The sequence below is a fragment of the Populus nigra genome, chromosome 4, assembly GCF_951802175.1.
Source record: "Populus nigra chromosome 4, ddPopNigr1.1, whole genome shotgun sequence".
Classification (NCBI taxonomy): Eukaryota; Viridiplantae; Streptophyta; class Magnoliopsida; order Malpighiales; family Salicaceae; genus Populus; species Populus nigra.
The window spans coordinates 10,653,502-10,770,193 of NC_084855.1; the positions used below are offsets into that span (position 1 = coordinate 10,653,502).

The 116,692-nt window shown below is 33.2% G+C and overlaps 9 protein-coding genes, 1 long non-coding RNA gene and 1 pseudogene across 13 annotated transcripts; 6 read left to right on the top strand and 5 right to left on the bottom strand.

The window, feature by feature from the left end:
- Positions 1-579: 579 nt before the first annotated feature.
- Positions 580-1,202, top strand: LOC133690731 (metalloendoproteinase 4-MMP-like; annotated as a pseudogene).
- Positions 1,203-9,335: 8,133 nt separating this feature from the next.
- LOC133692970 (uncharacterized) lies at positions 9,336-10,687 on the bottom strand. Its single transcript, XM_062114156.1, has 2 exons — positions 10,346-10,687; positions 9,336-9,905 (listed from the first exon to the last, which is right to left on the bottom strand). Exons 1-2 carry the CDS (start codon positions 10,441-10,443, stop codon positions 9,608-9,610), a joined length of 396 nt encoding a protein of 131 aa, XP_061970140.1. The 5' UTR covers positions 10,444-10,687; the 3' UTR covers positions 9,336-9,607.
- A 13,517-nt stretch (positions 10,688-24,204) lies between these two features.
- On the top strand, positions 24,205-29,954 carry LOC133690617 (T-complex protein 1 subunit alpha-like). Its single transcript, XM_062110843.1, has 17 exons — positions 24,205-24,475; positions 24,568-24,632; positions 24,856-24,945; positions 25,059-25,145; positions 25,261-25,320; positions 25,461-25,511; positions 25,708-25,803; positions 26,449-26,514; positions 26,626-26,843; positions 27,052-27,148; positions 27,441-27,527; positions 27,987-28,121; positions 28,289-28,393; positions 28,498-28,626; positions 28,720-28,823; positions 29,236-29,326; positions 29,423-29,954. The coding sequence occupies exons 1-17, from the start codon at positions 24,403-24,405 to the stop codon at positions 29,507-29,509; spliced, it is 1,641 nt and encodes a 546-aa protein (XP_061966827.1). The 5' UTR covers positions 24,205-24,402; the 3' UTR covers positions 29,510-29,954.
- A 10,573-nt stretch (positions 29,955-40,527) lies between these two features.
- LOC133691092 (GATA transcription factor 4-like) lies at positions 40,528-41,874 on the top strand. The gene is made up of 2 exons (XM_062111426.1): positions 40,528-41,060; positions 41,212-41,874. The coding sequence occupies exons 1-2, from the start codon at positions 40,827-40,829 to the stop codon at positions 41,719-41,721; spliced, it is 744 nt and encodes a 247-aa protein (XP_061967410.1). The 5' UTR covers positions 40,528-40,826; the 3' UTR covers positions 41,722-41,874.
- Positions 41,875-46,861: 4,987 nt separating this feature from the next.
- On the bottom strand, positions 46,862-51,035 carry LOC133690503 (RGS1-HXK1-interacting protein 1-like). 2 transcript variants are annotated; one of them, XM_062110727.1, is made up of 9 exons: positions 50,627-51,035; positions 50,455-50,521; positions 50,286-50,363; positions 49,903-49,955; positions 49,138-49,245; positions 48,176-48,228; positions 48,000-48,064; positions 47,848-47,906; positions 46,862-47,211 (listed from the first exon to the last, which is right to left on the bottom strand). In XM_062110727.1, exons 1-9 carry the CDS (start codon positions 50,888-50,890, stop codon positions 47,122-47,124), a joined length of 837 nt encoding a protein of 278 aa, XP_061966711.1. In that variant the 5' UTR covers positions 50,891-51,035; the 3' UTR covers positions 46,862-47,121. The 2 variants fall into 2 exon arrangements, with proteins under 2 accessions (XP_061966711.1, XP_061966712.1); XM_062110728.1 differs by having other exon boundaries at positions 49,138-49,221; positions 50,627-51,031.
- Positions 51,036-63,093: 12,058 nt separating this feature from the next.
- On the top strand, positions 63,094-83,897 carry LOC133692363 (uncharacterized). Its single transcript, XM_062113246.1, has 51 exons — positions 63,094-63,401; positions 63,685-63,973; positions 64,066-64,294; positions 64,388-64,727; positions 64,829-64,942; positions 66,021-66,149; positions 66,236-66,427; positions 66,512-66,706; positions 66,928-67,065; positions 67,235-67,357; positions 67,440-67,693; positions 68,399-68,502; positions 69,191-69,285; positions 69,395-69,634; positions 70,536-70,763; positions 70,853-70,925; positions 71,030-71,097; positions 72,069-72,214; positions 72,332-72,440; positions 72,576-72,722; positions 72,852-72,899; positions 72,974-73,102; positions 73,221-73,460; positions 73,542-73,682; positions 73,765-73,850; positions 73,943-74,048; positions 74,322-74,417; positions 74,543-74,695; positions 76,001-76,180; positions 76,295-76,458; positions 76,550-76,682; positions 76,771-76,896; positions 77,243-77,287; positions 77,498-77,575; positions 77,752-77,868; positions 78,098-78,224; positions 78,306-78,406; positions 78,486-78,620; positions 78,709-78,786; positions 79,205-79,351; positions 79,432-79,563; positions 79,667-79,705; positions 79,844-79,990; positions 80,073-80,134; positions 81,175-81,328; positions 81,410-81,601; positions 81,713-81,817; positions 82,077-82,211; positions 82,662-82,898; positions 83,329-83,430; positions 83,515-83,897. The coding sequence occupies exons 1-51, from the start codon at positions 63,303-63,305 to the stop codon at positions 83,662-83,664; spliced, it is 7,197 nt and encodes a 2,398-aa protein (XP_061969230.1). The 5' UTR covers positions 63,094-63,302; the 3' UTR covers positions 83,665-83,897.
- Positions 83,898-84,420: 523 nt separating this feature from the next.
- On the bottom strand, positions 84,421-85,489 carry LOC133692364 (protein transport protein Sec61 subunit beta-like). Of its 2 annotated transcripts, XM_062113247.1 has the most exons (3): positions 85,331-85,489; positions 85,174-85,218; positions 84,421-84,909 (listed from the first exon to the last, which is right to left on the bottom strand). In XM_062113247.1, the coding sequence occupies exon 3, from the start codon at positions 84,905-84,907 to the stop codon at positions 84,653-84,655; it is 255 nt and encodes an 84-aa protein (XP_061969231.1). In that variant the 5' UTR covers positions 84,908-84,909; positions 85,174-85,218; positions 85,331-85,489; the 3' UTR covers positions 84,421-84,652. The 2 variants fall into 2 exon arrangements, with proteins under 2 accessions (XP_061969231.1, XP_061969232.1); XM_062113248.1 differs by lacking the exon at positions 85,174-85,218 and having other exon boundaries at positions 85,331-85,487.
- Positions 85,490-89,670: 4,181 nt separating this feature from the next.
- Positions 89,671-92,353, bottom strand: LOC133692925 (F-box protein At5g51370-like). 2 transcript variants are annotated; one of them, XM_062114101.1, is made up of 2 exons: positions 90,936-92,345; positions 89,671-90,465 (listed from the first exon to the last, which is right to left on the bottom strand). In XM_062114101.1, the coding sequence occupies exons 1-2, from the start codon at positions 92,180-92,182 to the stop codon at positions 90,192-90,194; spliced, it is 1,521 nt and encodes a 506-aa protein (XP_061970085.1). In that variant the 5' UTR covers positions 92,183-92,345; the 3' UTR covers positions 89,671-90,191. The 2 variants fall into 2 exon arrangements, with proteins under 2 accessions (XP_061970085.1, XP_061970086.1); XM_062114102.1 differs by having other exon boundaries at positions 90,385-90,514; positions 90,936-92,353.
- A 7,482-nt stretch (positions 92,354-99,835) lies between these two features.
- Positions 99,836-103,963, top strand: LOC133692593 (transcription factor UNE10-like). The gene is made up of 6 exons (XM_062113661.1): positions 99,836-100,208; positions 100,299-100,995; positions 101,088-101,189; positions 101,495-101,560; positions 102,933-103,319; positions 103,515-103,963. Exons 1-6 carry the CDS (start codon positions 100,102-100,104, stop codon positions 103,599-103,601), a joined length of 1,446 nt encoding a protein of 481 aa, XP_061969645.1. The 5' UTR covers positions 99,836-100,101; the 3' UTR covers positions 103,602-103,963.
- Positions 103,964-107,672: 3,709 nt separating this feature from the next.
- LOC133691859 (uncharacterized) lies at positions 107,673-110,667 on the bottom strand. Its single transcript, XR_009841746.1, has 2 exons — positions 109,939-110,667; positions 107,673-108,511 (listed from the first exon to the last, which is right to left on the bottom strand). It is a non-coding gene; the product is annotated as an uncharacterized LOC133691859 (long non-coding RNA).
- A 2,688-nt stretch (positions 110,668-113,355) lies between these two features.
- Positions 113,356-114,428, top strand: LOC133691487 (cyclin-U2-2-like). Its single transcript, XM_062112012.1, has 2 exons — positions 113,356-113,939; positions 114,063-114,428. Exons 1-2 carry the CDS (start codon positions 113,533-113,535, stop codon positions 114,325-114,327), a joined length of 672 nt encoding a protein of 223 aa, XP_061967996.1. The 5' UTR covers positions 113,356-113,532; the 3' UTR covers positions 114,328-114,428.
- The last annotated feature ends 2,264 nt before the right edge of the window (positions 114,429-116,692 follow it).

Genomic DNA, 116,692 nt, shown 5'->3' on the forward strand with positions numbered 1-116,692 from the left:
GAAAAAATAAAATTTAATTTTGTTGATTTAAAAGGGTTGAAATTTATTGAAAATAAAAAATTGAAAAACCAATAATTAAAATAGGAGAAGTGGCAAAGTGGAAGGACTTTTTTAAATAAATAAAACTCCCCTTTAATGATACAGTGAGTTTTGATAAAAAAAAATTAAATGCACCAAAATGATGTTGTTTGGGTACATGACTAAGAAAGAGCTCTTCTTCTTCCTTGGTCATTTGTGCATGCTTGTTTCCTTTTCATTTCCTTCATTATTTGAGACACATTTTGGCTTTTGTTTCTCTCACCCATGCCACCCACAAATGCTAAAAAAAACATTAATCTCCTCATATGCATGTCTAAACTTAATGAAGAGAGGGTGAATGACACGTCGTTCGTCAGCTTACACCTATGTTTTTGACAGTTTCGATTAATCAAGTTAGAAAATTTAAAGGTGTAAATGTGGAGATACAGACCTCCAAATTGAGCAAGGCTAAATCCAAATGAAAAGTGTGCACCCACTCTACCAACTTTAGATGATCTTAGGTAATGATGACATTAAAATTGCTTCGATAAGGTCTCGAAAATGAGCAACTCAGTCAGCCTCGACAGTGTAACTATCATGCAAAATTTCATAAATTTCACGCATCTAGACATTAGGTGTATTTTCCTGGAAAACCTCGGTGGACGCGTAGCATATATACCGATGGCTTTGACATACTTATTCTCTAAAGAGAATTTGATCAAGTCATTGCGTTTTCGGATGTCAAAGAAGTGTTTAAATGTGCTTTAGCAAAATGGGGATCGGTAATACCAGTGAGTTTTGTGCAGACAGATGATTATGTTTTCGCTGATATTAAAACAGGGTTCTATAGTGAAGATCATGGTGACGGAGAACCATTTGATGGGGTTTCAGGAGTTTCGGCTCATTCATTTTCACCTGAAAGCGGGAAATTTCATCTTGATGTAGACGAAACATGGGCCATTGATTTTGGTGAGGAGAAGTCAAAGGTAGCTGTTGATTTGGAATCAGTGGTTGTCCATGAAATTGGTCATTTGTTAGGATTGGCCCACGCTTCTGTTGAAGAGGCTGTCATGCACCCTAGTTTGAAACCTGGAAAAAAGAAGTTGGATTTGACTATTGATGATATACAAGGAGTGCAAGCTCTTTCCGGATCAAACCCTAATTTCACACTTGGGTATTTATGAGTATGATATTTCTACAAACCATGCTGTTGATTTAATTAGAATCAAATTATCTAAGTGGTGGGTCACATTGATTATGGCATGATGCCGAGTTTCGGCGATTTTTATTTATTTTAATTTTTTGTAATGGTCAATATTATAGTGGCAGGAGCTTAATTATAAATAGACCATTCACACTTAAATTAGCTTTCCACTATTCTTAGGGACCATAGACAGGGCCTTGATTACACCACAAAAATCTGATCCAATATCATGTCAGATGATGTCACATGATTTTATCTACTAAACTAACTTGCCACAGCGCCCCTCGTCGTCGTCTTCTTCTTCTTCTTCTTCTTCTTCTTCTTCTTCTTTTTTTTTAATTTGGTGTTAACCTTGTTGTACGAGGGACATATGCACATTCATGGATAATTGCAATTTGTAATTTTATCCGATGATCAAATTAACAATATATATATGGTGGATTTGTTTGAATTAATCCCATAAAAAATGCACTTGAACGCCTAAAAAACCAACTTTAGGTCAATTTTCCTTTTTCAAATCCTTTCGGTTTATGAAGAAATAAAACATCTTATCTTGTAAGATTTCAGTTGGTTTATTCTTAACCAGATTAGACATCATATTTGTCTCTGGTCTTGGGATCCCCCAACAAAGTCGTTGTTTCTATCCGAAATTCTAGCTCCAATGTGACTAATTAACTAGGGTGATCGAATATAGATGTCATATATGCATGCCTAGCCAATTTCTTAAACTACAAAAATTGGGTTGATCAAATGCAAAAGGGGTGGATGCTAGCAAATTCACTTGGTTGATGAAGTTATTAAATCTATCCAAGTTGTTGGCTTTAAATTGAAGACCATGATCTTGTCTACACAATATAATTAATGAATGATTTTCTATTTTTTTTTTCCATTAACATGAATGTCCGGGTCAGCTTACACGTACATCGACTAACCCCATGATTTCTGAAATTAACGATCATATAAACGTCCAGTGGCCTTGAGGTTTGTGAGACTCAAACTAGTGACATCTAAAGAGCAAATCTAAAATTTGACTAGTTAAACTACATATTATTTTCTACTTTTTATGCATAGGATGGTTATGAATCTCATCCACCTAAAAAAAAAAACTCAATGGGTAAATTTACAAAACATAACTAGCTAGTTCGTTCTTAAGAAAGAAAAAAAAAAGAACATGAAATAAAATCCTCATTTTTCAGTTTTGAAATCGGACAATTTTTTTTTTTACCTTCTAATATTAAAATAAGGAAAAGCAACATAACTATCAAATCTCAGCAACATTTTCAAATTAGATTTTAACAGACCTATCTTCTATATTTTTAATCCCTCAAAATTTTAAATCAATGTTTTTTATTTTTTATTTTTTCACAGCTTTTAAAAAGTATTTTTTATCTAAAATGAAAAAAATATTTTTCTAGAAATTAAATAATTTTTTTAAACTGTAAAATATTTTCTATTAACTAACTGTTTAAATGATAAATAAATACAAAAAAATTTAGAAAATAATATTGATTAAACAACTTTCTTAAAAACAAACTGACGTGGGTGGGTTCAAACTTTCTGTTTTGGCAAACGGTCTCCTATCTTACATCATGTGAAACACATGGATGAAGCTACTCATGATGAAAAACTCCTTGCGTAGAGGACTTGAACTCTTTATAATCTCCAATACATGTTTTACATGTTCATTCAATCTGGAAATTAAGAAAATTTCCATCCTCTCTACATGTTTTACATGTGTTTCTTCTTTTTCTCGTAGAAATCGTTTTCCAGAAAAAATCAAATTTAAAGATTTTTTTCCTAGAAAGGAAGTTCTTTTTAAGTACACTATATTTTCTTTACTGAATTTTTTCTCTAGTTATTTACATATTAGTAATCTAATTTAACTCTTCGCTATAAATATCATAAATATTTTATTTGAATACCCATTCATTAACATGTAAACACAATTAAACTCAAATGCACCTTACTCCATTATATATTATTATTAATACTAAATACATGATCTACTACACAGCACGATGCTACGAGATACTTGAAAATTTATTTAATATAAAATATAATTAGCTTTATACAACATAATTATTTGCTATTATCTTTATTTATATTTTTTAAAAAAATAAGACCCAACTTCTCGAGAACACTTCTCAAGAATAAAATGTTTTAAAGATTCGACCATTCTCGAGTTAATTTTTTAAATAATAAAAATCACACAAAAGGAAATCAAAAACCAAAATAGTCATAACTTTAGAGCACAAATCTCATCAATGAACACATCCATAATGAAAAATGATAACATATTAGAAATTATTCTAATTAAATAAATCGATATGTTAGGGTTCAAAATTGACTTTTAGAGGATGTTAGAGTTAATTAGAGCTGCTAGAAACTAGAATGGCTCGTGGTGATGTATGACTAAAACACATGGATGAATTGCAAGAATATGGCATGTGGTTACATATGCTAACAAAGACAGTAGGTGAATCGCAAGGGTGTTGTTTCTGCTTCTTCCTTTCTACATTAATGGTGAAGCTTACCGCCACCTGAAAAAAGAGATCTACATAAGAGAAGTTTTGATTTTTTCTTTTGTCCTATTTTTAGTTGATAGGTTTGAAAACTTTTAGAGATTTTAGGTGGCTATTTACTTGAAAAATAAGGAGGGGTTAGGTTTTTCAAGTTAGGGAAAATGAAAGATTTGGTTGTGGGTTTGGTCCATTTAAAAAGTTATAAGTGGTGGTTTAGATGGACTGCAAAGAGGATGAAGAGAGACGCGAGCTTTATTGTGGTGGTGTGGTGAAGAGATATTGACAGCATAAAGAAAAAAAGGTGGTATGTGCTTATCAGAGAGGAGAACGACGATGTGGTTGAGGAATAAAAAAAATGGCCTGGGCTTTCATTTATGAGGGGAGGAAAAAGAAGATGAATAGATAGATTGCTAGGGTTTTCTCTTTGGATTTTTTTTCTTTTTTTTTTCTCTTGTTGCTTTCTCTCCTTTTTTTTTTTTTTTGGTATATCTCAATTTATATATGGAGTTTCGCTCTAATCACTTCCCTCGTGTTCTTCCTCTTTTTTTTCTCTTTTTTTCTTTTTGAGATTTTTCTTTGACTGTCTTGTTTATTTATAAGCCCTTCTTTTTTTATCTTTTTATCTATTCTAATCCCTCTTTTCCCCCTCTTTTCTCTCTTATCTATTTGTTTATTTTCTTTTCAATTTCTAATTTATTTTGAAAATGGACTTAAACTCCTGTATTTATCCTAATCCTTTTTTTCCTTAATAACCATTTCACTCTCTATTTTTATTTTATTTTTTCAATTTTCTTAGAAAATATGTTTCAAAACGGGTTACGACACCAACCAAAAACTAGTTTTCTCGCCACCATCATTAAAACACAACACTGTTATAGCCTTGACCCACTCCACCAAATATGCCTAAAAAATAAACAGAAATAGCAACTCTTTTTATTAGCTTATCTCTTCAATTAAAAGAGAATTCACCGCAGAAAAAAAGGGTAAATGCCTTGATTTATTGTGGATTGAAACAGTAAATCTATTATTTTTCCCTTAAAAAAACTAATTTATCTATTATGGGTAATTGAGACTTTTCATATGGTTTATTGGTCATTTTAGATTTGCTTGGAGCATGTGGATATTTTCAAAAAAAATTACACAATATGATAACTTATTTACTCTTAAAAGCCACAAACAAAAAATTATTGATCTTGGGTCTAGAGTTTTTTTTATATTTTTTAAGAACAATGTAATGACTTAAATACCCTTAAAAGAGGAATTTTATTTGGCTTATATTGAGAGGTATTTTTGTATTTTTCACACAAGTTTTTTGTGTTATTATCATGTTGTATGGGTGATTTTTTAATTTAATAAAAATAAATATTATTAAGGAAAAAAGTTTTCAATACCCAAGTCAGTATGTGGGCGGCCCCGAGCCCTTTAGAGGGCGCGTTCAGGGCTATTTGGTGACCAGACGCCACCTTTCATGGTGGCTTTTTAATCGTCTCATTATCCCATCCGTGATGAGATGACGTGTATGGCCAAATTCTGTCTGGTTTGGCATCAATGACCTCTTCTTTTTTTGTTTCTTTTATCTTTTCTCTTTAATTTTTATGTTTGTCCTTTTAAAATTTCAAAACAACCCTTCAAATTTAGTCCAAATTTTTTTATTTGAAATAATTTGAAAATTTAGAATTCTTTTTCAATTTCATTCTCTTTCAATTTTTTTATCTTTCAAGTTTGGTCCCTATTCTTTTGAATGTTATTTATTTTATTTGAGATAATTTTTTAAATTGATTTATTTTACAATTTCATCCTCAAGTTTTTTTCTATCAAATTTGATCCATATTAGTTGATTGCTTTTAATTTGGCAATTTTTTAAAACTGATTTTTTTTCAATTTCATTGTTCAACATTAAATTGTTTGTTTTCCTTGTTTAAGCTCATGTTTCTTTCGGTTTTCGACTTCAGCATTTTTTCAATTAAGATTAGCCTCCGTTATTTTTATTTATTTTCTTTCTATAGATTTTTTCATTAATTTAAAAAATAACTTGGGTTATCTGGGTTCTTTTAGTACTGTTCTATATTGAATTTACCTTGGTAAATTTTTAAAATTAATATTTTTTTTATTTGATGCTTCAACATTAGATTGGTTGAGAATTAATTTTCCTTTTCAATTCCTTTCTTCAAGTTGGAGTTTTTTTTTATATTAGACTTCATGATTTTCTTCAAATTGTTTTTGTTTATCTTTATTTCATCATTTATATCGCAAGTTTGGTGTATTAGCCTCGGTTAACTTTTTTTTTTAATATAATATTTGTTGCATTTCGATCTTCGGCATTAACTGTTGTTATTTGTTCTTTTATTAGTTGGTTCGATTTGTAACTATTTTTTTCTCAGTCGAATCTCTATCTCAAGTCGTGTTTTTTATTTTTAAAAAATAGCTCGCATCACCTAGACATCTTCTTTTTAACCTATAAAAAAAATATTCTGGCCTGCAGCATACCATGGCCGCTAACTAGATCAGGTTGGGAGATGTGATCAGCTGCCATAGGGGTATATTGGTGTTTCAACATTCCATTATAACCTTGTTTGTTGAGAATATAAAGTTTCATACATAAAAAAGTAAGTGCGTGCGTAAAGTATTCTCATTTTGTTAAATCACATAGTGTTTTTAGTCATTTTCTCATTTTTATTATGATTGAGTAAAAAAGTGTTTGTATTTTAGCATTAAAACCATTTCCTCAGCGTTGAGATTTGTTAATTCCTGTCGTATCTTCCTCAAATTACGTTTGTACTGTTCTATTGGGTTTCCAAGCTCATTTTCGATATTAAAAACTCCCACAATACGTATATTACTATAACATGCTACAAGTGAGACGTGTTGCTGAAAATAAGTCATGGCATTTGGCATGCAACAAAAGAGATTCTCACTGTGTATGTAAGAATAAGAGAGACTACGAAATGTGATGCCTAAGATATTCAAATTTCTAAGAAAGGAATCATATTCCTTCATAAGTAGCTTTTATATATGTGGTATTGGAGAACATTGGATTCTTGAAATTAAATTTGATAGTTTTTTTTTATTTTTTTTTTACCATTTCTTAATTTGTGTATGCATGTCGTCCCCGTGATACTGTTCTGATTTTTTCGAATGTAGTGAAAGGAACAACCAAGTTTTATGAGTTTTTTTTTTATTTGCAAACTAAACAATGGAATTTTAATATAATTAATTCTCTCTCAAAAAAAAGAAAATAGCCGATTTAAAATTAAATTGATCCTAATTATACCAAACACCAGGAGTTTAAATTGGTGAATTTAACTCACTTTTTTCTTAGCCATGGGTACACGATTAATTATAGACTTCCATTACAAGAAAAGAATAGAGGCAGTTAGCCAGTTCTTATCTGCTAACTATATATTTAAAAACAAAAATTTCACATTTAAATCTGATATCTACCATGTCATAATAAAAGTTTGGCTAAGTTTAGCACGCAATGCACAAGTTCAATATTCTTCTACTTATAAAAGTTCTCTAACTAGAGATGATTAAAAATTCTGAAAACGGGAATATATATAGGCGAAGGAGGACTAAAACAAAAGAAGAAAACTTTAAGCTGGTTATTCAAAGATCAATAATTAAAGCATGAATAATGAAAACCACCTAGCTAGGGCTGAAATTATTGATCTTTCAATATTTTATATTTTGATTATACTTCCTAAGGCCACACACTTACTTTATTGGGAGTTTGGAGGTATAGATAATGAAAGCAAGGTTTCAAGGAAAACGCAACCAACCTTGTCCTAGGAAAATGTATTAATCTTGCTTTGAGATATCCATTTTCCCATACCAAGATAGAACAAGTGTTATACTTTATGTATATCTACTATAGATAAACATTTAGGACAGTGAGAATAGGAAATAAGCTCAGATATTAATTAGGATGCTTGAGGTAACAAAATAAACAAAACTACGTACGTGTTCCCATTGAAAAGATCTGTGCTAGCTTGAGAACATGTATCTCATGTTCTTAGTTGCTAGTTTTGTCAAAAGCAAAAACGATGAAGGTATGGAAGTCAAAACCAAGCAACCATGTGACGCTTGATGATATATGGTTTGGAGTCGAAGAAAAGTGTGGACAGCTACACTGGGTCATCATGAGTTATTTATAGCTGGTACTTTCCTTCAGCTTCCAACGAGGTCACATGAAGATCAGACAAGCCATGAGGAATAGAAAGAAGAGGAGGTCATGAAAGAAGAAGGAATTGGGGGAAGGAGGGCTGAGTGGTGAGTGTAGCTGACGCAGATAACAGTCTGCATGAATTTCCTTGCACAATCAACCTATAAGGGATCGGGTCTAACAAAAAGAAAATAATAGTAAGGGGGGGGGGGGAGAAAGGGAAAGGGAAAGAGATTTGGTAGATAAAGGTCATCGATTCATTGTCAATTCAGGATCCCCAGTTAGAAGGGGGCTTTTTTGGTTTGTCAGAAATAGCCAAAACAGATACTGTAGAGAAAACCTATCAGTTTGTGTACTTTTTGGAGATATCACACAACAACGGGTCAACACAGTACAGTCTTGCAAAGAAATATCTACAGCTTCATTAGGACTTGAATGAATGAAAGGCCTAGAACCTGGCCACAACTAGTAGCTAGCTACTTGAGCTCTTCTTTCCCTTTCTCCTGTGCTCAGGGCATCGGAGAGCCAAAAAAAAAAAGTAATTTAGCTTTTTATTTATTTATTTTGCAGCGTCAATAGTATAGCTATATGAAAAGTTAAATTGTTTTTTTCAAAAATCATTCCTCCATGTGTATCAAAATATTAAATCAAATTGTTTGAGTAATTCTTATATGTTTATTATTAAAATCTTAAATTATTTAAAGATTTCTTGTTTCATCTCAACAACTTTTTTTAATGGTTTTTCTTTAAAAAGCTAAATATATTAAAATACAAATAGATACGTTAAAATGATTTTTTTCAATTAGAGTGTTCCATGAACTATTCAAAAAACTATACCAACAATTTGACTCATCTGAATGAGTTTTGCTATTAGAGATGATCTAATTATAAATCATTTTTTCCTTAGAAAGCATTAAACATTCATTTATTTCTAAAAAACCATACACTGCAATTTTTTTTCCACTCGGAGAGTTATGTTTCTTTTTCGGCTTAAAGTTTATTTCGGCCAAAAATAATAGAGGGCCTAGCTATTAAAGGCCTTCAATGAATCTGTAAAAGCTTGCAGGGTGTAGGTACTATGAATTCTTTGGCCTCAAGGAATACATCCAAGTGCATTCAATCCCTGCTTAAGCGACTCGACAAAGCAAATGAGGAGGTGCAACACCTCCCAAGAACACTGCAGCTACTATAACAGAGACAAACTCCACACGAAAAGACTATCAATATCGCCAAACACTTCCAACTAGCCACCTAGGTCACTTATAGAACACACCCATGTGTAAAAAAATATATATATATTCACTTGACAGTCACACACAACTGATGTATTGTACCTTCATACTTATCCAACAGTTTTTCTTACTTATTTAATTATGTGTTTAATATATATATATATTAAGAAACCTAGTTGATTACATGGAGCAATCTCTTTCTAGGCAAGGATCCGTGTCGCAAATTAAACAAATACAGATCACGAGCACCAAAGGAATTGTACAGATTAAAGAAGAAGAAGAAGAGCTTAAGAATTTGTGCCACCGATCATTCCAGAAAGTTTTACATTATTTTATCAACAACTTACTGAAAACATGGCACAAATTTAAAAAGAACACTTAAAAGATAACCAACTTACAATTGATTAGCTTTCTTCCAATCTATCAACACAAAACTAAAGTGAAACTGTACTTTCGACACTCTTTTCTTCTAACACATGACATCCTTGAGAAGCTTATACCTGCGTGTAGAAGGCCTTGGAGAAGGAATCCCACTTGGGTTCTTTCCCTTTTGATCACTACTGGTTGTGCTATTCTCTTCACGATCATGTTGTTTGATTTTGTGATCACCTGTATACTCTGATCGTTTTGTGACTACTATTCCACCATCATGTCCAGCTCCTGATTTCTTTGAAGAGTTTCCATGTTTTGCATTTCTCTCTTCACTTTGACACCAATCACACAGTTCAATTGGCTCCGAAAATTCGCTGTAGTAGTTGCTACAATACCTATATTTAAAGCAACAAAAAAACACTCAAAATCAAGATTTTAGCGTATGATAACATGACGGGATGGTATATACATGATTGTAACGATGAGGTGGCATTGGTGGTTGGTGGGTATGGCCATGGCATGGAAATCCATTTTTCCTTTCCGGCCCAATACACAAGAAGACTGTAACCCAAATCGAATATATAGGATTGAGAGGGTGAACTTAATGTCAGTATACAGAAAAGGAATACCACCCCAGTCATAAAACCACAACTTGCCTGAGAAAATCAATCCTTGGATGAGAAAGAGATGGATTGATCAGTTATGGGAACCTATGCAAGTCGACGATGCAAAGAATGTGATATGTTTGGACATGTATGATCGTGTGTGTGATGCCATGATGGTGATGAATTAGGAGGCGTAGCTAAAAAAGGCAAGAAAAGAAAGAAAGCATTACGAGTGTTGAAAGCGGTTGCAGCATTTGTTGCAACGGAAGAGTTTGTCAGGAAAACCAACATCGCCGCACATGCAACAAACAGTTTGAAGATCCACCATTTGATCAAGCTTTGATATGACTGGAAATATAAAAGAGAACCCAAGAAAGGAAAACAAAGAGAGAGACAACTACAATAAACACAAAGAGAGGCAGGAGCTGTGGTTTTTGAGTCGGTGTGTGAATCCCACAGAAAGAAACTAAATGATAAATTACAGAAGAAGAAGGCGAGAAAGGAAATATCTATACAGGTAGACCACAGGTTGCTTGCAGTCGTTTTCAGTTAGGAGTGAGAGGGAGAGAGGGGAGAGAGAGAGAGTTGTGAACCTTAAAATTTAAGATGGGAAAATGACAATTGTGTCCCGTTCTGAGTTTGCCAGCTTTTAATTTCACCCATTCTTTTTTTCTTTCCCTTTCTTTTGTCTTCTTCTGTTGAGGCTTCACCTTTTAATAATTGCCGGTTATAATTTCTACCACGCGCTTTCTCGCGTGGTGTTCCATTAACCAACAAACTAGTGTAGAATCTTTTCTAGTCCTGGTTTTAGCTAATAAAAACCACAAATTAGGCTAGTAATTATGGATTTGCTCTGGTGTAAAATCTTTTCCGGTTCTACATTTTAATGAGTCCTTCCTGGGTACACTGCGGGCCAAGAAAAAAAAAACAACGTAAAAAAACGATGTGTTTGCTGCTGCTAATGTATTTTAGAGAAGGAAATAAAAAATACATGATTTTAGTTATAAATCCGACTAACTTTAATAAAATAATTTTATTTAATTATATAATTTAACCAAAAAAATTGAATTTAAAAAACTAATCGCAGTGACCTGCATAAAAAATTGTGAAAAAAAAAACAATCACCGAAACTTAATTCAATCTATTTGCATTTTTTTCTACTCAATTTAAATGATAAAAAAAATCATCTTAAAATAAAAATATATATAAAGATATCTTATACACCCGGAGTGTGTTTATTTGAAATTCTTAATGGTAATTGACTTTAAAAAAAGTATTACAAATTTATTAAATAATTTGACTTTTTTTTTTTAAAAAAAAAGAAAAACTCAAATGAAAAAAACTAAGAGTGCAAATGAAATATAATATAACCTCTCTATTAAATTAACTTTTAAACAACTCATAGACTTTGAAACGGATTTATCTGATATCAAAGACTTTTTTATTTATTTTATGTTCAATAAACAATTATGCAATATACATCTTAAATGAAAGCTTATAATATGATATGATATGTTATGTTATCAAAACAAAAATAATTACCAAAACATATTATACAAAATTTTCATTCAAAGTTTTTTTTTAAAAAAAAAAACTTATTTTTAACTTCTCACTATTGTCACATTTCCCGTTTAGTTAGCACCATGAGACAAAAAATTTCTATTTAGAAAACCTATAAGAATAAAGACAACTGGTCTAAATTAATTGTCATAATTTCCTCCATTTTTACACAAACCAAACAAATTTCCATATATAATTTTAAAACATAAAAAATATTTATATTCACAAAAATTAATAATTTTATATACAAATTCATTGTACAACAAAGCTGAATTGTTTGTATAATTTATGTTCTGATTTTTTTAATAAAATCTATGATCTCTTATACGCACAAAAATTAATAATTTTAAAATCTTTGTCAAAATACACACCAATACCAAGCTTCATTAAATCCTATTTTTTTTTGTTTTTTATTTCTTTCATAGTTAGTTATGTTCTACATAAATTTATTTCTATGACACCTCTTATTATTATATTCTTTTAAATTGAATACATGATAAAAATATTTTGTTTTTTAATTTTTAATTTTACTTAACTTGGTCAAATATGACCTACATAAGAATGTGAAATAAATATTTATTAGCTTTTAAAGTTAAAAACACTCAAATGATAGTTTTTTTAAATAAAAAAATGCATAGACTCAAATAAAAAAACTAAAATTATAGAGATTTATTACAAATTAAGTGAAATATGTGTCTAGATCGTTATTTTATTTTACTTGTTGTCTTGTCCATTATTATGTTGTTAAACCAAGACTTATTTGTTGTGTTCATGTTATTGTCATTCGTTTAACATTATGTGTGATATTCTCTTTTGAGAATTGTTAATCACTTACCATGTTTTTTATAGGTGTTTTTGCTGAAAAAAACAATAAGAACTATATCTTTAGTACTTATTTTTACAGAGTCTTTGTCAAGGTGATTTTATTGTTGTTTTTTTTTAGGTGAGCAAAAGTTTGCAAGGTAACACTAACAAGTTAGCGTGCAAAGAATAAATACTCTTCCATGGATGAAAATTATCCACAGGGAAAAAAACTAAAGACAAACTACTAATGACAAGCTAGACAAATGACTTAGAAACAATTAAAATTACAAAGAAATGTAGATCTGAAACGAGACCCTGACTTTTTTTACCGCATTAATCCTGACTCTCCTCCATATAAAATCTCATATGTTTAGCTTTTGAAGAAACCACTAGCCACACCAAAAACTCCATCATTGGTGTTGTTGTTCCCATCCATACAGAAGTTTAAATAGAAGAATCACTAGCCACCACAAATGAATCAATTATACCAGTGCAAGACTTGATTGAAAATACCCCTTTACTTTTTTAAAAAAATACCAAGTTATCTTCTAGTCCATATGGTTTATAATCAATAGTTACAACAAATAAATGATCTAATTGATCATATTCCCAATCTTAAAGCCATATTTTCAATAATGGTAGTTTCAAGGTCAACAAATTCCATAACCAATAAAAAGCCTCGACCACTTTTAAACTCGAACCATAAAATCAACAAAAAAAGTTGAGTTGTCATCATGCCAATAGTTATTTTGGCATTGGATTAGCCAACAATGAATACTAAATACCAATTAAGAACTGAAACTCTCAAATCCAATGAATATAGCTTTTGAAACTCATCCACAACGAAAGCAACATATATAAAAATAAGAATCTCCCTGTAGATTTATTTATTGGTCTTAGTGTAGATTTGTGTGTGACTTGTATGGTTCTAAAGTTTTTATTCTATCTCAAAATTATTTGTTAGAACTCATCTTCTCTTTTCTATCAAGAACATATTTTTTTGAAAGTGTCACTTAGCAGTGGTGGTTTTATACTAAACTAAATTCATAGATGCAATTTTTCATGGGGTAAAAACAACAAAATGAATAAATTGTATAACAAACAACAACTTTTTCAATGGATTTGGGTGAGGTTGATTTGCAATTATCCATCTTGCCCACCTCAGAATAGGTGGAAGCTAATCTAGATGATTGATAAGTTGGCGACAAGGTTGTGATGCTAATAAAAGCAAAATTAGATTATGTTGGATGAGTCGTTGTTTTCTTTTAGAGGCTTGGAAAATTATTTATATAACAACATGGGGACATTGATTATCAAAATGCAATTTTTTTACTTTTTTAACACATCAATGAATTTTATTTTTTTAAAATTGTTGGGATTGGTTGTTTTCCATAAATTTTTCTCCATTGATGTTTTTTTATGGACATATTGTATTTTATCTTTTTTCTTCTAGTTACAATTTGGGTGTTATTTTGTTTCTTATTATTGTATTTGGCATGGGGCCTAAAGTAATCTTTGCTCGACCATTTTTAAAGGTTATGTTGGTTAATCTTTTTTCATCTTGGTTCACATTACCCTAAGCTTTTTTATGTTTGAACTCTAAGGTGGTCTTTTTTTCTTTTCCATGTCTTTCAAGAACATATTTTGTCTTTCTTTGCATACTCTTTCAATATTTTCACTTTAATGCATGTTTTCTCATTCAAATTCCTATAATTTCCTTTGTTTACATGCTTTTAACTTTGTTTAACATAATAGGTTATCACTGTGAACCTACTCTTAAAAATTTCTCTTTCGATAGAATCATCCTTTCGATCTCTCTTGATGTTATCTACTCCTGGCTTTCCTCCAAAAGCTTTTTAGGTTTTTTTTTGCATATATTTTTCAGCCCCTTTTCCCATTGATTTTGGCTGCGTGTTTTAGCAATTTATCTTTAATTGTTTTTCTTTTCTTTGTTGTTTTGACTTTTGACTTTTCTTTAAAGATATTGTCATATTTATAGGAACTTCATTGTTTAGGTATTTTATATCCAAGAAATTTTTCTCTCAATACTCTTGCATTCGACAATCTATGTACCTTTTATGCTTTTATTCCATTTCTCTTATCTTTGCACTTGTCTTTTGCACTTCATTGGTTAGTGTTACATTCATGTTTCTCATGTCTTTGCCTTTTGCTAGCTTGCTACATTATTATTATTTTTATTTTTATTTGTTGATTGTATCTTTTTAGCACTAATAATTTTATTTTTTTATTTGTTGATTAATAGACGCACTTCACTCCCTTTAAGCTAACAGCTAAGAAGAGTTCACATTCAATTTCTATTTTTATTATTTTTTATTAATTTTAATAAATAAATTTAGTAGATATAAACCTTCATCATTTAATTTTTTATTTTTTTAGTAATTATTAATGCTGATTAGATACTTGTATAAATATTTTAATTTATTATTTTTATTTTAAGAAAATCTGTGCTGGTTACCTTTACTGGGAGAGAGTAGGAGTACTATTTTATTATAATAATAATAATATAATGACACCAAGGTTGGAAGGGGAGGAGGAAGGAGGGTAACGAGAAAGAAGAAAGGGTGATTACACGTGCATTTTGGGAGAGTGGATTTGTTTTTCTCGGGAATCAGTACGTGGTGAAAATGGAACTGAAAGAACAGTTTTTTTTTTTTTTTGAAAAATAAAAAAGGTAATTGGTCAACTTCGTTCCTGGTCTTGCCTGTAACAGAGCATGGGATAAAGTTGTCATTATACCCTTAAAATGAGATGTCTACAACACCTTATATCGTAAAATAATAGGAAAAAAAAAATAAAAAAGCAGCCTCAAGTACGTTTGTTACCATGCTTCGCACTATATTGTGTACGCTGAAATTTGTTTAACTTCTTTTATGCTGAGGCATCATCTTGTCTTCATTTTCCTTTTTCCTTGTTGCGATTAAAACTCTATTTATTCAAACTGATTTATTTCCCATGCTAAGCTGGCGGATAAAGTTTTTTTTTTCATTTCAAAAAGAAATAATACTGGCATTGTTAATTCTTTTATCATCAAGATTTCTTTTTACTGTAATCTAAAAGTTTTATATGTATTTAATAAAATAAATTAAAAATTATATGTATTAATAAATACAATAAACTTGTTGATTATAACTAAAGATTGAGTTAATAAGATAAAATAAAAAAAAAAGCAAAAGATTTTAGTTTTCAAAACTCGTTCTGAAGCTGGGACGTTGAGAATCGAGGAGAGAGTATCTCCTCGAGTATGAAGTGAAGCTAGAGATGAGAGATCTCAACCGCTGTAGAAGACAAGAAAAGGTTCCAAACTCTCGACGAGAGTTCTACTTGTTACACGGTCAGGATTAATTAGGACACATGACTATCGTATGATTGAGTACACAGTAGTTAGCGAAAGCAGATAAGCATCAGGTACGTGGGGCCATGGCTCTTACCAACTGCTTTTCGTTTAAATTCACAATTAATCACAAAAGAGAGAGACAATCTGTTGCTCTCAAGTTACTGTAACTTAATTAATTGGATTTCATAACCACTGTGCAGAGAAATTAGTGTAAGAAATTGCCAGGTATTTGGTCATTTCCTGTCTTGTAAGGAATCGTGGGCATGACTTGAATTCTAGAGTTTTCTATTTCAAAATCACTGTCAATCTATCATAAATCATAGCATTGGTGGTAGCCATAAATTAAAAGATTTTGTGTCCATTTTTATATTGTTCGTGCTCAATTAGTATAAGTGGGTAGATTTAATTAGTAGATAATTACAGAAAAGACGATACGCAGTCAACTCTATACGTTAGTTAATTATATCTTTATTTATTTATTTATTCATTGAATTTCCTTTCTAGAAAACTTGAACAATTTTTAAATTATACTAAGAAGATCCCCTAGTTCATGCATGAGATTTTTCAAAAAGACTATTATCTATATAAAATAAACAGTACCCACCTTAAAAATATGATAGGGCAAACCCCTCTTCGTGTCCCTCATGGTGAACCTTAAATGACAAAAATACTCATATTAAATTTCAGCTCTATGATCACATTATTTTAACATTCTGTGTGATTTCTCTACGCTTTATTATTATTTTTTTTTTTTTTGGGGGGGGGGGGGGGGTCCAAAGCTTATAGCATACGCCACACCACCTTTTCCTCCTTTTTGATACCACTTAAAAACATGGAGCATATGCCGCCTTATCTGGATTTTTTATTTTGTGAAAGTGAACTTGTGGAGTAAACTATATATGGCCACCAGCTGACGAAGGATGAAGTTGAAAGATATCCAACTTCATGGGTAAGGCATGCTTTTTTTTTAAAGGCTTGATTGTGTTTGTAGCTGTGCTTGCTCTCTTTTATTGAAAAATTATAGTTTGTCTTCATTTCTCTTTATGGTCAGTCTTTGTCAAGGAAATCGTCAAATATTGTGACTTGGCAGTCTTCTTCATCGAAACGGCTAGCTCCTCTTTACTAGTGACTGTTCTCGTTGATCAAATGCGTTTGCTAATTGATGGAGTAGTGTATTTCATATAAATGATTCTTTTCTTCTTAAGGTCTATGTCTATAAGGGCCGAGAAAAAAAAAATTCTAACATTAGAGCTCAACAAAAGCCAAAACCTATAGAAACAAAGTTTAGAGTTTTTTTTGGGTCGGACACGGGATAGGTCTAAGTACTTGTTAATCTTATACTAAATCTAATTTTTTTTAGACTTGGTAACACGCCAGTCTTAAACACCTGTGAATTTAATAAGATATCATACATAACTCTTTAGAGCTTAACCATATCACAAGCCTATAAGTCTGAAAAATATCAAACACAATTCTCTTAGGCCTAGTTTCAAACCCATCCCTAATATTTGTTAGTCTAAAAGGATGTGGGACCTAACATTCTCGAGCATAAGATTATTTCAAATCTAAATATTCAAAATGAAAATCTAAAGTTATTATTACCTCCATTCTAGTTATGTAAAAAATCCTCTAATAATTATTCTTAGATTGATTAACATTAAAGTTGATCGTAAGGATTGATCCACTAGTATTATTATTTATAGATACTCAATATATTAATTTAACTTTAATTTATTTTTTAATTTTTATATTATGTTTGTGATAATTATATGAGATTGATTTTTTATACCCATGCATACTAAGTTATTACTGTGAATTGGTTAAATAAACTTTTTAGGTTAATTAATTTTTTTTTAGTTTAATATGAGTGTCCGGGTCAGCTTGCGCGTACTTCGACTAATCCCACGGACCCTGAAGTTAACGACCATGTAAATCTCTAGTGACCATCATATTAGCAACCACATAGCTCAAACCTGAGATTATAAAAAAAACAAACCTCTAAGGTCTTCCCACTTAATTGATTTGTAAGGAAGGGGTCCTTTATTGATCCTATTGAAAGAAAAAAATACTGGCGAGGCCGCTGCTTAGCTGGTCTTGGGTCTTAAAATTATATTTGTACTTTGGCAGCCCACAATTATCTCTTTCTTCTAGGAAAAATGAAAAGAAAAGCCTCAGAAATTTTCTAAAACCTGCAATATTGGTCAGGGTTGTGAAAGAAAAACTTCCCCGAGCACTTAATTTTAACATTTCATTGCGAGTTACTATTATAGTATGGAGTCCTCAATCCATCATAAGATTCAGTTTTTTGGTATGAAACTCAATATGCATGATACGTACTGAAGATTATTTAAGAGGTCCAAACTCAATAAAGATGAAAATAATTATAAAAATACACAGAAATATATAAAATACTTATGAGCCACCCATCAGGAAATCTTTTGCATGAAACTCGGACTCCAGAGAAATAAGATCACACATCTACCAAGATGTTGAAAATAAATAAATCAGAGTGACAAATTAGGTAAATCGACTTGGATCACATCTGTCATTTGATTATTTGTTGACTAGGAAAGGCATTGCATCAAGTTCTGTAGATGTGAGGACGACATCCATGAAAATGGATGGATGCGAGGGGGGCTAATCGACATTGATGGTGGCGATTGATGGAGGCAGAAAAAGGCCTAGCTATGTGGATTTGGCGAGGCTGTCTTCTTTTTTGGAGGGGTTAGGCGGGGTATTGTTGATCGATGACTAAAATTTAAATTATTGTTGATATTAATTTACATTCCAGGCTAACAAGTTTATCAATGTTGACTAACACAACAATAATTATTTTCATCCCTCCAAGACCTTCCTCGCATTTTGTAACTTTGCCATCATTAAGGCAATCTCATTTATCGATGCATAACTAGCGGGAGGCCTACCCGTTGATTGGATGGTCCACCATAATTTTTTTCTAAGAATATTTAATAAGACACTCCTCTAGTATTAATCACTCAATCAATTCTATCTTCACTGAATTCGGAGTTCTTGCAAGGAGCAACACTTGATTACCAAGAGCATTCTGAGATTTGAGAAAATTAATTATTAGCCAAAATGAGTTTTTGTAATTATGGTAATCTCAAGAGATATGATGAAGTTATAGAGATCATTTCAGTCGTTGAACTTATGAAAGAGAAACCGGGCACAGCCTCCAACTTCCTAGTTCCTTCAATGCTACATAATGAGGACGTCATCGTGCATGGGGCTCCATAGTAGACATTATCAAATTCCACTGCACTGGCGCACAGGCGTGATCAATTATAAAATGAATTCCTAGATGACATAAGCATTACGCGCATATATATATATATATATATATATATATATGAGCTACCATAAATATATTCCTTTTAGACCTCCCACATTAAAAAAGTAATTAAGATTATTTTTTTTCCATATACCACGGATTTTGAGTAAATTATGTAACCAGGGTGGTCGTCCCGGCCCCTTCATTTAAATTCCTTTTTTCTTTCTAGAATTTGAAAATAAAACCTCGAACCCTATGGAATCAAATAAATTATACGCCTGACACGACCGCTTGTCTTTTAATATGCTGTTTAATACCGTGTTATTAATAACAAATCATTTATGTAATGGTCATGTGTTATTCCCCCTTTTTTTTTTGAAAAAAAAATCAAATCTAAACGAGTGGAGTATCCTCAGTCATAATAATTCAACAAGGAAGAACTATACTCGTTGTATAACCCAAGGTTTTTTTAGCCTTCCAATGAAAAAAAAAAGGACGAAGCCAAAATTTAATATCCTTGACCATAATGGCCTCTGCATAGCTGAGTCGTCCAAACAAAAAGCTGATGAAACAAGACTCGCGTTAGCAAAAGAACTAATTAGAATGTCATATGCATTAATTGGTGTTTATTTTTATTTTTTTAAAGGAACAACATGTGACAAGAAAATGTGTGCCCTGAAACAGCAGAAGATCAAGGTTGTACAACGATTGGCTAGAAAGAGCAGCATGCTAATCGAGATAAAACTATGTTTTGATACACGTAAAGGAACTATATCACCAAGTCTATATTCTTACAACGAATTTCTTAGTTAAAACTATTAAAATTATTATAAAGCATCTCCTAAACTACGGAGACAGACTAGAAAATTTAAGATTAGTTAAAATATACACAAGTTAATCTGAACATTCATATTAATAATAAAAAAATAATAATGAGTAACTAGAGTAAAGTATAAATAGGGTTGACCAAATAAAAACAAAAATCAATGATGAATTAGAGATCAAAAACTATATACAAAGACTATATAGGGATTAAAGATTTGAACCATTGCTATTTGTCTGACCAGCTGCACGAGATGGTTGGGCAATATATACATGAATGGCAGAGCACAGTGCGATGTTAAGCCTCATTGCTAAGACCTTAGCGGATAATTTACATACACTTCGACTAATCTCCCGATATCCTGAAATTAATAATCATATAACCTCAAGTGGGTTTAAGATTTATAACATTTAAACTAGTGATTTTTAAAAATCAAATTCAGTATTTAACCAGTTAAACTACACTCCTTCAAGTTAACACATGTACAGTATTAGTATTAATGGAACGAGCTCATGAAATTCCCTTTTCTTATACTAACTTGAAATCCATTGCTTGCTAACCTTGCCTAAACTGAACATTGAGGTTTTAGTAACTAATTACAGCTTAATATCGTAAAACAATTATTTCATTATTATACATCCATTATTTTTGTTTTCTTAATGATGAAATTACATAATGATTTCATGTTTTCACACATCTCTGTCTCTATATAGTACTGTTGAGTATTAAAAAAGAAAGAAAGAAAAAGGAATTGGTTTGTGCTGCTTCACAGCCAAGACCGAGCAGGCTCTCTATCAACCAAGTTTAGAATATGTTGTCTCTCTGGGAACCAAGTTTAGAATATGTTTAGAATGTGGTTTGCACTATATTTTTAAAAATTTAATTTTTTTTTGTTAAAATTTAATATATTTTATATGTTTTAGATCGTTTTGATATGCTGATATTAAAAATAATTTTTTTAAAATAAAAATATTATTGACATTCATTTCGACACGAAACGTTATTTGTAAAGCAATCATAACCACATTGTCAAATATTTTTTTAGTCTAGCTGACATTTTTCTATCTCCTCAATTTTTTTACACGCAATCCTATAATCTTTATAAAAGTACTCACACAATTCAATAAAAATATTTTCAAACCTACACTCTTTATTGAATGATAATACAAGCTCGCTCTCTTGTTTCACAAGTCAAGACAAAAACATCTAGCCACCTTACCGGCCACACTTGTAGATGGGATAATAGCGTATCGATGCAAAGATGCAATTCAATATGTCTTCTTCAAAACAAGCACTGCTGGCAAATTAACATGAAGGGAAGCGCATCATGAGTCAGTCGGAAGAAGGACACCATGCGTACCAAACAAGAGGACAGGGCGTCTTAATTTTGTGCACGTCAACACACGCAAGTGTGTCCGTAAAGGAAAACATAAACCCCACCGCTCCTTTAATTCTCTCCTCTCTCACTCCCTATAACCATGGATCACCGGGACCACCGAAGATCTGCGCCAGAAATCCATAAATGGGGTCTCTCTGCTGTCCTATTCGTGTTGTACCGAACATTTAGAACGTGGCAGAAGGTGTAAAAGGAAAGCTCGCTGATGGTTTACTTGAAAGAACGGAGGCGAAAGTGTTTAACGAGCAACCTTCGAGAGTACATTAGATAAACTTAAACCAAGAGACAAAAGTTAGCCAACCCAATAAAATTATCAGTTGAAGTGAAATCTGTAGATCCAACTGGCGACAGTACAGAAGGATAAAAGAAGAGGATTAATTCTTAAATAAATTGAAAAAAAAATTGAACCATGGTTTTACAAATTCTTATGCCACCTCTCAGCCTGATCTGTACATAAAAGTTTGATCATTGCGGTACCGTCGTGCACATATCCCAATTTTTGAAGAAAAAAATCGCAGAGTATTTTTCCTTTTTCTTTTATTCTTCTAAAAAGACTTTCGTGGTCTTTGAAATTGATAGTGGAAGGAAGGAAATTATCTCAATTATTCATTGAAAGTTATCACACTCATGGGCCAGACAACGTCATGATCATGACATGACTCGATTGACTTCCATGAAGATCCCTTAAGTTCGCATCGAAAAGGACAGATCAATGGAAGTTCCGAAATCCAAAATGCGATTTTACAGCTGCATGACGATAGCTTGATAGCAACAATTCTTGAAGATCAAAACATTGATCAAGAGAATACAGTGGTCTTGCATCAATTCTTTGAAAGGCATCCTTATATATGGTTTATTATTTCAGGAAATTAAGAGGGATATTGGTTTTTAACAATCCCAGCTCAGATTCATTATTCATTGAATAATCTTGAGGGTCACCCGTGTATGTGTGTATGTGTGCACACGCGCGTGGAATATATAAGTTAAAATTAAATATTATTTCAAAATATGTATATAAATGCCCGTGAAAATTGAACATTATTTCAAGATTCATTTGAATCTTATTGAACTAAAACAAGCTAAGGGATGCATAATAGTTGAATTAAAACCTGTGTGACACTGCGTAATTTCACATAAAGAACTAAATTATTATAGGAAGATGTACATCACTGTCAAAAAAACACAACATGCCACCATCAATTAAGTCTTTTGGGCCCAATGAATGGAGACAAGTCAGCCCCACACAAAATCCCCTGAAGTCTAAAACACACATTTTCTGAGGTCCACATCCACCCACCACTCTGCTAGCCTCATCCCTCCAAAAATTCTTTTCACAACTTTTCTTTCCTTCCCCGCTACTTACCATGATGTGCCCACAAGCCCAACAGCCAGACACTTTGTTTTGTGCATTTCTGGGTTTTATTCCGTACTCAAACACCCCCCTGAGTATACCCTGCACCATCATTGTGGGACCAAAGAAATGAGAAAATGTTTCAGGCAATCCGGGACCGCCACCCTGAGAATCATACATCGGCGGTGGGACTCGCTGGATTTGGGCAAGCGGGAGAGCGGGTCCTGTCCACATTCTCCGCGCAGGATGCAATAGGGTGGATCTAATCTTAGAAAATTAGTTCCATATTCAAGAAAGTATAATCAGGCTTAGATCTCGTGAAATAAGAGTCTCGTAAATATCCTTATCGTAATATAAATATTTATAGCTTTTACGCTAAATTGTGAGCAGTATTCTAAATTAATTTTTATATGATATGTTTTTCGGAATTTTTTAATTAAAAAATAAAAAAATTATATCTGAACAATAAGAATAAATTAAAAGAATATAAACCAATAAATCATAATAATAATTATTAATGTTAATTAAATACTAAAGCAGAAAGTTGATATTCATTATATATATATATATATATATATATATATATATATATAAACTAGATATATATACAAATATTTTTTAATTTTTTTAAGCAAATCACTCATTTGACATTAGTACGTCTAAGAATAAGATAAAAACTACTTAATTTATAAATATATCAAGGACAAATTAAATGGATCCTAAGTCTCATCAATGAATATTTTTAGTTAATAACACATTTTTCACACCGACTGATGCAATCATAGAAATAATTTTATTGAATGTTGACCTCCATACATGAACTTGAAAAGTCCAAGGATGATATATTAACCCAACTATAATTTCTTTCCCAATTCTTATAAGAAATTAGAAAACATATATACTCACAATTTCAATAAAAAATTAAAATCATTTAAAATCTTTATTATTTATATTATGATAATTAAAATTAATATATACATTTTTATAACTGAAATGTAGAATTTGAAAAAAATTAGGGACCAAAGTGTAGAAATTCATGCTTCTTGAATAGAAAAATAAACAAAGTGATCCTTCTTTTTGATGATTTTAATTTTGATCCCAATTCTTAATTATTTTTTTTAAAAAGTAAGCCCTGTTCTTTTATTCCGTAATCTTTATGCAACGTAGAAAAAAAGATTTCATCGCACACACGCCGTGATAATATAAGTCAAAATAAATTCTAATGCATAAAAGTGTTTCATTATAACATGTGAGGAAAAAAAGAAAGAAAAAAGTTGAATAATGAAAAAAAATGGAGGGAAAAAGAAAGAAAGAAGAAGCAACTCACAGGGAGAACAGGATGAGGCTGAGGAGCATTACAATATTTTCCCCTTCTCGTACAAATGTACAACGTATAATGGGTTTGGGCCCTGGAGGGAGGCCGTGAATTTCGAAAAAATATATAGGGAACTGGGAACACAACTCCACACCTCATCGTAAAACGACAGCGTGCAGACTCTTAAACTAAAAACAGCACCACCCCTTCTTTGAATGAACGAGAGATCCTTCGAGGGCCCTTGTTTCCTTTCCTTGCCTTTCCTTTTTATAGAAGAATAGCAGAACAGAGAACTTCGTGGTTCTTCACTTGCTAGAAGTCACTCGTCACTCCCTCTCCTTTTCCCTCAAGTCACTAACAGATCCGATCTAGGGTTTCATTTCTTCCACTAAAAATGGCAATCGCCGCACAGACACCTGATATTCTCGGCGACAGACAGTCCGGCCAGGACGTTCGCACTCAAAATGGTACCCTCTCTTTCTCTCTGATCATATTGCGTTTAGAAACTTCACTAATGGTGATGATGATGATCATGTTTGATATTTTTGGTGCTTTACAGTGGTGGCCTGTCAAGCAGTCGCCAATATCGTTAAATCCTCACTCGGTCCTGTTGGTCTCGACAAGGTATAGTAATCGAGTTCCACCACTCTCTCTTCTCGCTTTTCATTTTGCATTGTCGTCGCTGCTACTGCTATTTCTGTAAGAAACTCCTTATGGCTCTGATCCGTATTATTAATTGAAATTGAATTCGGTAGCGATATGTGAAATGTGTTGATTTTGTTTTTACAGTTTTAGGAGAGGAGGTGCTTATTCGAGATTTTATTATTATTATTTTTGGTTATTGTAGATGCTTGTAGATGATATCGGAGACGTAACAATTACCAATGATGGTGCTACTATTCTTAAGATGTTAGAAGTCGAGCACCCTGCTGCTAAGGTGGATGGATACAGTCAACATTTGGCTCCTTTTTTATTAATTATTCAAGTTGCTGCTCTGTTTAACGACTCTTCTTACGTTTGTTTCATATTTTCTATTTTGAGGGTCTACAGGTTCTAGTGGAGTTGGCTGAGCTGCAAGACCGAGAAGTTGGAGACGGGACAACTTCGGTTGTTATTGTAGCTTCAGAGTTGCTCAAGGTAATTGCAGCTAGCGGACTCTGTTTTTCCCTTTCCCAATCAAGTTATTTTTCAATGTTATAATATTAAAGGATGATGCTGTGGAAGTATATAATTGGACGATATTCTTTTGCAGAGAGCAAATGATCTAGTGAGGAATGGGATTCACCCAACTTCAATAATCAGTGGATATAGAGTGAGAATTTGTTTTCCAGCATGTTTATAGCACCCCCCTTTATTTGGATTTATTTGTGTGCAACACCAAGACCTTGGATATCATATCTCTGAATGTTTCCATTACTGACATTCACCCATATTTTGTACTTATCTGAACAGCTTGCTATGAGGGAAGCATGCAAATATGTTGAAGAAAAATTGGCTGTGAAGGTAATAGCCTCTCCATTTAATATTATTATTTTCTTGAAAAGGCATCAATAATTACACACGGTATGGAATGGATGGGAAACTATTCAGTCTTAACATGCAAGAATTAGATAGAATCAGTCCAACTGGTACAGCATGCACTGGGCACTCTGTCCACTATGTAATGTTCTTAATTACAGTGTTTTTGTGATTTTATCAGGTTGAAAAGCTCGGAAAAGTCTCTCTAGTAAACTGTGCCAAGACAAGTATGTCTTCAAAGTTGATAGGAAGTGACAGTGACTTTTTTGCAAATATGGTATGCTTATTTTTTCAAGTGTATTGTGTTGGTAAAAAATGAAACATTTAAATGAGTTTATGCTCTATTTTATAGAGCTGTATATTTTCGTCTGTCCAAAATCAGTTGCATGCGTTGGGCTTTTGTATGTTGCAAATCATTTGTGCCTTAGCATGGATTATTCCTCTGGGTTAAAAGTTAAATAGGAAACTTCTTTTTCAACTAATGTGTTTTTGCTGACACCTAATTTGGCCTTAGTACTTTGGTTCCCTTTGTCAGACTCACTTCTCTAGCTTCCAGAATTTTATAGATCCATTAGACATTGATTTTACAGCAGCTAGTGTCTTTTCAGTTTGCTGGTTCTTTCTTACTTTAGCAATTTTTTTTCTTCCTTTTTTCTTGTTTTTGGATGAAGCATGTAAAAACAACTCCAAGTTGTTATTATGTTAAATTTCTTTGCAACTTGGTCTGTCTAGCTGTGCACGATTGATTTTGAGAGGCCTGCTCATAGATGTCTTAGTTTTGGCTTTGCTTTGTACAGTACTTTCTAGAAACAATAACTGAGAGAACCTTTTTCTTTTCAATGTTATGCTGGCTCAGACAAGATGAAAGGCCTGGCACTTTAATTTCTCTACATTAATATATTTGTATTCAACTTTGTTTTAGGTTGTCGACGCTGTACAAGCAGTGAAGATGACCAATGTAAGAGGGGAAGTCAGATACCCCATCAAGGTCAGTTGTTCTTATTGTGCAATAACTCGCTTCATAAAGTATTCTTGATACAGGCCAATCTGCATTGCTCAGTGATGGTTGTAATGTCCTGTTGCTTTGTCTGAATTTCAGGTGATCAATATTTTGAAAGCTCATGGAAAGAGCGCAAAAGATAGCTACCTTTTGAATGGCTATGCACTAAATACTGGCCGTGCTGCTCAAGGAATGCCTATGAAAGTTGCAGCTGCAAGGATTGCATGCCTTGACTTCAATCTTCAGAAGACAAAGATGCAGTTGGGTGTACAAGTCTTAGTCACTGATCCCAGGGAGCTTGAGAAAATTCGTCAAAGGTGATTAGATTATACTTTGGCTGCGTTGTTCAAGAATGTACTACAATAACCATTTTTCTTTGGTAATTGGTCTTTGGAGTTGTGTAACTGATTTTTATTTCAACCGAGCCATGTGCTGATGGCAATCAAAATGATAATGATCTTCTGATGTATTTATTTGTTTATTTTCTTATTAACATGGCCATGATGTTGCCTTGTGCCATCACAGAGAAGCTGATATGACAAAGGAGCGCATTGGGAAACTCTTGAAAGCTGGAGCCAATGTTGTTTTAACAACAAAAGGAATTGATGACATGGCTCTTAAGGTAAGTGTTTGCGACTTGTGCTTCTAGATTCTGATAGCATTGCTGGAGTTGTTATCCAGTCGCTGTGTTGTACATTACTTTATCCTGGTATTGACAAGTTTTTGGTAGCTGTATGTTGTCTGATAAATTACTTTGTCCATAAGTGGCTCAAACATTCACGACTAAGATTTTTTTGCATGTGAATCTGTGTTAATATGTAGTTATATTTTATGGACATCTGATAAGATAGTGATTTGTTTAACTCTTTAACCTTTTTGTTGGTTAATGTAATTTGCACTACCATTTATTTCAGTACTTTGTCGAGGCGGGGGCTATTGCTGTGAGACGTGTTCGGAAGGAGGATATGCGTCATGTTGCCAAGGCGACTGGTGCAACCTTGGTATGTCCTATCCTTTAAGCAATCATTCTAGTTGTCAATACCTTACATATATCATTTTTGCTGTTCCTGGTTCAAAGAAAGTTCACCCGGCCACCTGTTTAGTTCTGGGGTTGTCAAACAAAGTTGGACGTGAGAATCTTCTGTAATTGCATTCCATCCAAGCAATAAGAATGTGCATTTTCCCTATCAATTGATCAACTTAGAATTGAGTCTGAAATTTCTAAACAAAGACGATGCATATTATCATTTCATTTAACTTTTCTGCAAGTGCTCTTTATTTAGTATTTCCTTTTTTTCCTGAAACGGCATAGGGGAATCTTTTATTTCTGCCTTGTGTTTCAATTCAAATGTGTCCTCTTATTTTTGCCATGCATTCTATATAGTTGTCCGGTGCTTCCCTTTTCTTTGTAGCACCTATGATATCTTTTTGACCCCGTTCTCTTACTGGTTGGTTCATAGGTTTCAACATTTGCTGATATGGAAGGGGAGGAAACATTTGAGTCATCGCTTCTGGGGTATGCTGATGAAGTTGCAGAGGAGCGAATTGCTGATGATGATGTAATTATGATTAAGGGTACAAAAACTACAAGCGCGGTATGTGATTCCACTTATTTAGGTCTCCTGAACTTCAGCAGTTAATTTTTCTTGGCCTGTGCTAAATCCTTAGAGCTCCTATTGACATAGAATGGTTGTGCGCTGCAAATGGTAAACATTTTTCTCCTTGACAGCTGCTGATTAATTTGTTTGTTGTGTTTGCTTAGGTTTCCTTGATTCTCCGGGGTGCAAATGATTATATGCTTGATGAGATGGAGAGGGCGTTGCATGATGCCTTATCTATTGTTAAGAGGACCCTTGAATCTAATATGGTAAATTGGATGCTTTCTAGTTACATCTTTGAATTGTGCTTAGAGTCCGAAAACCCAGTATGCACTTGAAAATTGATAGCCATGCCCTGACATTGCCATTGCAGGTAGTAGCAGGAGGAGGGGCAGTCGAGTCTGCACTATCTGTGTATTTGGAGTGCCTTGCTACAACTCTGGGATCACGGGAACAGTTGGCAATTGCAGAGTTTGCTGAATCTTTATTAATTATACCAAAGGTGTGTTATTGATTATTGATTATGTGAAATTTATTTTCTGATGCCTCCGGTGTGGAACTTTTTATGTGCAAGTGCTGACTTGTAGTAGTACAGGTGCTTGCTGTCAATGCTGCCAAGGACGCCACCGAGTTAGTTGCAAAACTACGGGCTTACCACCACACAGCACAGACAAAGGCCGATAAGAAGCAGTTTTCCAGGTATATTGGTTTCCTTAGTACATTCTACCTGATGTTTGCTATCTTCTAAAGTTTGGCAAAGTTCCAGTGTGAGAATGTTGAGAGCACCATTTTGTGGATTGACTAGGCATATTTGTTCCTATCATCTTTGGTCCACTTGTTTCTTCCTCTTGATATACAAAGATGGGGCGGGTAGTGGGTTTCAATAAAGATCTCCAATCACACTACTGCCATTATTCTTTCTATATCATGGGCTGTGGTTTCCATTCACATGCATAAGTAATTGCATATATGATGTCCTCTTCCATTAATGGAGAAAAGAAACATAGATAAGCAGCCAATGTTGTTTCCCCACTTTTATTTCCCTTTTTTTAATTTAATAATAACCAGTTTTACTGTGTTTTCTTGGTGAATATTTATGGCATTGTTGCAGGATGGGACTAGATCTTTCAAAGGGGACTGTACGCAACAACTTAGATGCTGGAGTCATCGAGCCAGCCATGAGCAAAGTGAAGATAATTCAGGTAACAGCTGTGGAATATGCAAATGCGGTCATAAATTGATAGTTAAGTTCTCCACTAAGCTGCCTCTAATTCAAATGAATTTCTTTTGTATACTAGTTTGCCACTGAAGCAGCCATAACTATCCTTCGAATTGATGACATGATCAAGCTTGTCAAAGATGAGAGTCAGAATGATGAGCAATAGGGTCAGTCTAGTTGGAAATGCCCGTGCCAACTTTCTTGGTTTCCTTTTTTAGTTTTCTCTGTCTATGGGGAGAGGAGAAGGGGATTGGGGGATGAGTTTTTGGTTGTTTATAATTGGCTTGGCATTGAAAGGGGTCTGTTGGCGTTTGGTACCTTTTTATTGTGCCGTTTTTGTGGCAGCGTAGTCTTTACTCTGAAGGGTAGTAGTGTAGGTTTTAGATAGAGCCAAGGCTGGAAGTGAGTCAGTATTTGAAGGATGTTGACTAATGATCGGGGCTTATGATAGCTAAAGCTCTTTCATCTTTGTCAATCCCAACCATCGTGATGTTCATTAGCTAGTAATTCATTGTGTGGAAAAAAGGACCTTGAACAGGTGCTACAACATCAATTAGAATGTTCGAATTGGATCTTACGAGTCTATATTTCTATGAAATCGTTTCTGGGCCTCCTTGTATTCTCCAGTACTGGCACGTATTTTTCAAAGGCAACCAATCGCCATTACCTCTTCTCCAGCACAGGTTAGTCTCATTTCTCTCGTCAGTCTTTTGAGTCAAATGTTTTGAACTGCCTTGATAAATCTAGTTTAGCATACCTTTTCTCTTGAACAAGTCCACATGCTCTACCGTCCGTGTAAATGATCATGACCTGAGACTTGACTATTTGTAGAAGGAAGGAGCTTTTTAGCCAATCGCAACTGGCGGAAAAGGGGGGTGTAAGTTCATTGGCAAGCACGAGTGTTTCTTATGAGATATACCCGTCTCCCTCCTCCACGATGAGTGCTCTAGATATCTCCCTCCTCCCCTAATCATTCTGGCCCCACAACCCATATTTACAAAACCTATTAAATATGTTTCACGTGAGTTAGTTCACTATTTCATTATATTGAGACCGTTTCTTATTACCTTAAACCTTATTATTAAACACACAATCAAATATTGTTAGATATGGAGTCACACTAGCTTGCAGCAATTTCCTTCTTGGATCTGTCCGCTAATTTTGTAGCATAAAAAATGATGGCATCTTATAAATTGCAATGTGATCCATGCATTTATTGAAACTTCTCCCTTTTGTTATTGTAACTATATTTTATAGATGACGTGTAATCAATTCGGTTTCTTTTCTTTTTATTTGGGAATGGTTGCTACCGACATTGGAAAATCAATCAGATCATGAAGTGAAAATTAAGTAGCATTGTTTTTACACTGCAAAAAAGCCAAGTAACAAAAACATTCGAGTGATTCCTCATAATAGACATCATCATAAAATTACAGACAACTCGTTAGAGCATGATATTGAGTTACTTGGTGACAATTGTCACCAATATTATAAATATTGTGTTTAGGAAGGAGGTGTAAATTGTATTTTTTAAAAAATTTAATTTTTTTGATTTTTTGTTTTTTGTTAAAATTTTATATGATTTATATATTTTGGATTGTTTGGATGTGCTGATATCAAAATTAATTTTTTAAAAATAAAAAAAAATATTATTGACATGTGTTTGATCCTTTTAATAATAGATATGTTTATGAAGTGATCGTATACTCACATCATTAATGAGCTTGTAGCTCAAACGGTATTCTGACAACACAAGAAGGATGGTATTTCAAGTTCAAGTTTTAAATGCTACAACCAACCAATCACTAATCTATACAACAAAAGGAAAAAGAAAATTATAGCGTGTAGATTAAATTAAAGGGAGAAAAAAAGTGATTTTTCATTTTACTTGTCCTGATTAATTATAACACTCGGCATTGTCAGATGATAAGTCACGGATTACTGTATAAATCATGATAATTTATACTATAAACATGGGCACATGATCACCCACGTGCATTTGCCTTTGCTGTGGGATCACCACACCTTATCATGTGACGTGATTCAAGGTCATCTCCCACCACTGCCAAAACCATATTTCTTATCCTGACTTTTCCTGTACTATAAACATGAATCTCCAACTAGTATGGCAGTGCTAATTGACAATTTATGCGAGAAGAGTTGTGATTCTGGGCTAGATTGTCCCTTGATTATATTAAGGCGGGCTTGCATTTTCCTCAAGAACAAGATCTTAAGGAATTACTTTGCGGAGAACTTACCATTACCCTCAAATCTGGCCCCATGAAGAGACGGCCAGGAATTCATTGTCAAGAAACGGAGTTTGTGTAAGGGATAAGAAATTCAGAATTTCCTGCAAGAGCTCAAATCCATATCAATGCCAGGTTTTATGCCAAAGAGAAAGAGAAAGCAGAATTATAACTACAATTGTATTATTTGTTTCAAATTAGATCTGGAAGAATGATGTATGTCACTGTTGTTTCTCGATCCATCATGAACGAACTTCAAGAATTTTGCTGTCTCATCACTTCTGGTAGGAAGGGAAGCAGAGAGAGCCGTGTTTGAGCTCGAAAACACATTCAAAGTTAGCTGCGATCACAGTAAAATCATCACCAGGGTTAATTATTATATTTTTTTTTATTAATATGAATATTTGAGCCAGCTTATAAATATTTTAACTAATTCTATAAACTCAAAAGTTAAATATAATGTAAATGTTATTTTTGTAGGAGAGGTGTGCGAATTGGACTGCTAAAAAGTATTTCTAATTTCTTCAATCAGACTCTCTCTTATTTATTCTATGCTACATCACCAAAGCATTCGCATTCATTTTAACTGCTACTAAGAAAAAAGTTCCCAGCATTAATTAGTCGCAGTTATCTTGATGACTCAGTCTCAATCCTTTCAACACCTTTCGATACTACGTACGTGCTAGCTATAGCACATGCATAATTGTATTAAAAAAAAATTGCACAAATTTGTTGGGCATGGACGTACCAATAATTGAGACCGAACCGTTGCCTATATCATTTTTCTATTTTGAGTATATAATTTATTAAATGTTGGTTCATATAAGTTATTTTGTTTTTATTTGATATTACAGTTCATTTATATTTTGTTTTAAGTTTTAGTTTTTTCTCGGCTTCAAATTATTTTTATATGTTTTTGAATTGTTTTGACATGTTAATATTAAAATAAATTTTAAAAAATATTATTTTAATATATTTTTAAATAAATAAACATTTTAAAAAATAAACTCTGAAAAAATACATTATGTTTTAATCTCATGCAATGTATCTAAAAAGTCTCTTTCACACCTTCATGTGCTCGCACCACGTGTTTATATAAAAACCGAAGCTGCAGCGACTCAATGTGACAAGAGAATTAATCTCAAGTTTAGCACATCTTGCTCAAGGCAACAGTACTGGATTAACACAGACGTGCTGCACATATGTAATATCTTTAGTTTAATTTTATTTATATTAACAATGGATTGAGAAAGAAGGGACATTAATAATTGAGTGTGTGTTTAATATTATTCTGTTCACACTTCTCAGAAATGTTTTTTTTTAAAATATATATTAAAATCATTTTTTTACTTTTAATATAAGCTAGAATTATGTAAATTAATTAGTCCAAACATCGACAGCGGGGATACATGGAACGGGGACTGGAATTCCATGCCCAAACAAAATTTAAAGAAACAACATTTATGGGTCGGTCCAGCTTCCTGATCATGCAAAATGATGAAGTAGGAAAGGCCGTTCATATACCTCTCAAACAATCAATCAATCAAATCTAGAGAAAAGGTCATCGGTATTGTACTTATAGAGGGCATGCACCGTACGTTCAGCAGTACTTTTGCAATCTTTCTTCCTGCTCTTCTTTCTTTTTATATATATATATATATATATATATAGAGAGAGAGAGAGAGAGAGAGAGAGAGAGAGAGAGAGAGAGACAGCTTCAGGACTCACCGTCCCATGCTCCTTTACACGTGCATCCAAATTATTAATTACAAATAGGATAGGATTCTCTGAACATCATCACACTTCAAATTCTAGTAAGAGACAGTGCCAGCTGGTTCCAGTTGTAAGGATAGCAGTCGTTCTGTTTTGTGCAATAGTCATGTTTGAAAGCTATCTGGATAACACCCATATTTATTAACTTATTCTTCTTTTTTTCCTTCCAATTCCACCCAGTTGGATACAATTGTAAACAGCATAATCTATCCTTATTAATATAAATTATCACAATTTGTTTACAATTTTGTTTAAGTGAATTGAATTGACATTATGTTAAATAAAGTAAATTTGAGGAAGTTTTTAGTTTTTTTTTTCATACGAGTTAATTTGCTAAATGAACATAATGCAATTATTAAATTAAGAGTTTTCCAAACTCTTTTACCAATATAAAACATCCATTCACTTTAATTAATATATTCAATGGGCATGGGCTGTATTCCATGACTGAATTGTTGTGAAGTGATTTGTTTTCATTATAGGTTTTGGTATATCATTTTAAAGAAATCTAAAATTAAAGGGATGATATAGTTTTTTATTATTAGAACTGTAAAATTATATATATATATATATATATATATATATATATATATATATAGACACACACTATAAACAATGTATAATTAAGAAAAGTATTTGTATGTTAAAGATTAAAACCATAGTTTTCTAGGCTGTATATCACTATAGAGAATATCTTAACCTCTTCTATCGATCATTTATTTATATGTTAAAGCTCAATATGTTATCAGAGTAGTTTTTAAAACCTTAGCTTTCTTACCCAAGAAGATTTTGACAACCTCTTCTACTGATCATTTACTTGATAGCCTTCTTTATGAATCATCCATGTACCTTTCAAACATGTATTTGCCAACTTGAAATCTTTATAAGATCTAATGAGGGATATTAATGAATCCATTGTTCCAAGATTACAACCTCGGGTGATTTCTCGGCAAGTTTAACAGGACAATGCTTCATTTTCCTATTAGAATAACATTAGATGAGACCAATTATCCCTCATGGTCTCAACTTATAGAGACACAAATTGGCACCCATAACAAACTTGGATATTTCACCAAAACCATAATGAAACTAGCCTAATAAAATGCAAGTAATGACACATTGATTGTTGAGCGTAATAAGGTTAATCAAGAGTTGGCATCGACTCCATGAATCTCTTTTAGACGCAATGTTTCATATGTCTTCCCATTGCCAAATTCATATGGGAGGTAATGTTGAAATGACTTTAATGAAACCTACTTTTTCAAACTAAATTGATGATCTTTTTCTACTAAACAAGATGGTTGGCCTTTACCCATCTACTATAATGAGTTTATTGCTATTTTTCTAGGAGATTAATGATAGAACGATGTAAAAAATAGTGATAGTTAGAGGTATTTAGTTGCACTCCATAATGGCAAGACTTTAAATACATATATTCCTTAGTCGACTGCATCCCAAGTTTAATCAAATTCATAGTCAAATTTTGCATAAGGATTTGCCTATGACTTGGAAAGAAACTATACATGCATCCGTAAACATCAAAACCAATATCAAATAATGAAAGAATCTTGGTTGCCTGTAAAAGTGCAATAATGTTTACTAGTGGTGTTCATAGATATAGTTGTGTCGAGTTTAGGCTTATAATTTTATCGAAATTAACTTCTAATATTTTTTGGATTTTAAACCCAACCATTCAAAAAATTTTACTCGAGCAAGTTAGATATATTGGGTTAGGCTAAAATTTTTATGGATGTTACAAATATTCACGGGTTGGACTTTTTACGTAATAAAATACAAGAGGCAAGGTTCTTAACTTGCCCCAAACATATGCAGCAGAGAATTTAATGATATATCTTATCTTATCTTTTCATTTATTTATAACACAATTATTTAGTAACTTAGCTGATGCCAACAAGTTTGGACTGATGTTTAATATAAATATAATGAAGTTATTTTTTGGTTTAAAATACCTGAAATATAATGAGAAAATGTATTATCAAGTTGAATGGTGTAAAAAGATTCATATGCCAACAAGTTTGGATTGATGTTTAGTAAGTCATACAAACCTCTGCAACCTTTCCCTGGTAAAGATTTTTAGGGAGGATACCCGAGCGAGAATAAAAACTAAGGTATTGATTGATCTATATAGAAAACTAAATTTAGTGATATCCAAAAAAAAGAAAAGAAGTTACTACCATATATTTCTAGAATAAATGATGCAACTGAAAGGGAGATGCTAAATTTACAATAAAAAAGGTTACGATAAAGTTATTGGTCCTCCCATGAGAAGACTTTTTGTTCATGCATGATTAATTTTTTTTGTAATTATGTTTCAGTAAAACAATTCATCTAGGTAAAAAGAAGATGAAATGGGTTTACTTCAATACAATCACTTGAAATCCCCTCAACCACCCAACCTCCCATCACTAAAAGAAAAGGCTAGCAAGTTATTCTCTGTGATCCTAAAAATACAACCACTATAAAACACATCATTTTTGACAAAAAATTAAAAAAAAATTGAAACAAAATCAAAGATGTTATATTATAAAAAAAAAATACCACCTTGTGGAACAAGAACTAAATAAAGTAGAAAAGGTAAGGTTATATGTAACACCCCACCTCACTAGCAAGATATTGTCCGCTTTGGGCCTCCTAGTCCACCCATATCCAGGGCTTCCACCCAGGTCCCCCTTACGGGTTCGTTCTTGGCAGCTACGCATGGCCCCAAAACGCATCTTACTAGTCAAGATGAGCATGCACTTATAAGGCCCTGGCTTTGGACTCTCGCTTCCAATGTGGGATATCATAATCCCCCACCTTAAGATGAGTCGTCCTCGGCTCTGATACCAAATGTAACACCCCACCTCACTAGCAAGATATTGTCTGCTTTTAGTCTCCCAGTCCACCCATATCCAAGACTTCCACCCAAGTCCCCCTCACGGGTTTGTTCTTGGCAACCACGCATGGTCCCAAAACGCATCTTACTAGTCAAGGTGAACATGCACTTATAAGGCCCTGGCTTTGAACTCTCGTTTCTGATGTGGGATATCACATTATAAATGTAGCTGAACGAGATAGAAAAGATGAGAACAAGAGGAGAATAAGAGTTATGGATGTGGTGTGGCTATGTGGTGGGTCACGGGAAATATAAAAAAAAAATTAAAAAGTAGGAAAAATATTATTTATACCAAAGACTTTCTAGGGTTACATTACACTTACTAAGTGGGCATGTTAGGTAGAGTTGAGTGGGTTTCAAACATCCTGACCCACCACCTGACTCATGATATTTATTTATTAAGTTTTTTTACCCACCAACATTTATAATGCAAATATTACAGATACCTCAATTTTTTTTAACACCCCTAATGTTTACTACTGGAACTTGTTAAGGATCATCAAATTTCAGCCCATTGTAAAGAGATAACAAACCTTAAGGTAAGGGTAGTTAGATCACCTTCATTCATTATAGAGAAATTGAATATTCAAAACAACATTATTATGAGATTATTGGTTATCCTGACATGTAGAATTTTACCAATAAGCCTTAGAAGCAAATAAATAAGGATTTCATAACAACAATTAAAGGTTATTGCCTTTCATCCACTATTATTGCTAATGTTATTTCACTTAGTAAAATGATTGTAAAACTTGTGGATTACTAATATAGATGTATCCAATCATATGATAAATGACTTACCAATTACAATTGATCCAATCATTATCTCAATCAAGTATATCCACCGCTAATGATGGTACCTTTATAGTCTTTGGTAAGACATGGTCTTATTATCTTACTCGCTTACCTTAGATGTTGTTCTTGTTGTTCCATCTCTTTCATATAATTTCTTGTTTCTTAGTAAAAGTATCAAATACATAGCATCACCATGACATTTTTGCCTAATTTGTATATTTTTCATGATATTCTAACTTGATGGATTCTGGGTTATGGTATTAGATGGCGGAAACTATACTGCTTAGATCGAATAGTTAAAGGGACTTAGAAGTTAGGACATGCATATCTTGTTAGTAGAGTTTATGTTGATAAAGTAATTGTATAACTATAACATCGTTGATTATGATATTTATCTTTCAATTATCTTCAGAAATTACAACTATATTTGTTCTCATGTATTGGTGATTTTTAATTTAATTGTAGTATAGTATATGTGAATTGACTAAGAGCCATCATATTTATTATTTATCGAGTTTTAATAAGATTTTAAATCATTTTATGGTTACGTACTTATGTTTGAATATATATATGTTAACCTTACTAAAAATCATCTTTAGATAGAGGAAAAAAGAAAAAATAATGATTTTTAGGACATATATGTTTTATTACCTCAACCATTATACAAACACATACACAAGTGGTTTTGGGCCTTTAGGGTAAAGTGAAAAGATGGACTACTAAATAACATTAAGATGTCACGTGACCAGAAAAGAACTAATCAACTTCCAAATATAATGTATAAAATGCCAGCATTTATCTTCATTTCCTGCTAAAAAAACTAAAGAAAGTAAAAGTGAATTAACATAGTTTACCCTGTATAAAAATAAACATGGTAAGGAGAATCAATAACCCTAGCAAGGGAATAAAGGGTGAATTAACTAAAAGATAAGAATCTTTATGTAACTATTGCAACTAAGATGGTTGAATGAAGTTGACAAAGCTTCTTAAGTAGTAAAGTGCATAGCAGAACCATAAACCCACAATCCATTACACTAATTTCATTACTTCTACACTCTATATTGACACGGGTACTATATTAAAAGCAACAAACATGAAAGAAGGAAACATCTTTCTTGACTAAAGACATAAATCATTAAAATAAACCAAAAACACAAAAATCTTTTAAACCTACAAAGCTATTGCATCGACTCTAATCTTCAAAATCAAAATAAAAGATGTTTAATACTATTATGTTTAACGGTGAATTTCAATTAGGTTTTACATTAATTGGATATTAAAAATATTTTTTTTCTAAATAAAAACTTGGAAAATAAAGTCTTTATGAGCACACCACCTGGATTTGAAAAGGGAATTGATAAGCATAAATCATGCAGACTAAAACAATCTTTATATAACCTCAAATAGTCTTCTGAAGCATGATTTGAAAATTTTAGAAATACTGTAAGATGTTATTGTTACATTGAAGAGAAGGTAAAATTACTATATTGATTGCTTATGTAGATGACATAATCCTGACAGGTGATGATAATATCGAGATAGAAAGACTTAAGAAGAAACTTGCTAAGGATTTTAGTGCTTCAAGATAATTTATTATAATGGATTTTTCCAAGTCTAAAGGTATATTTATCACTCAATAAAAATATATACTTGATTTACTTGATGAAACAGGGTTGATAGGATGTAAAGCAGCTGAAACACTAATTAAAGTCAACTTAAACCTCCAACCTACTAAAACTAAAGAAATGGTGAATTAAAAGTAATACGAAATACTCGTGGGCAAATAGGATGTAAAGCAGCTGAAACACCAATTAAAGTCAACTTAAACCTCCAACCTACTAAAACTAAAGAAATGGTGAATTAAAAGTAATACGAAATACTCGTGGGCAAATTAATTTATTTGGCCCATATACACCTAGATATAGCCTTTGTAGCAAGTATGGTCAACCAATCAATGTATTCACTTGGCACGAGGTATTTTGATGTCGTTAATAGAGTTTTGAGGTACTTGAAATGGACTCCTAAAAGATATTTATTGTTTAAAAACCATGGACATTTACAAGTTAAAATGTACACCGAAACAATTGGGCCAAAAGTATAACTAATAGAAGATTAACTTTTAGTTATTGTACCTGTGTTAGAGAGAATTTAATTATTTAGTGAAGCAAAAAAAAAAGGTGTTGTGGCAAAGAGAAGTGCACAAGATAAGTTTAGAACAATTGCAAATGAAATTTATAAAGTTGTGTGGATTAAAAGGCTTTAGAAAACTTGAAGATTCTTAACTCCTCGCTCATGAAGGTATATAATGGAAATAAAATTGCTATCTCAATTGCTCATAATCCAGTTCTTCATGATAGAACAAAGCACGTGGAAGTTAATAAATACTTTATCAAAGAAAAGATTAATAGTGGAATGATTTGCATGTCATATATTCTAACCACTGAGAAAGTTATCGATGTACTTGTAAAGGGACTTCACAAAAATAATTTGACTACTTGATCGACAAGGTGTTTAATAGAAGATATCTTAAAGCCAGTTTGAGGAAGAGTGTTGTAAAATAAAATATCACTGCTAGAAAATTAGCAAATTCCAACGAAAATATCGATATAATATTTTATTATTTCTAAAAGGTGATTTTAACATCAAAGAATATACAGGCATTGATTGGGTAGATACTAAGCAAATAGGAGATCTACTTCTAGATATTTCATGTTTATAGAAGGAAATATGGTAACTTAAAAGATCAAGAAATAGAAAACAGTAGCTAGATAAAATGCAGAGGTAGAATCTTTAGGCATGACCCATAGGATGTTCGAGTTATTAAGATTGTTCTAAACGTGATTAATTATTAATATTAGGAGTAAGTATGAAGTAAAACTACAAATTATGTGTTGCTGCACAAGCACTCTTTCAAGTAAACTTTAGTTAGCATTGCCGACACAAGAAAAGTTCGTGAATAGCGGTGATGTGTGATTAATAAGAACGTAACTTCAACGATGAGATGCATAAGCAATAAGGAAGGAGGAAGGCATTTATCTCCAATTCCCTTGTCTCAATTAGTCAATATCTTTCGGCCGGAGGGCACTTGCCGTCCAAGTTTACAAGTATTTTATCCATTACAGATTTAAAAATCAAATATAAAGATGTGAAATTCCCATGATTTTTTTTTTTAATTCAGGAGAGGAGGGGTTCTAATACTGAACCCACATTGAAATTAAAAATGTCCATGCCTCCATTTTTTGATAAAAAAAAAACTATGGCTTTGAATATAAAAGCTGAGCCTAACCCTCTCTTCCTTAATGGCAACACTGCTTCATAACCAATTAGGGACCATTGTTTTCAGTGCTTATAATTAATTATAACTAATTAAACTATCTAATCACACAAACTAATGCCACCCATAACTGGCAACAGTACCCCATAATTAATAAGCCAGCTGATAAGCTAAACTACAGCCTGCCTATGGGCAGCATAAATGCATTAGCCCCCATATCTTCACAACTAGTCAAGCATGTGTATCCATGTGTCCATCAGTGCATGAAAACCTCCACTCTTACTTGACCCTTTAAAATTCCTACTCTCTCCTCCATTTCGCTCCCTTCAGAGAGAGAGAGAGAGAGAGAGAGAGATGGGGAGCAACTCAATCCTCTAGTTTTCTGTAGCTAGGCTCTCTCTTGGGTTTCTGTATCGTATGCATCCTTCCTCTCCAAAAGTAAGAGCTGGAGAGGGAAACAATTAAAGCCCACATCAAATAATAAGAACACAGAAAAAAAATGGATGTCTATGGAGGAGTCTCTACCAGCGCACCTGATTATTTTCTCATTGATGACCTTTTAGACTTCTCTAATGATGACCTTCTCACCTCCTCCACCGAGCACCACCACCTTCCTCCACCTGAAACCTCCTCCATCCGCCGCCACCACCACCACCACTTCCCCTCTCCCACCACCTATATTAATAACACTTCTTCTCTCTCCACTGACTTCACTGACCATCTCTCAGTCCCAGTAGGCCACTCTCCAACACTCCCTCTCCATCTCTCGCCCTCTATTTCTTTTTTTCTTTTTTAATTCAGAATCATTTCTTAATTAAATTATATGTAAAAAAAAAATAACTTCACTAAAATGTTTTTATACTTATCTTTTTTTTTTTTTGCAGAGTGATGACGTGGCAGAGCTAGAGTGGCTATCGCAATTCATGGAGGACTCGTTCACTGACTTTCCGAGCACCATTAATATCCCAACCGACACGTCGTCTCGCAACAAATCTTGTAGCAAACGTTCACGAACCACCACCACCGCGACATCCTCCTCGGCAGATATCGAGACTGCGGTGACCGGGGAATCGAGACTGAAGAAGGAAAATAACGGAGCGCCACACTCTTCAGTGGAGACGGAAGGAGGAGCGCGGAGGTGCAGTCACTGCGCGTCGGAGAAGACACCGCAGTGGAGGACGGGTCCGCTGGGCCCGAAAACGCTATGTAATGCTTGTGGAGTAAGGTACAAGTCGGGTCGGCTCGTACCCGAATACCGACCCGCAGCGAGCCCGACTTTTGTGCTGACTCAGCATTCGAACTCGCACCGTAAAGTTTTGGAGCTCCGGAGACAGAAAGAGATGATGTTGAGGCAGCAGCAACAGCACGGTTATCAAGGTTATGAAGTTTGCTAACGTGTAATGATCTTAGCGGTTAAGGAGTCAGTAGCATAGTAACTGGTGGTTATTTTATCAAATTCCCTTTTTTTATTGTTAAAAAACCCTGAAAAAAGGAGATTAGTAGTGCAGCCTGTTAGTAATTGAATCTTGGCATCAATTTCTCTCGAAGACATTATTCCGGGTTTAATTTTTAACGATCACTTTTCAAGGCTGCTTGACTCCGACGTATAAGAACAACACTTCAGTAATTTTAAACACCTATCTGTAAAAGAAAACGCCGCTAATCTTAGTAATTAAATTTGAATTTTGTTTTTTTTGGTCCCATGGATTTTAATGTTTCAACTACCATTTTGAATTTGCGTGCCTCTTGTGATAGGAGATTACATGATGCGAGAGTGACTTTACACGTGATTCACTGCCAGCTGAGACGGAGGGAATATTCTTTTTCCTATTTTTGCTCTCACTTTATGAAATTTTGTTGTTCAGAGGGGGAGGAGGAAGGGAGACAGAGAGAGTTTGAAATTTGAAGATTGGGGGTAAAATGAATTGAACTTGCAGTCTTTATTACAGTTAAGTGACTGGCTGCCAAGTTCAGAGGGGGACAGTTACGGGTGACGATGTGGCCCAATTTTTTATGGGCGTGATTGTGATTGTGGAGAACTGGATGACTAGTCTCAATCAGACTGGTTTGTGTTTTTAGGGCAGAGTAGAAAACTGCTTCGGAGAGGGACGACTCGGATGCTTTTTTTTTGTTTTTAAATTAGCACAATTAATATAAAAAATTAGTGGAATAATTTCGTTTAAAAATAAATTGATAAAATAGCATGTTTTCACCTAAATACGTGTCAGAAGGGCTATATTTATTAAATGTTGTTATTTTTAAGCATGACAACTATATTGTTGTGCTTCAGAATAGCAACATTAAGTTAATGCGTGAAAGTCCTACCATCTGACTCAACTGGTCGGCTGGATAGATCCAATTGTATTAATCGGTTGATTGTTTTATATAAAAACTATAATTTTATGAATTTTTTCTTCTAAATATGTTTTATGAGTCAAAATATATATTTTTGTCCAACTTATATACTGAAAAATAGTTGTCCTCTATTTTTTAATGTCACTAATATAGTCGGACTTGTAATAGTAGATGATTCTGAGTAGTCAAATGTGGGTATGTCATAACTAATGAGGATTTGCCCCCAAATAGATCACTTGAATGGTCTTGCATATGCATTTATGGATCAGTGATAATAGGTGATGCGGTGCATGACAATCCATTGATGCTTGATTAATGTTTAAGCTCTCCTTGAAGTTAGAGAGAGTGGGAAAGTTTTTGAGTTTGATGCTTTGATTCCAAAAACGAGATACATGAGGAATTTTTTTATCTTGTGCTTCTGTTTTTTTTATTTGTTTTCTTTTTTTTAGCCTTTCAAGATTTATTATGAAAAGAAAATATAAATATAAGTTGAGTTACAAGTTCTTAATTTTAATATACTAAATGGTTTATTAAAATTAGAAAAGAAAAATGATAGTTCTTCACTTTCTAGTTATTAATGTTATGAGCAAAGTTTGTAAAATCTTTGATTTTTTATGTGTAATACTAATCAAAGTTTATTTTTATTGCATAGTGTGTTTTATTGCAAGGAAAACTTTAATGTAAATAGTATTAAGAAATCATGGAGCATTATTCTTAATGTGCTTCTTGGCATGGTGTGTTTTATGATAATGTTATTTGTTGTTTCTTTTTATGTCCTTTGAATGCAATGATTTGTAAATTTGAATTTTATTAACTATTTGGTGTTTGTTATCAAATCATCCCACTCAATTAAACAAATCAGAAGAAGAAATATTAGGAAGTACTTATAGCATTGGCACTGACAATTTAAACTAGGTTGCAAGAAATATTTTATATACTTTTGGAATTAACTACAAGAAATTGGACAATTAGAAAATTAATGTTGCGCTTATGAGATTTCACAATTGACTCTTCTTTCAAGTATTGATCCTATAATAAAAATGATAAAAGCTTTGGTTTTAGAGCTCACTTGAAATTTGGACAATTAAAATATGTTTTTTACATCAAATACAAGCTCATTAAAATCCCATACGAAGTCATAAAAAGCTTAAAAAAACCCAAAAAAATAATATAGGTTTTTCCAGTTTTTAACATAAATTAACCAAATCGAACTGAAATTGGTTGGTTGGAACCGGTTTCAATTTGGTTTTGGTTTTAATTTTTTTAAAAAAATGGTGTGGTTGTTTTTTAAACAAAAACCAAACTGAACAAAAAATAATCACCCCTAATTGAAAATATGTCTGCATAAGGAATTTTTTTGAAAAATGACATGGTTAGAATAAGATTTTAGGAAAATGATACAGTTTGAAAAAGTTTTGGAAAAATAACATAGTTTGAATAGAATTGTTATCCTGATTTGTGTTTTTATTAAAACCATGATTTAAAATCACAATTGTAATAAAAATCATAATTCGAAATCCCATATTTGATGATTTGATTAGAAATTCATTGTTGATGATACATTTGGTGTCTTATGTAGAAAAATGACAAAAATAGCTAATATTTGGTGCCTTGTCTTCCATCATCATCCCAATCTACTCTGTATTTTTCTTCTTAAAATTTTATACCCTTCTCATTTTGTAGTACATTTACATTCTTCTCAATTCTCTCTAAAACAACTTACTTCATTTCTCTATCTTCCATGCCTTTTCACTACAAATTCATTAATAAACTTTAAAAACCTTACTAAATCTCTAGTAACTGATGTTTTTTCATCTTTGATCATAGAATTATGTTACCCTACAAAAGAAACCCAGAGATAATAATCTCATAAAGAATATTACAATAAAATTTAAAAGAGACCCATTAATGATATACCTTAACGGAGTCAAGTTGGAGGAGAAGTCCATGGATTTTATGAGAAACAACATTAAAATCAAAACAGATGTTTATGACTATTTTGCTTGTTAAGACAATGAGAGAAGAGATGGGGTTGGTGTTGGTGTTGCTATCACTGTTATTGCTACTGTTAAAGGAGAGTGACAAAGGATTATCGCATTATTCATGCAGTCCATGTAAAATAATTAAGTTAATCCTATTTATCAATTATTCAACACCCTTGAACTGCAGGGTAACCCATTAAAAATAATAGTTACTTTCCAATGAAAATACAGTCGCTAATGACAATAGCGGTTGTTTAAGACAATTGCTATTTCTATTAGCAGTTTATTAATAAAATTATGATTCTCGTTAGCAGTTGAGTAAAAGTGTGTTATTTCCCCAATCCTTGTTTATCATGTGATATATCCTGAAATCTTTTACCAAACTATGTTAGTTTCATAAAAAGATCTTTCCATAAGAGTTTTTTATTTTATTTTAGCATAGTTTGGATAGTTGAATGCCTCATTAACGATTCGTAAATTACATATTACTCCAAGCGAATTAAAACCTCATACCTAATTTTCTTCCTTTTTCTTTTCTTATTTTCCCCCTCCCCCTTCCCCCTCAACAACCACTCGCGACGCTGTGTGCACCCTTCTTCCTCTCTTCCCATTTTGAAATACCCATACTACCACAGTGAGACAACCTGTTCTTTTTCTTTCTCCACCCACAGGTCTCTCTTAAATTTCCGACCTCCACCGTCACTGCCACCACTCGTCACCACCAAAACCCGAATTCAACACTTAAAAGTATGTTACACACTTCTCATACATCAATTTAATAGAATTTGTACTAATTTATGTTAATTGTTTATTTTGGTTTTTTTAAGGTATAGAATTAAATTTTTTAGGAAAAAATGGGGTTTTATGAATTATGTTAATTAGATATAAAATACATTAATTTGAGTTGTTAATTAATTATTTGTGAAGAAAATCGATGATTTTGGGTTGTGTCGATTGTGAATTAGGGTTAGGGTTAGGGTTGTGGTTTTTTAGGTTAAATTAGGGATTATATAGAATTAAGTATAAAATATGTTAATTAGTTATGAAATATATCAATTGAGTTGATAATCTTGTTATTTATATAGAAAATTGATGAGTTTGAGTTTTTACTGATTGTGAATTAGGGTTAGGGTTTTTAGGTTAAATCATGGATTTTATCAAATTAGGTATAAAATATGTTAATTAGCTATGAAATATTATTGAGTTGGTAATTTTGTTATTTATAGAGAAAATAATGAATTTTAGTTTTTGTCGATTAAGTTATTGCTAGGGTTTCATTTGAATAAACTTTTATCAAAATTATATACCTTGATTAACCCCACCATATTGATAAATTACTTATAATGAAGGGAGTAACGTGTTCCTAACTGCTATATTATATGTTTCTTTTCAAACAATTTAGAATGTTATATGATTAATTTGATTAGAATCTATTTGAAATTAAAGTTAAAATTATTTTGATGATGTAAACTGATGTTAGTCCAACTTATCATGTTGGTGTATCTATTTATAGTGATGAAAAGATGAATTCAATATTTGATTTTACCAACAACAATGAATTGTATATTCTAAAGCTCTACTTGAAAAGTAGATTTAGATGAAGAACAAATATCACCTGAGTACCTAACTATACTTAAAAAACAACGCTTGCATCACATACAACTCGTCCAATTGGTTTAGATGATAATTTAAAGAACCTAACATCGACATAATAACTTGTATATATAAAAGCTTAGTGATTACGAAGATGATTGTAATTTTGGTAGTGTTGAGAAAGATGGGAAAGATGTTTTTGTACTTTTATCGTACGTATACCATTGCCTCACTAACTGCTCTATGACAAGGTAACGATAAGATATTATACTCTTCTATCCCACGTATCCCATATAAAAATGGGACGTATGGATAATTTCTGACAATTCTCATGTTCACGTGAAAAGAGGACTCCAGATACAGCTAATAATTTCTCTGTAGTCAACGATTGGGTTAAGAAATCACTTCGACTAAAATCAGACTCGGGTTTTCCTACATGCGAGGCAAATCAGGTTACAAAATACACTTCAACATAATTTTGAAGCCCGATAAGAGTGCCTACACAAGCATCGTGCCTGATATTATTGGACCAGTAGCAACTACTACCAAGTTGAAACATCCACCAGAATGTCCAGGTATAAACACTAATGCAATTTGGCAAAGCTTGAGACAACGCGGTACTCCTACCGTTGTATATCCATTTGCAATGGAATTCTTTCACATCTGTATTTATTCATGTACACACGGACAAATATTCCCTTGCTGAGGAAGTATCATTGGCAGTGCTTTTGTTTCTAAACGTGCAAAATCAAAACTCAAACTTCAAGAAGAGAAGCCATCTCTTGCATGGAAGATATGTGATTGTAAATTAAGATCTTACGCCTCCATTACATGGGAAAAAATAGATAGCGAGCAACAAGCATTTCAGACTGAAATTCCATGGTTACTGATTTTTGCGACCTCCTTGGACAAAGCATTCCTTTCTTGCTTTGCCTCAGATGCAAGGCTGGAAACCTGCAACCCAAATCATCCAATATATGCAAGTTTAAATGCTTTGATAACAGAACAAAGCAAGAAAAAACAAAAAAAAAAAAGTTTAACAAGATATGATTACGCCTGCACCCAGTCCAGAATTCATTATAGCAAGTGTAAGCAAAAAAAATTGTGTAATGGCCACAGCAGGTGTGTTCACAAGAAAAGCTTGTATCTGCAAAAGTTCTAGCCCTATAATGGCATCATAGTGATTTGTTTTCAAGAGGGCATTTACTTTATATAGAGTACTTAAACTAAATCTATCCCTTAAGACCCTAATGAGTTTTGCCTGAAATTCTAAAATGTTGCTTGCTAGCCTATGCATACATAATACCCGGAACATGGTGCTATAAGTGACTGGTTTCATCTGTGTGCGAGAGCAATCCCACCCTAAGTTTACATCTGTACAGATTTTTCTTCCATTTTAATGTCACTGCTAAGCAAATAGAAAATGAACTTGGAAAAATTGTTTTCTTTTAACAAAACTAAAATATAAACCATGATAAATCACAAACATATAATACAACACAAAGTGCAAGTTTTGTATACTCTTCACATCTTAATAGATTATACAAACATGTGGACACCACATCTATGGTTAATATCTAAAATGCTTACTTGAGACCGGAATTTAGATGCTTCTGCTCTAGGCAATTCACAAAGGATATCCCTCAACCCTGAAGCAACAAAGCAAATTTGGTGAGCATGTGTTTTATCCATACAACTAGTTTGCTTAATGTCAACAATAAGGAGGCTGTGGTAGTACATACCCGTAGCTTGTCGTTCGATCTTATAAGCTGAGCGAATTACACCTTGGATCTGCTTCCCTGCTTGCCTGTAACCATAGAGAACACAGTTTCAGCAGGAATAATTAGCCAAATGGAAATATCTCCTTCCATGCTTTTCAAAAGTGAGCATCAGAAGCCCTTTCTCCAAATTCACAAACCTGAGCTTTGTCCTTCCCCGGATCAATTCTTCTTCTGCTAATGATGCTCTCCTCTGAAAAACAATATTTTATGTCATGGGGTGCACCCCAAGGAATACATGGAAAAAGATAACTAAGATTAACAGCCTGCAGTTTGACCTGAGGAATGCATTCTCTGTACCTACTCCTATTTCTAAAATATATTCCATCCTCGTACTGTACTGTCCCCCCAGTAAGTACAGGGTGGAGAATGGGATTCCTCACAAAACATAAACCTGACAACTAATTAATTCTTAGAAGTTCAATGGTCAAATAACACATTAACACACCCAAAGAAAGTAAATTAGTTTTCCCCCATGTATATGCAACCAGTCTGGGGGTCATAACGCCCATCCCCAACATCAAACCCTCCCAGAATCAATCTTGCCCTACATCCCAGCCTGGTAAGGCAACGAACCTCCCTCAAATATGTTCCAGATGAAGTAGGATTTGCAGGAGTATGGTTGAGAGGGAGTATCTTCCCTACAGACTAATAACCTTTCAGGGCAGAGAGTTCCTGCTGATATTTATATTTCCTTCAGCACTTTGTTTTCTCTGTCAACATGTATTCTTCATTGACTTTTGTTGTTGGGGCGCGGAGGTTGGAACGGAGAAAACTCAGTACATTTGGCTACTGTCAAGTTTTCCCAGAGGCACACGGTGCATCACATGTTCATGATGCGATGCGATGCGATGCAAAATATAAACTCCACTTTCTCCAATCAATCTCATCCTTGCCCTAGATTACCTTGCAGGCTTTATGTTAAATGTAAACTATAGTTCAAGAGTGGGGCCTTCCATTCCATGAATAGCAATAAACACTGAGATTTTGAACCAAGAAACAGCTTTTCTCCTTTTAGAGTTTAGACGCGTAGAAACAGAAGATAAAAATAACACATTATCAATAACTCGTCATGAAATAAATGATACAAGTGAGAGGTTACCTCCAACTTCTCACTTTCAGCCTTCAAGAGGCTAATCGACTGTCGCAATTCCTTGACTTTAGCATCAGCTTGGGAAAGCAAGGCCTGTGACAAGCAATAGGGTTGAAACTAAAGTTCTGATCAGCGCATACATGTTTAATGTGCTCACCACAAATGCTTAGCATTAGCATGATGCTTCTGCACTCGTGGAGTTGTAAACAAATGGATAGCAGATCGACTTATCGAATCAAAACTATATCAGCCTTATAAACAACAAAGAAATCCTTGACTGAAGTGATAATGTCGCCCTAAAAACATTTCCCATCATCAAAAGGGAATTTGAAAAACACTGAGCAAGATGCAGTGAAACTCCATTTTGTAGCATAGCGATGATGGCTCACATTATGCAAACATGTAGTTTTAGTTGTTTCCAGGGAAAGTGTCTGCTCAAGCCAAGTGTCCTTTACATGGAGCATTACATATTTTTACTAACACATAATATACATGTGTGAATTTATTTGTTCAAGAGTTACAAGTGCAGAAAGGAGGAACTGACATCCAGGTGACTTGTGGCCATCTTAGTAACCTTCGGAATGTAATTCCTTTTGTAAGCACATTTACCTTCTGCCGGTGAAGGGGCATAGTAAAACCTCATTACAACGGGTTCCTAACATAGAAGTTCTGATTGAGGGGGCATATTTAGAACCTAATTGGTTGCATTTTTTCGTTACAGACCTACTTACTGGGAAAGAAAAGGAAAGAAAAGGTGGGGAGCCTTATGCTCACCTCTTCACTCGTAAAAAGGCGCAAGGTCTTGTAGTACAAAATGCGTCTTGGTCCTGCATGACATAAATTGCAGCAATAACCATCAGTTTGAAAGAAGCAACAAGCTTCAGAGACAATTGGAGACGGAAAAAGAAAAAAAATGCTTCTTATATGTTACAAACTTCACCATGCATTGAGACTAAATTAAAAGGCAGCAACATTATCAAAATTCAAAATTTCAATACAATTCACATTCAATCTTATTCAGCTTTATTCCAACTCCTTGTACAACAAATCAATGACCCATTGCATCGTATGACAAACATTTCATTAAATAACATAAAAGGGTAAGCTTAGACTCGTAGAAACAATAATTATTCATAAAAATAATTTGAAGACCATACTTTTAAGAACTACGAATCCCAAGCCAACGGCAACCGCACTGGTAATCAACGGATGGGAAGCTGCAACATTAATTCCCTCTAAAAAAAAATCACCAAACATTAAAGCCTAAAAAAAAACAAATAAAATACCTCAACTCCAATTACAATGTGAACAATAAATTCTTAATACCTTTAGCCTTGCCAAATAATTTATCCTCATAAACACCAATCTCTGACGTAACATATTGCAAAGAATCCTACAATTAATTCACAATAAAAAAAAAAACAATGCGAATAAATTTATCAAAAAAAAAAGTTAAGTACATTTAGTGCCAATTCTTTTAATAGAATAATGAGCTCACAATTGTTTGGCTAAAATGAGCCTGGGAAGTTGTGATGATTTCAGAGAAGCGAGATTTTGAAGATTCAATGGCGATGTCGAGTGAATCTTGGATGGTTTTTTGGTAAATAAGAGCATGTTGCAAGGCGTTGTCGATCCATGGCGCGGTTTCTTCTAGAGCTTTCGATTTTAGTATCGAAGTCAAATCCGTTTCTGCTGTTGGTCGCGGTGGCAGATGGGTGCTTGGCTTCTCCTCCGGTGATGGTGATTCTGCGTCCGTCGGCATTTTGAGAGCGATGGTTAGCTTCGATCAAACACGAGGTTCTGTTTTTAATTCGCTTGCGTTTGTGGTGATTTGGGCCTGGATGACTCAAACCTCGCATTTATTCGGGTCGAAAATATATTTTGGGGCAGAACATTAGCTCTTGAGCCCGGAGACGATCATTCAAGAAAGAAAAATTATTCTAGGTTTATTTCATTTTACATTTTGTTTATATTATTTTAAAAATTATGATTTATTCTCTAAATTTTAAAATTTCATAGCACTTTATTTATATATATATATATATGACACAAAAAAATTAATAAAAAATATTATATTATTTACATGTCTATTAATATATTCAATTAAAAAATTAAAAAATTTTAATTGTTTTAAAATAACAAAATTATTATTCAAAAAAACTTTCTTCCTGTTTGCGAAACATGATCCTTATCACTAACTTCAATTCAGTCATATCATATGTTTCCAAAAAGCCTAGCAGATTTTTCTAGCTACCAAGATGGCTTCGTCATGTTTGATATTGCATTTAAACAGAGATTATACAAAATTTTAAAAAATAAAATTTTTTTATTTTTTATTTTTTGATGTATTGATATCAAAAATAATTTTTAAAAAATAATTATTATTACACTTTCGAATATCCCTTCATCTGAGAAGGGGTGAAAGGATAAAAAATAAACTTTTATTTTTTTATGCATTGTGGATGAAAATATTAATTTTATATTTCCATCCAAGTGTTTGACAGTTTTTTAAAGGGTTCATGCTTTTTTTAAATTTAGATTTTGTTGCATTATCTAATTGTTAAAGTTTGTTACAATGAGAGTTTATTTTACATTATAACTACTAGTGTATATGAAAAATTAAAATATATGATCATAAGAGAATTTTTAAATTGATATATTATGTTGTAGGAAAAGAAAATATTGAATATGTAAAAGACTTAATGTACCTTTGACTATCTTAATTTGTGCAAATTTATAGATAATTTCTTGACTAAAATCAAATATTAATGAAAAAAATTAAGTTAGTTTTAGGGATGCGTGTTGTTAATGTTCCAAAATAGAAGAAAGAAATATAGAAAAGATAAAAATATATTTGGTTAAAAAGACAAAGATAAAAATACAAAATAAATATGTTTTTAGAACAATTATAAGTGAATTCCTATATTTTCAAGAAAATGCGCATGGATCTTGCATGACTGTCAGACCCAAGCTCTCGGATCTAGCGTGGCTGCCAGACCCAATACGTATGAGTCTAGCAAAGAATTGAGTGGAAGTTTAAAAATTTTCTCACTTAATTAGGTTTAATAACATTATTAAAATATTTTCCATACTATTAATATTTTTTTTATTTTTTTAAAAAAATGATATTGGTCCGCTGCGGAGCACGACCAATGAACTATTGCCTCCATTAAATCATCACATTATGTAATAAATACCTTTTATGGATAATTAACATATTTATGGTCTCTTTATGGATTCCAACAAACACGAAAAGATATATAGGTCATTGAAATCATTATAACAATAGCTAAAATTGTGGACTGCATAATGCAGTCCACAGTAAAATGCTGAGCAGTTTTTTTTTTTTTTGTTTTGCTTTTTTTTAAGCTATTTTATTTTTTCTAAGTTGTTTTTTTCTTTTTTTTTTGTAATGAATATTTTTTTGTTTAATTTTTTTTGTTAATGTTAAATTTTTTTCTATTTAGTTATCAAATTTTCATAACACGAGTTCCGGGTTTGACGGGTTAACCTGGATTTTTTTTCAGGTTTTCTTTTTAATTAATTATTTTTTCGAGTGCAGTCCACAGTGAAATGCTGAGCTGTCTTTTTTTTTTTTGCGTTTTGCTTTGTTTTTTTTAAACAGTTTTTTTTCTTTTCTTTTTTTGCTTTTTGCTTTGTTTTTTTGAGCTGTTTTTTTTTTCTTTGTTTTTTTAATGAATATTTTTTTTATTTTTTTTTTTTAATGTTAAATTTTTTTTTATTTAGTTATCAAACTTTCATGACACAGGTTCCGGGTTTGACGGGTTAACCCGGATTTTTTTTCTGGTTTTTCTTTTTAATTAATTTTTTTGTTTAATTTAGTTTGTTAATGTTAAATTTTTTCTATTTAGTTATCAAACTTTCATGACACGGATTCCGGGTTTGACGGGTTAACCCAGCTAATTCTGGGTTAACCCGTAATTTTTTTTTTCCATCCCAGTTATTAAATTTTCATGACACGAATCCTAGATTTGACAGGTTAACCTAGTTAATTCGGATTTTTTTCTTTTTCTTCATGTAGGCTTTTTTCTTTTTAAAAAAATTAATATTTTTTTTGTTTAGTATTTTTGCTTTTATTTCCTTTTTCATTATTATTTTTAAAAAAATTAGTTTGTTAATATTAAGTTTTTTTCTATTTAGTTATCAAACTTTCATGACACGGATCTCAGGTTAACGGATTAACCTGGTTTGACGGGTTAACCCAGGTAATTCAGATTTTTTTTCTATTTCTTCATTAGTTTTTTTCTTCATGTAGGTTTTTTTTCTTTTTAATTAATCTTTTTTTTCACTTTAGTTTATTAATGTTAATTTTTTCCTATTTAATTATCACACTCTCATGATACGAATCCCAGGTTTGACGGGTTAACCTGATTTGGTGGGCTAACCCAGTTGATTCGGATTTTTTTTCTTTTTTTTTTCCAATTTCTTCTTTAAATATTGTAATTAACTATAACTAAAAGACATCAATCTTTTTTCTTTCAATTTCATAACACGAATCCCAGGTTTGAAGGGTTAAACCAGTTGATTCAAATTGTTTTTTCTTTTTCTTAAGTAATTTTTTTCTTTCAATTTCATCTTTTAATATCGATTTGATTAACAATTAAACTTTATGATTTGTTTTGTTTACTGTTCATTAGATTATTGTGATCTCATAAGGGGATTTTACTGTACCTCTCCTTGCAAAGCACTATTCATTGGAATAATGCTTTGCTTTATTGTTTTTTTCTTTTCAATTAATATTTTTTTAATTTTATTCTGTAATATTAAATTTTTTTTTCCTTTTTAATTATTACACTTTTATAACAAGACCTTACAAGCAGACTCATATCCAAGGCTCCGGGTTTGATGTTGCAACCAAACTCACTTACACTTAGGTCATACAAGTTTAATATTATTATTAATATTATAAATATAACTTTTGGGTCAGGAGTAGCAAACAGACCCAATGCTCTTAGACATAACTTCGTAGAAAGAGCTAACACTCTTAGATTTTAACCTTTTTTGATATTTTTTATACAAAAAATTTGACCTACGGCGTAGCACGGGCCATGTTTCTAGTAGTTATGAAACTTGGCATGACCCAACGAGTTGATCTGAGACCCGGTAACCTGGGGTCTTGGTCGGGTTTTAAATAAGCAAAACCTGGGTTTGCAATTAACCCGGTCAAACCCAAGTGACATACCAGGTTAACTCGAAACCTTGGTGACTTGGCGTAACCCGAATGAGATCCAACTTTTTTATATATTTTTTAACAAACTCAAAAAATATAAAATTAATTCATGGATACTTAGCTTCACATATTTTTTGTATAGCCTACATATACATGAAATGTTTATTAACTTTTTAATATGGGATAACTATACATAGTCTACATCCACGTGAAATGTTTCTTAACTTTTCCATGTGAGATAACTATATATAGGGTCTGTTTGGGAAAGCGGTGCAAACGACGTTCTTCAAATTTTGATTTTTTTTTGCTATTTTTTTTTATGTTTTTATATTATTTTGATGAGGTGATCTCAAAAATAATTTTAAAAAATAAAAAAAAACATCATTTTAATGTATTTCTAAGCGAAAAGAACTTTTAACCGCTATCACAATCCCAAATAAGCCAATAGCCTAAATCCATATGAATTGTTTCTTAACTTTTCCATGTGGGATATTACAATCTCAAGCATTTTTTTATTTTTACTATGTTGACATCGACCAAGGGGTCGGGTTCTATGTCACACGAGTTGACCTGGGTCAACCCCAGACTAGGTTTAATAATTATGATTAAGATTATTGGCAAATAATGGAAGAGATGAATTTGATGGTTAGTAGTAATAAGAAGCTTAAACTAAAGGTGGTGGTAAATTCAAACGTGGAGCTTGTTTCACCAAAAAGGATGAAGACTTTATAAAAAGTACCAAGGTTACTTAGTTCGATAACAAGGATCCTAAACAAAAAGCTCCTATAAGGAATGCTTAATGGGTGATACTCCCATGAATGAGATGGGTGAGGAGGATGTCACAGTTTCTGACAACGATTTGAGTTTGAAGAAAAATGATGAAAAAAATTGTTCAACTATTTATTTTTTTGGCAGCAAATAAACATAGATTCTATAAACCCCATGAAGAAACCCTAATTATGAAAGTCCTTAGATAAAAAGTAGGGTATTTATTCTTGGTCGGCGGCCTTCTGAGACAATGAAAATTGAAGGAATGATTTATACTTATAGGTCTGAGGAATGAATTATATCTTGTAAACTTTTACACTAAGAATGGTTATCATACTATTCTTTTTGGTGAATCTTGGATGGTTGTTGATCATATTTTGATAGTTTAGGAATAGTGGTCAAGTTTTGATCATGACAAAGCTTAAATAGATATAGCATTAGTTTGGGTTAGAATTATGAAGATGTTTTTTTTTTGAAATATTATGATAAAATTATTCTCATATGTATAGGTAATCATATCGGGTGTTTGGTTCAGGAAAATAACTAAAAAACACTTGACCACTATATTTTTTCTTGATACAAGTTGTGTGGTTTAGTCATTTACTAGTCACTTGCTCATATGCCATCACAATGAAATTTTCAACAATGCTATTAAACCTAGCCAAACTCGTTTGGTCAAGATAGTGACTCGTCGACCTGGCCTCTAGACTGAGCTGGCTTTCAAAGTAAATCGGGTGAGAGTTATTGTGATAAAATTATTCTCATATGTATAGGGAATCATATCGGGTATTTTGTTCAAGAAAATAACTAAAAAACACTTGACCATTATATTTTTTTTCTTGATACAATTTTATCACAAGATATTGTGATAAAATTATTCTCATATGTATAGGTAATCATATCGGGTGTTTTGTTCAGGAAAATAACTAAAAAACACTTGACCACTATATTTTTTCTTGATACGAGTTGTGTGGTTTAGTCATTTACTAGTCACTTGCTCATATGCCATCACAATGAAATTTTCAACAATGCTATTAAACCTAGCCAAACTCGGTTGGTCAAGATAGTGACTTGTCGACCTGGCCTGTAGACTGAGCTGGCTTTCAAAGTAAATCGGGTGAAAGTTAACCTGGTATGGCACAACCGACCTAGTAGGTGCACGTGATTCGATCAACTCGGTCACAACTCGGTTTGAATTAAAAAAAGATGTCGATTTAATGTTCTTTTGTAAAAAAAAATGGAATGATGACATTTTAGATTGACCCAAATCGAATTGGGTTAACTTGTTCAACTCATAACCTAGGTCTTTGCCTTGTCCTAGTCTAATACCTTGATTTTTGGAATTTATGTTTTATTTAATTAAATGATTATAAAAATATATTTTTGTAAAAAACACAACAAATAAAATCATTGAGAAAAAAAATATTTTTTTAATCTAAACTTCATCTCTTTGTTGACATGTATTTTTATTATTTTAACGAAAGCACGTTTTTAATAGTAAGTATTATTTTTTAAATAAAAAATAATCATGATCTTAAAACAAGTTTTTTTTAAAATAATATATACAATAATATTCAATATTTTGTATGTGATTGAAGAAAAAAAATAAAAAATACGATAATATCATGTCAAAAATCTATTAAAAAATTTAAAGAACAAAAAAAATTATTTTCTTTGAATATCCATGCATGATTATTTTTTTGTTATCAAGTACATAATAATTGATACATAAATTATTAGCATTGCCATAAAAACCTATAATATAATTTAAGAATCATGAACAAACTGAATAATAATTTAAATACCATGTTAAGCTTTTTTTTCGTAGTATTTCAATCAAAATACAAAACAAAATTTTAAAGAAAAAAAAAAGAAGAAAGGGCCATGTGCTTGGGATAAAGAGAAGGGACCTGTACGTCTGCCCAATAGAAAAAAAGATAAGGTGCACGTGGACCTGCGAGGTCAAGTCCACGCATCTAGCCTCCCTTATTTATTTTAAAAAATAAATAAATCAAATAGTACGTAATTTATTTGCATAGATTTTGACAACTAAAAAGGTGCTTGGAAAATCAAGTTGGGTTTTTTACGGACTCAAAAATCCTTTTTTTTACTTGTTTTCACTTAAAAACACCCGGTAAATACTTTTCTGAACCTCAATAAATTAGTCTCCACTTAAAATGCCCCTAAATTGATTAAAAAATACCAAATTAAACCAAGAATTTTTTTTCTCGACCCCACTCTATTTTTTCCAACTATATGGCAGCTAAAAAAACACCTCAATTAAACTCTTCTTGTTAAGAGAAAGATGTTGACGCCAAATTCAACTTTTTATCCCTATAATCTGGCAAGCTGATTGTTTTTTTTCTCATTAACTATTTTCAAGCAAATCTCTCTCTCCTCATAAAATCAAGTGACTGACGCAAAACAAATGAAAAAAAATGAAAAATGAAGAAACTTTAAAGACTAAAATTGTTAAAAGCATGCCTATTGAACAGTTAAAAAACAAAAAAAAGACCTGCATTTTTATTTCATTGACAATTTTGGTCCCTGTATTTTTCATTTTTTGAAAGCAATAAAATAAAATTTTATTTTGCAAAATTAAGCATTGACTTAATAGAAAGACTTTTTTTGACACCACAAGAACTCTATAACAAGCAAAATGAAACAATTTATCAATTTTAATTCTTAGCTAATACAATAAGGAAGGATGATTTGAAAAAAAAAAAAAACCAATGATCGGAGTAGAAAATATTGCAAGGATAAAACAAGAAGAAAAGAAAAAAATTGCTCTAATCCATAGTGTTTTGTGAAGGAAGCTATACTGTTTTGTGAAGGGAGCTATAGTGTTTTTCCCTTTTATTTATCTATGATTTAATTGTCATTAGCCGATCAATTTTCTTGTATCATTATTTATTTATTTAAGTTATTTAAGTTCTTGCTCATTTTATTATTCTAGTTGTCTTACTTAACTTTACATTAATGTTATAATAAATATTGTTAATTAAGAATTTTTTATGTTTATAGATAGAAGAGTCCATCTTGAAATTACTTGTTAAATTCTTAAAAAAATACATCAAATCTAACAATGGAAGATAGAAATTAAAAAAAAATGACGTTGTGAATAAAAATCGCTTGAAATGATGGGTGATTTTAGGATCCCACCAAAAGTGTCGAAGGTGACTGACGCAAAACAAATGAAAAAAAATGAAAAATGAAGAAACTTTAAAGACTAAAATTGTTAAAAGCATGCCTATTGAACAGTTAAAAAACAAAAAAAAGACCTGCATTTTTATTTCATTGACAATTTTGGTCCCTGTATTTTTCATTTTTTGAAAGCAATAAAATAAAATTTTATTTTGCAAAATTAAGCATTGACTTAATAGAAAGACTTTTTTTGACACCACAAGAACTCTATAACAAGCAAAATGAAACAATTTATCAATTTTAATTCTTAGCTAATACAATAAGGAAGGATGATTTGAAAAAAAAAAAAAAACCAATGATCGGAGTAGAAAATATTGCAAGGATAAAACAAGAAGAAAAGAAAAAAATTGCTCTAATCCATAGTGTTTTGTGAAGGAAGCTATACTGTTTTGTGAAGGGAGCTATAGTGTTTTTCCCTTTTATTTATCTATGATTTAATTGTCATTAGCCGATCAATTTTCTTGTATCATTATTTATTTATTTAAGTTATTTAAGTTCTTGCTCATTTTATTATTCTAGTTGTCTTACTTAACTTTACATTAATGTTATAATAAATATTGTTAATTAAGAATTTTTTATGTTTATAGATAGAAGAGTCCATCTTGAAATTACTTGTTAAATTCTTAAAAAAATACATCAAATCTAACAATGGAAGATAGAAATTAAAAAAAAATGACGTTGTGAATAAAAATCGCTTGAAATGATGGGTGATTTTAGGATCCCACCAAAAGTGTCGAAGAATCTTGAAGAATTTCTTGATGTTAGTGAGTACAAAGATGTCAAAAAAAATTAGAAAGGAATGAATGAAAGGTCCAATATAAGTTGACTTTTTTTTATTATGGGTAATTGTTATTCATAAGAGGTGCTTTAGAGATGTTAATATTTTCTTCAAATATAGGTGAATTATCATATCTTAAATTAGATTACATAGATCAAAATCTATCAACTTTAATAAATCTTAGATATTTATTAAAATTGATATAATTTAAATATGGTGATCGATCATACCTAAAAAGTTAGAGACAACTCGTGCTTTTTTATTCATAACCATTTCGTGACCTCCTGTATCTCACTAGGGGATTGAACATCGAGAGTTAAACCATTAACAATCATGTGTTGACCTAATTTATTTTGTTGGTTTATGTTCATCTTACTTCTTCTTCTTCTTTGTATTTGTTTTATGTACCTACTTGATTGGATTTTTTGTTTATTATTTATCATTATTGTTTTATTACTAAAAACATTAAAACATTTGGGGTTAAAAACAATTGTTTTCACTGTTCAAATAAACAATGAAACAACTCTCTCTCTCTTCCACCTTTTTTAAAAATTTAACCCTTGGATTTTTTTTTCTTTTTTATTTACCACCTTTAACAATGAATTAATTGGGTTTCAGCTTCATGATTTGTTTTATTTGGCTCAATAGGAAGATCTTAAAATATTGGAATTTTGGTGTTTGGTTGATGCTTGATTAGACACAATAAAATTCAATGATATGGAATCGAAACAGTTGAAGGTTTAGGGACCCAATTCAAACTTGAAACAAATGTCTAGCCTTTTTTTACCAAACCAAGGACTAGATTAGATATACAAGAAAAACATAACTGGCATGTGTAACAAATGTGCCAACAAGCTAGATAGGTTGCAACATTATGATAATGTGTGCAACAACCAACAAGCTTTGGACATGGCGCCTCTAGTATGGCTATCCGTTTCTTTTTTCCATTCTTTTCATTTTATTTCTCTCTTATCTCCTCAGTTTCTATGCGTAAATCTCTTTTGTTTTTTATATTGAATTTGGTATTCATTATTTCAATTGCTATTTTAGCAATAATTATAGTTCGGTTTCATAAATTGATGTTTTGTAAACCATAAAATGGTGTTTGAAATCATGATTGCAAGGGATAATGCAAGATGGAAGACATAGTAAAAAAATATAAATGCAACGTATAAAAAAGACACATTCCATTGTGAGTTGCAATAGTTACCCACAATTTTTTTTTTGTCACTTGACTTTTTTTTACTTTTTTGAGCCTTTCAAACTAGGTTGACTTAGGATAGGGATTGATGTTTTGTTTATGTTGGCTTTATATGGTGTTTTCACAATGTTAAGAATAATTTTTAACATTAAGTTGATTCTTGGTTTGGTAAAATAAAATTTAGTTTTATTGATTCAAACCAACTACAACTTTAGGGATATGGTTCTAAATCGAAACAAATATTCAATCCATGTTTTTCCAAAGAAATAACATCTTTGTCTCTATTTCCTGACTCAATATTTGGAAAGAACTAACAAATTTGTTATCATTTTTTAACACGTAAAATTATCTAATTATTTCATTGAATATATGTATCAACTTTTCAGATTGTAATTAAAAACAACACCATTTTTTTATGGAAATTTTTTGTGCTCCATCTCACAACATAAACACATATAATCAAACAAGTATAGGAAAAGTATGGTTGCTAGGTTTTGACATGGTTGATGGCATACGAGAAGAAGCTAACAAAACAAATGGCATGAGATTATAGAATAGAAAGAGGTTAAATGTTAAACCCTTGTTTTATTGTATTAGATATTTTGTAACCCTAACCATGTTGTGGGCTGGGGGTTTGTAACCCCTTTTAAAATAGATGAAGACGTTTCTAAGCTTGTGAGAAGGGTGTTTTACCTTGGGTTTGGAATGAATCATAAAAGCCCTCGTGGAGGAGGGTTTAGGTGCATGTAAAAACTACAAAGTAAAAAAAAACAAAATGAATTAATGAAACCTACATCTATTTAGGTTTGAACTATAGACTTTATCTATGGGAAAACAACAAAAAAACAACTTGGTTTCCACGGTCTCATCAAATGAGCTAAAGAATTTTAAAATTTTCCTATATATGAAATATAATTAGATATACTTGGATAATGATTAAGAAAATCTAGTTGTAGTAATCACGCGGATGAATCTATTTTAACTGTCTTGTTTGAAACTAAAGTGACAATTAAATTTAAGAGGTTCACATGATGACCTCCATAAAATATATATTTTTATGATAAAACAATAATTCTAGGTCTTATCAAATAAGCTAGAAGATTTTAAAAATTTTCCATATACAAAATATAACTACATAAACTTGGATATCAATTACGAAAAGTCTAGTGTAAAATGAAAAGAAAGGATGTTATGGACAAGTTCATTTTCTTTTAGAAAAAAAAAGGTATGAAGTATGATAATTTTAAAATCCATAAAAGGTTTTGTGGATTCTTAGATAAATCTTAACATCGTTGAATACAAAAATGTTATAATTTTAGAAAACAAAGGATGAAAGATCCAATAAAGGTTAAGTTTGTTAGCATGGTGGACCATCTCATTAAAATCAATAATTTTCATATAAATAATAGCTATTTGAGTCAAGAAAATAGTTAAAAATATTTGTGTAATTATGGTATAAACAAATTTCTATAATTAGGTTGATATTATAGTTGATAGTAGTTGATTTTGTGAAATGTAAATTAGAATTATTGCTATCAAGTGAAAAGAGACTCTCACTGAATAGGTCCATTCAGTCAAATTGACAAAGTTTTAATAATGGGTAACCATTTTTCAAGATGGGTGCTTTTAGAGGTAGTAATACCTTCAACAAGCATGAGAAAGCGCTCAAGTTATAAATTATGATATATAGATCAAAACCTATCAATTATAATAAATCTTAGGTTACTATTAAAATCATCATAAATTAAACATGGTGCCGGACCATACTAAATAAGTATTGATGTTGATTCATACTTTTATTTTCAAAACCTTTTTATAAGCTCTTATGTCATATTAATAGGTAGGTTACAACAATCACGAGTCCAATAAATGCAACAATAAAAGATAATCGAGCAAATCTCTTGGTGCTCTTGAAAACACATTAACACTAGAATTCAGATACCAATATGCAAAGTTTAGGTTTCAAAATTCTGTACTTTCTAAAACACACGAGTATCAAAATATAGGTATTGACACACAACTTTAGGTTTCAAAGTTCTCTCCCCTGTATTCATGCAAGTTTTTTATTAATATTTAGAACATTACCAATGAACTTTTTAGATCCCCATTAACTATGTTAATGGATAAAATATCTTTTGACAACATGGTGTATCGTAGGTTGCACCACAACAAAAACATCTTTTTTAGTGTTTTTGTTGGTGAAACAAAATTGTAACAGTATCATATTATCAAACGAACACTTTCTTATAAAGAAAAGGACCTATTGAAACAACTCTACACCAAACCATCGAAAAAAAAGAGAAAATCCATTAATCTTTTTTTTTCTCCCATGTTCACTCCAATTAAAGTGAACCTATTTAATTACAAAATTTGAGCACATTGTTTTACTATCATCTTAAAACGTTCAATTATATCATGAGAAATTAGAAGATATAATTTTTAATTTTTTAGTAATTATAATATAATTTTACCATGGAAGCATACATGAGTTGTTTAGTAACAATCAAAACATTAAATAATTAGATACAAATATTTAAGTATTGGGTTGATAATTAATTTTGGGACTGATTATTTTTATTATTATATAATTAAATAAAAATATATTTTTTAAAATTATTAACCTTATAAGTGTCCATTTTTTTAAAGATTATAAAGAATTTTGTTTAGTATCAGGACTTTTTTAGAATTAAAAATTAATTTAGAGATAATGATTTTTCCTGATCCTGCAAATGCAATTACAAAACAGAGAGAAGCGCTAATCATTTTTGTTCGCTACGTGGCACGTAAGTAACTCGACATATTCATCCCTACCCACACCCTATGGTGACCGTCGCGAAACCCAGACAAACACCACACTTGTCATTTGCTCTAAAATATTATTACACTCAACATAAGAGAACCTCTCTTCATCAATTCTCAGTTTGCTTTTCGTGTAAAAATCTTCAGAACCACCTCCTTCCTGCTTTCTCTCACTGTAAAACCAAAAAGCTAAAAAAAACCTAATTTATCTCTCACTCACTGAGTCACTCGCCATGATCGAGTTATCTTCAACAGTACCGAGTCAGATTCGGTTCCTCCTTCATTCCTTGAACGAAGCTAACGTCGATTCCGTCTTTCGTGACCTCTGTCAGGTACTCTCTTTACATTGCTTTATTATCCCTAATTTTGCTATCGATCGTTTATTTTTCACTCTCTCTCTCTCTCTCTCTCTTTTAATTTTTTTTCTAAAAACCCTAAAATTTCACGCTTTTTTTGACCGGCTATCTTTGGAAACAAAATAAGAAATTATTTTAAGCATGGAAGTTAATTTAGTTATTATGAGGTCACAATCGAGTTTGTTTTTGTTTTTAAATTTAATTATTTGTTGCTGGCTAAGATTCAGAGGTTTTGTTTGGGTGTCGTGGATTAATGCAGTTTATGGAGTATGAACTTGAAGGAAGTATTTTGACGCTCCAAACATGTTTGGATTATTTGAAGACTGACTTGACAAACATGCATTTGGAACCTGTACTTGCATCGGTTTTCAAGTTTGTTTTGGACAAACCCAATTTCGCTACCGTGTTTTGTCAGTCTTTAAAAAGTACGGAGATCACTGAAGATTTCTTAGAGAAGTTGTCCAATTTATTGAAGTTATCTGTGGCTGAGAAAATTGGCACTGGTCTTGCGCTCTCTGAATCAGAGAATGCTGATACCAGGATGTTCGGTGAGTTGTTGTTTTAATGTTATTTTTTTCTTGCATTTTATCGGGTTGGAGTTTTATTGTACATTTTATTGATGGGCTTGTTGGTTTTTCAGCTAAGAAGTTCTGTGTGGCTAAAATTGAGGAATTGTGTGCAAATCCTGTTCCAATGAACTCTGTTGAGCAAATTCAGAATATTGTTATGTTCCTCCAGCGGTCTGAGGGGCTTTCCAAGCATGTTGATAACTTTATGCAGATGTTGTCGTTAATGCAGTCCAAAGATGTTGTCCCATTTGTTTTAACTCCGTTGATTTCTGATGAATTGCGCGAGGCCAATTTTTTGAGGTAGTCTCTTTTCTTACTTGGCCTGGTAATTGACTATAACTGTAAAACTCAGTGGTCTATAATACCTGCAATGCACTTTTTTTGGTTTTGTAGGAATATGGATCTCTTCCATGGAAGTACAGATAGTGAATTTGATGCTATTTTAGCTGAAATGGAGGAGGAGATGAGCCTGGGAGATATTGTGAAAGAGTTAGGCTATGGATGCACATTTGATGTGTTGCACTGCAAAGAAATATTATCCCCTTTTCTACCACTGACAGAAGTTACCATTTCTAAGATACTTGGAACAATTGCCCGCAACCTTACCGGTCTTGAGGACAACCAGAGCACATTTTCAACGTTTGGTTTGGCTCTTGGTTGTAACATTACAACTGATCTTCCACAGTTAAGCTCCTGGGACATTGACGTCCTTGTAAAGACTATCAAGCAACTTGTGAGTTCAGTTCTGTTTTTATTATCTTTGCCTTTTGCTTTAAATGTGACATTTTCTAAGAGGAGTTCCCTAAATCATTGCATATTTATGCTTTTTTACAGGCTCCTGGTACTAACTGGATTCAAGTCATTGAAAACCTGGATCATGAAGGATTTTACATACCTAATGAGGAGGCATTCTCCTTTCTGATGTCTGTATATAGACAGACATGCCAGGTACATCTTCGTAATATGTGAAATACTTGCACTGGTAGAGTCGTGTCAAGATCTGTTTCTGGACATACAAGGTTTTTTGTTTTGTTTTTTGTGAATGATATTTATCTCATCAAGAAACAACCAAGCAGGGGACTAAAACCTGCTACAAAGCCCAGAAATCAATACAAAGACAATGCTAGAATGAAGACTAAACAATGAAGCTGATAATGATCAAATTACCGAGATCAGCAAATTTTAGGATTGTTTCAAGCCTCATGTAGAAAACTCGTATTGCACAATCTGAACTGAATCAATTGAACAATCTGAGCATCTACAACAGTGGCTTGGGAGCTTTTTCCATTGAAGATCCCGACATCCCTCTCCTTCCAAACAGAATAAATGACCCCACACAAAGCAAGCCCGGGGATAACAGAAGAAAAACACTTCTTCTTCAAAATTCTTTCGGCATAATCAAACTCATATTGCCAATCTCATACAGTTCTTTGAATCCCACACAATCTCCTACAGCTCTTTGAATTCCACACAATTGGAAAATAGAACTCCAAGCATCTTTAGCAAACGAGCAAGTAAAAAACATATGATCCCATCTTCCCTCTCTTGACTGCACAGAACACATAGGGGCTCAATATTTATCCCCACTCTCACTTGTTGAACTTTAGTAGAAAGCCGATTTAGGATAGCCAGCCAAGCATTGAAACTTTGTCTAGGTACATATAGAGGACCCCAAGTCAGCTTAAACCACTCAACTCTACAGTTCTATGCTCTTATTGATCCCCACAAACTTTTGCATGTAAAGTTACCTCCAGGAGTGAGTTTCCATAAGACCCTGTCATCTTCACCATTGGAAGGAGATATATAATGCCACATATAGCACTCTGAATTTTCACCATATCACCTGTTCATGGATGTGGCCACCTCCATTCCCCGTCGCTAATTACAGCTGCAACATGCATGATCATCATTAACATATATGATTCTCAAGCAATGTTTTTAACTAATGGCCCATGTGAGTGCCAATTATTGCTTAAACAGGGATTTTTGTTTTCTGGTTATGAATCTGTATCTTTGATATTTGCAGGATCCGTTCCCTCTCCATGCCATCTATGGGTCTCTTTGGAAGAATACTGAAGGTCAGCTATCTTTTCTGAAACATGCGATACTGGCACCACCAGAAGTGTTCACCTTTGCCCAATCTGGAAGGCAGCTGGTATGGTGCCTTTCTACCCTCTTTTTAGCTTCCGTTCTGAGGTAATCCCATTTCTGATACTGAAAAGTTATTTGCTATTCTTGCAGAACTATATTGATGCTTTGCATGGCCATAAGCTTCAAGTTGGGCATTCTAATCATGCGTGGGTGTGCCTTGACCTTTTGGATATGCTTTGTCAACTGGCTGAGAGGGGTCATGCTAGTTCTGTTCGATCAATGCTTGAGTATCCTCTCAAACACTGTCCAGAATTGTTGCTTCTTGGGATGTCACATATCAATGTACTTCTCTTGTTTTATTCATGATGCTTGGAATTATATCCTACATATTTGTTTGGCTGATCAATTTTACCTCTCTTATTGCAGACTGCCTACTGCCTCCTCCAATATGAAGTGTCTTTTATGGTTTTCCCTCTTATAATCAAAAGTGCTGCTGGTAGTGGTATGATGCTTTACCTCTGGCATCTGAACCCTAATCTTGTGTTGCGGGGATTTGTAGATGCTCACAATGTTGAACCAAACATCATGACTGAGATATTGGATGCTTGTCAAGAGCTAAAGGTAAATGGAGAGAATTCACGACTTGTTTTTTGTTCTAGCTGTTTCACAGTTCCATCACCTCCTGCAAAATTTTAAAGCTGCCATTTTGTGGGAACTTTTTCCATAACCTTGCATTATTCTTACTGATTATTCATTTCTGGATTCATCTTTTAGTTATGCTTCTTTGTTGCTAGTTTTGTGCACGATTATTTCTGAGCTCATATTTCTTGTTCCTTGCGCAGATTTTGTCATCGGTATTAGACATGATTCCCTTTCCTTCTGGTATCAGATTAGCAGCCCTCGCCTCAAGAAAAGAGCTTATAGACCTTGAAAAGTGGCTGGGTAATAATTTAATTACATACAAGGATTCATTCTTCGAGGTAATGTTCAGCTGTCCTTCTAAACTCCTCATGAAGGTGCCGATAATTTTTGGTTTTGCCAAATCTTATCTCTGGGATTCTAAATGCATTTTAATATGACCAAGTTAAATTACGGTTTAGTGATGGAAATAGCTATACATGACATGGTGTGTATTTTCCAACTGTGCAGGAATGTCTCAAGTTTCTTAAGGAGATTCAGCCTGGTGGATCACAGGATTTTTCTGCCAAACCTATTCATCCTCAAAGTACCATTGTGAATCTTTATTCAGAGACTGGTTCATCCTTCCTGAAGGTTCTAACCTCTACACTTAATTGATTGTGGTCTTCTCCATACAATTGCATGGTGATACTCTAAATCTCTGCATACTTTTCAGGTCCTTAAAGCCCACACCAGCTTAGTTATATCTACCCAGCTTTCTGAGGAAATGGAAAGGTTGCATGTAACAGTTATGGACTCTAATCCAAGGCTGCAGAATGGTAGCTCGGCAGATTCATCTACCCCTGATGGGTTTTCGGATGATGTTGAGGCAGAGGCAAACTCTTATTTCCATCAAATGTTTTCTGGTCATCTGACAATAGATTCCATGGTTCAAATGCTTGCTCGATTCAAGGAATCTTCTGTGAAAAGGTATAATGTTAATCTTTATAAAGCGTTTGCTTCCTTTGGAATCTTCCTACGGGTGTGTTTGAGATTGTGGTAGCGAATGCGGTTCAAAGTATTTTTCACTTAGAAATCATCAAAATAATATTTTTTTTATTTTTTAAAAATCATTTTTAATATTAGCACATCAAAATGATCTGAAAACATAAAAAAATAATTTTTAGCAAAAAAATTCAAAATTTGAGGGAACGCTGTTTGCACCGCATTCCCAAACAAACTCTACATCCCATGTCCTTAAACTTTATTAGTAATCTAATTATAATAAATGTGCATTTATAGAGTTTTGGAAGTTAGCCTTAAAATTATACTAACCACAATAATTTTGGTGAAGAATTATGTTTGATTCTTACTCATGTTTTGTTCATACATCCTGAATTGTTTTTTTTGCATACGCTGCACGTGTCTGTCTCCTCCAAGCATTTGAAATAATTGTAGTTATTTTTATTAGTGTTTTTTTTGACAGACAAGTATGAAAGGTGTTAGTGTGAAAGCTGACGATACCTTTTCGGACCTGTATCATCTTAGTTTTAGATGATTTTTGTGGTGCTCATTTGAGGGTTTTGGTGTTTAATATTTTATTTTGATGTTTAATTTTTTTTATTTTTTTGTGGGTCCTATCAGAGACTTTTGGTTTAAGTGGTACGACTAATCACTTGTTGAAATCACTTACAGGGAACAATTGATTTTTGAGTGCATGATTGGCAATCTATTTGAAGAATATAGATTCTTCCCAAAGTATCCTGAAAGGCAACTAAAAATTGCTGCTCTTCTTTTTGGTGAGCTTCATTTTAGAGGTTAAAGTTAATAGCATGGCTCATCTTTCTAGCCTTCTAGTCCAATTCCTGGTATCAAGTCACCTTGATTGGCTGTGTCTTAATAATTATGCTTAAGAGCTCAAGTTCTTGGTGCTGCCTGTGCAATTTTAACTCTGCTATCATATACTTAGTTGTTTTTAATCATATTGAACCTCCTTTTGCCTGTCCATGAGTTTGGAGCTTCAACATGTATTTGCTTGTCCAAAATAGGGCCCCTTTGTAGAAAAATGTTATGGTATTTGATTTTTGATACGTGTAACTCACAACTGCACACCTATTTTTTTTGTATTTTTGTATCATTCTTTCAAAAAAAAATATTGTGATGAATTCTATGTAGTTTAGCTGATATAAGTTTGCATTGCAGCATATGTTTTTTATTTGATTGCATACAACTTGATTGAAGAAGTTGACTGCTTACTGCTTGAATGAAAATCCATTTATAAAATCAGATATCTATTTGCCTGTGATTGCTACTGGTATTTGCATTTTTGTAGCATGAGGCATGAAGCTGTGAATATCTGCATGACTTTGGCTTGGAGTTTCAGTACCTGCTTTAAGTAATCTCAAGATATATATACTTATGCAAATAAATGTGATTTGGAATGTATTCAGCAGATTTATGTGGTCGTGTTTTTGAATTGCATTTCAGGTTCTGTTATCAAGCACCAGCTTGTTACTCATCTCACTCTTGGGATTGCCTTGCGTGGTGTTTTAGACGCGCTTCGGAAACCTCCAGATTCCAAAGTCTGTCATCATCCCTAAGCGACATTCAACCATTCTATCTCTCTCTCTCTCTATATATATATATATATATATGCATATATATAATGTCGTGTATGACCACTGTTTGCAGATGTTTGTGTTTGGGACCAAGGCGTTGGAGAAGTTTGTGGATCGTTTGATTGAATGGCCACAGTATTGCAATCACATCTTACAAATATCGCATCTGCGTGGCACTCATGCTGAGCTTGTTGCTTTCATTGAACGAGCACTTGCCAGGATTTCATCAGGGCATTTGGAATCAGATGGAATTAACAATGCTTCTGCTGCTCATCACCATGGTTTGTCTCAGGCTGCCTCAGTAAATGGAGAGGTTAGGAACTGTGTATTTTTTTTTTTTGATGCTTAGAATTTGTGCTCCTCCTTTTGTCTTAAGCATTAATAGCTTTAACTGGATCAACATGTATTTGCTTACCACCTGAGATGTTCAGAAGATATTTGACATAATTTTGTTTAAAATGATGGAAACTTGATACATGAAGATTTGGCAAGGGTTCCATCTAAGATATTTAGATTAAAATTCACATCAAAATTAGTTTCTTTGATGTGGTGGAATTTTTTAAATTTTGTTATTAACCTTTGTTTTCAATCCATAAACATATTTGCAGTACAAGTAGCTATTGGTGATAAGTCAGTGCAATAGTGTCAGGGAGCTGGAGTTTTGGGCACACATACATGCCTATCTCTTTATTGCAAAATATATAAATCATAGCACATCTGATTCTTCTTTCATTTTATTTTCAACCATGGATTGCAACTATGAACATTTTCTGGATTTTATATTGTCTCATGTGAATGCATCAGATATCTCATAACTTTTTTCAAGGATGTTCAGTGCTCCAATTAATAGTCTGTATTTTGACTACCCTCTTAAAGAAATAAAATTAAGGTGATTGAGGACATTTTGAGCTGGTGTTCCATGTTCAGGTAAAACTTTTAATTTGTATGTTACCACCACACTCTTGGCACCACCATCTCTGCATCTGCTTCTCACTGGGACCATTGTACCTCCAGCTCCCTGATGCCATTGCATTGTCTTATCAATACATTACTGCTTCTGTTTCAAATTTGTTTGTCCATTGAAATATGACATTTTTATATCATAATCTGATCATAACTGCAACTAGATTAGGGGCTAAACTAGTTGGTCAAACTAATTAATAGTCTCAACAGCCTTTGTAGTTTTGTTCTCTAACCTTGTGTCATCATTGCAGTCAAATAGCATTAACATTCAACAGGCTGGGCAGCAGCTTTCCTCTACACTCCATCTTCAACAGAGACATGAAAGTTCTCTCGATGACCGTTTGAAAGCATCTGCTGCTCCATTTAATGAGACTAAACAATTTGCATCTGCGGCTCCATTTAATGAGAGTAAACAATTTCTATCTTCCAGTGTGCAATCTTCAGTTGCCCCCTCAAGTGATGTTTCTAGCATTCAGAAGGTAGCCTCCGCTATCAATTAATGTGATGGGGTTAATATTTGAATTTCATTCCTATAGTTCTTCATCTTATTCTCAAGTTGTGATTGCAGGGTACAGTTACTTCTTCGGCTTTGTTGTCTTCTCCTGGTTCTGTCCGTCCTTTCCGAGTAGTTACCTCCACCAGTAAGCTCCTTAAATGATAATGATATTTACATTAAGCTACCATACCTTCAACTGTTTTAAACATGCTTTTGTCAGCATTATATACGAATCAATATTCAATACAGGGTTTGGCTCTGCATTGAACATCGAAACACTTATGGCTGCTGCTGAGAGAAGAGAAACACCAATAGAGGTACTACGTTTCACATAAGTGGTAGTATTTTCTACAGATAATGGATGGAGGCCTATGGTAGCATTCAATTTTTTCTCTAGAGATGTGTAGAGGCCCCTTTAAGTATGAAATTGAATACGAGCTACTGCCCTTTCCCCCTCTATTAATTTTATCCATCAAGGGATGTTTTTTTACTTGCAACTACTATCCTCACACCTTATTTATGCTGATAACTTATTTGGGAAAGAAAAATTTTCTTGGTCATTTAAGTATTAAACTCTGAATGGAGCTACCCTTTCTATTCTTTTGAAGTTAGGAAGTTTCAAAAAATTGGTATTTATTTTGAAGTCTTCAAATTCTACAGTGGCAATTTGTTTTGTAAGGGGCCGAGCTGAGCCATCTACTCTAACTTTTACCATGTAATATTTCCCGAAATCTTCCTTTTCAATGGGCCTTGGTTATTGGTGGTCAAGCAATTTGTATGCAATGGGGGGCACTGCACATCATGTAATGATGAGTGTCATCTTTATTTAGCATTTGGAAAGCTTTCTTTGTATGGTTTGCTAATCAGGTTGTTGCGTAGCAAGCCCTTAGCCTTTGTTGGATAAATAGGTGGGTGTTTCCAAGTGGGTAGAGGAGCTTTTACCCTTGCATTTGTGGCTTGGAAAGAGAATGGTCCTTGAATCTGGAATATTTCTACGTTTAAAAATAGAGAATTTTAACATTTGAATTACAAAGAAGCTGTTGTGGGATATAATTTAATCTTGGTCTTCTCATGGTGTTTGCTTGCAGGAATTTTTTCTGATGGCCTTTAACATTGCAAAGTTAATTTCTTTTTAATTTCTCTTTGAATTATTTTGTTTTCATATTTGTTCCTTATATGAAGGAGTCCTAAGCCCTTTACTTCTCTTTCAAATAACATATTAATAAAAATAAATAATTTCATATTTTCTTGTGCACTGTAGTTATTTGGTTTTAATTTTTGTTTACAGGCTCCAGGATCAGAGATTCATGACAAAGTATCATTCATGATTAATAATATTTCAGTATCAAATGTTGAACCTAAAGCAAAAGAATTTACTGAAATACTAAAGGAGCAGTACTATCCCTGGTTTGCGCAGTACATGGTCATGAAAAGGTCAGAACCCTCTCCCAATTATCCTTTCCCGATTCTTTCTATGCATATTTAAGTAATATGTTAATTATTTGTGTTGTTTCCTCTTCCTTATTGGTCTTGGTTAATGTTTTCATTCAGAGCAAGCATTGAGCCCAATTTTCATGATTTGTACTTGAAGTTCCTTGATAAAGTTAATTCAAAAGCTTTAAATAAGGAGATTGTCCAAGCCACATATGAAAACTGCAAGGTTTGTGTCATGATGTGTACTTTGTGCACTGGACATTGTTAAGCAACTTCATTTTCTGAAAATCAAGTAGCATGAATAAGTCCTTTTCAGTTTAAAAGTACAATAGATAAGTATTACCTTTTGTTCTGTTTTCAGGTTCTTTTGGGATCAGAGCTTATAAAATCTAGTTCAGAAGAGCGTTCATTGCTTAAAAATTTGGGAAGCTGGCTTGGGAAATTAACTATTGGAAGGAACCAAGTTCTGAGGGCACGTGAGATAGATCCCAAATCTTTGATCATGGAGGTGATTCTTTTAGATGGAGAAGTGGTGTTCTTTAATAATAACAAGTCTCATTCGATTTTTCTTTTTCATCTTTATTTTTTATCAATTAAGAATCATATATTCACTCGAGTTAATCTTGTCATTGGGCAGGCATATGAGAAGGGATTGATGATTGCAGTTATACCATTTACATCCAAGGTACGAATTTTGACAATTTGAATGTCTCTGAATCTGGTTGCTGTATAATTCTTACATTCTGTTACTTGCTGTAGGTTCTAGAGCCATGCCAAAACAGTCTAGCGTACCAACCTCCTAATCCTTGGACTATGGGCATTCTTGGATTGCTGGCTGAGATCTACTCAATGCCGAACTTGAAAATGAACCTCAAATTTGATATAGAGGTATTGGAATACAATCAGCACTTGCCAACTGCATGTACATTTTTTTTTTGTTATAGAAGCCCTACTATGATGATGCTGTTTTTGGTTGTTTGTTAATGATATTCTTTTGGCACTTCAGGTATTGTTCAAGAACCTTGGTGTAGATATGAAGGACATAGCACCAACTTCTCTTCTTAAGGACCGGAAAAGGGAAATTGAAGGGAATCCTGATTTTTCCAATAAAGATGTAGGAGCATCCCAACCACAGATGCTTCCAGAAGTTAAATCTGGAATTATATCTCCCCTAAATCATGTTGAGCTACCACTTGAGGGTGCAAGCCCACCTAATTCTGGCGTTCATGCTCATATGTTATCTCAGGTTTGTGTGCATTTGGTTTTCTATTTTTTTCTAAGCAGCTGTTGATATGTTTCTGAGGTTTAATCTGCTTGGTGTCTTAAGTACACCTCTCCTGTCCATCTTTCTTCGGGTACATTGATGGAGGATGAAAAACTAGCTGCATTAGGCTTGTCTGATCAGCTCCCTTCTGCACAAGGACTATTCCAAGCTACTCCATCCCAGTCAACATTTCCGGCTAGTCAGGTGCATTGAAGTTCATATGCTGTTAGTCTGACAATAGACTGACTTATTTGTCTCTAATTTACAAGTTCTCTGGTGTTTGCAGCTTCCCACAGCAATACCTAACATCGGAACTCATGTTATTATCAATCAGAAGTTAAATTCTTGGGGCTTACATGTGCATTTTCAAAGGTTCAAACTGTTTCTACATTAGTCTCATCATGCTTTATAGTTACTTTGTTTCGTGTTTGTCTGATAGTCTTTATCTCATTAACAATTTACAGACTGGTTCCTACTGTAATGGACAGAGCCATCAAAGATATTGTGTCTGGTATTGTTCAGAGAAGTGTTTCTATTGCAACACAGACAACAAAAGAGCTTGTTTTGAAGGTTTGGATGTTGACTTAAACAAAGAATTTAGTGCCATATATAGTTATATACCGGGGCTTGCTGTATCTATCTTGGCAGCAAGCTCCACAGGCGCTGTCATCTCATCTCGATCAAAATTCTCTTTTCTTCGGTTGCTAACACATTCATATTTTGTCTCTTAACCATAGCATTGTTATCTGGAACCAAATATATCCACATGTTTTAGATACTTTTAACATTGTTATTTCTCAGACATGTTCTAATGCCTTCCAATCATGTCTTACTCAATTATAGGATTATGCCATGGAATCCGATGAAACACGAATATATAATGCAGCGCACTTAATGGTTGCCAGTTTGGCTGGAAGCTTAGCTCATGTAACATGCAAGGTTTTTTCTGTCACAGAACTACTTAGCTCTTCTTTCTCCTTTGTTTATTTGGAACTTGAAGCGAGATCATTTTATTTGATATTCTTTTTTCTCATTACGATAAATTGGTGTTCTCTGTTTGCCAGGAGCCATTACGTAGTTCAATATCAAGTCAGCTAAGGAATTCAGTTCAGGGTTTCTCCTTAACAAGTGAAATTCTGGAGCATGCTGTGCAACTTGTTACTAATGATAACCTTGATCTTGGGTGTGCGGTGATTGAACAGGCTGCTACTGATAAGGTTCCGGTTTTAGCTTTGATATACACCTACTGCATTAACCACTTCTTAGTTTGGAGGTGTTTTTATTCTTGAGTAATGTGGCATGCATATAATTTATATATCATGTCTATGCTAGTTAATGAGTTTGGCTCTCCCCCATTTGTGGTGCTCATGTTAAGATCCCAGTAGTAGTTTAGAGTAGGCAAGGGTTAGTTAAGGTGTTCCTTGGAAACACCTGTTTGTTGGTGTTGGATGAAGAGCCTGACATGTATCATCGACTATGTTGCTTTTTACTTGGGCACGTGCAACAGGTGTGATCTAAGTATAAAAACTGGTAAATTTTAAATTTTAGGAAATGGTGACTCAGCAGTGTCCAAAATTTGGAAATGAACAAGGGAATGTGTTAACCATGAATATCCACATATTGACCTAGTTTTAGAATATTGGATTTTCTGCTTACCAGGAATAGACTCATTTTGAATTGGGCATTGTTTACACTAGGGCTGTATTTATTTAGGTTAGTTCAAAACTGTTGCAACTCCTTCATTACAAAATCATCTTTAAAAATTGGGCAATTTGAATACACAAAATGGCTGGCTTTGTAACCTTGGTTTAAATGCTACTGTTTTGCTCACACTCTTTACTGCTGTCTGAAAAACCCTCTTTGTTATTTAGTCTCTCGCCTCTCTCTCTCTCTCTCTCAATGCCTAAATCATTCTCTTTTGTCTCTGCCATCAAGATTCATAAGCTGCTTGTTGTCATTGTCTCCCAATTTACTTGTGTCATGTCAACACAGGTGTGACTGGACAAAGCGGAGTCCTTGCAACATATCATGGCTGTATATGAAGTTACTCTGGGAGAGTAGGATATATTAGATGCTTTTTTAGGGGCACTAAACAGTTAATTGGATGGAATCAAAATCCTGAATCTTAAAAATTATTCACATTTGAGGAAATTGTGGTATTGGGTGGTCTTTTTGGTTTCCATATGGAACTTTGCTTCTATGACACTTTCAGGAGTGTGTTTAGCTAATTTTCAGTAGAATTTAAGTTCTAGTTTGTAAGGTTTTTGCTTTGGTATTGTTTGTTGTTGGCTAATGTTCTCTATTCTTGGTTGGTTGCTTATCCTTGTCCAGTCATTATTTTCATTCTAGTTATGTGTTTTCTTTTGTTGAGAAAGAACCAGGCATGGTATGCAGGAAATCAATATTAGTTTGGGCTTGTTCTCGTAAATAATATGAAAAAATCATCATGAAATAGCTCTACACTATCTGATCAAAGATGTGGCAGATTAATGTAGTCCTCTTGTCATGGGTGTTTCATGCAGGCCATACAAACCATTGACATGGAAATAGCTCAACAACTTCTAAGAAGGAAGCATAGAGATGGTGTTGGTCCAGCATTTTTTGATGCAAACATGTACACCCAAAGTTCTATGGGCGTTGTACCTGAGGCCCTTCGCCCCAAGCCTGGTCACTTGACTCCCTCTCAACAGCGAGTTTATGAGGTAAATGCCTGTTGATCTCTTCCATATGGTATGTGTGGTTCTCAGAAAGAAAGCACTTAAAAGTTAATAATTCCCTCCCTGAACTCCCTCCTTCCTTTCCCCTATTGTATGCAGGATTTTGTTCGGCTTCCGTGGCAAAACCAATCTAGCCAGAGCTCACATGTCATCCCTACGGGTTCTGCTTCTTCTGGTGCTACTGGTCTTGCTAGTGCATACGGTTCAGTTTCATTGGATGTGGCTTCAGAAGCCATTGAATCTAATTCAGCTGCACTTCTTAGGTGTTCTATGGTTATTTATTGGTACTTGATATTTCTGGTTTTTCAAAAATTTGAATGCTGAAGTTTCAAAATTCTGCATTTTATGTTTCAGTGCTGCATCAATTCATAGTGCGACGGCTGATGGTGTTATCCAACAAAGTTCTGAAAACAATTCCACCAGTGCTTCAATTTCTGCTACCACTTCCTCTGAACTTGGTCCAGTGGAATCCTCAGATGTTGTAAAGGTTGGAAGAAATTTTGCTACTTCTGTTTTGACATGGTTGGGGCCAATTTTTTTTTTTTAAAAAATTTGTGGTACCTTTTTGTCTGAAGGAAGCGGGAGTTTCTTCTCAACCATCATCTTCATCAGTTGCTTCTGAGCGTGTTGGGAGTAGCATTGCAGATGCTTCATTGAACACTAGGGATGCGTTGGACAAGTACCAGATTATTGCGCAGAAGGTTTGTTTGAATCCTTTTGCTTGTGTCTAAATTGCCACATCCATTTTATTGATTGTTATGTTTCAGAGCAAGTGGTTAGTTGTATGCCTAGGCACGTTTGTTTTTATGTAAGATGCACCCATCCTTTCTTTTGGACATGGTTTTGGGAGAAGAATATATATATGCACCCAGGTCAAATGTTTTATCTTCCCAATTAGGCTAAGGGATAGGGGATGTAATTGTAACCAGAGGCCTCTGTGATGTCATTGTTGCGAAGATTTTTGATCTTCTCGCATGTACTTGTTTTAGTTGTTGCACTGAAAATGGTTATATTCTTCTGCTGATATCCCATCTTATATGGTTTCAGTTGGAGACTTTGGTGACTAGTGATTCTAGAGAAGCTGAAATCCAGGTACTGCTTCTTTCCATTCCTTTTGGTATGTGTTGCTTTCAAATCACACATTCTTGACTGTCTTCTAATTTTGTATCCTTTTACACTATCTGTTGATATGGTTCTGAATTATATTCTTCTGCCCACACCTAATTTTCTTACATCTCTTAATTGTTTTTATGTGAATTTGAGTTTGGTCATGTAAAATATAACTGTCCTTTTGGTGTTCAGGGGGTAGTTGCAGAGGTTCCTGAAATCATAAGTAGATGTGTCAGTCGAGATGAGGCTGCCTTGGCTGTAGCACAAAAGGTGTGCTTCCTTTTTCATTGACTACTTATGATATTTTCTATTGTCTGGCTATAGTGGTTGCTGCTTCTTGTTCACTAATGATTTCTTCTGGCTGTTCTAATATCCATTGAACTAAACAATTGCTCATAGTTTTTTCTATGTTTTTCATGAGTTCAGTTTTTCTAATTGTCATACAGGTTTTCAAGGGTTTATATGAGAATGCATCGAACAGTTTTCACGTTAATGCCTGCCTTGCTATTCTGGCTGCTATTCGTGATGTGTGCAAGCTTGTGGTTAAAGAACTCACTAGCTGGGTATGCCTTACTGACTTTTTACATATTAGGTTGTGCATGACATTCTCTAGCTCTGTTGTATTGTAGTCATGACTTTTGATAGCAGAGTGAGTCGGTGTCCAGATGCAGTAACTTATATTCTTCCTCTTTAATTCAAACGATAACAAGTTTTTCTTGTCTTGATTTTGTTTAATTGTTCTTCTATTTGCATTTATGGATGTTAATTACACCAGTTTTCTATTTTTTACAGGTGATTTACTCAGACGAGGAGCGAAAGTTCAATAAAGATATTACCCTTGGCCTGATGCGTAGTGAATTGCTCAACCTTGCAGAGTACAATGTTCATATGGCAAAACTCATTGATGGGGGAAGGAATAGTACGTCTAGGGCATTCTTATTGTATAATGGGTAGACATTATCACACTTGATTTCATTAACTAATTCCATAAAATGAACAGAGGTTGCAACGGACTTTGCTGTTTCCCTCATCCAAGCTTTGATTGTTGAAGAATCCAGTGTCATCTCTGAACTCCACAATCTTGTCGATGCTCTGGCCAAGGTTGTATTCTTACATCTTTATGTTAGGAGTTCATTATATGCTGTTTTGTTTGACTTTTCTTGGTGATTCTGACTTGCAGCTTGCCGCAAAACCTGGATCTTCCGAGTCATTACAACAGCTTATTGAGATTGCTAGGAATCCTGGTGTCAATGCAGCTGCTCTAACTAGTCCAGCTCTTGGAAAGGAGGACAAGACAAGACAGTCTAGAGACAAAGTCAGTGGAGATTGCATGGTTTATACATCACTCCCTTTTGTGCTTGGTCTGATTCTTGAACTTCATACTTTATTTTTTTTGGAAACAGCCTTCCAGTCAGTTGATAGCTAGCAGGGAAGAATATAGCAACATTGAAACTGTGGAACCAGATGGTTTTCACGAGCAGGTATCTGGAGCTCAAATAGTTTAATGAGAAGTTTAGGGCTCTCATATTTTTCTCTAATTGGCATCTGCAAGCAGTTTTTTTTTTCCTTACGTTACCTGGGGAAGTCTATTGCTTTGTTAGCTTGCTGTAATTGCTGAAACCTGACAGCGATGCCACTTGCTGTCTGAGATTGATCAAAATCATTTCTTGGAAGATACATTGAGATTTTAAGGGACCATGTGATCTTCTTATGGGTAAAAGGATTTTTAGAATACATTGATCTCTCTGCCCTGCTCTTACGCAACACAAACATCACTTATTGATGACATGTATCTCCATTGTGTTGTCTTTGTTTTGCTTTAATAGTTGGGAAGTGTGAAAATTATTAATGCTTTTTCTGGTATTTTTCAGATGTTTATGTTGTTCTTGTGAAATGTAGGTTTCCATGCTTTTTGCGGAATGGTATCGGATATGTGAACTTCCTGGTGCAAATGACGCAGCTTCTAACCATTACATCTTACAGCTGCATCAAAATGGATTGCTGAAGGGGGACGAGATGACAGATCACTTTTTTCGCGTACTCATGGTACTTTTCCTTTCCTTTTAACTTATATTTCAGGGGTAATGTTCAAGATGCAATTTTATAATTTCTACAAAATATTTCAGGAGCTCTCTGTTGCGCACTGCTTGTCCTCTGAGGTGATCAATTCCAGTGTACTGCAATCACCTCATCAAATGCAGAATCTCTCCTTCCTTGCTATTGATATCTATGCAAAATTGGTCATTGCAATCCTAAAGGTAAGCTTTTATGCTAATTAACAGCATTGTACTGCTGTTCCTTTGATCTTGTATGTAGTTTATGATGCTGTAACATCTTTCATTTTATACATCGTCTCTTCAGGTGGAGCAGGGATCAAGTAAACTCTTTCCTTTGTCAAAGGTAAATCTTATCCATAGGGGCTTGCATTTTTCAGTTACATCAAGATCATTAGAATTTTATCTTGGAGCAAAATCACTACCATTGATCTGTTTCTTCTTAGATTTTTATATGTTCCTGATATTTATGGTATTTCAACAGATCTTGTCCATCACTGTGAGATTCATACAAAAGGATTCAGAGGAGAAGAAAAATTCTTTTAATGCAAGACCATATTTCAGATTGTTTGTAAGTTGGCTTCAAGATCTCCTTTCCCCAGAGCCTGTTGCCGATGGTGTAAACTTTCAGGTATTGCTTATTTGGATTCCCTCAATCATTGTGCCTATTCAAAGAAGCATATGCTCACTGATATTAATTGCACATGCTACAGATCTTGACAGCCTTTGCTGGTGCATTCCACAATCTGCAGCCCCTTAAAGTTCCTGGTTTCAGGTCTGTATCATGAACTGTGCAACTACTAGCTAATGCTATTTGATAAGATCGTAGACAATATAACAATATCCTGAAAGGTACATCGAGCTCCTTTTTGTAAAGTAGCTGGCATAAAAGAAGGCATCCATAACAGAAATATATAGGTTGGAGACCATGGTTTAAAGTAGGATACAAGAATACAATTTTGCTAACTCGCTAGATGCCTCATTCAGTTACACCCACTTAACATACTGGGAAGGTTGTGTAAAATTGTTCTATTTCTGGTCCTTGTGTTTAGGCTTGTTCTGTGATAGTAGACTTCTTTATTTGCATCTAGACCATTCTCAGTTTTTGACCATCTTCAATGATCCTTTCAGTTCTTGATTTAACAAGACTATACCTTTCCTCCCTCCTTCCAATCAGAAACAAAAGGGAAGATGAGGGAGGAAACAGATCTCAAAGTTGAACCTAGGGAAAAATTCCATTAACAAAATCACAAGGAGTTGGGAAGTGATGTTTTCAAGAAAGACAATAGCCACCTATAATTACACGCAAGGAAATTTCTTTCTGAATTTCTAATATTGATGGTAGTGAATCCAGCATATCATGGTGAGCAATCTTGTATAATGTTTCACCGATATGAGGAGTGCAGTTTCAATACTGTCGATAATTGGATTTTCAAATTCCTGTCGTGAAATGCTGTGGTTTTCTTAACTGGTGTAGAAAGTTCTGTCAAGTTGTTTCCCTGGTGATAAAGAACAAGTGTCAACAATGTTTAAGGTGCAATGTTGATGGTAGATAATAAATGCTCATACCACATTTTTACAAGCTTCCAATGTTATGCAATACATGGGAAGAACCAAATTTTTGTGATGTGCATTGTTCCCCACTCCATTCACAGCTAGGATTCTTTTAACTTACGAGCAAAGAGATCCGGTTCTTCATCTGTCATACTTGTTGTGCCATAGATTTTATCTATTCAGAATTGGCAATTTACACTCAGAAAGTACCTTTTCCCTTGCTTTTCATGCATCACTTATTTGGTCAAAATGCTTCTGCAGCTATGTGTGGCTCTCATTGGTGAGTCATAGGAGTTTCATGCCAAGATTGCTCATAGGAAATGCACAGAAGGGCTGGCCCTATGTTCAGCGGTTGCTGGTAGACTTGTTCCAGTTCCTGGAGCCCTATTTGAGGAATGCCGAGCTGGCAGTGCCAGTATGTCACTTGCATTCAGCCCAGTTCTTGCAGCTCATTGTTAACTTAATATGCTGTGTCTGATCTAGTTCCTTTTTGTAGGTTCACTTGCTATATAAAGGTACACTTAGGGTGCTTTTGGTGCTGCTACATGATTTCCCTGAGTTCCTCTGTGATTACCATTTCACTTTCTGTGATGTGATTCCTCCAAGCTGCATACAAATGCGTAATATTATTCTTAGTGCTTTCCCCCTCAATATGAGGCTTCCAGATCCATCAACTCCCAACTTAAAGGTCTGTTATTTTTATTCAATAATCAATTACTTATCTAACAAATCCTTTAATGACTTTCATGGTTGTGTAATTTGATCTCGGAGGGTTTGGTTCTTTGTTTAAATTTTTCAGATTGATTTGCTTCCGGAAATTAGGGAACCTCCTCACATTCTCTCCGAGGTTGATGCAGCTCTTAAAGTAAAGCAGATGAAAGCTGATGTAGATGAGTATCTCAAGGTATTTTCTGTTCGCCCTCTCTATGCTACAGTTTGATGTTTTCTCTTGGTTCTTGAACTACATAAAAACACTCGTGTTTCTTCATATACATCCGTTACCTTTATCACTTTATGCAATCATTTGTGCTTGACATTTTTTGTTCTATTTCCCACACTACACACCATTATAAATCATTCACATCCTGACCTGCCGCATATTGTTTTGATATCATCCTTGTTAGTATTTTCTTCTTAGTTATTTAATTTGAATCTGTCTGCAGACTAGGCAACAGGGTTCTTCATTCCTGACTGAATTGAAGCAGAGATTGCTCCTTTCACCTAGTGAAGCTGCATCTGCCGGAACCCGTTATAATGTACCGTTGATCAACTCCCTTGTCCTTTATGCTGGAATGCAGGTATGTCTATTCTGTTAGCCTTTTTCTTCATGTGTTGTCCTCTTGTTGTCTCACGGACTATCTGCTGTTATCTATGTTTGTATAGTATGGTGTTTTTCTGTGTTTATACGTTTGGAATTGTTGCCTTATTTTTTTTACCACATGGATTGCTAATTTTAGTTTCTCTTGCCGTGAGAGAATTTTCCTAATGCACAAGATGATAGCATACTAGGAAAATGATCTAAATACCTTGAGAGAATGCTTGCATTTCTTTCCCTGCTGATGCCCTTTGTTGACATTTTTGTTCTGTTTAGATTCTGAAGTTTTGGTTGATTTTTAGTTTAGTTAGGTGGAATTCCATACGCAAAGGGATAGGCGGCAAAACAATGGATTCTTATTTTAATTTCTTCATATTCTTTTCTTTCTTTCTTTTTTTAAAAATGGCTTCACTGAAGTTCTATTGTTATATAGGCCATCCAGCAGCTGCAGGCAAGAACATCTCATGGACAATCGGCTGGAAATACTGTTCCTTTAGCTGTATTTTTGGTGGATGCTGCTTTAGATATCTACCAGACGCTTATACTGGACCTAGACACAGAAGGCCGATACCTCTTTCTAAATGCTGTTGCTAATCAACTGCGCTATCCGAATAACCACACACATTACTTCTCATTTGTTTTGCTTTACTTATTTGCTGAATCAAACCAGGTAAAATGTGGTTTTTGTTTGGTTTTTGCTGCTGCAAATGTGTCTTCTATCTTGTCCTGTCACATCTATCTAGTTTCTGAAAAGTACACCTCCAAATCACTGAATCTAGTTGTATAACTTGGTAAGTGGCACTTAAAATTTGAATCAGGATCTATTATGGATTTTTAATTCCAAAGAAGATGTACTCGTTTTTGTGAGATATCTCTGGCACCCTCTTGATAATAACCCCTTGTAATCTTAAACCAAGGAGAGTGCTTCATGAGAGGTATTGTGGTGAGTATCTGAAGAGGGCACTTGAAAGGCCTCTTTTTCCAGATTTCAGGAATCTATGAAATAGGCCTTTTCAGTTTTGATGAATTAAATGATTTATTTAGTTACTTTGGTTGTATCAAATGCCTGTGTTCGTTACTTTGGTTTTTGCCGTCAGCAGGAAATTATCCAAGAGCAGATTACAAGAGTTCTTTTGGAACGTCTAATTGTTAATCGACCACATCCGTGGGGCCTTCTGATTACTTTCATCGAGCTCATCAAGGTGATCACTCATAAGAATATTGCATTGCGTGATCTGAATTAACTGCAGGTTTATCATTTTGATTTATTTGTGTGTATTTTGCAGAATCCTAGATACAACTTTTGGAATCGATCATTCATAAGGTGCGCACCGGAGATAGAGAAACTATTCGAGTCAGTTGCTAGATCATGCGGCGGCTTGAAGCCCATGGATGACAGCATGGTCTCTGGTTGGGTTTCTGAGAGCGCACACTGACCCTTCTTGACAATCATGTATGCGCCACTTGAAGTTTTCAAATTACGCATTATTCTGCGACTAGATTATTGTGGCCACATTTCGAAAACCCTAATTTGTACCCTGTACAGATGTATGGCGGGCAATCTGAACCCGATTTTACCGAGTAGAATCATCTGTACCTGGATGAGCTTGGATTCTTTCGTAGTTATTGATATATTTTTTAATGTAGATTTGCTTGACCTTTGCTATCATATTAGATGTGCTACCACAAGAAAGACAGCAAAAACAACAACCACCACAAAATTTCTCCGAGGAGAATCACCGCACCAAAACTCAATTCAGAATTTTATAACTTAATATTTTTTATAATTAAGACTTAATATCACAGCTCTTCTAAACTTCATTATATATATCGGGAAAACATATTAACGAAGTTGAAAAGATAATAAAAAAGTTTTAAACTGAGTAAAAGAAAATAAAAAATCAACTAAAAAAATGCAAAAAATCTCATGCAATAAACTTTCTAGGTCTTAAATTCTTTCGAGCAAAATTTCGATCCATTCAATTAAAAATTATATTTATTAACATAAAACCACGTGTTAGACATCATTATAATTAACATAAAACTGCCAAATTTCAACCGATTCAATTAAAATTATATTTGTGATCATAAAACTGCAACACATTAACTCATAAGAGAGTTTCTGGTTAATACTTGCACAGAAGAGAGGGATGGTTAATGCCTGTTACCTCCATACAACTTGCAAAAAGATGGAAAAGAAAACCCTTCCTTGTTGATAATACCTCAAATGATAGAATCATGATACATGGGCAAGATGACTGAAACTCTTTCGATTCTCAGAGTGTTGAAAGCAGAAAATGTGAGAATTGCAACAATAATTAGTCAATAAGATTCAAACCCAACATCCATTTGCTTAAAACATTAGTCTATTGATTCAAAATCGAAAATTCAAGCTCAAGGCACCAAACGGAGCTTCCTATCATTTTAAGCCTCCCTACGAACAAGGTAAAGCTTGCCCACAACATGGAGAATAGCAACAAAAGCAATGAAACCAATGCTCATAACAAGAACAACATTTGGAGAGATCTTAAGTCCAGGCGCATCATCAGTATAAAACTGAAGCATAGTCCCCGCTGCTCCTGCTCCTCCTGAAGCTCCACCACTGACTGTCCTCCTCCTACGCATGCTTGCAGCTGCTGCTGCACTTCCTCTCGGGGGAGCAGTTCCGCCTACAGCCATTTCTATAAATAAAAACAAATCAGCTAGTTCAGTCCCCATTACATGTTAATTGGCCATATCTTCAAATGTAGAGCCCACAAAAAAATATAACAAATCCCCCTTTTTTTTTGCACTAAAAAACCTATCGGTTTCAACAAACAAACAAACCCTTGTGATTGCGAAATTGCTTACGAAATAAAACATGTTTAAATCTTAATAATCAAAATAAAAAATAGATCCAATCATAAGGCAGATCTAAATGAAGACACTAATGATTAGCATAATACCTAGTTTTTTTTCTTAAAGAGAATTCAGGGGCAAATCTCAGCAATCTGATGCAAAAAAAAAACAAAAAAAACAGATCTAAGGATTTTCAAAAAAAAAATCGATCCAGAAATTCATTAATAAAAAGAAATCAAATGGAAATCGAGATGAAGCATTCACCTTAATTGATTCGAAGAAGAAATAGAGAGATTTTGATGGACTAGAATTTCGATTTCTTCTCTTCTCTTTCGTTTTTGCAGTGTCAAAATCCACGCTCTTATAAACGGGGTTGCTCGTATGCGCGCTTATATACTTTCCACGCTTTTATAGCCAATAGTGTTTAGCCACGTCATATTTCAAACCAATTAGACGTCAAATACGCCTGCCTATTACTTGGGCTTGTTTTGGTTCACTGGTTGGACCAAAGAAACGAGCTTGGGTAAACTTCAAATTTCTAAACCGGATCTTATGTTTAGAATCTTCCCGTGATTTTGATATTTAGACAGAAAATATTTAAACGGATTCGATTCAATTTCAATGAAAACATTTGCACTCCATATTTTTGACAAATCTTCTTTGTATTGAAAAAAAAAAATCACAATGATATAGTCTAAACTAGCTTTAGTCCCTTGCTTTATTGCGGTCAAATTATTATTTTTTTTATAAAAATAATATTATGATGTTGAATGAGATAAAAAAATATATGATAAATCAATCATGACATACTTTTAACCATGCTAATTAGGGTTAAGTAAACCCGATATATCAAGTCAAACTTACAGTCCAGTTCAGATTATGTAATTCAAAAAATCCAATAATAAAATAAAAGGAATTATTAAGGCTTTTTCTTTTCAAAAAAAATTATGCTAAATTTTCAAACCTGTAAATTAAGTCATTAGACCTGAAACATCCAACTTGAAAAAACCATGAAGTGAAATATTAAAGGATATAATTAAAAAGGGAATACAAAAGGATTTTAAAAAAATAATTAAAAGAATGAGGATAAAAATTAAAATACTAAATAAATTTTATATTTAATTGAAGGGTGTAATCGAAAAAAAAATTAATATAGTAAAGGATAATTTTTTTAAAAAAATAATAAGGATCAAAATTGACATAAAAATAAAAATAATATTGTAATTAAATGGTGAAATTGAAAAGAATAATAACTTTTACAAGAAAGTCGAGGAAAAAAAATAAAAATTAAAACAATAAGAACCAAAATAAAAAACATAATACTATCAATTTGAATTGAAGGACGTAATTGAAAACCACTAAAACTTTTACAAAAGAGCCAAGGAAAAAAGATTAGAAATTCAAAGAATAATGACCACATTGGAGAATATAATATTTGATAAATTATGATTGAATGATGAAATTAAAAACAAATAAAATTTCTATAAAATGACTAAAATCAAAAATTAAAAATCAAAATAATAAGGACTGAAATTGAAATAGTAATAACCAAGAAGGTCAAGCTATCATTTTTAGGGGAGGAGAAAGAGAAGAAGAAAAAAAAAAGGTTCATCAACATCAAACCAGATCATCACTGGTGACGTGTTCTGCACCAATAAAAAAAGGACATGGTGACGCTTTTAACAACGCGCATGAAGAGTATTTTTAGATGTCAGGATGCGTTGCACACATTGCTTGAATGGTGTCAGCACCTCCCACAAACCCCTAAGTGATCCATACGCACACCAACCCTTTTTTTTTTAGTCAAATACAAAATTGCATCTGATCTAACTTTATAATTACAAAAAAAAAACCATGATGAAAAACTAAAAACACTCCTTGACCCCAGTTTTTTTTTAATTTAAGGGTATTTTTATTGTTTTAGTATGCATTTTTATTGTTTATTATTTTTTATATTTGAAAAAAATATCAAATCCCCCCTCAACTTAAATTATAATAACTAAAAAACCACTGTGAAAACACAAAAATACTCATTTATGTCAGATTTAAATTTTTTATTTTCAATGATATTTTGGTTATTTTATTGTTTATTCAATATGTGAAAGATTTATTTGTTCTTAATTAATTTAAAAATGACAAATAGATCAATAGACCATATAAAAAAATTAAATACTCTTGAAAACCAGTGATAATGTTTTTTTGGATAGAAAGATTAAAAAAAAACTATTTCATTGTTCAGTGAATAATATAAATGTCTCGGCAACTAAAGTGTGTTTTGCAAATACCAATTAGTTGTTCTTCATAACATTGAAAAAATTTGAGAACGATGTATTTCAAACATATATGTATTTATTTTTGTCTAATAATTTTTCTAAAATATTATTGATAGGGTCGTTAATGGACTTGCAGAGGAATGTCTCCTAGCTTGGAATCTAATTGAAAAAATTGATAGTTCAGGTAACAAATTGAGAAGGATAGATGGTTGGCGGTCTAATACCGAGGTCTGCTATATATATATATATATATATATATATATATATATATATATATATGCCTTTTATCTCTCCTCTGCTTCAGGTTGCAGAGGCAAGGTTTCCTTGTCTCTATCACCTGGATTCGAGCCCTAGTGTGTACGCCTGTTACCCCCATGGTGTCTTACATGCCTTCTAGATTTGCAGGGTGTTCAGTGGGTCCGAAGATTAATTGTGGTGCGCGTAAACTGGCCCGGACACCCCGGGTTACCAAAAAAAAAAAAAGATGAGCGCCGGCCAATGGTCCCGAAATACAAAAGACCCAGTTGTGAATTCACAATCACAGCCGTTAATCGCACACAATTTAATAATCCTCAATGTTCTGGTTGATGAGCCAATATTTTATTAGTATATATTTAAATATTTATATTAAAAAATATTAAATAAAAAAATATATAGATATAATTTTCTTGAATTTATGGGTGTGATTGGTTGGGATGTGCTAACACCAAACACGATCCAGTAAAAACATACACAATCCAGTAGAAACGTGTTAGGTGTAGCCAAAACCAGACCTAAGAGATGATTGGATCTAACGCTAGCCAAACCCAACCATGACTGGCTTGGCATTGCACCAAACACAGACGTGTTAGGTCTGGCGTTGGCCAAAACCAGAAAATGATGGCCAGACCCCTCAATGACGAGACCTGGTAGTGCGCTAGACCCAGACACGTTGGTCTAACGCTGACCAATCCTAAGAGATAATTGATTCTAACACTATCAATTCTATAGATTTTTAAATAAAATCATAGAGGAATTATTTGTCAATAATAAGCTTAATTAAACAAGTTTATACTCCACCAACATCATTAAGTGTATTAAAGTTTATCATAGCCCGTTATGTCCTTAATTTTTTAGCCATATAAAATGAGTAAAATACAACTCACAATTCAACTCAAGATATCATATAGGTGAAGTTACGCTTTAACCATTTCTCTCCATAAAAAGACAAAACTCATGAGTTATAAATATACCATGAATCCTTCAAGATAAAAGTTCACAATTTTTATTCCTTACAACATACATATTTGAGAACATCTCACTAAAATATTATTATAATTTATCTCTCTAAACAAGATACTTACTTAAGTATATAAGAATCCACATATTCATTAAAATAAATTTCTTACAAGTATTAGCCACAAGCTGTCTTAGTTTACCAAGTACAAACTATCAACCACCTATAACAAGAAGAATAGACAAGGTTCGACTAATCCCCACGTTAAACTAAAATAAAAGAATAGACAATGTTTTTAGAACCAATTAATTAATTAATTATCTAACTTTTTAATATTCATCAAAATAATTTTTTTACAAATATTAGCCACAAAGGATTTTAACTTATCAAGTATAAGCTATCAACCACATCCATAACAAGGAGAATAGACAAGATTTTTAGAATCAATTATTTAACTAATTATCTAACTTCTTATGTTACTCGAATTTTTTGGACTCGTGAACATATACCAATTCAAGCCATTGATTTGAGTCTAAATTGTTACTAGGTAGTTGAGTAATTTACTAATTTTGCGTGTGGATAATTATTTTACTTTGAAAAGAAATTATGAGAATTCAACCAAACAGCAATTCCATTACTAAGAAGAAGAAGAAGAAGAAGAAGAGAGAAGATAATCCAATCCCAGTAATCAAACGACCCAAGATCAATGATATAACGGCTTCTCATGCTCACCTTTTACCCTCTACCTGATCACTTTCTTCAATGTTTCATCATCCATGTTTCATACGGTATACATTGTCCTCTGCAGACAATGTATACCTGTAAATTTTTTCTTCCATATTGCTGCCAGAACAACATCCCTTCCTTCATTCAGCCTGTAATTTTACTTCTCACTGCATCCTTGTCCTCCGCAGACAAGCGAAAAATGATTTGCTCGTCGCTGCAGGCCCGAAACTTCTGCAAGTTTTTCTGAGGATAGGGAAGACATCCAACGGATACCCCTTGTCATTGCTTTTAATTATGTTGGTCATTTTTGCAAGATTAAGAAAGCAAAGAAATCCTCAGCAAAGTCGTGAATCATGCACAGTTCTCAAAAGATACGAGATCCACAAAAATAAAGGTTGAATCAATCTAGTGATTGTTGTTGTATTAGCGTGTGTATCAGGGCACCATTAACCTGCAAGTTCAACAAATTAAAATGTGATATTACATGTGGTGATCAACTTCCTGAGGAAGGTGAAGTATCCATAATCTGAAACCACTGTTGCGTTTATTCTAATTCTAACAACTCAGCTAATTATTCACTAGCTGAATTAGAATATCTAACCTATTTGAATGTTGGAGAAAACTTCTCCAGTTACAAGCTAACAAAAGATATTCAACTTGACATACATTTCACCCCCATAAATCAAAGAAGGTGATAGGACATTGACATAAGCTCCCTTTAGCAGGCTCTTTATGAAGTTCACCAGCAATTCCTCCTCTGTTACCTCTATGCTAAATCATCTAAATTAGATATGATAGTGATTACTGTCTATGGAGTGTATGCTTCGTGCCAAAATAGTTTACAGCTGCCAAGAAAATCATTTTGTTCTCCATATTGAAGCAAAGATTCCCAGAGCATCAAATGGTCTGCTCAACCTTTCAATCCCTTAAAAAATCTGCCACCCTTATTTCCCACTCCAGTCCCTGCAAGACCTGATGACAGGAGAGATCTGGAATCTGGTCGCCATTTCAACTCTTTCAGAACAGAAAACAGAGTTGCAAGATCAGGAGTTATTTCACTGTCCTTTATATTGTTACTGGAAATTACTGTTAATCTTTGAAGTTCCTTCCAATTCAGAATCACCGACTCCAAACCTCCTGTCGTCAGCAGAGAGCATCCCTCCAAAGACAAAAGCCTTACCCTCCTATAAAGAGAGGAAACAAAATGGCCCATCAAAAGATTGGTTGAAAGCACTGCATTAAGTAACATGCCAAATTTCAAATTGTTTCCATCCTTGACATTTAATAAAAATAATTGTTATGGGAATAGGTACAGAACCATGGTATCGAAACGTGTGAGCATGCTTGCTCATTCTTATACTAAATTTGGCAAACAAAGGACCAAAAATCCAGGCTATTATAATCTACATCAGTCAATTTTCCTGCAAATTTAAATAGGCTTTAATCCACAGTTCCAAATGAAGAAAGGTACCGAGTTATGAGATTGGAAAGGATAAATATGATCGTACATGATGAAATAAATAAAGCTGTTCGTGGATATCATGCATGACAGACACATTGAAATTTTGTGGTTTATTAAAATCATAGGCATAGTTCGAAACTAAAAAAAAATCGAGGAGATAATAGCAAAAACCAGAACGACAAAAACTCATACCTACAAACACTTGCAGCTGCAAACACTTCATCTTCCAATCGCCAACAGTTCTGCAAAACAATTTCCCTAACAGTCTTGCAAACTAAAAATAAAGCCTTCACCGCTTGCTTATCCCTCATCTGACACCTCTGGACATGCAACTCTTCAAGTGTAGGACAAGACCCCAAATGTTCAAGCAGACCAGGACTTGAATCAACACTCTTACATGACTGCAACCTCAAAGTCTTCAGATTTTCACAAAATGATAATGCAGCCAACCACCCACCATCCATTCTATGATCACAAATAGTCAATTCTTCAAGCATTTGACAACACTGCCCAATTGCCTTAATCCCATCATAGCTCCCTTCGCATCCACATAACTCAAGCTTCACTAACCTCCTACAACCTTGAGCTAAAATCGTCAATCCAATATCACTCACCACCGAATTATAAAAACCATCAACGCAACCAATCAATTTCAAAACTTGCAAATTCCTACACCCGGAAATCCCCTTCAAAGACATATCCCCGCAACAATGCAACTCCAATTCTTGCAACATTTCACACTTGCTCGAGACACTCAACAACCCGTTTTCGCTCGTGCCAAATACAACAATTCTCCTCAAATTGGGATACGATTTACTAATCAATTGAAGCCCATTATCAATCAAATCCGACGACAATAAATCATTCTCTTCAATAAACCCACCAGACAACAGCTTAGTACCAACATAAACAGACAAATTATTCCTGGTGATCAAAATCCCGGAATTCCTAGGCATTTTAATACAAGCATGAACAATATCAATGTTTTCCAAATTTGGGAACCGGGTAAAAACCCGGCCCGAATTAACAAAACCAAAATCTATAACCTTTATTGAATGCACCAAACGTCCATGAAGGAAGAACCATCTTTTGCAAACAAGAGAGTTAGAAACATACTGTGAAATCGGGACTTTATTGAAGACTTGAAGGAGGAGCTCATCAGAGAGAAGGGAAGTGTAATCAGGTCGGGTCGGGTCATTCGATGGGAGGCCAAAGATTTTATCTGGGTCAGATGGAGGTGATGCTAGTGGGCTATTTGAGAGAGATTTCATTTTCAAAGTTACATGCTTTAGCGCTTGTTCTTTGAACCACAACTCTGGCAAGCTTAAGGTTCTTGTTTTGCTGTTTAAGGATGTTGGTGTGGGGATTGGTATTGGTGGTGGCTTTTGATTGTTCTTAGGGTTAGGGTTTGTTGTTTTTTCCTCTGGTGATTGTGACATTTTTTCTTCTGGGGTAAAAATATTTTCTTTTCTCTCTGTAATTAGAGGGTTTCTTGCTTTTAATTCTTCACTCTCCCTTCGATTCTTTCAAGAGAGAACATTAATCTTGTTTGGATTTGTTGGATTGTGTGGGGGTGTCCTCTTCTTTTTTTCCCTCCATTCATTCGGCCATGATTTCACAAGGTTAGTTGTGATTCAGCAGGCAGATGTCCATGTCTCGCTGTACCCTTTTGGTTGGATCATGTTTGTGTAATGGGCCCTGTTGATGCTATGCTGTAATATTATTGGATTGATGCGGATGAATAATAAGTGCTTTGAATTTTTTTTCTTGCAGTATAATAATTGCCAGCATTTAAAATCTGTCCCATTTGAGATGTGTAATAAATGTTTGTGTAAATAAGTATCTGGCTTCTACTTGAAAGGCCCTGAGGATAGAGAACACCCCCCCCCCAATGAGCATGAATGCATGAAAAGAAGTCCGAATTTCTAATTGATTTTTACCATGAGGGAAGAATGCATGGAATTTCTTTAACCATGAAATATTTTAATATAGATCAATGTGCGTTTAATTAAATAAAATTAAAATTATTTAAGAGAATATTAAAGCAGGAAGCAAATAAATAGATATGTATAAAGATATTTGATAACGGAAAGCATAGTGCTCTTCAAAATTTTTAATTTATTTAATTATATGAAAATAAAGATGGATTTTCATTATAAATGTAATAATTTAAATTGTGCAAAAAAATTATTTGTTAGTATAACTTCTTTTTTAAATGTAATTTTTAAGCCAGATTTATATATTTCTTTAGCTATGTTGTTAATTGAATAGAAATTATAAATAATTAAAAACAATGTCCACAAGAATTCAAATGATTTGAAATAAGTATAAAAAAAATATCTATTTATCAAAACCTCTTTTCCTTATTAATTCGTTCTTTTATCATATAATTTTTTTATCAAAAGTTTTGTTTTTTAAACCAAAACTTATCATAATCTTAAAAAAAAAGTTTTGATAAAAAAATAAAAAATTTTGATAATTTTTATACGAATGTATTGAAAAATATATCCATAATAAACTTGAGAAAATTATATAAAAAACTTATAATAAAAATCTTAAAAATAGATATTTATTCATATCTAAAACATAATTAAGATAATATTACCATGAAAAACAATGATACTATTTAAAAATATAACATAATTAAGCAATCATTTAACTAACTTTATTTAAAAATAATCCAATTATAAAATGCTAAATTGAAAAAAAAAAGATAAAAGAATTGAAGAACCAAACGTGTATGGGTTGGATATGTATGTTTGGCCCACGTGTAAACCCAAGTCTGCACACCTTTTTCTTTTCTTAAAGATAGGGCGACTTGTCATTTATTCGAAGTGATTTTTTTTTTATTTTTTTATTTTTACAAATGACATGTCACCCATATTGCACACAATGAGCCATCCATATGTCATCTTTTTTTATCATTAGAGGTGGCTTTGGTGATCAAAAAATTAAGATTCAGGTTTTTAGATTATAGAAACTCACATTCCAAATCATTTTTCACCAAAAAAATACTAAAAAAAACCTATGAATCTCTTTTGTCATGTTTATAACAACAAAACACATTCTAACCACCCTAAATACTCAAAGTAAAAAAATAATAATTGAATTCCTATCTACTTTTCTCTAACATATATATATATAAAGGTGAAAATAATCTTCAATGAGTTTTTCTCTAAAAAACAAACTCTTAAACACCATAATCAAAGTATTTCACGACCAAAATCCATTCACTTCGTAGCTTTTTCTCTCCTCAAATTTTTATAGTGATTTTATGTCTTCTCTCTCAAGATTTAGAGATTAAAATATAAAACAAGTGAAGTTTAATAACATAATAAAAAAATCTAAAAAAAGGCAGGACCAAATGAAATAGAAAAGTGAAAATTAAGGGATTAAAGTGTAGATTTATACTCCTATTGAACATTAAACACAGAAAAATAATGCCAATTATTGCCAAAGTTAAATTTAACCTTTGTTTTTTTTATAATAATGTTCTTTGCAACAAATTTAAATTCTTCCTTTGAAAAATCAACATATCATTAAATTCTAAAACAATTTTCGACACCTCGAATAGTTTCAATAAAAAACTTAAGAGTTTTAATTTTATTTTTTAGTTCAAAGAAAATTTAATGTTGATAGTCATTTTTTTTTGTTTAGATTGTTTTTTACAAGTTAGACTATGAAACTCAGGTGAAATTTTTTTTTTCGTTCAAAATTTTTTTTATACGGCCCGCGGTATAGCGCAAACACCTATCTAATAATTTATCATATACATGAATCATTAATTAATTAATATTAACATTTAACTAAAAAAACTAAAAGAAAACAATGTTTTACTATAATTGTCTTGTTCATCATCTATCATTTTTTTTTATAAGCATTATGCTCCCGGTAAATTTCCTTCTTAGTCCATCAAGTTTTTATTTTATCTTTTTGAACTTCAAGCTGTAGTTTTCTTTAATTTGATTCTTGAAAGGTTTTTTTTTAGTACTTTCCTTTTTCATTCTCTTTAAATTTTATTTTCATGCATATGCAAGGTGTAAAAAATTATTTCAAGATTTAATGACATGTTGATTTTGCAAACAAAGATTTAAAATTGTTGCAAATGATATTATTAAAAGAACAAAAATCAAATTTAACATTGACAATAATTGGCATTCTTTTTCCATTCTCACTGTTCATTAGACACGTAAATTTACACTTTAATCCCTCAATTCTTCACTTTCTTTTCCATTTGGTCCCCTTTATTTTATATATATATATATATATATATATATATATATATATATATATATATATTATTTTGTTCCTAAAATTTCATCTGTTTTATATTTCAATTATTGGATATCGAGAGAGAAGACAACAGGTTATTGTAAAAATGAAATTGAAAGAGAATGAAAAAAAAAAAACTTTTGAAGATCAAATTAAAGAAAACTGCAGCTTCAAGTTCGAAAGGAAAAGGAAAAACTTTATGGACTAAGATGGAAGTTCACCGAGAGCACAATGCTTATAAATAAAAAATTGAGAGATGATGAACAAGACGAATACAGTAAAACACCGTCTTGTTTTAGTTTTCTTAATTAAATGTTAATATTAATTGATTAATGTTTCATGTATAGTAAACTACTAAATAGGTTCCCGTCCGTATAAAAAATATTTTGAACTAAATAAAAAAACTCATTTGAATTTTGTGGTTTAACTTGTAAAAAAATCAATAGAAAAAACAATTCTACCTGTATTAAATTTTCTCTGAACCAAAAAAAAAACCAAAATTCAAAGTTTTTTTGAAACTTTTTTTATATTAATTATATAATAAAAAATAAACATTTACAAATTTGAGTACCAACTAAATATTGAGATATTTATTTTAAATTGTGATAAACCTATAAATATAAAACTGAAATAAATTATGTAGTTTAATTCAAAACAAATAAACTATTAAATGATAAAATTAAAAAAAAATCAATAAAAAAATAAAATAAAAAGTTCGTCCGCATAACCCCTCACCTGGACAAGTTATAAAAAAAAATCAAATGAAAACAAAGAAACATGCCAAGTTAATCTTAATTAAACCGCCAAATACATGACTTAGGTTAAAGACTTTATCAGGTCAATTTTGTTTTTTAATTTTATTATAAGATAAAAAATATGAAAATTAATTTATTATAAACCAATTATCAAGAGATAAAATTCAATAAAAAACTCTATATTAAATTATATGATTTAAAATAATAATAATAAAAAACCTAGAAAACCAATAAAAAATAACTTAGATACTCAAGTCAAAGTGACCATTATGACCGGACTTGTTACAACAAAACTCAGGCTTGTGGCGATGAGGAAGGACTGCACATCTAGGCCAATATATTTTTAATCGGTCCCTTTTTAAAATAAAAATAAAAATACATAGACAATATATAATGTATGATATGAAACACAATATTATTCCCACAACTTTTAATAAAACACATACAAAGATGTTATAAAAAAATTAAAAAAATTTACTTATTTACATGAATAGTTAAACCTACCTTTATCATTTTAGTTGCTTGGTTAATGCCATGAGCTAGCATGTATGGGCTTCGATCAAATTATAATATTAAAAATGTTTCCAAAAACACACGTGTCGGTAATTATTTGACGATAACATCTGTCCCGCAGCTTTGTTGCTAGATATTGCTTGGTTCCTCATGCCAGTGGCACTGTATCTGCCTTTGTTTTTTCATCAGCTGGCTGCCACGAAAAAAATTTTCCGCTCTTAATTCCACATGCAACAGAGTTCCTTCTTATCCTTAGCACCACAACTGTTTTGGATAGCCCAAGCATCATTTATCGAGTTTGCTATCGATTCCCCCTAATAATAGTATCCTCCTCCTTTTTTGCTAGCGTATCCAGGCCTGTATAATTTTTTTGGTTATTTATATAACTCAACCTCCAAATTAGCTATATTAAAAAATCCCAATTCAGCTAGTATATATATTCTTGGGTTTTATTTTTGAAAAAGTAAAAAAAAAAGAGTTCCTGCTAAGCTATCTATTTATAGATTACCCTTTTTTTTTATGAGGGATTTTGATTGTTACGAATCAGGAATGGAGGGAAGAAGTAAAGCATATATGTGAAGAATATGGATTGAAAAAACAGCACACGGGGAATATGAAGAACAATAGAGCCCTTAGCAATTCAACTCGAAGTTGGATGCTATTATCGTTTCATTAAGGATTTCAACAAAAGGCCAAGAGATCGATCAAAAGAGCAGAACTGTAGCAGATTCTGATGGTATTCTACCTCATCCCATAATAAATAAAAGAAATAAAGGATATTCGAAGGGGAGGATATAATATGGCCTTAATTACCAAAAGCAGGATATAATATAGAATTATTAGCCTTTAAAGGAGAAAACCCTAGGTGTTGGTTGAGAAAGTGTAAAAAATTGGCGCAAAATAAAAATATGAAAGAGCATGTAAAGAAATTTAAAGAACTCAAGTCTCTCATGAATGCACTAAATCCATTAGCTTACTACATTTTAATCTTTCTTAGTGGATTAAAAGATGACATAAGATCTATGCTGAAGATCCTTAAACCTGCTACATTAATACAAGCCTTTGAACATGCTAAGTGTAAGTAGGAATCAAATTGTGCATTGGCTAAGAAAGTTAAGATTCTTTCAAAAACTAGCCTGTTTTTTTTGTGCAAGAAAAGCTACAAAGCGACAGGTAATAGTAGGAATCAAATTGTGCACTGGCTAGGAAAGTTAAGATTCTTCCAAAAACTAGCCTGTTTTTTTTTTTTTGGAAGAAAAGCTACGGGTAATCTATCAACCTGAATTTTTTAATCATTATAGGGTAGAACCAACATTTAGGCAAAAACATTAACTTTACAAGAACAATAAAGAAGGTTAAGTCAATGTTGTAAATATGATTGTCCCTAAAAGATATAGCATGATGGTAAAGGGTTTGAGATCTGCACAGCAGGTCTCGAGTTTGAGTCAAGACGTGCATCTCTTGTAAGAGCCTGAGACAGTCGGGATTTTACTCGCTTACCTGGGCTCATAGAATATTCTTTTCGGGAGGTGGGGTTTCCTCGAATTCAAAAAAAAATAAATATAAACTTAACAAGAATAATAAAACTTTTCAAGTTTTAATTTTTTAAACATTAAGATGAAGTTTTTATCATTATTAATCTCTCATAATTTTATTGTGATAAGTTATATATCAGTAAGATATGATATTTTAGATATTAAACTCATTAATATTATACTTAGCCAAGAAAGATGGCCTCTAGATTATTTCAACAAAGTTTTGAACTCAAGGAATCTTGGTTTATCCATTTATAAAAGTAGTAAATGACCATTTTGATGGCAATTAAGAGATGAAGGCAGTATCTTGAACATGACTGGTTTATTATTAAGACTGATCATAAAAATTTAAAGCTTCTAGTTGGAATAAAATAAACATACTCCAATCTATAAAAAAGGCTTGACAAAAGAAAGGTAAAAAAAATATTATGGTTGACGTAATTTTTATTTTAGTCTCTTTTCTTTTAACCTTATTTTTTTATAAGAAATCAAAATCAATTAATTTTTAATTAGAACTAAATAATTGAAAAAAAATTTAAAGACTAAATTAAAAAAAACTGCACAATCCATCCACAATACTATACTATATAGAAGGATGAATAATAAAACCTTGAATGGTGAAAAAATCATGCCTTCTAAAGTTATACTTAATACTTGATTCTATATGGACACACGTGCTTTTAACACGTTGACAAGGAAAGAAAGGTGAGCGGGTCTATATAATGTGTTAAAATTGAACGTGAAAACTTCAAAAACACCTTTAAAGCATTGGGTTGTATCAAAGTAGTCCCTAATTGTAACAATATTTCTAGTTATCCATCCAATAAGTTTATTGTGATTAAAAACAAGTTACGAGGAATTATTTTTATTCTTTGATATCTTAAATTACTATTTTTTATGTTTTATTTTAATTATGTGACAAGGAAAATGATTTATAAGATTTATGAAAGGGACACAAATGCAATTAGTGAAACCAAAACTATCGAGTTGAACTATATTGAAACTACAAGGACCGTAACATAACTTTTGCTAACATCCTCCGCTCCATTGACTGCCAGGAGGCCCAGGACCGTACCTCTCTTGCTAACCAATCATCTCAAATGATCACCAAACAATCATTTTAACCCTCCACAGTCCACACGATAATAGGACATTAAAAAGCATTTTGAAATTCAAATTTAAATACAAAAAAATTAAATTTAAGTATTAAGATCTAATTAAAATCTTGACGTTTTAAAATAATCAAAATCCAACTATGCTTGGTGATAATTTTACTGCATGTGGTGCTTGAACTGCGGAAATTTACCACGTCCTCTCTCTCTTATATATTTCTTTTATTTTTTCTAATTCTTTAGTACCGTTTACATCTATTTTCTTCACGTGCACAATTTAATATATAGTTTCAACTAACTTGTACCCTTAGGATGACACATAGGAATCACAATTAATACTCCGGTCAGATTTTTTAATATTTATACCTTATAGAATACTTATTTGTTTAAAGATTTAGATATTTATGCACTATTTATTAAGTTTCAGGTATTTATATAAATATTTATTATCTGATTGTTATTTAATAAAAAATAAAAATAAAAAATAATAAAATGTTAAAATAATATGTATGTGTGTGTTTTATGTTAATATTGAGATATATATATTTCAGGGTTAGATTCAAGTAAATTTTGAGTTATATTTAAAAATATTTATACTCTATTCATTGAATAGAATAAATAACTAGAAAATTACCTATCTATTCAGGTTGGACTGGATAAATATTCATCAAATTCAAATTAAATTCTTATTCCATGCGCCACATGAGATGTTATCAAATGTACTGGTTGACAACGTGTTGTCAACCACTCACTACTGTAAACTTTAACATCGGAGAAATTCTCTTGGTAGTGGTTTCGGATAGACATGGCGCTGTCAATTATTTAATATTTGATTTATGATTTCTAATTGAAAAAATATATAGAAAAGAAAAAATCCTCACATATTTTTCTTTAATTTGTTTGTTTCCCCTCAATTCTAATGCATATGGACGAGAATATCTCCCTCTCTCTCCTCCAAAAAACTTCTCTTCCATCACAACAATTAAAGGGTGAAGATTTCCACATAAGCCATGACAACAACTCCATCCTCTCATAATAAGAAATATTGAAAAAGTAGCATCACTCTTCGAACGGACGAAAGTTATTTGCAGAATTTATCCAAATTAAAGAAGAAGATACCGCTCCTTTTCAATTTCATCCTAGTTGGTACTACCAGGAAAACTTTGTCAAAATGAGTCACCAGTGTGTTCCCAGCTGGGAACTTGATGATAATCCCACCACAGCTCCGAAGGTCTCACTTCGCTCCCACTCCAATTCAGCCGCACCATACATGCCCATGTAGTCTCTCAAAATCCATGCGCGCTGATATATTAGATTGTTTTCATTTGTTGATGGATGCATAGTGATAGAGGATGCTTTTTGGTGCAGGTTAAACTACGAAGTAGCAGAGCTAACATGGGAGAACGGCCAGCTAGCCATGCACGGCCTAGGACAACCGCGCGTGCCAGCCAAACCAATAGCCTCCACTTCGCCCTCCAAGTACACATGGGACAAGCCACGCGCCAGCGGCACCCTTGAATCCATAGTCAATCTAGCCACATGTATCCCTCAGTGCAATAAGCAAACTTTTGACAATAGTGGTTCAGACCATGACTTTGTGCCATGGTTTAACCACCATAGAGCCTCAGCCTCCGCCACAATGACTATGGACGCTTTGGTCCCTTGCTCGAAGCGGTCTGATCAAGAACGGACCACACGAGTGATAGACTCCAGCCCCGCCGGATTAGGCACTGATTGCGTGGTGGGATGCTCCACTCGCGTGGGGTCTTGCAGTGCCCCAACTGCCACGCAAAACGAGGTGGGTCTCCTCACCAGGAAACGTGAGAAGGTGGCGCGTGTCCCAGTCCCGGCTGAGTGGAGCAGAGACCAAAGCGTCAATCGTGGTGCCGCGTTTAGCAAGAAGGACAGCCAGCAAGTGACGGTGGACAGTTGCGAGAGAGAGTTAGGTGTTGGGTTTACTTCCACTTCTTTCGGGTCGCAAGAAAACACCAGTTCTGGCACCAAGCCATGTACTAAAACCAACACAGCAGATGAGAATGACTCTGTTTGTCACAGTAGACCACAGGCAAGTTAATTTTGTTTTGGATATAAAGTTAGTTTATTTTTTATTTTTTAATTTATTGATTGTTTCTTGGGGTTTGTTTTGGTTTTTTAAAGAGGGAGGCGGGTGACGAAGATGACAAGAAGAAAGGAAATGGGAAATCCTCAGTTTCTAATAGGCGAAGCAGGGCTGCTGCTGTTCATAACCAATCTGAACGTGTATGTCCTGTCCTCTCTCCTGGAAAAATGTTTTTACAGCTCGAAGTAAAATCAAAAGGATAATTAATAAAAGATGATCTGTTCGCTTTAATTTCATAATAATAATGATTGGTTTCATAATTAGCGAAATTACATGGTATTATAAGATTTGATTGAGCAAATATAGACTGGATTAACATGGGGGATCTCATGTTCTAGATTCACTTGCAACAAATTCTTTTTAACTAATTGTTTAATTTCACGTATCTTCCTATCATGATTGCTGGTGCAGAATTTTTTAATGTTGCCTTCGATTTTATTGGCAGAAAAGGAGAGATAAGATAAACCAGAGGATGAAGACACTGCAGAAACTGGTCCCCAATTCCAGCAAGGTAAGAAAAGTTTCTTCGGTAGCTTTTCAGTATATCAATCTGTTTGTATTACAAAGAAGCTCTTAAATTTGACTGATGAGTTCCACAATATTTTTGGTAATATTAGATATTGCTGTTCTTTTGCTGTGCTTTCTTTTTTTGGAATTGTGAACTCCTCCTTGAAAATTGGAGCATGGTCTTCATCTTTGTATTGCAAAAATAAACCAATCATTAACATACAGTATATCTCATCATTTAACCGAGCAAATTAATGATCTGCGCCTTATTTTTGGTGAGTTTATTCTTTCCAAGTTGTTTTTTCTTTTTCATCCTGATCATGCTAGGTATTTCCATGTGAAGAATGTTTATTCCATGAGAATATATCAACAAGAAAAAAAGGCTAATCTCAAGGTAGTCGGTGAAAATGACCGACCCAACTAGTTCCAACTTCCAAGTGTGATGAGCAGAAGGGAAAGAAGAAAGAACCGGCATAAAAATAACTACTATCACAACAGCCGTTCCCACATCGCTAGCTGTTAATTATTCTAAAGCATGAGCTTACCTGCCTTGTCCTTAAGCATAGTCACACCTACCTTTCTAATCCTGGTTTTAGTGCGGAAATATCATCATCATTTATAAGAATCATAGTCACATTGCTAGAGCGTCGGCATCTGCATCGCATTTCCAAACTTTCGGGCTCTCTTTTATTCCCACTAGCTAGGGGACGCCATGGTCACAGAAAGTATGCCCAACTTGCTACTCAATAAAGGAGGCTTGTTTCTGAGGATTTTTGTAGACTGAAAACCTTGGGATCAACCGTATAAAAAATATACTGGAAGGAAGTTCTAAGATTAGAGTGTCGCCTTTGTCAATATATACATCTAGGGAGTAATATATATATTTTTTTTCTTCGAAGAAATAGTACTAATCAATATATACACATGGTCTTTCTACGCTTAGATTCATGTCGTATGAGGCGGCTGCAGAGATAGCTTCAATTATAAATACTCAAAATGGACAAAACAGACCACGATGGTATAAATGCAGTCCAACACATCCTCTTGCTTTCAAATGGCTTGGAATATCTTGGGACTGATCAAGTGATCCTAGTCCACAAACCCAAATTGTGGGGACAACATGACAGAAGGTTGTTTGGTATGAAGACAACTGCCAGCTACCGCATAAATCCTTCTACTTATGTAGGCCCTAATGCCCTGGTGTTTATGCATTATTTCAATTTACTTTCGCTGTCATTGCCTCATTTATCTTGGCAATTAAACTTCTGACACATGATGATTTATTTACCTGAGCGCTTAAATGAATACAAGCATTATTAATTTGTATTATTAACTATATATAATTTATTGCCATATGTTTTCTTGGTTTGTATTAGACGGACAAAGCCTCAATGCTTGATGAAGTGATTGAATATTTGAAACAACTGCAAGCACAAGTACAAATGGTGAGCAGAATGAATATGCAGCCAATGATGTTACCAATGGCTTTGCAACAGCAACTTCAGATGTCAATGATGGCCCCAATCAGCATGGGGATGGCTGGTATGGGAATGGGAATGGGAATGGGAATGGGTGTTGTGGACATGAACACGCTTGCAGCTCGTTCCAACATTACAGGGGTTTCTCAAGTTCTTCACCCCACTGCTTTCATGCCCATGACCACATGGGATGGTTCTAATAGTCATGAACGGTTACCAACTGCAGCTCCTTCAGCAACGGTAATGCCAGACCCACTGTCTGCATTCCTTGCGTGCCAATCACAGGTAATTACGTTTAATCTGCTTAAAAACCTTAAGTTATGGTAACTTTTCAATCTCATGTTGAAGGGTTCTAGAAAATAATATGGCATTATTTCATCTGTGTGGAATTAGGACGTAGCAAATAAAATCTTCTGATATATTGCCTGCATAATATCATAATTGCGATATTAATGTATTAACCACACATTTTTGTTGCAGCCAATGACCATGGATGCTTACAGCAGGATGGCTTCAATGTACCAGCAGCTACATCAACAATCTCCTGCTTCTAATTCCAAGAGCTAAGTTTTATGCTATGCATACTGGTGTCCTTTTTAGACAAAATCTTGGCAGGCCACAGACAAAAGGCAAAAAGCTCCGCGTATGAGTGTGATTATATGTTTGCTTGCAATGGTTATATATGTCTGAAACATACACTATCTTGTTTGATTTATTCAAGCTGCACAGATCAGTAAGGAAGCAAGCTGGCTGATGCTCTTCACGCAGTCTAGGATCCCTTTAGTTAATTATTTCCTTTTTTTCTAAAGTTTTCATTTATCAATTTCCAACTTAAATTTTGTAATACTTTTATATTTTTTTATCTCTCTTACAAGGACAAGGTGTAATGATTTACAACTTCGGGCATATTATTTTGGGGATTTGTTTTACTTTGATCAGTCTTATGCGGGGATTTATATGTTATTAACCATCGTGCGTGGATCATATATTTCCAAATTCCATGAGTCCAGTCAAGACTATCCCAGGCCGTAAAACAAATCAGAGTTTTTCGCATCACCAAAAAAGAAAAATTATCATGATTTGTGGAATACAATTTAAGCTATATTTTGATACGGAGGAGGGAAAATAATTTATTATATACATTGAAAATGGTTGAGTGGGGTTTATATGATTGATAAGTGTCTTTGTTGAGTAGTACGTTTAGAGTTATGGTTGCTTGACACATGATCTTGATAGGTTTGACATAAAAAAAAAAAAACACTAAAGAAGAAGGGAAAATCTATGTACACATTACTATTTATCGTGAGAATGTGATTGCTATTTTGTCCTTTCTAAAAAAAAATCAATGGACATGGTGTAATGAGTATTTTGATATTTGTATAAGGTTTATTGGTTATTATTAAATTGATTGAGGGTATAATTTTTTAAATGTTTTAAAAACATAGTGGAATGACCTATTTTTTTTTAAGAATAAAAATTGTAGAATTATATTCTAGGAGCTTTTTAATCATTACATTTTTTTATGTGTAATAAAATAAAATAACTCAATTACCTTAAAAATCAAAATTTCTAAAGCTTGTAACCATCTAGTAATTGGTCAAATGGTAAGAGTTTGAGACTAAGAGGTTTGCTCCTCTTATGATCTCAGGTTTGAGCCCTGTTGTTGCTAATATGATAGCCACTAGAAGCTTACATAGTCGTTAACTTCAGGGCCTGTAGGATTAGTCGAGGTGCGCACAAACTGACCCGGACACCCATGTTAATAAAAAAAATAAAATTATAAAGCTTGTGCTCAAGGGTTTTTTGTTATGTTTTTTTTATTATGTTTTTTTTAGTTATTATGAACTTGATTGATGGAAAATTACTCTTTTAATTAAAATAAAATAATATTTTAATGGAAAAGCCACTGCCCGTGGGAGGCATTTGTATCATTTTAGCAGCGCGTGCGACGCATCCAAATAGCCAAAAAATCTCTTCTGCCATGTCGTTGGAATCTTTGTGATATCCTTTTTCTATTGGGGCAGCATGTGATGGCAAAGGTGGCATGGTTTGTTGTTGAAAACACTTTTTCCTCTCTCTTTTCTCTCTCATCCACTCGAAATTCACTTTGAACATTTCAATTCAGATTGGTATTTTTAATTATTGATATTTCAACTTTAATCTTTATTCTTTTAATTTTTAATTTTTGTTCTTGGTTTTTTTGTAAATTTTTTATTTGTTTTCAATTTCATTCTTTAATTTCAATTTATGATCTATATTTTTTTTTAGATTTTATTTTTATTCTTTTAATTTATAATTTTTTTCTTTGCTTTTTTTTAGAATCTTTATTTGTTTTTAATTTTATACTTCAATCCCAATGAGTGATTTATTATTTTTCCAATTTGATTCTCACCTTTATTATTGTTTTTTTGTTAAATTGATTTTTTTAATTTCACTTGTTAATAAAAAAATTATAATCTTCCTCTCTTAATTTCTATTTTTGGTTTTGTATCTTTTTTTATATTTTTTTTCATTTCATCTTTTAACATTTGATTGGTTGAATTTTTTCAGATATGATACATCGAGTCTAATGATCCAGGTCACTTGTTTAAAAAGTTGATATGGTTGACATATATTTTTTTTTAAAAAAAGACTTATTTTTTTTTCAATTTTATCTTTTAACATTATTTTTTTTAAATGGGCTTTGTGGTTTTTTTTCGTTTTCTTTTCTATAAGGTTATCCCGATCTGATGACCTGGGCCGCGAGGTTGGTGAATTAACTTGAGTTGACCCATCTTTTATTATCCATATTACAAGTTTGTCATGATAACTTGAATTAACTCAGAATAATTATTTTTGTTATTTTTTATCAAATTTTATTATTTCATATTTAATTGTCTATAACCCGAGTAAGCAAAATTTTTTTCCTTCTTTAAAACGCTCTTGTGGTACTCAAATATTATTTTTTATGAAAAAAAAAAAATCAACCCCACGGTGTCTTGTAGACCCACGTGTAGTTGTTCACAAGACTTTTATGAAAAGTTTTATTATATGCTCTTTTAATCAGTTTTATAACATGTGGTTTATAGAGCATGTGAGTTTTTTAGCTACAAATTTACATAATTATTTGAATATTTTGTTAAGAGTTTCTAATCTAAAAATATTTCTTAAGTAATTGAGCAATGAGATGTAATAAAAAAAATACCAGTGTTAAATTTTTTTTTATTTAAAATATATTTTTAAATATATAATAAGAAACTGATTTCAAATCTAAACATGATTTTTCTTAATAATTTTAAAATTAATTCTAAGAAGACATTATTAAAATTTCATAAAATACTTGATTTCTAACTTGATTTTAAAATACATTTAATGATTGAATTAACAACTTAATTTCTTTTTTTAAAATATAAATATTTTTTAAGTAAAAAATTGTATCTAGATGACACCAAAAGGTCCGCTCTTTTTTGTAAAGATAAATTATCAGGAGTCAGGACACAAACTTCTTAGTTATTATAATGATATCTCCTTGATTTCTATATTATATATCTTACAAATTAATGATACTCTTTTTTATGACAACTAAGAAATTTAATATTTAAACGATTTCATATTAAAACACTAAAGTAGGTTTAATAATTTAATATTCTAGTTATTCTCTTCAAAAACAGAAATGACAGCATCCAGCTTCAAGAATCCAAGCTCCAACCTTTACCATTTGACTTCTTTCTTGAGGTATTGATGTGGGCTCAGGGGTCATATCCTCTCAATTCACTGGCGAAGGATTGTTCATTATGATTATTGGGGGATATTTGACGGTGTAAGGGAGGGGAAATTGCTACAGAGAGACATATAACATGAATTGTCTGCTAAAAGACGAACACATAAATGATTGGATGCTCGTTTGTCAACTTCATATGAAGATCTCACCACTCGTTTGTCTAGAACACAAGCAATCATGTATAACGATATATATGAATCCTTCTTGGTCTTCCAGATCACCCATGCATGGAATCAAGGCAATTTCCAGGTCACCGTGTTGTTCGATCTTGATTAAAATTACCTCTGTATTTCTCTTCTATGCATTTGTAATATTTATTGTAAGATCTTAAACTATACTCATCGCTAGATTGATAGTTTTGTTGTTTTTTCTAACTTGATAAACTCGTCATCTAGGTCTAAAGTGACAAAGAAAGGTCAAATCTTGCTAGTTTTTAAACTTACGAACACTCTAAGCTGACGAATTGCATCCTTCTGTCAGCTTAGAGGCTTATGCTTGTAGTGTTATACCTAGATGATGCGTCCGGTGCGAGGCGGGACAAATTTTTTTTGAAAATGCAGGTGTTTGTAATGATAATGTGTTCTTCAACAAGAAAAAAAGTAACTCTGAACTCAAAATTCTATGCATACATAATAGATTGGGAATTATATGTACTGCTAAATTGTTAAAAAAAAATTGTTAATGCTAACTAAAAACTAATATACTGTTTATTTTCGCGGTGCAAAAGTATTTTAAAAAAAAATTAATTTTTTTTTACTTTAAATTTTTTACAAGAGATGCATATTATTTTTTACCATAGAAAACTAAAGTCTGGGATAAACAAGGAAGCTCATTTTTTCTAGAGCTCAAATTCTTGTTGGGTAATTGTCCAAATTAACTATGACAAGAGATGCATATTATATTAATTTTCATTGTGATTAATACAGCCATCTGTACATAACAGCATAGAATGGGACAAAAGATGGTCTGATCTAGCATCAAATCGTTGTCTGTTGTGAAAGGACTTGCGAGCAAGAAGCACCACAATTGCTTCTCTTTATAAGCAGCTAACAGAGATGAAGTACCATAGGAAGTATCCTCGATCCCATGGATGCTTCTAGGTGGATGCAATGGACTTGCATTTTTGCATTTTTCGTTTCCTTTATTAAACTGCAAGAAACGTAATATGGGTCCCCTGTAGGCAAGAGGCTAATCTCTCTAAGTATTTCGGTGTTTGGATGTGAATGTGATGGCCATCCACTTGTGTGATTTTGTATAGCAATAATTAGATATGAGAGGAACAAATGATTGTGCAAGGGACGCTTGGACTGAGAGATCACCACTTACTTAATGTTGAAAATCTAGCCCTTTTGGTTTGTGCTCCAAGGAGATCTTGTCCTTTAGGCTAATTTCATTTTCATGACACTATGCTACGTTTATGATCATATACCTGCTTCTCCTTTTAAATTATTGCTAACCCTAGTATACATTAGCTCTTCCAAAACCAGTTTCAGGCATGTGGAAGCATCAAAATAGGCAGCCACATGTGCACTAAGATCAATCTCATGCCAGTTCGTTCTCCGGGTTTTTTTTTTCCGCTTCTGAGAAAGCTCGTGGGCACACTTGATTTGCTTGAAGTCATCAAAAAATCTCATTTCCAGAGTCTGGTTCAATGTCTGCAGCTCGCTCCACTCCTTAAACATGTGGTCAGTAATGATTCTGAATCTGTTTCCAGCCCCTTTAAAAGATGGTCTAGAGTCAAAAGCAAAATATTCGAAACAGTGAACAGAACTGAAATATTAACCTGAAGTGAGTGGCATGATATATGCCGACTTGCTATTATCATGGAAGGCCAGCTGACAAGAGGTTAAAACTTCTTGGACCAGATGTTGAACCATGTCAATTGATCTCCACATACACATGATCACTAGAAGGTAGAGATCGTTCGAGTCCGTGTCATAATTCATGTAGGGGATAGGGAGAGATACCTTCTGGTCTTGGAGTGGGACCTTTTTTTCTTTTTCTTTTTTCCCTTTAATTCCCAACAACTAAATTTTATCGACAACTAAGATCTAAATGTTATGACATCTCGGTACATTTAATTTTTCAATTTTTTTAAAAAAATATTATTTTAAAAAAATCGTAAGTATGTCAATTTATGCATTACCTTTCTCTTGATCGTTGAGGTATTGTAAAACACATCTTTTGTTACCTAAAAGCTACAAAATTAGACATGGTTTGTGTTGCACTCAACGTCGCGAAGATCTTTAAAAATTCAATTTTTTTTTATAAAGAATAGATTTATAACATCTTGTTCTTTGATGAGAAAATATTTTATTTAAGGAGTCGCCACCTAGTATTATGGTCACTAGAAACCCTAACTGGTCAATAGAGGTTATATGATATGAAACTGGTTACAAAAAAAAAATATTATCACCCCTTAAGCGTCTTATCTAAAGTAGACGGCATTATTGGTTTCGTTTTAAATTGCCAAGTGTTTGTCATACTATGCTACTGATAGTCTGCTTAAAATATTCCTGACTTTAGCGTCAGTGAATATTCGGATATGAAAATTTATAACTCTGGTGTTGATAAACATTACGTAACTAAAAAAAACATATGATGTTCCTGACTTTGGCGTCAGTGAATAAACCAATAAAATGAATTTGAAACAAAACATACATATTTTTTCATCTCTTTTTTTAAAAGAAAAAAATAAAATATATTGAATACCAGATTTGCATTTCACCATAAAAATTCACAAATCAAATATACAGTGAAATACCCTAAAAAACATAAAGGACCTACGAATAAATTCAAAAGGACCCATAAATTTTTTGAAATTTTTTTATATAAAAAAGTGGTTAATATCAAAACAAAAGAGAATAAAATAAAGAGGATTAGGCCAATTGGGCCTGAGACACAACCCAGCTTTTTCTCTTTTTCTTTTTAATTTATTTTTTATTTTTTTGTGCTTGGTCTAGCTCAGCCCGTATTGCCTGGGCTAAACCTAGTGGCCCAGCCCGGTCACTGGCCCAAGCCAGTGACCCGGCTGGCCAGCAGAGGCACGCGGAACGCGTGCGTGCACAGTGAAGGGTTAATCAAATTCAAGCTGCACAGTAACTATGTAATAAAAAATGGAAGAGGAGGGGACGAAAAAGTTACCTGATTTGCAGGCGTTGCTGGAGGCGAAATTCTCCTCTGGTTTCCTCTGTTATGTGCTCCCTAGTCCTCCTCCCCCGTGTTTGTTCCTTTTCTTTCGTCCCTGTCTTCTTGTTCTCACGCGTTCCCCTGTTTCTTTGAGAAGAAACAGGGGAATAACAGTCCTGCTATTCTGGTTCGTCTTTCTGTGTTGTTCTCTTGTTCCCTCTGTGTGTCTATTTCCTGGGCTTTCCTCTCTCTCTACGGGTTTTTTTTTCGCGTTTTCTCCTCTGGTTTTTCTGCTCGTCCGTCCTCTGTCTCTGGTCTTTTGTTTTTGTGTTCTAGTCTCTCTGTTTTCGTTTGCCTACTGTGTTTGTGTTCTGAAGACGAAGGCGAAGCTGGGGTACGCTGTCTTTTTGTTCTCTTCCCCTGTTTCTGTCTCGTTTGCTTCTCCAGTCGTCCCCTCTGTTCTCTGTTTCTTTTTTTTCTCTTCGTTCCTGTCATTTTTTTTTCGTCCCTGCCCCGGTTCGTGGCGTTTCTCTGGCTTTTATAAGGCCAGAGAATGCCTTGTGCTGGTAACGGCATGCATCGTGGGGGGAGGGATAGTAGCCGTGAGACGTGCCCCATAACTGAAACAATTTAGTACTTTTACTGCTGAAACGTCTTCACTGCTGAAACAGTTTCTGAGGAAGAAGGCAATGAATAGTTTTTCTGAAACGGCCCCGTTTTTCCAATTCAAATGGTAATTTTCGATTTGGGCATTGGTGTTTCGCAATTCTGTAATCAAGCCGCTGGATAAATTGTAATTGGACCCCTGGATGTTAGCACCATTTACAACACAGTCCTTGTTTTTCTGTATTATTCAATTCAGTCCTTGATTGCTCTAAACTTGATATTTCTTCAATTAAGCCCCTGATTTCATTAATTAAACTAATTTCAAGTTCAATCAAGTCCTAAAATTTATCAATTCTACAATTAAGCTCTTGATTTGGTTAATTAAACTAGTTTAAAGTTTAATTAAGTTTTCAACCTTTTAATTTATATTGCTTTGATCTAAATTTCAATTTATTCTTCATTCATTTTATTTTATTTATTTATTAATAAAATAAAAAAGTCAAAAATAGTTATGTATCTGAGTCGTGACTCCATCCACCAATTGCATACATGCTTTTATTGATGCTGACTAAGCTAGGAGCTAGGAGTCTTGATGATTGAAAGTCCATAGGTGGAGATATTATATTTGTTGGATGTTCAGGAAACTAATATTAGTTATGTGGATATGCTGTAGGCTGTGGATAATATTAGTTATGGGCACCCAACATAAGTTGGCCCATATTAGATATTGAGTTCTCTCATTTTCAAGTCCCTCTGGATTGGTTGGGCCTATCGGATCATTGGCGGGCCAGGGAAGCCTTGATGTATGGATCTAAATTAAGTGGATTTTTTTTTCATGGACCATCCTCTAAAATTGAATGCCACGTTTTTTTTTTTTAGATCTCTCCATTGTCAATTATTAAACAAAATCCCTCTATTGTCCACAATGAGCACTCGTCCTTTTCATCTTCTCGTGCCCCTTGAAGAAAAAGTCGAAGCAAAAAATGAGAATTTAGAGGAAACACGAGGCAGGGGGGGGGGGGGGGGGCTCATGGACGACATCTTACTGTGTCGTAGTATTTTGGGTGAACTTTCTGCACAAAAACTAAACCTATGTAGCTAAAAACAGACCATTCACGCCAAAACTAAAATCATTAATATTTTGACTTACGGACTAGCCCAAGTTAACTTGTTGTAACGTCATCTATATTAAAAAAGTTTCAGAGAAGACTAAATCTGTATGTTAATTTTCAGATCTCTCCATCACTTAATGGTTCCTTGTAAAAGCTAGCAAGCATTCCATGTAAATGACCAGATCTTTCGTTGCATTTAAGATCTAACAATGGCATGAAAGGTGGAATCACCTAGCAGGAACGCGCCCGCCGCCCCATTCCATTTCTCCGACTGAAACATGGAGGACTGAAATTGAGAAACTAAACGACCGATGGTACCTCGCCGTCCTTGGACTAGATGGACAAGCTGGAAGATACGGCAGGTGCTGCAGGTTACAAAACCGAGATCTGATGATATCGATGAGTGAAGCCAACGCACGTGTGGCTAGTAAAGGACCCATTGGAAATTACGTGCACAAATCTCCATGCAGTGCAAAGTCCATCTTTAATTGCCTTCCACTGCTGTGGGTCCTGAGAAGACCTACCACTCTAGCAGATGCGTTCTCTCACTCCCATGCCCTTTCCCTAGCTATTCCAAGCCCATTGTCGGCGAGCTCGACAGATGGAGAAATCTGTATAATAATGTTAATAATTCACTGAATGACCAGCAGCTTAGCTGTTTGTCTGCACTCTGGCTTTACAAAGTGGAGGCAGTCAAATCTTATAGTATATGATCATGATACCATCTTTCCTTCCCATGCACCTTCCCAGTCCATGTCATTTCTCTTTATTTTATTCACTGTCGTACTTTCTTGGCATGTTTAGGCCTACGTGTAAAGCGTAAGCCAAAATCAAGTCATTTCACGCATCAATTTCATACAGTCTTGAAATTAACAAAAGCTAAGGTACCTTTAAAAAACACCGCTGACCCATACTCAAGAGCATTGTTATCGGAAATATAGCGACGGTGGTGTAATTCCCAATAAAAATCCTTGAGCTAGCTATGAATTATTACTAGATAGTTTATGTCCATAATGAAGTAATCAAAATATATTGACGTAGGGATACTTTCATTATTTTACATTTTTTTTATAATGAAGGGAGCTAAATAATAATTTGATATTTTAATAAATATAAAATAAAATAAAAAATAATTAACATGTGTTGTGTCTACCACCGGCTCAAAAACAACTTTCATCATGGGACAGAGCATGTGGTCGAAATAGTGTGATTCGTCACCAATAATCATATTACTTGTGTAAAATTTTAGAGTTACTCCATGATATTTTAAAATGTCAATTTTATTTTTTATTTTTGGTTTTTATCATTTTATAAAATTTTATTTTATTTTTATTTCCATTTTATTTTGTTTTGATTGCATGTTAACTTGTAGTTGAGTGTGCACATGAGATTTGCACTAACATCACGTGTGTGTGACATATGTGTTATAATAACTGTGTTATTTTTATAAATAAATTTTTAAATGTGTTGTTTTAGAAAAAAGAAATTTGTCATTATGCTAATTTAAAAAAAAAAGTAAAAAGAAAAAACGCAAACCTACCTAGCCCTTGAAATTTTTCATTGTCATCCTAAAGCATCTCCGGTCTGTACCAAGTCTCTCTCTTGTCCCATAAAAAACAAGAAAGATGAATGGTGATTTCACTTATCTGGCTTTGGTGAGCGCACCTACTAAATTCCCTTTATTAAACCTTCTAAGAACTTGCAATTCCCAAGTCCTAATAAATACCCCCACAAGGCCATAACCTTTTCTCCTTCTCCCTCTCCACCAAGCCTACAGTACTCTAAATCTTTCAGGTATAAAATCCTTTTCAAGACCCTTCATTTTCCACAACAAGAAGTTAGAACTTCCTTCTTTATATTTCTTTGCCTTATAAAAACTAGAGTCTCTCTAATGGCTACATCTTCTCTCGCAATTTCTCCAAGAAAGCTCCGATCTGATCTATACTCCTATTCCTACCAAAATGACTCAAACACCCCACTAGTCATTTCTGTTCTTGCTTCTCTTATTGAGAGAACCATGGCAAGGAATGAAAGAATTGTCAAGAACTGTACATGGGCTTTATCTAAGGATATCAGAACTCGAGTCTTTGATTGCCATGAGACACCGGACTTGACAATTCAATCTTATCTTGAGAGAATTTTTCGATACACTCGTGCAGGACCTTCAGTTTATGTCGTTGCATATGTTTACATTGATCGGTTTTGCCAGGCTAATCCAGGGTTTAGAATCAACTCAAGAAACGTACATAGGCTTCTTATTACGACTATCATGGTGGCTTCTAAATACGTTGAAGACATGTGAGCTCTCCATCTTTTTCTTTCTTTCTTTCTTTTCTGAAACCTTACGTGTGAATTACTGTCCAAATATCGAGGCTTTTCTAGATTAAGTGTTCTTATACAAGCAATTATATTCTTGAACAGGAATTACAGGAATTCTTATTTTGCAAGAGTTGGGGGATTGACAACCAATGAATTGAACAAGTTGGAGCTTGAATTCGTTTTCTTGATGGGTTTCAAATTGCATGTGAATGTTAGTGTTTTTGAGAGTTATTGTTGTCACTTAGAAAGAGAAGTTGGTATTGGAGGTGGATATCATATAGAGAAGACATTGAGATGTGCAGAAGAAATCAAATCAGGGCAACAAGAAGAGAAAAGATATAATCAGATTGCTCGAATCATGTTGTAGAGTAATTTTGTTCTTGAAATTTTGCCTGGCATGACGGTACTGGCTAGGGTGTTTCTTGTTTGTACAGATTGATGTGTAAAATATATAATGATTTCTTGGGATCTTGGGCTTTTCTACTATAGTAGCAGTAAAAACCAATACAGGTTACAGGGTAATGTATGTACAAGAATAATTTGGTTTCTGAAATGGAAATCATAACTATCCATTTGCTCAATTTCGTTCATTTAAAAAGAATTTTGAATATCATTCATGTTATAATTAAGTACCAGAAAGAAAGGTGTTAATTTGGCAGAAAGTCACACGATCCCCTGATATCAGCAACAGTGATTCACCTGTTTATTAAGTTAATTTTGACCCAATAATGAGATCAGCATAAAAATCCATGACATGCTAAATCAAACCTGCATGTAGTAGAATTAATTATACGCTACAAGATTACTACTAGATTCTTGCTTTGAAAGAAAAACCTTCCCCGCTATCATTTCACTGTCGTCTGCTCATTTGTCTATTCCATAACCAACTTGATGATGAGAAAAGGGAGCTTATCTCTATGATGTTTTGTTGAACATCATTTAATTGTTTTTGTCTTTACAGTTTACAGTGATTGAGAAGGGAAACAAGAAGCGTTAGTTGTTAACTAATTAGACATGGATAGAAAATTGCAGCAATTAAGGAAAAGTAGCATCCTTTTATCATCTAGAAACACTGCCAAAGGCAGGCCGTAACACTTCTGTCAATTTATCAGCTAAAATAACATAAATAGGCTAGTCTGATGATTAAACAAGTACTGTGCTTAATGCTTAGCTTTTAACATTTTGAAACTTGAAATGTAAATCTTGTGAATCCCTTTATCCCTATATTGATAATATATCTCCGAGCGCGGATTTGAGATGCCTCGACCGGGAGTAAAACTTAGCCAAAAAAAAAAACAATTCACTGTAAATAAATTAACTGTGAGGTTTTCAAAACTAGGGTTCTTCTTCCTTGTAGATTCTTCTGGATTCACGGATAATAAAAAAAAGGAAGGTAGCTGCTAAACCCATGACCTTATTAGATTCTGAAGATACATTAAACTAAGCTATAATGTATCACCAGCCACTTACAGAAGCATCTCCTGCTTCGGGTAATCTAATCAATTGGGCACACCGCATTAATCTTTTAATGTTTTAGCATGTCCTATTATAATGCATTAAGACAAACATCTAATACTATATTTGTGTGTTTCTAATTTAAAAGAAGTGGCTCCATCACCTACCGGGGAACTGCATATTTCATGCTCCCAATTTAATTTGACACATTTGGGACAAATTCAATGGACAGTGTCATAGAATAAATTGGGAGCTTGAAATATGCAGTTCCCCGGTAGGTGATGGAGCCACTTCAAAAAATTATAATATTTGGTGTTTGTCTTAATCATCCAAGAAGAAAACGATTTATTATTGATTGATGTGAAATGATATCCATCAACTTTAGCTGATGATCTTGCTCTTCAAATCAAGAAAGGACGATACAGACTAAATTGAGATTCCCTTAGTTTTAACTGTGATCAATACTTTCCATCTTCGTATTGGAGAATGTAAAAGAGAGAAGGAAATCGGATGGAGGGTTTTAATCAATTGCACAAGTGGGCAAGTTCCATGAGATGAGAGGTATAATCAAGTATTTGCTAAAAGTAACTACTTTTTTAACTACAAAAAACTGTGGTTGGCAAAATGGACAGCTCTCTCTAACTTTAGTTGATGACTTAGACTTGCGCGTGCGTTATGGGTTAAATTTTTTTTAATCAAAAATAATATTTAAAAGCTATAAATATATTTTAAAAAATAAAATAAAAAAACAAAATTTTCAGGTTATTATTCTGGTCAAGTTTAATAAGCTAATTTTATTTAATTAGACTATAAAAACCTAGACAATAATAATAAATGAAAAAAAGTTATTTTAAAAAAACAATCTTAATAACTTGAAAAAAAACTTTTGGAAAGATGACATTTAATAATAATAAAAAAAGATATAACAACCAACATGAATCAGCTTAAAATAACATGATAGACATATAACCTGGATAATAAGGAGCGAGCTAACGTAAATTAACTTGCAAATCTCGTGGTCTATGCCATAAGATCAGAATAACCTGATAGAAAAGGAAATTAGAGAAAATCACAAAGCTATTTTCTTAAAAAAATATTGAACAATGAAATCATAAAATAAAATAAGCCAAAAAATATCAATTCACGCTAACTTTTTAAATTCATGACCTAGGTCATTAGATTAGAAGTATCATGCATGAGAAAACCATAAAACCCAATTCCATTAAATAAAATATTGAGGGATGAAATTGAAAAAAAAAACGATAAAAAAAATTAGC

Bases quoted from the DNA above. Each gene is read 5' to 3' on its own strand.
- LOC133691487 (XM_062112012.1), top strand. From the start codon at position 113,533: ATGGCTACATCTTCTCTCGCAATTTCTCCAAGAAAGCTCCGATCTGAT. The intron at 113,940-114,062 runs GTGAGCTCTCCA...ATTCTTGAACAG, and splicing joins TCTAAATACGTTGAAGACAT to GAATTACAGGAATTCTTATT.
- LOC133692363 (XM_062113246.1), top strand. From the start codon at position 63,303: ATGATCGAGTTATCTTCAACAGTACCGAGTCAGATTCGGTTCCTCCTT. The intron at 69,635-70,535 runs GTTAGGAACTGT...TCATCATTGCAG, and splicing joins CTGCCTCAGTAAATGGAGAG to TCAAATAGCATTAACATTCA. The intron at 79,564-79,666 runs GTAAGCTTTTAT...TCGTCTCTTCAG, and splicing joins TGGTCATTGCAATCCTAAAG to GTGGAGCAGGGATCAAGTAA.
- LOC133691092 (XM_062111426.1), top strand. From the start codon at position 40,827: ATGGATGTCTATGGAGGAGTCTCTACCAGCGCACCTGATTATTTTCTC. The intron at 41,061-41,211 runs GTAGGCCACTCT...TTTTTTTTGCAG, and splicing joins CTGACCATCTCTCAGTCCCA to AGTGATGACGTGGCAGAGCT.
- LOC133692925 (XM_062114101.1), bottom strand. From the start codon at position 92,182: ATGTCACAATCACCAGAGGAAAAAACAACAAACCCTAACCCTAAGAAC. The intron at 90,466-90,935 runs GTATGAGTTTTT...CTCTCTTTATAG, and splicing joins GCAGCTGCAAGTGTTTGTAG to GAGGGTAAGGCTTTTGTCTT.
- LOC133692364 (XM_062113247.1), bottom strand. From the start codon at position 84,907: ATGGCTGTAGGCGGAACTGCTCCCCCGAGAGGAAGTGCAGCAGCAGCT.
- LOC133692593 (XM_062113661.1), top strand. From the start codon at position 100,102: ATGAGTCACCAGTGTGTTCCCAGCTGGGAACTTGATGATAATCCCACC. The intron at 101,190-101,494 runs GTATGTCCTGTC...TTTTATTGGCAG, and splicing joins TTCATAACCAATCTGAACGT to AAAAGGAGAGATAAGATAAA. The intron at 101,561-102,932 runs GTAAGAAAAGTT...GGTTTGTATTAG, and splicing joins TGGTCCCCAATTCCAGCAAG to ACGGACAAAGCCTCAATGCT.
- LOC133690617 (XM_062110843.1), top strand. From the start codon at position 24,403: ATGGCAATCGCCGCACAGACACCTGATATTCTCGGCGACAGACAGTCC. The intron at 25,321-25,460 runs GTGAGAATTTGT...TTATCTGAACAG, and splicing joins CAATAATCAGTGGATATAGA to CTTGCTATGAGGGAAGCATG. The intron at 29,327-29,422 runs GTAACAGCTGTG...TTTGTATACTAG, and splicing joins GCAAAGTGAAGATAATTCAG to TTTGCCACTGAAGCAGCCAT.
- LOC133690503 (XM_062110727.1), bottom strand. From the start codon at position 50,890: ATGCCGACGGACGCAGAATCACCATCACCGGAGGAGAAGCCAAGCACC. The intron at 49,246-49,902 runs GTGAGCATAAGG...TCAGAACTTTAG, and splicing joins GCCTTTTTACGAGTGAAGAG to TTTCAACCCTATTGCTTGTC. The intron at 48,229-49,137 runs GTAACCTCTCAC...ATTGTTTTTCAG, and splicing joins CTGAAAGTGAGAAGTTGGAG to AGGAGAGCATCATTAGCAGA.
- LOC133692970 (XM_062114156.1), bottom strand. From the start codon at position 10,443: ATGGTGGATCTTCAAACTGTTTGTTGCATGTGCGGCGATGTTGGTTTT. The intron at 9,906-10,345 runs GTAATGCTTTCT...CTTTAAATATAG, and splicing joins TGCAACCGCTTTCAACACTC to GTATTGTAGCAACTACTACA.